This window comes from Archocentrus centrarchus, chromosome 24 (genome assembly GCF_007364275.1).
Source record: "Archocentrus centrarchus isolate MPI-CPG fArcCen1 chromosome 24, fArcCen1, whole genome shotgun sequence".
In the NCBI taxonomy this organism is placed as follows: Eukaryota; Metazoa; Chordata; class Actinopteri; order Cichliformes; family Cichlidae; genus Archocentrus; species Archocentrus centrarchus.
In genome coordinates this window covers 6,753,312-6,897,490 of record NC_044369.1, presented here as the reverse complement: position 1 = coordinate 6,897,490, position 144,179 = coordinate 6,753,312, and the positions used below count along the sequence as shown (strand labels likewise).

Genomic DNA, 144,179 nt, shown 5'->3' with positions numbered 1-144,179 from the left:
GACTGCTGCTGTTGCATCATCAGTGTTCACGTGAAAAACTAGGGGCTGTGTGAGCGCAATTTTGTAATGCTTTATATTTACAAGCATTCTCCTAAATACGTTTCTACTGCAGGTCTATATTTAGTCACAAATCAGGGATTAAAGTATAAAAAATATTTTGACGGGGAAGGGGTTCTTCCGGTACCGGACGGTCACTAGTGCTAATAGCTAAGCTTGGTAGCAGTATTTCCGGGAGCTGAAGTAGAGAAAAAAATAACAGCTAATTCTCAGCACAGCGAGCACAACACACAAACAAGGCAGAGAGCGGGTGGATGCGGAAAAACATGTCAGCGATGATCGCTCACTGTCAAAGGGAATCCGTCGCAGCGACGGAGGATCTGAGGGGGTTGTTTTCTAACTCCTGATCCCCCACTCCATTCCAGTAGGTGGTGGTAATGCAGCTCTAAGCTGGTTTGGTCAACCGCAAACCTACAAGAAGAAGAAGACGACTGAGCCCTGTAATGCAGCTAATGTGAATGAAACATTATTTAATGTATCAGATTACATTTTTTTAATTTCTTTCCGATATCCGATCCAGTAATTTAGGCCAGTATCGGACCGATACCGATACTGAATATCGGATCGGCGCATCCCTAATCTTAACCCAGCCACAGGGGTGGCACAAGCCAGTGCACTCCTAGTGCACTGGCTTGTGCCCCACAGGTAAATGGGGAGGGTTACATGAGGAAGGGCATCCAGCATAAAATCTTGGCCATATCAAACATGCAGATCACAATGAATGAGATTTCCATACTGGATCGGTCAGGCTGAGGTTAACAACTGCCTCTAATGCTGTTGGACAACAGGGTGGCCATGGAAACAGTGCTACTGTTGGCCAAAGACAAAGAAGAGGAGGGGAGGAAGGCATATGAAAAGAAAAGGCAGGAGTGTGGAGGTGAGAGTAGGGACTCTAAATGTAGAGACTATGACTAGTAAAGGGAGAGAGCTGGCTGATATGATGGAGAGAAGAAAGGTAGATATATTGTTTGCAAGAGACCAGGTGGAAGGGAGGCAGACCAGGAGCGTTGGAGGCAGATTCAAGCTGTTCTCCATGGTGTAGATAGGAGAACAAATGGAGAGGGGATATCTTGAAGGAAGAGCATGTGAAAAGTGTCATGAATATGAAGAGAGTGTCAGACAGTATCATGAGTTTAAAGAAGTACAGTGGTACCAATTTCCAAGCTCATGAGCAATACCATGAAGACATGGGAAAGAGCGGTTGAAGCTAGGTTAAGAAGAGAGGTGAGCCGCAGTATGGCTTCATGCTGAGAAAGAACAGCCTACTGCCTGGAGAGTGTTGATGGAGAAGTACAAAGAAAGTCAGAAGGAACTTCACTGTGTCTTTGTGCATCTGGAAAAAGCATATGATAGGGTGCCAAGAGAGGAACTGTGGTACTGCTTGAGGAAGTCAGGATTGGCAGATAAGTATGTGAGGGTGGTGCAGGACATATGAGGACAGTGGTGAGGTGCATGACATATGGGTTCAAGGTGGTGGTGGGATTACATCAGGAATTGGCTCTTAGCCCCTTCTTGTTTGCAGTGGGGATGGACAGGCTGTCAGATTAGGTCAGGCAGGAGTCTCCATGGATTATATTTGCTGATGACGTTGTGATCTGTAGTGACAGTAGGGAGCAGTGGAAGAGATCCTGGAGAGGTGGAGGTATGCTCTAGAGTGGAGAAGGAGAAAGTCAGTAGAAGAAAAATAGAATATATGTGTATGTGAACATGCAAGGAGTATAGATAGTCAAAGTAGATTAGTTTAAAACCTGGGGTTAACTATTCAAAGCAATGGCGAGTGCACAAGAGAGGTGAAGAAGAGAGTGTAGGCAGAGTGGAGTGGGTGGAAACATCAGGGTGATTTGTGACAGAAGGACAGCAGCAAGACTGAAAGGGAAGGATTACAAGATGGTAGTGAGACCTGCTAGGATGTATGGTTTGGAGACAGTGGCACTGACAGAAAGGACAGGAGGCTAAGCTAATGGTGGCAGAGCTGAAAATGTTAAGATTTTCAGTGGGAGTGACCAGAATGGGCAGATTAGAAATGAGTACATCAGAGGGACAGCTCAGGTTGAGCAGTTTGGATACAAAGTTAGAGGCGGAGGTGGAGATGGTTTGGAGATGTGGATATACTAGACAAAGGATGTTGAAGATGGAGCTGCCAGGCAAGAGGAAAAGAGAAAAAACCTCAGAGGAGGTTCATTGATGTAGTGAAGGAGGACATGCAGAGAGTTGGTGTGACAGAATAGAAAGCTAGAGGCAGCTTGCGATGGAGGCGGATGATCCACTGTGGTGACCCCTAAGAGAGCAGGCAGAAGAAGAAAAAGAAGAAAACAACAAAAAGAAAGCCCTCTTTTGGAGTTTGGGAAGACAGAAAAATATGCAACATCCTGTGCTGAATCATTTACTGGTTCAGTTTGATCCCAAACCAGTCACTTCGTCCCTGATCTGTTCCAGCTGTGTGAAGATGAGGTTTGCAATGACGGCGTTATCTTTCTGTGTGACAAACTTGACTGGAGAGGCCTTGAGAAATGATTTAATTTACCCCTGCAGGCACTAAATCACCCCCAGTATGAACATCTACCACACACACACACCACACACACACACACACACACAAGTGTTCATGTATGCACATATACATGAACACTTGCACAAAAACTTAAGCATACCCACAGGCAAACATCCCACACACACACACAGACAGTACTTCACATGGCAGTATTTTTGATTTGGAAATTTCACATCTCTTCTTCTTTACTTCATCTCTCATGTTCTCTCTCTTTCACAGACTGCAGCCAGTGAATTTAGAAACGGCATACTTAATTTTGTTCTAGCACCCATGTGATTTGTGACAGAAGGATAGCAACAAGAGTGAAAGGGAAGGTTTACAAGATGGTAATGAGACCTGCTATGATGTATGATTTGAGATGGTGGCACTAACAAAAAGACAGGGAGGTTGGAGCTGGAGGTGGCAGCACTGAATATGCTGGGAGTGACCAGGATGGACAGGAATATAAATGAGTATATCAGAGGGACAGTGCAGGTTGAGCAGTTTGGACATGTGCAGAGGAGAGATACTGGATGTATTGCACAAAGGATGCTGATAAAGGCAGGAGAAAAAGAGGAAGCCCCAGTGGAGGTTCATTAATACACATGCAGAGGGTTGGTGCAACAGAGGAGGTTGCTAGGGTTAGCATGAGGTGATCCACTGTGGTGACCCTTAAAGGGAGCAGCCAAAAGAAGTTCCACCATATTCAGATTTTTCAGCTTCTACGGGGGTTTTCTGTGTGGGTCTCTTTCAAATCAGTGGTGATTGCTGTTTTAATACATCTAACAAATTCACTTCACAAGATGAAATTAAGATTTTTCTGGAGAAATTTTTGAATTAGTACAAACTAGTCGAGTGTTTTAGCACATAGGTACTTCAGCTAGGCCACAGTCTCAGGCCAAGTCATAATTCTGGTAGATCAGCAAACCAGTGCTGGCCCACATCTGCTTCTGTGCATCCAGTTGGCAATCTCAAATAGGGCGAGCTGTTTAAGCTGCTTTGGCCTGCCAATATTTGCTGTGCTTCTACAAGCTGCTTGCAACCCACCTCTCCTTTTTATATCTGGCCAATATTTTGTTGTCATTGTTGCCTTTTCTGTTTAAAGCAACAGAAAACATTAACAGAGCACATACACTGAATAGAAACCATTCTCTAAGCAGTATCAGACAAATATAAATGTTTTTAATAGACTACATCATTAAGAGTATATTCCAATAATTGCCACTTAAACACAAATTTGCTGGAAACCTTCACTGCTACCTGGGGTTGGGTGATAGGTCAGTATTTTTTCAGAAGAGATATAGAATTAGACCAATACATTTATATCAATGTCTTGATGTTACAGTACCTAAAGCTTTACAAAGGAGTTCTCTTCTCACTGTGCTTGATATGCAGCTATTGTTCTGCATATCAAGCTTGCTCTCAGACTTTTCTTGCACCATAAAGGGAGAAAGAGCAAAGACGTGCACGTTACGCTCTATGAATATGTGTGAAAAAAGTGAATGTGGCCTGTAGCTTAAAGATACATGACTAAATGGTCAATAAGACTAGAAAAGGGTCAGTCCATTCCTTTTACATTTCCAGCTCTAATTCAACAATAAATAATTTGAAGTTTGAAGGTAGATGTTAACTTAATATTAAAATGTGAATGCACAGCAAAAGTTTGCAAACTATGCTACAAAATAAACTGCTCTTTTCAAAGTCACCACACACTCTGGTGGCCTCATGATCGCATGTCTGATTTTCATGGATGATGTAGTTCTTCTGGCTTCCTCAAGAGATGATCTCCAACGTGCTGTGGTAGTAGAGCATTTGTGGTCCATTGTGAAGTGGCTGGGATGATAATTAGTGCTTAGAGGCGATGGTTCTCCGCCTGAACTAGGGCGGAAAGCTGCCCCACCCTAGTTGGACTGAGTGGTGGAGTTCAAGAAGCACAAGGTTGACAGATGGATTAGTGTGTCACTACAGATGTTGTGGAGAGCTGAACATGAAGGCAGAGCTATTGATTTACTGATCAATCTATGTTCCTACCCTCTCCTATGGCCACACACTATGAATGATATGTATGTATGTATGTTTGGCCAGCAAATAAATGGCCAATAAAAACTTGGTTGACAAGTCTCATTTAACATTTGACTGTAGATAGGCCTTGCCAAGTTGGATGTACTGACTTCACTGGTTTCGCATATGTTTGAAAAGATCCATTATTGTTGCCCTAACTTTGGCCATGTGCTCTTTGTCCCCCTACTTTAACAGTCCGTAACTAGTCAGAAGGAACACGTGCAGCCATGCTTCTCAGTTTGTCACCATAAAAGCTGCAATGTTGTCTCATTAACTTTGCCTGCATTGAGAGGAAGCTAGCATACTTGCACACTGCCTGCAATTCATATCAAAATGATGTCATTCTTAAAGTATTGGTACTAACATTTCAAATAGCAAGTTATTGCATTAGTTTTCTGCTAGTGTCGCACAGTAAATACCATGCAACAGTAGTTTCAGATTAGTTTTAGGAGGTAGGTAGGTTGGTAGGTAAGTAAGTAAAAAAATAGAAAAAGTAGAAACTTGCATATTACAGTAGCTGTGTGTGCCAGCCAGGCAGGCCTAGTAAGTTCTGAGAATGACCTATCAATCTGACAGCGGATCTGTTGCCACGTGCTTGTCATAGTTTGTGAGCCATGCATAAGTGAAAGGGAGACAGAACTACAAAGTAAAGGTTCAAAGAATGTTCTGAGGTGTAAGCTTAGATGGCTTAAGGCTGTCAAAATCTTAATCTGTCTGTCATGAGGAGCATGGACTCTGAGCTTAAACTTGGAGGGATGGTGGACTGATGTCACTTGGAAAGCTAGTGCCTATCACAAGATGTTTTCAGATGACACTTTATTCCCCTTCACAGGACTTCATTATCATTCCTTCCCCAGATTGTGTGTATTTCCATGTTGCAAGAAGGTTTAAATAAAGCTATTATATAATTTTACCATTATTAATTTTATTAGAGTAGTTGAGCCAGTGAAGCATTAAATATAAATTATATTCTATAGACATGAACAAACAAGGGAAACTGTGTAATTATACAAATAAAGAATTCACTAATTACATCCATCAATTTCCACAGTCTTCAGTAAAGAATTGAGGCTTGGTGCTGAAGTTACAGTCTGAAGGATTTCTAAAACTAATTATACTAATCAGGTTCTGTCTCTAAATGTCAAAGCAAAGGGTGAAAAAAACACAAAAGAAAATATATTTGGGCTTCATGCAGTTTTTGCTTTTACCCTAACATAGAAGACATAGGGGCCATTGGGGTGCATTGAGTTTTGGAATTTTTTAAGTTGCCTTTGTTTTTCCAGCAAAAAACACATTTATAACTACAAACCAAATCAACTTTACAGCCTGGTGTTGCAATTTTGATTCTTTCTGTTTGTTTGTTTGTTTAGAACAAACTTATATGACCATTTCAGTATCAGTATCTTGGCATATATTATACTTAAATAGCAACATTGCATCAATTTAATGACTGTGACATAGAGCAGTGGTTCCCAAAGTCAAGAGTGCTGCAGCCCCTTTAAAAAAACAGAAAATCCTATGGGACCCCCCACCCCCAAATCCCAGGTTGTCCATTAGCACTGGCCTGTGAAATTTTCCTCACTAGAAGCCTGTCTTCACTCTTATCAAAATACAAACGAAAGTTAAGTATTTCCTAGAAATTTGATTTAAAAAATATAAACAACAGAGGGTGTTGGTTATAAATTGCTACTCCTACCCAGTTATATTTAAAGTGCTAATGCCAGTATGTGACCCACTTGCCACTGGGACAAGAGCAGTAAATTTAGGTCAGAGTAATGAGTAATATCACAAACTAAACATCTCCTATTACCTGTTTTAATTCACTTTTTATGTTCTGTGGCCCCCTGCAGTACCTTCCACACTTTGGGAACCACTGACATAGAGACACAAAGAACAACTTTATTAGGGTACTATCAAGGTGTACCTAATAGGCACAGATTATCTTGTTGAATCCATCCCTGAATTTTTCACAAATTGGTGCTGGTCCATTTATTAGCTGCATATCCGTGATGCAAATCTCCCATTCCAACACATCCCAAAGGTGCTCTACTGGATTGAGATCTGGTGACTATGGAGGCCATTTGAGTATAGTGAACTCACTGTCACATTCAAGAAACCGGTTTGAGATGATTTGAACTTTCTGACATGTTTTGTTATCCTGCTGGAAGCAGCATTAGAAGATGGGTACACTGTGGTCATAAAGGGATGGGCATGGTCAGCAACAATACTCAGGTAGGCCGTGGTGTTTAAACACTGCTCAGTTGGTATCATTACACCTCCAGCACCAGCCTGAACTGTTAAAACAAGGCATGATGGATCCATGCTTCCATGTCGGTTATGCCAAATTCTGAACCTTCCATCTGATTGTTGCAACAGAAATTGGGACTCCACAGCCCAAGCAAAATTTGTCCAATCTTCTGTTGACCAATTTTGTTGAACACATGTGAAGTGCCCGGTGAGTGTATGTGCTTAAAGTAGATGTCATACTGTATATACCTAAAATACACTGCTCAAAAAAATAAAGGGAACACTTTAACACCCTAGATCTGAATGAATGAAATATTCTCATTGAATACTTTGTTTTGTACAAAGTTGAATGTGCTGACAACAAAATCACACAAAAATCAGTGGAAATCAAATTTATTAACCAATGGAGGCCTGGATTTGGAGTCACACACAAAAATTAAATTGGAAAAACACACTACAGACTGATCCAACTTTGATGTAATGTCCTTAAAACAAGTCAAAATGAGGCTCAGTATTGTGTGTGGCCTCCACGTGTCTGTATGACCTCCCTACAACGCCTGGGCATGCTCCTGATGAGGTGGCGGATGGTCTCCTGAGGGATCTCCTCCCAGACCTGGACTAAAGCATCCGCCAACTCCTGGACAGTCTGTGGTGCAACGTGACGTTGGTGGATGGAGCGAGACATGTCCCAGATGTGCTCAATCGGATTCAGGTCTGGGGAACGGGTGGGCCAGTCCATAGCTTCAATGCCTTCATCTTGCAGGAACTGCTGACACACTCCAGCCACATGAGGTCTAGCATTGTCCTGCATTAGGAGGAACCCAGGGCCAACCGTACCAGCATATGGTCTCACAAGGGGTCTGAGGATCTCATCTCGGTACCTAATGGCAGTCATGCTACCTCTAGCGACCACATGGAGGGCTGTGCGGCCCTCCAAAGAAATGCCACCCCACACCATTACTGACCCACTGCCAAACCAGTCATGCTGAAGGATGTTGCAGACAGCAGATCGCTCTCGCCAGCGTCTCAGACTTTGTCACATCTGTCACATGTGCTCAGTGTGAACCTGCTGTCATCTGTGAAGAGCACAGGGTGCCAAATGGCAAATTTGCCAATCCTGGTGTTCTCTGGCAAATGCCAAGTGTCATGCATGGTGTTGGGCTGTGAGCACAACCCCCATCTGTGGACGTCGGGCCCTCATACCGTCCTCATGGAGTCGGTTTCTAACCGTTTGTGCAGACACATGCACATTTGTGGCCTGCTGGAGGTCATTTTGCAGGGCTCTGGCAGTGCTCCTCCTGTTCCTCCTTGCACAAAGGTGGAGGTAGCGGTCCGGCTTGGGTTGTTGCCCTCCTACGGCCTCCTCCACGTCTCCTGGTGTACTGGCCTGTCTCCTGGTAATGCCTCCAGCCTCTGGACACTACGCTGACAGACACAGCAAACCTTCTTGCCACAGCTCGCATTCTACCTGAGCCACTCGTGTGGGTTGTAGAGTCCGTCTCATGCTACCACGAGTGTGAAAGCACCACCAACATTCAAAAGTGGCCAAAACATCAGCCAGCAAGCCTAGGTACTGAGAAGTGGTCTGTGGTCCCCACCTGCAGAACCACTCCTTTATTAAGTGTGTCTTGCTATTTGCCAATAATTTCCACCTGTTGTCTATTCCATTTGCTCAACAGCATGTGAAATTGATTGTCAATCAGTGTTGCTTCCTAAGTGGACAGTTTGATTTCACAGAAGTTTGATTTACTTGGAGTTATATTGTGTTGTTTAAGTGTTCCCTTTATTTTTTGAGCAGTGTATATGAGCACCAATATAGTGATATGAGCCTTGAAACTTTTGCAGCTAACATATGCCTTAACAGTATGGAGGTGATATTAATAAGGCTCCCTAAAGTAAAAAATATTTTTTAGTAAATATGATGGCATCACTTGCAAAATTCTTCAGAAACTCCACCGTTATTCGATAACTGCCCAATCAAATACTGAAATTGGGAAGATGATGAGTAAAATCTTTTTTCTGGGCGTTCTGGTTACTATTCTCGTGAGTAACTTTACAGAACACAGAAATATACTGTGCTCTGCTCTATCTGCTCTTCACTGCAGTGTTTTGAGAACAGATTTAACACCTATCTGGCTTCCCACATTTCACTCTCATTTCCACATCCCCACCTTCTCCAGTGCTATGTCACCTTTGCCTATTATCAGCTTGGCTGACTCCAGATGCAGTCACTCCACAATGTTACAATGAAACTTCAAGTAGGAAGAAGCATCTACATTTACTGACCTGAACACAATTGGTTATACTCTGTCCTGCTTGCTTTTATCACTGTCGTCTGAATTGTTCTAAGCATCTAACCTTTTTGATTTTTCATACTATTCACAGACCAGTCAGTGGGAAATAACTGGTAAGATTTAGCCAGTTACTTTAATGTTGACTTGCAGTTGTGGGATTTCCAAAGCTGACCAAAGCAAAATATGCTTGGTATGATATAAAGCTTTCTAATTCCCGGGCAGTGTCAGAGAATTTCAGAAGCTATTGTGTTGTTCCTGAGTTGGCCTAACTGCTGTTTCAGCTCTTATTCACACCTCTGGCTGGCTTCCATATTATAGCCACAGCTGCAGCATAATTAAAAGGAAAAAAAAAAAAACTAATTTACAGTGTGAACAAAATACTTCTGCAACCACTGGCTCCTAGTTTGCAACTCTGTTGGACGTCTTACTGTCTGAGGGGTGATAGTAGACAAGCATCAGCTTGTTTCCACCATAATTTGTGAGCTTTTCTCTTTCTGCTGAGGATTTCTTGAGTGTTATGAAGCCTCTCCTCTCCAGTAGGGAGGGCAGGGAGCTTGTGATAACCTTGCCCTGTCATTGCGTTCTTAGAACAAATCTGCTCTTATCAGGATCTTGTAGCAGGCAGCAAATGCAATTTCGCAGCTCCCCGGTGGGTGCCTGCCTCAAATCCTCCATGGGCAATCTGCCTGTGTGATCTGACGTCTTTAAGAGGGACTTGAACCGAGGCAGCATTAGCCCATCTGACAACTAGCTCTGCCTCTGACAAAGTGTCACCCTTGCCTAGTGCTCTTTCTTTCTCTTTCTCGTTTTTACACTGATTGCTTCCATCTCTTTAATCCTTTCTGTGTATTAGCGTCTCTCCTTTTCTGTCTTACTGTCCCTCTTTCTCTGTTGTGCCACTTGTCTATTTCAGGCCACAGATCAGAGGAATGCATTAGCAGCACCACCTGTCTATCGTCCCTCTTTGCCTCCTCTCGCCGCATCTCGTTGCAGGCCACTTCTCTGGCTCACTGAGTCCCATTCTTCCACATTATAGAGCTGCTCCTGCTGGGCCAAGTGTGTGTGTGGGAAGGCCATTGGGGACCTTTCACACAGAAATTCTAGGATTAATAAATTAGAGATGGCTGCAAAATGCAGTTCATAACTAAAACTTTGGAACATGTGTATCTGATTTTTCCGTCAAATATAACTGAGCAGACTTACTATCTCTTACCTCGCTGCTCCTGGCAATAGCATCATGGCAGGAATCTGACAGAAGCCAGATGAAAGCTGGTGTGACTGAGAGTCACAAACCCTTAGAGAGATCATATGGTGCTACTGATGAGATGTGTCTCCATCACTTTCCTCCCTTGGTGGGAAGGTGTTGTACTATGATGCAGAAGCGAAGTCAGAAAGCTGAATAATTAAAAAATTTAACCCTAGTCTGTTTGATATTTGCTTCAGAGCAAAGAATACATGTTAAAACAAAAGGCTAAAATACATGTTCGAGAGGAAGTTGTTGTGTAGAGTAAGACACGATAAATAGAGCTACCAAGACCTCTAAAGTTGAATTAAAACTACAAATTGTCATGTACCGCTGTGGCAGGTAAGGTGAAGGACCCCAAAGCAGGACACCCAAGGGCAGAAGCTTTGCTTGGACTTGAACTATATTTGCAGAAGAAAACCAAAAAGCTGGGCGGGAGCCAGCAGCACAAACTTAACTGAAAGCAAACTAACTTGACATAAAGCACACAACACGAAGGCATAGAAGACCTGACAAAGAATTAACCAGAACACAGACAATATATACACACTTGGTAATCAGGGGAGTGACAACAGATGGGATCATAAGTGAACATAATACACTGACAAGACAAGGGGATGCAAAACTAAACACAAGCACACAGGACAAGAGACCATCAAATAAAAACAGGAAGTAACCAAACCTAGTATATGCAGACTTGACACACAGAGGGAACTGGCACACAGACAGAACCTAAACACACAGGGAAAACACCAGGATGCCAAACTAAACACGAGACTTGAGACAAGGGATTAAAACATGAGACAAAATATACATAGACACAACGACAGAATAGGACAACATGGAAAGCAAAAACATAGTGCAGACGTGACACCAGAGGGCTACAAAAACCTAATGACTACAAACTTAAAATCCTAATTCATCACTCAGAAAGTGCAATACAAAACAAAGCATAACCAAATAAATCAAGATTCTTTTAAACTCATATTATCTTTGTAAAGATTCATAAATAACTACACGTAACAAATGTTTGTTTTGTGCCTGAAAGGAAAAAAATCTCAGCTTATAAATCAGAATTTTAAATTACCAAGCCTTAAAAATCCTGTTTTTCCTGGACTCTATCCTAAATGTTCTCCTCGCAAATGCCTCAAGACATTACAGTAGTTTGCAGTTTGTATTTTATTTATTTATACACAGGGACAATACACATTAACATTGTTGGATTTAAACAAAATGTAACCAATGCAATCTCTATAGAACTTCCCACAGCCAGTTTACAGTCCTTGTCCCTGAACAGGGTTTGAAAGACACATAGATCAATATAAATATAAGATGAGACAATTAGAAAATAGCAAAAAACAATAAATTAATAGAAGCAATAGCAACTACTATATGTAAATAAAACATTTTAAAAAGAACCATTAAGAACAGCAGAAAGCCCATTTCAGTAATCACAGATTTGCTTTTGTTTAAGCTGCAATTTTGCTTTTGCATTTATTTCTGGTGGCAAAGTGTTCTAAATCTGTGGGACCCAGGAATGAAGTCATGGTTCTGCTCAGCTGTTTGGTCTCTGGGACGTAGACGAAGACTCGGCCTTTACCATCAGTGATCATCCCTGACCCAAAGTCTGGCTCAGTTGTTCTTTTTTTGTCTGTGCCAGTTTGAGGTCTGTGATGAACTCAAAATGCACATGTGCAAGTGGTCAGCACTCCTAAAGGTTTGCAGTGAGACTACCTTGAAGGTTATAGTGGGCAAATTTGAACTAAGTGGAGTTTTTGCTTTCAGTGGACAGAGCGGCAGAACTTCATGGTTTCACCTAATAGCTGTTAGATCAAAGAAGAATCCAGATGTCGGGGATACCCAAGAAAGTAGCCTAGCCTCCAGTTTAATTCTCCAAAATTAGATGTCAAATGTTGGATTCATAAAACCGTATGAGATATGTTTATAAGCCACTGTGTACAGAACATGGAATAATCACAGACATCATGCTTTAAATTAACTTTTCTAAAACTTTGTGTTATTTTACAAGAGACCGTTCTTGCACATGCTTTAACTGACTGAAACTGTAGAACTAATTGGAACAGATATGTGCTGGCTGGCTGATGATTAAAAGTGTCTGATCTCACATTTCATTTCAAATGAAGTGATGACAGAATGTGAACCTCCTGTTGTGAAACAAGCTGGTGACGGTGACTGGGAGAAGTGATATTAAATTTGTTGAAAAGCTAGCCTGTAGTTCTGGCAGACCTTGACAGCTTATGTTGACAGCTGCACAGCCACAGCAGAGGTGTGAGCTCTGCTAAGTGCTGCTTTGTTTATTGTATTTATAACATGTTCAAGTAAGATTTCTGTGAGAAATGCAAATACAAATTATGGAAGCTTCCTTGTCTCATGTGCTGCAATCTGTAATTGCTAAGTCACCCCTGAAGCCATTTGATGTTTCGTTTTGTTTCTTCAAGTGACTGTGGTGAGAATGCTCAGCTCTTTCAGGTAAATAAACAACCATGAATCATGTTACTGGATGCAGCCTTAATCCTGAATCTCATCAACCCTACGGTGTGGTCAAATAGTCCAAAAAAACGTTTCGTTAGCCTCAATGGGAAAATCATGAAGTGAGGGAAAGATGGAAAGAAAACTGGAGTTGACATTACTTAACAATGTGAAGGCCACAGGTCCAAAAGGTTAGCATGGTTATTGACATAGGCAGAATAAATGAGTGAAACTGAGATTTGTCAGCATTTTTCTGAAGCCTTGCAGAAGTGATACCCACTTAACCTTTTGGCAGGTCAGGCCGAAGGTGTAACGGTTGGAGCAATACTCAAGAGGGGCTCTGGCGCTGGGTGGCTTAGTGGTGAAGCCGGCGACCACATACACATACCGCGTTGCGGTGTGGGCGGTGTGGGTTCGTGTCCTGGCCTGTCGCCAATTTGTCCGCTTGTCTTCCCCCGTATCTTTCCCCCATTTCCTGTCTTTTTCCACTGTTGATAAATGCCGCTGTGGCCAAAAATGCAAAAAAAAAAAAAAAAAAGAGGGGCTCAGTCGAAATAACTGTCAAAGGTCCCCCTCCAGGACTCTCATATTCACAGTGTTACTGTATCATAAAGTGGAGTTCCACTATGTGTTCAATTCCTTAAGATCTGAATTTGCTCAGTCCTTTTACACTCCGCTGACTAAAATAGGCACCTTTTCTGAAAGGTTTTGATAGTAGAAGAGAATGCTGGGAAATATGTACTATTTGCACTTCCTGACCTTGCTCTCTGTCATTTATGTAAATGCCAGAAAACCTGTTGAGATCAACTATGCAACTATTTTGTTGTTAGCTTAATGGCATTTTAAATTATGTTTAGCAAACAAAGCAAAAAAAGGGGTGCTCAAAAGAGGGAACAAAAGACGAAGTTCTGATGGGTAAGTAGTTTGTGTTTTTGTAAAGGACTGTATGTAATGTAATATGTGTGTGTGTGAGATCTCTAGAAGCTGTTCCACTGGAGACGACTGTTGAATGAGGAATTCTATAAATGAGTGCACTTGGTATGGTGACCCGTCCAGTCAGCCTGTGAAGACCTGTGTGGTTGATGAGCTTCTCTCTTTTGTTCCATGCTTACAGATATTAGTTGTCTTTTTGTTACCCTAACTGATGCTGTTGATATTACTGATTATTGCTATTATTTTTGCACTTAGTGTGTATGTGTGCTTAAGAGAGAGAATGTGAGATGCTGCATTTGTACAACGGTGGCAGTGAGGGCCCACAAAAATATCTGCCCAGGGGCCTATCGCAGAGTTGATACACCTGTGGGTAAGGCACTCACTTTTTGTGTTATGTGGGTAAACGCATGTGTGAGATGTACCATCCTGTTTGCGGTGAGGATTGCTGTGTTGCACCTGATGTGAATAGTTAGCACCCCCGGGCAGTCCTCGGTGTGTAATCTGTCTCTCGACACATGGCCTCCGCTTAGTTTCTGCAGTTTGTGTAGCTTATGTTGAGCTAACAGCTTAGAGTTTAGTGTTTGCCTGTGGTTTATGATTTTGGATTAAATCCTTTTTAAGTAGAAATATGTTTCTCGCATGTAGCACAAAACAGGAGAAAGTATGTTTTAGGGGCATTTAAGTACTGGAAATACCTGCGTGGTCATGAGACACCAGCAACCATTGTTCAATGTCTTCCAGGGACCAGAGCAGGTGACACAGAAAGAACTCTGAAACTGCTGGATAAGGATAAATGTACATTTTGTAAAATAATAATTCACGTCAGCAATAATGACACCCGGTTACGTCAATCGGAGGTCACTAAAGTAATATTGAATCTTGTGTAACTTGTCAAACTCTGTAGTTTTGTCTTGGCCCCTCCCCAATAGGACCAGGAGTGCCATGTTTAGCAGCATATTCTCCTTAAATTGCTGTCTGTCTGAGTGGTGTCCAAAAAATGATGTGGGTTTTATAGATAATTGGGAAACTTTCTGGGGAAAACCTAGTCTTGTTAGGAGAGACGGGCCATCCCACTTTGGATGGAGGAGCTCTCATTTCTAGAAATCTGGCCCAATTCATTAAACCCCCCAAATGTACAGCTATCTTCAATATTACTGATATTCATTTTTGACTCTTTCTCTCCGATTGATCTTTCTGAGGTAACTTTAGTACTTACTAACTCCAAACCATCAACGTGTTTATTACACCCCATTCCTACAAGACTGCTTAAAAAATTAATTAATGCTTTGATCTTAAATATGATCAGTCTATCTCTATAAATGGGCTACGTACCACAAGTGTTCAAGGTGGCAGTAATCAAATCATCACTTGACCAGCTGTCTTAGCTAATTATAGGCCAATCTCCAACCTTCCTTTTCTCTCAAAGATTCTTGAAAGAGTAGTTGTAAAACAGCTAACTGATCATCTGCAGAGGAACGGTGTATTTGAAGAGCTTCAGTCAGGTTTTAGAATTCATCACATTACAGAAACAGCATTAGTGAAGGTTAGAAATGATCTTCTTAGAGCCTCTGACAGTGGACTCATCTCTGTTCTTGTCCTGTTGGACCTCATTGCAGCTTTTGATACTGTTGATCATAATATTTTATTACAGAGACTAGAAGATGCCATAGGTATTAAAGGTACTGCGCAGCGCTGGCATTACCTTGGCCTCCAGTAACACTGAGGAATCTTGGAGTCATTTTTGACCAGGATATGTTCTTCAATGTACATATTAAACAAATATGTAGGACTGCTTTTTATTGCATTTGTCCAGTATGTCTAAAATTAGAAACATCCTGTCTCAAAGTGATGCTGAAAAACTAGCTCATGCACTTATTACTTCAAAGCCAGATTATTGTAATTCATTACCATCAGATTGTCCTAAAATCTCCCTGAAAAGCCTTCAGCTGATCCAAAATGCTGCAGCTAGAGTCCTGACAGATTTCTCCCATATTGGCTTCTCTTCATTGGCTCCCTGTTAAATCCAAAATTTAATTTAAAATCCTTCTCCTCACGTACAAGGTCTTGAATAAACATCTTATCTTAAACACCTCATGGTACCATATCACCCCAATAGAGCATTTCACTAACAGACAGAAGGCTTACTTGTGACTCCTAGGGTATTTAGAAGTAGAACAGGAGGCAGAACCTTCAGCATTCAGGCCCCTCTTCTGTGGAACCAGCTCCAAGCTTGGATGTGAGATAGACACCCTCTCTATTTTTAAAATTATGCTTAAAACCTTCCTTTTTGCTAAAGTTTATAATTAGGGCTGGATCAGGTGACCCTGAACCCTTCTTTAGCTTTGTTGCAATAGGCCTAGGCTGCTGGGAGGTTCCCATGAGTGTTTCTTCCTCACTCATCTCTTTTTTTATTAATATGCTTTCTTCCACAGCATGTTTTTGTCCTGTCTCTCTCCCCTCACCCCAACCGGTCGTGGCAGATGGCTGCCCCTCCCTGAACCTGGTTCTGCAGGAGATTTCTTTCTGTTAAAGGGAGTTTTTCCTTCCCACTGTTGCTAAGTGCTTGCTCATAGGGGGTCATCTGATTGTTGGGGTTTTCTCTGTATTATTTTAAGGTCTTTAACTTACAATATAAAGTGCATTGAGACAACTATTGTTGTGATTTGGTGCTATATAAAATTGAGTTGAACTAAGTGAACACACATGATGCCCTCTCTGTGACTGTCACCTGCCTCACTCATACATTGCCACGATTGGATTTTACACAAACTTTGCCCTGGAGAGCCAGAAATTTAAACACCATTTAATGCCCAATTTTAACCCATTTCCGTTCTGGCTTGTACCTCAGGTGAGTAATGTCCAGGAAAGTTCAGGCCTGCAACCTTGATTATAGTTTCCTTGTCCGCTTGGGTCTGTTTGGAATAAATTTAAATTAAAGTGACATAAATTTCATCATCTGACACAACACCAAAATCCATGTGGATGTCCACGTTCCTTTTTTTTTGTGACTGCACAGACTCGTCCACAGAGAAATTACTTTACAACACACCAACTACTGTATGCGTGTGTCCTTCAAGCAAACTTCAAAGAAATATAACAGGAATGATTTCTCAGCCACGATGTGTCCAGTTATCCACTGTGGGCAGACCCAAGGTGCCCACACAAGCATGTTTTCTGGGAGTGTCTATGTCCATGATCAAGGCTTAAGAGTTCTAGACAATCTGACTTCTCTCTGCAAAGGGGCCAACCCCTGCTGGCCATTAGAAAGAATGCAGGTTTAAGGCAATACAGCTTTGGCTTCACATTTCAGACCCAAAGGCTACATGCTTCTTTTTATGTGGTCGATGGTGTGGACCTTGGTGTGAAGTGGAAATTACAACACTATCATCTTTAGAACATTTACATTATTAAACTTTATTTCTGCATAGTTAAACTTCAAGACCAGAAATGTACAAAAATCAATATCTCCAAATAGAATAAAATATCTCACCTGATAAAGCTCTAAAATCATTTTTTTGCTTCATGTTTTTGCACTGTGTGCACTGCACTACCCGCATAAACCCACTGAACAATACATTACATTCACAAGCTGTTCTGCACTGCCCTCCTCATAGCCTCGGCTGATAGTGGCAAAGTCAATGATCACTTCACTCGTGATTATGAAAGTTATTTTAGCTCCAGAGGAAACTCACAATTTGGGAAGAGAGGGAGGAAGTTTCCCATCTTGTCATTTTTAATTAGATCCATATTTATCTGAAACCCTATTGGGAACTGTATGGAAGTTTGTTTGTCTTGTTTGTTCTAATGTTTGCTGGAAAATAAATCTCAAAGACTATTAAGCAAGTATTGTGTATTGTGGATTTAATTGTGATATCAGCATTTCTACTCATAATATCAAACTGTTCATATTATATATGCACTACTGTAGCTAGATTGTTTTATTTTGTCTTGTGCAATAGTTTATCTTGTGTTCTCAGTACAAAAACCTTTTGAGCTGATAATTATTTATTGATTGTTATAATAAAGAAAGTTATACGTTCTTAGGCCAGTGCAGTGTAGAATATCATTTTATACCGCTCAAAAAAAATGAAAGGAACACTTTGAAAACACATCAGATCTCAATGGGGGGAAAAAATCATGCTGGATATCTATACTGATATGGACTGGGTAATGTGTTGGAGAAAAAAAGGATGCCAAATCATTTGATGGACATGAAAGTTTTCATCCTACAGGGGGTTAAATTCAAAGACACTTTGAAAATCAAAGTGAAGAAATGTTGCAGCAGGGTAGTTCATTTGCCTAAATTTAATTACATCAACTCAAAATGGTACTCAGTATTTTGTATGGTAAATCGATTAGTTCTTATACAGCGCTTTTCTACTCTAATTGAGCACTCAAAGTGCTTATACAGTACAACATGTTTACATTCACCTATTCACACCCATTCATTCAAGCACTTCCCTATGTAACTAAGCCAAGTGCTTATTAGCTAACATTCACACACACATTCACACTCCAACGCTTGTGTCGGAGAGCAACTTGGGTTTCAGTATCTTGCCCAAGGATACTTTGGCGTGCAGCTCGGAACAGCCAGGAATTGAACCACCAACCTTCCGATTAGTAGGTGACCTGCTCTGTATGGCCCCCACGTGTTTTTAATGCATGCCTGTCAATGTCGGGGCATGGTCTTAATGAGACAACAGATAGTCTCCTGGGTGATCTCCTCCAAGATCTGTACCAGGGCATCACTGAGCTCTTTGACAGCCTGACGTGCAACCTGGCAGCATCAGATGGATCGAAACATAATGTCCTGAGGTGTTCTTTTGGATTTACGTAAGGCAAGTGTGGGGCGCCAGTCAATGGTATTACGTCTTTCATCCTCCAAGAACTGCGTCTATACTCTCATTACATGAGACCAGGTATTACCGTGCATCAGGAGGAACCCAGGCCCCATTGCACCAGTATAGAATCTGACAGTAGGTCCAAGGATTTCAACCCAATGCCTAATGGCAGATTGGTTGCTCTTGCCTAGCCTGTGGAGGTCTGTACATCCCTCCATGGATATGCCTCCCCAGACCACCACCAAATCAGTCATGCTGACAAGCAGCATAAAATTCTCCACGGCTTTTCCAGACACTTTCACATCTGTCACATGTGCTCAGGGTAACTTGCTCTGATCTGTGAAAAACACAGGGCACCAGTGGTGGATCTGCTAATTCTGGGATTCTATGGCAAAGGCCATTGCGCTCCATGGTGCTGGGCAGTGAGCACAAGGCCCACTAGAGGATATTGAGCCCTCAGGCCACCCTCGTGAAATCTAGTTATGATTGTTTGGTCAGAGATTTTCACACAAGAAGGTCATTGTGTAAGGTTCTGGCAGGGCTCATTCTGTTACTGATGAGATAAGGACCTTCTAGAGCCCTGTGCAGCTCTCCTGGAGTAGCTGCCTGCTTCCTGGAATCTCTTGGAACACTCTTGAGACTGAGCTGGGAGACAGCATACTGATGTGCCATCCTGAAGGAGCTGGCCTACCAGTGTAACCTCTGTAGGGTTAAGGTTTGTCACATGCTACCAGTAGTGACACTGAACACTGACCCTAGCCAAATGCAAAATTAGTAGGGGAAAAAAAAAAAAAGTCAGAAGATGAGGACAGAAAAAAATGTCAGTGGCCTATACCTGTAAAACCATTCCTGTTTTGGGGGTTGGCTCATTGTTGTCCCTCTAGTGCACCTGTTGTTAATCAGATTAACAACAAAGCAGCTGAAACTGATTAAAATCCCCCTCTGCTACTTAACTGACCAGATCAGTATCCCAGACGTTTAATTGACTTGATGATATACTCTGATTAAAGTGTTCCTTTCATTTTTTTGAGTAGTGTATTTTTACTGTTCACCAGGTTAGAAGGAGACTGCTTTGGGCCCCTTAGTACCAGTTAAGCAATATTTAAATGCCACAGCCTACCTGAGTATTGTCCATGTCCATCCCTGTATGACCACAGTGTACCCATCTTCTGATGGCTGTTTCCAGCAGGATAACACACCATGTCACAGTGAGTTCAGTATACCTATATGGCCTCCATGGTCATCAGATTTCAATTCAGTTCAATTTAATTCAGTGCACCATAGTGGCACAGTGGGAGATTTGCATTATGGATGTACAGGTGACAACTCTGCAGCAACTGTGTGATGCTATCATGTCAATATGGACCATAATTTCTGAGGAATGTTTCCAGCACCTTGTTGAATCTACGCCATGAGGGTCCAACCCAGTACTAGCAAGTTATAACAAAGTGACTGGTGCCTAGTGTGGGGTTTAAAAGAAAGCTGCGCCTTTTCCTTTTTTGTTTGGATCAGGAGAAGCAATGTCTTCTCTATGACTCATAACTCAAATAATTTAAGACTTGCACATTTTATGTCATTTGAAACTTTTTAAATGGCCAAAGGCAGCAGCAGAGTGGGACCAATCAACCTAATTTTAAACGTTAATATATAAAAATATATCCTGAGTAATTCAGTATTTTGACACTAGTGCTCACATAGTCATTTGAGTGAGATGAGAAGATTGATACTTCTGTGGAGTAAGTTAGAAACTAAAGCAGGAGGTTATTAGTGTTTCATACCATAAGGACTGCACATTAATTCATACACAGCAATGAAAACAAAGGCAATCAGTTGAATATTTGTGAGCCTAACTGGTGCTGGACAGCACTTAGTTAAAGCTAGTCTAGCTGTTTCTCCTTTCTGTTTTGCTAAATTGCCTGCAGTGAAAGCTAGAAAGGTGTAATTCTCTACCAGGCCCAACATTTTTTTTATTTCACATAAAAATGTAATGGGTATTTTCTTTGCCAGTGCTCTAACTTTTGACCGAGGTTCAGGAAATCTTTGGCCAATTTTTTTCTTTTTGTGTGTAAGTGGTCTTGCCAATACACAAACATTCTGGGAAATTGATTTCTTAACTTTTCATTGTGAGTTTACCAGTTGTACGCTTTTTCTTTGTATTTAGCATACAAAATTTACAAAGGAAAACTTAAGCCATTATAGGTTGCGGAGAAATTTCTACATTTTAAAGTAAAAAAAAAAATTGGGATGAGGTGTTATTGTTTCTTTCTTGGAAAATTTGATCTTTTTTCTTACCCTCTCTCCAGCTATGTAATCTAAAAGAGAACAAAAGAAACTGCAATGACCTTAATATACAGTAACTGTAGCTATGAGAGCTGCATCAGCAAAATGAGCAAATTAAAAGCATATTTACTAACTCATTTTTAGGCAAATAAACCTTTTATCATTTTGTATATATTATCATCCAGTGAAAAAATGCACTGGAATATTGGGGTGTAAGATTGCAAATTCTGCTGTCCAATGGACAAAAATTATATTATGGAGATTATTACAAACATAGACAGAAAAATAACAGATACCTGAAGTTGACAACCTGTCAGCCATGTCTTCACTGAATCTGTTTGTGTAATCTCAAGCTCCAAAATCTGGATTCAAATTACAAACCTTGATCTACAAAGGAAGTCCCACTACAGACGCATGCAGAGACATGCATTTTTGCTGACATACTTGCACACAAGCTCATACACACACCCTCACACTCTCATGCCACTTCAATTAGATTCTATTGGATTTTATTAAATCTTCCTTGAGCTTTCACTTCACAGCAGCATCCATCAGAGGATTATTATTTATCTTGCTGTCAAGAACTGGCAGCTTGTGGAATCCCACTGAGATTGAGAGGAATGGTTGTATGTGTGTGAGTCTGTACCCCTGTGTTCATTTAAACACATGTTGTGCATGTGTGTTTGCATGTGTTAAAGCAAATTTCTTTTTTAGAATATAAAGTCATATTACAGAAAATTGCTGATATATAACTACCTGTTTTAGATCTAAGCATGTCTTCAGTATGTAATGTAGATAAAAATACAGCTGTTTTTCTTCATGGCTAATCACTGATTTTTAAAAGAGCCTATTTTTGATGCATTATTGAATAGAAAAAGCCGAATGGATTAGTCACATAAGTCAAAAGCAGCAATGTCGTATGCCTAACATCCCGAAAATGTAATGATGCTCTCTGCCATCAAGTGAACTGGTAGCTTTTTGTGTTCACAGCATACAACAGTAGAAAGAAAGACACATCCACTGTGATGCCATCCACTGGGTGGAGAGGACTGTTCTGAAGTCTCGAGCGTGAGTGTTTCTGCTATCGCCATCTGGTGTTTTGAAACCAGTCGTGATGGACGAGGGATGGATAACTGCGAAACCAAGGACACATGTATGCCCTTTGTTTAATGACTTGTTAGCCAATGAGCATAACCTGGATAATCATCCTTTCTGATATTAATAATGACCTTAGTTTACAAAATGAATTTGACTTGATGGAGCTCATGAACTCACTGGAAAAGTGTTTCCTGTGGCCACAGAGCAGGCGAACCAAGGGTCATCTGCTGGCCGTGAAAAAGAATGCAGGTTTAAGGCACGACTACATCGGGTTGCTTTTCAAACACTGAAGCTACGTCTAGTTTTCATTGTCGGTTCACTACAGCCTAACGTCTGGCAAAAATTAGCTTACCTGCAAACATGACAAACCTGATCTTAGTTTGGTTCCTTGCTGTTGTCTTTATCTCCAGATTCATTTTTGTGTATAGTTGGTGTTTCAACACAGCGAATTACCACCTTATTGTGGTGGAGGGTCTCCCAAGGTAAATTGGTCATAGATGAGGGGCCAGACGAAGAGTGACTCAGACGATCCTCATGGGAGAAAGATCATGGAAACGGGTTACTTTGCCCAGGACAGGGCTGCCAGGGCGCCCACCCTGGAGCCAGGCCTGGGGAGGGTGGGGTCTGTGGGACCTTGTGCTCTCAGTCCAAGTCACACCACAGTCTGTTTAGAGCCAGGTTGCTTCCCACCAGGTGACCTGTGTAAATTGCCTTTCAGTTGAAAGTGGTTGCCCAGAGGTTGCACGCTCAATCTCTTGGCAACCAGTTGTTTGGTGCAACTACTTGCCAAAAAAAAAAAAACAGACTTTTTCTTGTTGCATATTAGCATCCTATTTTTCTTCCATTGTGACTGAATTTTTTTGTTTTTTTGAGGGGGGAGTTGCGTTGCGTTACATTACAATCTGTTTTCACTGGCAATAAAAATTTGATAACCGGTGTGTGTCTCATGTGTTCAGTGTGCAGTTTTACACTGAAAGTCAAATGCTAAACATGTTAAATATGCAAGTAACCACACCAGACCACAGATGTTGTTTATTTTAATGCTGGTAATAATTTTTAATTTGTTCACATGAAGCAAAAACTTTGAAAAGTTCATTTATGTTAGCAGTGCCATTTCTCTGGAAATCACCAAACACCTTTCTGTTCCAAAGCACAGAAAGTGCCAGCAGTGAGTTTGAGCGTGAATGAGTTTTGAAACTAAAAAGCACAGCAGGGCATCATGTTTCAGTGTGTTTATGAAAAAAAATATACTTTTGCTTCCTGTTTAAAGATTTACTTTAAAGTCAGAGAAACTGAAGTATTCACATCGCATCAGCACCTAAGTGTGGAAATACATTTTTACAGGTAAAAGTGTTTAAAATCTACTATATATCTATATTATTATTATTATTATTATTAAGTTTAAATAATTACTCAAGTGAAACCATGTGAGACTTTCTAAGGGAAAGGTTGAAATGTGATACAAGTCCCAACTAAATTGTTGCCTTTTTGTAAAAGGTTAACAAACAAAACAAAAACAAACAAAATCATCAGTGTCTTTTTTATCTGTTCATCATACAAAATTGTACTTCCTGTAAGTTTTGTACTTAGATAACTGTACTTGGTATGATTGAAAGAGTAACTCTTCTTATACTGAAAGAACATCAATCTCCAGAAATGGTAACCCCTGCAAAACATCCATTACATGAAGCATTAGTGATTTATGGAACATTTTGATTCTACTCTGAGGCACCAGATTGTCCCTGTGGACCTACCATTCCTCAGCATTAAATAAAGTGATTACACTGGGCATTGAAGCACTTAATATGGAGCCTCCTGTGACTGGCACACTTGAGGAAAACAGCAGAGGAAAAAACAAAAGCTCAGTGGTTTGAGTCACTTTTCCTTTAAAATGTGCTCCTGCGGGACTTCCTAAAGCTTCAATAAGTGCTCTTTCCCTCAAACTTGAATTTTTGTGACTTATGGATGGGATTTGATTCTAGTTCCTGAGGTATGAAAAGTTTTCACCTGTAAGTGGCCTCTGAAAGCACTTTTTCTTGTCTTTGTGTCAAAAAAAAAATGGGATGAGTGGTTTAAGGGGAAAATACTGAGAGCAGAAATGTGTTTCATGATGAGAGTCCTGAAATAATGCAGTTCAGCCTGTGGTGTTTTTATATGTGGTATGATTGGGGAAAACCTTTTAATGTGTACTAATTGGGATCTCCCGGACTCTCTTCTGGGATTTCTGGCAGTTCCCAGATTTGACACTGAGTGCTTGTCCCCCTCCTACATGCAAATTTTCAAGCCTCCAGCACAGCACTGATGAAGAGGATCTGCTGGAAGAAATGAGTCGAATCCATCAGCCGACTATTACCTAAGGTTAACTGCTGAAACATTATACACCAGGGTACCTTTTCTTTCAATCATTCTGTACATATAGACCTCCACACACCCCTCTGGGCACAATGTCAGACCAGTGTGCACTCAGTCACCTCTGTACATGCACAGAGACACACAAAGAGAAAGTAAAGGAATAACAGATCCGTTTTTAAAAGAGAAAACTAAACACACTGCACTTCTGGTCATAAAATGGTATCAAGCTGCTGCTTCTACTTTATTTTGTATGTTTTTTGTTTTTCCAGCAGCTGCCACAGGTCAGAAGCCAGTTTATTAGAATGTTGCTTGTATGTGTGTGTGTGTGCGTGTGTGCGCGCCCCTCTTTCAATAACAGCTTGTCATAATGTAGCAGATAAAGTGCTGATACGGCTATGGCTGACACTATTATACAGCACCACCAGGGAGACAAGTATGGATGAGAGAAAGAGAAAAAGAAAACAGGAGGAGGGAAAGGCTGGGTGGGAGGATGGATGGATGGATGGACAGATGGATGGTTAGTTGAATGGATGGACTGGAGTTGTGTGTGTGTATAAGCAATTTGGTATGGCAACATTAGATAACCTATAATTTTTCAGAGACTGAGTGAGTATGAAAGAAAGGGCAATATGGATGGAAAGTGGTGGATTTGCTGGCAGCAGTCTCTTACTCAGCAGCACAGCCACAAAACATGATGAAAAATGCTGCTGTGATAGTGTGTGTGCGCGCGATAGCGTGATAGTGTCTATGCATCAACTAACTGCGATGAAGTGAAGGCCCACAGAGAGGCAAGCCTGACACCTAGAGGTTGGTTTTATGAAGCACCTCTGTCTGCCTACACTTGTTTACTCTGTTGCATGTGGCGGTTTAATGCAGCATAATATCTTTCATATTATCTGATCTGTAGCTCTGATAGTATGGAGGCAATTAGCCAAGAAAAAGATGTTAGAAAAGTCATTTAATATTTGAAACACAATATTATACAACTTTTCTAACATCTTTTTCTTGGCTTTTGCCTCATAAAACATATACACTGCTCAAAAAAAAAAAAAAATGAAGACAACAAATGAAGAGAACACTTTAATTACAGCATAACAACAAGTCAGTTAAACTTCAGGTGATATCAGTCTGTCCAGTTAGGTAACATAAACCATTGTGAATCAGTTTCAGCTGCTTTGGTGCAAATGAAAGTGGTAACAGGTGCACTGGAAAGGCAGCAACAAAACAACCCCCCAAAAGAGAATGTTTTTGCAGGCGGTGTCCACAGACCGTTGTTCTCCGTCGTTCTCCCTGGCTGACTGTTTTGTTTTGAAGGTGGCAATGAGGGCCTGCCGTCTTTAGTGGGATCTGTGCTGAGACCAGCAACGTGAAAAAAAGCTGGACTTCCTGTGCCACCCTGAATTGCCTGTCACTTTCATTGCACCAAAGCAGGTGAGTTCAACTGTCTTTGTGTTACCTGTGATGATCGAGTGTTCCCTTAATTGTTTTAGCTGTGTGCTTTCACTTCTTCTGCTAAAGGCCTCCAAAATTCAAATTCAAAATTCATTCATTGCTGTGTTACCCAGCCACCATGACTTTGATCAACCTGTCCCCCCCCCCCCCCCATTTAAAATATTGATTATAAACCCCTGTGATAGACTTGTTAGCCCTGCAATAGATTAGCAGTCTGTACTGGGTGTACTGCACTAGACACCTCCTCCATCCCAACTGCAACCCTGAATTGGATACGTGGAAGAAAATGGATAGATGGATTGATGATTATATAGCTGCTCTGAACAACGGTCATATTAGCAAAGGATGAAGTGACTGTGTGTAATGAGGAAGCAGCTTCTTTAACTGAGATTGCCATCTGACTGCGTAAGTCCCCTGAGCTTTGTGGGGCTTTATAGTGTCACCAGTTTGTTTTGATTTCACAGCCTACAGCTGCAATGACTGATCTTATTTAAACTCACCACTATCATCAGCATCTCTTCCAGATGTAGCAGACAGCTGTTTTCTGATATGTAACACCTGCCCAAAGCAACAAGTAACAACAAACTGATAATCAGAAGCGCAGCTCCGACTGCATGCTAACATTTTGTAAAGAGATCTTAGTCGAGGTTTATTCTGGCTCTGAAATTTGATTGACAAACCTTAAAATCTGGATTGCTCTGACATTTCTTACCTAAAAATCAAAGCTCATAGTATTTTCTTCTTGAGCAAAACAGATTTTTAGAATGGTTCTCTATTATGAATTGCTCTGCTGTTTGAGTAAGATCAATGAATGCGAGCTGTGAGTAATCAGTTAGTATACACCACACCATTTACACAATCACGATCTCAGCAAAAACTTTAATGACAAGAGGAAGGGACAGTTTGCTGGAGGGAGCAGAAGGCAGCATTGGCTTTAAGGAGTGAGCAGAGAATGAAGTTATTTTAAACCTAAAGAAAACATCATGCACCAATCTAGCATCTCCCAGGGTTTGGAGGAGGTGACTGCTTCCTTATATTGTTTGCTTCTTTTTTGTCTCAGGGGGTTGAGCAGGTTAGCACGAGAAGGTCAGCAGTTCGATCCCTGGTTTCTCCGGTCTGCAAGTCAAAGCATCCTTGAGCAACATTACTGAATCCCAAATTGTCAAATCCCAAAGTGCATCCATTAGTGTTATGCAATAGGTAGAAAGTACTCGAAGGCCTAAAATGTGTGAATGTAGCTTGAAGTGTAATACCAGTCACTTTACAATTTTAAAATTCAGTAACCAGTGAGAGGCTGCATTGGTAGCCTAAGTTATGCATCTTAAGATTTGCAGCTGTGGACCTCAAGAAAGAAAATTGTACATTTTGAGTCTAAAGTTTGTGTCAGTACATCAGTAATGATAACTTATGCTCACTTCATCTTTTAATCTGGTACGATCAAAGAGTTCCTCTCAGTACTGACTATTACACGAACACTGGGTGTTCGATAATGGAGTGAATGTTAATCAGCTGGATCATCTTCACCTCACAACCCAGTTTATCTACAGAAGACATTTCAGGCTGAGAACTGTATTTAACAAGATTTTAATAATATACTTTTTTTTTTCCATTTCACCAGCCTGTACATTCAGTACTAAAAGGCTCTTGTACATTGACCTGCCACTTCATTAGGTACAGTAATGCAATCCAATGGCATTTACATAAATGGTGTGGACTAAATTTTTAGGAATACTTAAATATAATGCAGCCCAGCAAACAACCATGAACAATAACCATAAGCTAGATTTAACACCTTTATGACAACATTAAGAAAAGCTAAAAATATACCAGCTTCACAAAGCTGATGTATTCAGATGAATTAGATTTCATCAGTGCACCTAATAACGTGGCTATTAACTGTAAATGCACACAAAGAAATCAGATCTTTAGACATTATGTAACAGCCGTTACTCAAATGAGGAAACAAAGCAATTCAAACACAAATACATGAACTTTGCAGGTTGTTGTTCTACCAACTTTCTTTGTTGCAGAGCTACTTTAAGTTCGCTTCAAGTTTTACAAGCTCAACATTTGGATAATGGGTGAACAAATAAAGCTGAATAAACAAGTTGTTGCAGAAAAGTTTGAAGATATTGCGATTTGTGTTTTGGCTAAAGCAGAAAAATCTGACAGTATATGGACGAAGGTGTTGGGCCACACCTCTTAATCTGTCAGGTGTTTCATGTAGTCCCATTGCCACAGGTGTATCAAATTAAGCAGCCAGCCACATAGTCTGCCTTTACAAACATTGTAAGCATGGTGCTACAATAGGTTGCCAGAGATGCAACAAGTCACTTTGTGAAATTTCTTCCCTCCTAGATAGTCCAAGATCAACTCAGTGGTATTGCAAAATCAAGTGTTTAGGAACCACAGCAGCAAGGTCTGTAACAAAACAGCGACTACATAAAGTGACAGAGCAGGGTTGCCAAGTGCTGAGGCACATAGTGCATGAAAAAGTCGCCAACACTCTGCTGGCTTAATAAAGTTGCAAACCTCCTCTGGCATTAACATCAGCACAAAAACTGTGCTCCGGGAGCTTCATGGCATGGCTTTCCATAATCGAGCAGGTCCCATAGGTGTAATGTGCAGGTGGCCCAGTACGTTTGGCAGTATAGTGTATCTTGGAGAGTTCCCAGTCTTCCTTTGCAGTACGGTTCAGTCAGAACTTTTCCTTGCATCACAGAAAGCTGCTTGTGTATCAGGGTTTTATTAGTTTGGCCTTATAAATTCTATCACAATTTTGTGGGTTTTTTAATTTGGATTTTTAGGAGCACAGTTACTCAAATTCCACCAATATAGCACCAGTCTCTATTTTTTGACATTTGTGGATTTCTTTACAACAAACCTAAATTAGGTGCTTTTTTGTTTCCCCATCAAAGTTCACAGGAACCTTTAACAAGATTATTTAAAAATGTGCTTAAATCTTTTTAAGTTTCAACTCAAACATGGCAATTTTGACAAAATTTGTAACCTGTGCCAACACACACACGTTTGGCATTGCCCTTTTTTCTTTGCCTCCAAAGAATCTTCCAGCAACATCTCAAATTTGCTGCTGATAAATTGGTGGCAGGAGTGCACAGATAAGAATCAACCTAATAAACTAACAAACCTCATTTTACCTCAAACTTTTATTTCCAAAAAAAAAAAAAAAAAACCACAAAAATTCCTTCCTTCTGAATTTCCTTGTCTTTCCCCTTTCTTCCTTTCTAAGTACATAACCAGTCTGCATCGCTTTTTAAAAATATGAATAAAGGTTGAATAATTAATCCCCTTTCAGATATTTTAACCTAAATAAGCTTGAGAATTTAAATTCCCACAAACATGCTGCTTTGGTATAGCTGGTAGTGCTTCAGTATAACTTCAATTTTATATTGAGTTTGGCAACTTGATGATCCTGGCATTGGACTCTACTGTGTAAACAAAGACATGTACTTCCTGCCCGTGTAGCTTGGAGTGTTGGCAAAAGGCCTGAGGATGGTAGAAAACCTGAAGCAGGAACTGTGGTATCTGGTGCTAAAACTTTACCCGAAGTTCAAATATGAGAAAACACAGCCAAAAAAATAAATAAAAAAAAACAGCACCACAACATACAATTAGGATAGAGGTCCACACCACATAGCATGAATACATTTGTTAAAGTGCTCAAAAGGATAGGAGTGACTAATCAGCTAACGGACGAATATAAAGCTTGAATGAAAGAGCAAACAGAGAAACATAAGAGCCACAATCAGAGTTAGGAACACATTTCAAATGCATTAACAGAGAATGGCCCCTGTGCTGAGTGAAGATGGCACAGAAGCTTTCACAAGGCCGCTCATATGAAAAAGGTCAGTTATTCAAAATGAGCCAAAGAAGCTTAGCAGTGTACCTTCAAAGGCTCCACTCATCATGTGGTTTTATGTAGATTCATAAAAAGGTTTTTAAAAGTCTGAGAAAGGGGAAAAAAAAGAAGAAGAAAAAAAAAAGCATTTTGAAAAGAGGCGAGGAGAGAAGAAAACTCTAGAAGCAGGGTTGAGCTGTCTCCAGATGGCACATTTTTTGTTCCATCTCTCACAGAAAGCCGTAGGTAGACCCGGACGATTCGTACCAAACCGCGTGGAGCAGCGCAACACCGGCACATTGCGCGGACCATCCTCGATGCCCTTTGGCTACTGAGGTTGTTGAATTAGAGGCGAGCAACAACAGATTTCTGAGTAGGGAGTTTTCCTTCTGTAGGGACATAAAATAATGTGCCTTTTAAAGCACACTCAACCAATATGCAATCTGACTGGTTGTTTAGACAACTGACAACTTATTTCTTACCAAGAGTGTCTTCCAAGGAGCTCAACATCACCTTGTTGAGCTTTAAAGTTCCCTGTTCTTCTCCTCTGAAGGCAAAAAGATTGACGCAATTGTTACTTTCAGCACTAAAACAAGAGACTACTTCATTAAAAATGTAGTTCCAGTGGCACTTTATGGTGTAATAAACTACTAAAGGAACGCCACCCACATTTCTTAAAAATCAATGCTGCAGTGGTATTGTGGGGTGGAAGTAAAAATTACTGGGATGATATCAACACTAAAGCAAATAAAATCCAAACCATCTGCCCAAATAGATACCAACAGAGATAAGTGAGGTAATATATTTACCTGGGTGGGTAGATTAAAACTAAACCTCAAAGAGCTTTGTGGTTTCTAGGAGTTCCAGTCAGTCAATCAAACCAAAAATGGGACAATGAGTAAAACCAACATACCCTTTGATTTTCCGCACAGCTCCAAGTCTTATCAAAGCTGCCAGAGCGTTCTTCTGTAGGTCCGATGACAACACCTCAATGTATCTTACTGTACCTGGATAACACACGTGCACTTCACATTTAGTCATTTGTATAGACTGAAGGTAAAAATAAATCACAGGCAGAAATAAGTTAACAAATGAGAAACTTAAGAAGAGAAACCTGTAAGAAGATGCTTGATGATAAACTTCCGGACACCAGGAATAAACTGTTTTTCTGCCAGACCCTCTTCTTCACACAGGAACCTACACACTACCTGTCACCACAAACACAAACAGGAAACTGTTAGGACTGGTGATGAGCCAACAGCACCCTCTAGAGGACATCTGCACAAACACCATAATACAACCATTCTGATGACTTTGTCCTGATACTGTAGATCAATTTGTCCATGAAAATATTCATGTTTTTGTGCACGCTGTACATGCACCTAAATGGTACCTGGAATTATATTCAAATCCAATAAAGAATACAAAGCGACAAACGCTCTCCCTTCAAATAAAATGGTCAACATGTTTTAATTAGAACCAGACTTCCTTTTCTTTAATCAGGCACCTGCACTAAATACAGGATGGACTCTTCCACCTTGTTATATACAGAACATGACTCAGCTGGCTCATGTCCAAAACTACACTGTATACGTCTCACCTGATATCCTTGTAGGAATGGATCGAGAACACTGGTGAGGAAGGCCAAAGTCCTGTGCCCTCTCTCCGTTATCAGAACCTCCTGCTGGTTAATTTGCAGAGTTCCGGTCTTCAGCAGCAGGTAACAGGCCTCCTCAAAGTCCTGCCAGACAGGAAGTGAAAGAAATGTCACAATGGCCATACAATAACTAAAGCAAAGTTAATGTGGAGTACAGTTGCATAGAGAATGTGTTCCTCACCTGCAGAGTAGCACCTGGACAGAGGATGAACTCGTTGGAAAAGATGTTTCTCAGAAAGCTGAACCTGTTGTAGATCTCCTCTGGAAAACACACAAACGATAACATTCAGGACAACATGTGCTGTATTTAGTCTTCTGTAGATCCGTATCATAGTAAGTCATCTTCTTTTAGCTGTTCCCTTTAGGGGTCACTGCAGCAAATCATCTGCCTCTATCTCACCCGATTACTACCAGCCTCCTCTGTCACACTAACCCTTCACTACATCCATGAACCTTCTTTCCTCCTGCCTGACAGCTCCATAATTAGCATCCTTTTCCGTGTAACCACTCTTCTCTTCACTGAACACGTCCAAACCATCTCAACCTTGCCTCTCTAACTTTGTCTCCAAACTGCTCAACCCTGAGCTGCTCCGCTGATGTACTCATTTCTAATATTGTCCCTCCTGGTCACTCCCAGAGAAAACCTCAACATCTGCAGCTCTGCCACTTCCAGCTCGCCCTCCTGTCTTTGTTAGTACCACCGTCTCCAAACCATACATCACAGAAGGTCTCACTACCATCTTGTAAATCTTCCTTTTCACTCTTGCTGTCATCCTTCTGTCACAAATCATCCTTGACACTCATCACCGCCCACTCCACCCTGCCTGCACTCTCTTCTTCACCTCTGTTGCTTTGACCCCATGTATTTATCCACCATCACTACCTCCACTCTTTGCAGCTTCACTGTTACATCTGTATCATAACTAGTGTCCCAGTGTAAACAAGCTGAATTCAAGAGAACATTTTTCTCAAAAGTGTTTAGTTTTCTTTTAGTTTTTATTTGTTCCATTGTTAGTTTTAGACTTTGTAATATGGGGTGACGTTTATAAAAATAAAAATACCATGACAGATTAAGAATCTCCACAGAATCTGATGTAGACTGTACAATTTTATTTATTTAACCTTTATTTTACCAGGAAAATCCCACTGAGATTTAAAAACTTTTAGAAGGGAGTCCTGGCTAAGACTAGCAGCAATATACAGTTACATTAAAAAACAAACATATTCAACAATTAACATAGAAGTGCATTAAAATCATTTTTAGATTCTTATTTTTTTTTTCCTGTCATTAAAAAATGAACTTGATGCTCAGTTGGCACAAAATTACTTTGAAAGGCTGAAAAGGAATTTTCTGGAGACAAACTGTCACCTCTGAGTTCCGTTTCCTGTTAAACAGTTCAAAGTAGATTTAATCTGCGATATTCTAACAGTAGTACTACTTGTATTTGTTTTACCTGTATTGCTACCAGCACTCATAATGACCTGAAAGAAGTATAATGGTGCCAATCTTACGTTTCCTGTTAGAAGCAGCAGAGTGGATGGCTGAGGCCAGCAGGGCCGGTCGGATGAAGATGTGTAATGCCTGATTCCTGTAGGAGACGCAGGAGAGTATGACGACTGCCTTGCTCAGGAGTTCCTCTTCTGGAGTAATGGCACTGTGAGTCTCTCCCGGCCCCTGTTGACCTCCTACTGCAAGACAAAATTACTGTTCATTTACTTAAGTTTTTTTTTTTTTTTTTTTAAAACCACTGATTTAAAAAAAAGACGTGATTTTCTACACACCTGCAGGGGTGTTTGTTTCTAAAATGTGTGAAATGAAGCTAAAGAGACATTAAAACTGTTGTTAATTGCATTGTGTTTTAATTGGTGTCAAATTAAAAAATTTCTAGCTGTCCTTTAGTTGACTGCCAGAGTCACGGCCCCTTAAAAGACTTTTTAAACAGAGCTAATCTATTTTTCCCCAAACAAAGGCGGCCTGCTTAAAGGCCTGTTTTGTTCGGAAAAGTAGATTATTTGTACTGGACTGAGTTACAGCTAGATTCTTTAAATGCGGTCTTCAGCTCATGTTTACATATCAGTGCTAACATTACAAGGATAAAAAATAAGGACACAGAGAAAGCCAAGATAAAAACAAACCTTGTTCCAACGCCAGCTGGACTCTTCCCTCAGAGATCCGTACTAGACCTCGATGAAGGGAAAGACTGGAGGCAACAACCTCAGAATGAGGTATGTGGTCTAAAAGAAAAGTCAAAGAGAGAAAAGTCAAAATAGAACTAGATGAGGAAAAAAAGAATTGTGGCTATCCCACGTTCTTGAGCTGCATATCAATATCAAATTTATTACTATAAAACATCTGTAGTTTTTTAAGTTTACATCCTCTCTGTCTCGTGTTTGCAAAAAAGCTCTACAAACAAATGGAACTGCGACATCTTTACAAGTTTACTACAAACTGTGTGAATGTATGCAAGTCTCTCCACTGCAACATCACCCAGTTGGAGGAATAGTTGTCTTTAATCTCAATATGCAAAAACAGACCGTGGTCAACTTTATAACAAGGTTATGCTCAAGCTACAGATTTGATTTTTAATATGGCCTCCTCTTAGTCATTTCACTTTAGTATACTGAGTTTTTATTATTGCTGAAATGGCCAATAAGGGATTACTGGGCTCGTACTGTACCCGGCCAGTGGAGGAAGGCTCCATACTGACGAGAGAGGTCCCTGAGCCACGCTGCTTGTTCAGTGAGCTCATCGAGTGCTGTCCCTCGACTCTGCCCGTCCGCCTGGTTCTGGAGCAGCACAAAGGCCAGAAGGACCCAAGGCTTCAGGACCATGTTCTCCTCCTGGGCCCGCACCAACCTGTAGGCTGAATCGTTCACAAAGCTGAGGATTTCCTCGCTGGGTCTCATGGGGATGTGTCTAGAATTGAAAAGCTCAACGTTAGTCCATGTTTTTGAGGTAAAACCTGCATCTGTAACAAGCTTAAATGATAAGATCGCGAGGACTCATTTGGTTTAACAAATAAATAGTAAAAATGTGAACTCGGCCGGCTGCTTCTGGCCCCGCCCCCTTCTGGTCCACAAATTGATATAAAAAAAAACAAAAAAAAAAAAAAAAACATACAATTTGGCCCTTTAGGTTACTTTTGACATTTCGCCTTCCCCTCCAATCAGGAGGGTTAAGCGAAATGTCAAAAAAGTAACTTAAAGGGCCAAATAGTATGTTATTTTTGACATCAATTTGTGGACCAGAAGAGGGCGGAGCCAGAAGCAGGCCGCAAGTTTGGGCACCCCTGGTATAGAGGATACACAAAGTGTATAAATATCCAGCACAGATACTAATAAGGATAATGTTTTCAATCTTTTAAAGTACAGAAAATAACATTTTATTTATTTATTGAAGTATGAGGACTAAAGTAGAGAAATGACACCAGGCCAAGTTAGAGCTTTGATTTGAGCCATTCTCACAGACTAGTAAAAGTTGAGTTTAGTGCAAAAATCGAGGTATTTAAGTTCTTTCAGACTATAAGTTGAATTTAATGGTGTATGATACCTTGGTATCAGGTTGAACTGGCTGCGGTTAACTCTGCTCTCAGCTAAACTTCTCACAGACACAGGCTGACCAAAGTAGACGTGGATGCTGCCGTAGTCTTCACTGAGGATCTTTCTGGCTTTAAACAGGCCCTAGAGAGACGACAGGAAGAAGAGCACATGGAGTGATTTACAATAAATCTTTAAAAGAGAGAGACTCACTCACAGTTACACTGTAGTCTCTCTGACCCATTTTCCAATACCAGCTTAGTTTGTGTCACTTTTCTGTTTAATAATTCATTCTATTATCATACAGTGCGTTGATGGGTCTGCAGGTGAAATTAATTTTGACTCTTCTTTGAACTAGAAGTCAGTCAAAAACAAGAAAACTGTGTTTGATCTGACAAGCTGGTTTACACGTCCAAAATAAATAACTTTCTGCACTTGAGAATGCCAACTACAGCTTTGCTGTCATTATGAATTAATGATTTTCTGTTCACGGTATAATCATGTCTGATGTTACTCACCGAAGTGGATTCTTTGGGTTTTGGTATGCCCAGCAATTCCCTGGCATAGAGCGCCTCCTCCAGAGTCCTCTCATAGCTGATACTGACTGGGACCAAGCTAACGTCAAACACTTCCCCTTTAAGAAACGGGTCCATCACTATATTTAACAGACCTGGAGGAGGACACAAAGAAAAGTATGAAAGTAAAAAATATATATACAAATAAAATAATAGATTAAAAATAGGCTGCATCACACAAAAAAAAAAGGAAACTTTTCAGAGGTGTCAGAAGTAAGACCTGATATTTTGAAATCTCCACGTGGCTGTGACAAACTTGCTGGTCAGAGAATTTGTGTGCTGCCGTACTGACTGTTAGTGACTGTCTAGTTTTTGAATTTTGGGCTTGAGTGAACCTTTTCAATTTCCAGTTTGTGTCACACTTTTCCAAGTTTCACTACCACCCGGCTAGTAGTTTGTGAGTATTTCCAGACAAACATGAAAAACAGCAGGTAACTGTGGCATTTTACAAGCAGTCAAAGCAATCACAAGGACAACAGGCAAAGAAGTTATAAACAAAAAAAAAGTCTGACTTTCGATCTATTATGGGTGTTTTGTGGAGTAAAGTTTGTTTTTCCCATAGGGACCTAGGAGGGATAACCAGTGCTTGAACTTGTGCCTTACCCAACTTTGGAGTCAAAGACTTGGCTGTTCGACTTCTGGTGCCCTCTAAGAAAAATTCAAGCGGTGCATAACCAGTCTAGAGTTAAGAGATAAAGAGGAGCATAAATATCTACCAATTCTGTGAACACACACAAAAGAAAAAGTCCATCACTCCATAGCCCATAAAACCCCAAACACTACTGAAACTCCTCACCTTGACCATAATCTTGACGTACTCAGAGAAGACAGCCCAGTACAATTTATCTCCACCAAAAGACCTCCGAATAAAGAAAGCTCCAGACATCCGCAGCATCTCCCCAACAACCTTCATCCCCATGAAGTCTGCAGGGAAATACTGGTTGAGTTCATGTGCAAATACTGGTGATGTATTTCAAACCCACCTTCAAAAACATACAATCAAGCAGCATTAAGACCTCTCTGACACAACAAAAACTGGACAGCATGAGCTGAACATGTGTACTCAATGCTATCACATTGTACCCACACATGTTCTTTTTGCTTACCCATGCCAGCAGCAATAACAGGTAGAGCCAGGTCATAGGTGTACAAAATGTATGACATCAGCAGGAAGTCCATGTAGCTGCGGTGACTCGGTAGGAGTACTACCGGGTGGTTGTGAATGGCCTGCTGGAGCTAATGACAATGCAAACACAAGTTAAGTGCGTCTGTGCGTGTTTGCGTTACAGTCTTGTCCGCTGTCTTGTACTCACTCTCTGGATGCCCTCTTCATTAACGCAGATGCTCCTGAACAAGGTTTTGAAAACTTTGGTGAGAGTGAAGGCAAAGAAGCGAACTGTGCTGAGCTGCAAGCGGTGCGCCATCTCCTCCAAGATGGCTGCCGCCTCCCCAGCGACTTCATCTGTAGTCATGTCTGTCTCTTTACAAACCTCAACAATGCAAAATAATAAGGCCATTAAAAACAATAAAAGATGTTAATAAAAACAAGTTACATTTTTGAATATGGTAAATGTGTTTAATGTCTGACATTAAGAAAGCAGGAATATTTTTGACCCTCTTGATGACAGTCTATAAACTCAGAGCAAAACTTTGTACTTTGCTATTTGTAGTAGCCCCTGCCTATGCAGTTTTTATAGCATGCTCAATTAGAAACCAGTTCCTGCTGCTTTGTTATAAAACATGCACATCTGTCCTTGAATGCTAGTATTAGTCTTAATACTAAACTCCAACCTCCAGGGCTGGAAAAAAAAATAAAAAATCTAACTGGCACAAACTACAGGTCCTCTGATAGCCACAGCAGGATGGCTCAAAAAGCAGATCAGTCTCCAGACTCCCATGTCTGTTTGCTGAGCTTAAACTAAGGTAAGCGAAGTAACTAAACTGGCCCCCTCAGCCATGTTTGCTGTGTTGGTGTCTCCTGAAGCACTTAAATAAATATAAAAAATCATTTGCTCCCGTTTTGGTGAAATTTGATGAAATTGATTAATTAATTTATTTGTATGTATCTAACATGCCACCCTCTCGTCCAGCTGCAGGCACTTCTGGCTCCAAGAACACGGCAACAGCCGAGATGCTGAGGCTTTAAAATGTTCATCCTTCACATACTCTGTGCTTAACTCTAACTCCGTGTAAAACTTGTTACTTTAGCTTGCTTGCACAAATTTTCTCGTTGCAGAAATCCTCTCAGAAAAAAAAAAAATGCATTAAAAAATGGAAACTGCATGAGACATTTTTCATAACAAAATGTAATCTTCTAAACTGAACAGAAAAATACATCCACCAGGTAGAACCAGAAAGCTAATTTACCTGATTGATGACATAACGCAGCTGATCAGACTGCAGCACCATTCGCTTTAGTTCGCTGGCTTTGCATGGAGTCAATCCTTTATAGAGAACAGGAGTGTAACATCTGAGGGCATATCTCAGGTCACTGGAGTTCCTCCTCTCCTCCAGCATATCCTCAAAGTCATCTCTTTTCTTCAGCATAGGATCTCTGTGCTGTTAAAGAAACAAGATGCACTATTAGAAACATGCTTTATTCAAATTTCTCTCATGTATATCATGAGTGACACTAAAGACTTAAACCACAGAAAATCAAATGTGTCACTAAAGCTGAGGTGTTCACAGTGTACAAACATGTGATTATGCACTTCAAGCATCTGCTGTCAAATTGCTGCCCTAATATTTTTTAACATAATGAAATACTCACACAAAAGTGTGATTTTGTTGAGCCTGGCTGAGGGGGGGGGGGGGGGGGGGGGGGGGTCACAGTTTTGACTGCTCCATACATTGTTTTGCAGTTTGATCTCAAACAATACCTCATATTTTATTTTCTGTTCATTTTGTCTTTAAGAAAAAGTAATCTCTGAGCACCACTCACAAACACTGGTGAAATAAAAAGTGCAATTCTGCCCTCTAGAGGTGTAATAATTCTGAAACAGAGGCCAAAATCAAATGTATGCAATATGTACAGTCATTCCATCTTCCCATACAATGAGACCCTTGTGGAGCTTTGAATGTCTAGTTAAAGCTTGCTAGTCTGATGATGTAATGTTTTAACATTATTCAGGTAACAGGTGAAGTGGAAATACATTAAAATCCTGAAGTTAAAATTACCTTTGTGCTGCTGGCTTACCAGTGTTGTACCAAAAAGTGAATTCTGGTATTTAAACTGTTGTAAATGTGTTGTTGGCCTTTAATCAGTCTAACATATCACAGTCATTTCTCAAAAATCTCTCTCTGGAATAATATCAAGTCATTTTGAGCCAGAGAGTACATTCCTCTCACAAAGTAGAAGCTATAATCAGTTTAATCAGCCTCCTGAAATATATTACAGCACTTTAACGCTTTGTATAGTAACAACACATTAAGTTTAATTGGGATTAAAGGTGCAATGCACACAAATCTTGAGAAAGTAGCTGATTATTTTCCACCACAGTGAAACTGAAGAGAAAACCAGCAGACAGCGGTACCAGGAGGAGCAGGATTAGGAAACACTGTCACAACTGTTGGCTCATACAAGTTTCCCGTTGGGGCTTTCTTCTGACAGGGCTGGTTTAACTCAAAACCTAAGTAGTTTTGGCCTAAACCTAATCAAACTGCGAAAGGAAATTAAAAATAAGCCCAAACTAGTATTTCTGTCAGAAAACGCTGAAAGCAAACTTCAGGGTTACGAGCTGAAGAAAGCGAAGACTCAAGAGATAAAGCAAAGAAACTAGGGGATAGGGTAAAAAAAATTAATTCATTACTTAAACTGACCCACAAACACAAATACGCATTTGCCCAATAACACAACCCACTATGTCCAAAACCCAGCACAACCACATTAAACCAGCAGCTGCAGCTAAGAAACCACGCTACATACGCTTGTAATTACACGTATGTTTCCATGTTAACTACAAAATTAACGTGTGTTAAAAAGCTGCGCAGACGTGCACAATTCGGCACGAACCAATTTGAATGAAATGTCAAGTGTCAAATAGTGGTCACCGAGCGAGGGCGGACAGCTGAGCTAGCTTAGCGCGCTGGCTGAGACCTGCATACCTACCGAATAAACAGCTTTGGAGGCCATGTCACACTTTACAAACTCACGAGCTATGCATCCAGTGAACTTATACGTGCACGCTTCCTTTTGCACAGCCCTGCCTCTTAATATCACAATGCTAGCTGATAGCAACGCCTGGAAAACTTCACATGGGCGTATTTAAGTAGTGGCATTTCCGTGGCAGCGTTTTCCTGCCCTCTGTTCACTACGGTGGCTGCACGGGACCAAAACGCCGGATCGTGTTGCGTGTGCCATGTGCGCTCTGTTGTCATTCAGACACAAGTTAGCAACAATATTTTCTCTCTTTTTTTTGCACTCACTCACCTGCTTATAACGTTAGCACAAAATGGGGTCCGAGGCGAACGGGAATAACGACGGAGATTGTTTGTTTCTGGAGCGCGTTTTGGACAAGCTTTACGACTTTGGTAAGTGTGGTTATCTGGCTGGCTAATGTTAGCTTTACTGTCTACTTTAAAAGGCCGGTGTTGTGTCTGAAATTTGCTATATTACTTAATTTTTTAATATTTTTTTGAGTCTTCTTGCTCGGAATAGGGGGCTGGAGAAGTGTCTCTGTTGTATGACATATTGCGTTGTATTAGCCAAAATAATTACTCTATAGTTAGCTTACTAAACTCCTCTTTGTATAATTTGTATAATTGCAGCTCAAAGGGACGTGGCGAGACCAAAACAAGACAGAAAAGCTGCACTAAAGGTTTTGAATGAAATACAGGAGTAAATAACAATTTATAATATGCACTCAAGCTCAGGATTCACATCAGAATTAAAACAATTCAATTGTCAAAATAGATTTTTAAAAAAAACTCTTTCCCCTTCCTCTTTAGGCTGCTCCCTTTAGGGGTAACCACAGCAGATCATCTGTCTCATCTCACTTTTTCTTGCATCCTTCTCTGTCACAGTAATCGTCTTCATGTCCTCCTTCTCTGTATCCATGAATCATCTCTGTGGTCTTCTTCTTTTCCTCCTGCCTGGCAGCTCCATATTAAACATCATCTGTCCAGTATGTGGGCAGCACAGTGGCACGGTGGTTAGCACTGCTTCCTCACAGTTAGAATACCATCTGAAACTCTAAATTGCCCATAGGTGTGAATGAGAGCATGAATGTGAGTGTGGATGTTGTCTGTCTCTCTGTGTTAGCCCTGCGACAAGCTGGTGACCTGTACAGGGTGTACCCTGCCTCTCGCCCTATGTCAGCTGGGATAGGCTCCAGCCCCCCCACGACCCTGAACAGGATAAGCGGAAGTGAATGGATGGATGTCCAGTATATATCCACTATCACTCCTCTGCACATGTCCAAACTATTTCAGCTTTGCCTCTAAATTTGTCTTCCAAACCGCTCAACCTGAGCTGTCTCAATGAGTATACTCATTTCTAATCCTGCCCATTCTGGGCACTCTAAATGAAAAGGCTGAGATGATGTGGACATGCGCCGAGTAAAGATGCGATGTTGAAGATGAAGCTGCCAGGCAGGAGGAAAGGAGAAACACCACACTGACGATTCATGGACATAGTGAAGGAAGATCTGCAGAGAGCTGGTGTGAAAGAATAGGATGTTAGGGAGGGATGGGGTGAGATGGAGGCAGGTAATCCACTGTGGCAACCCCTAGGGGAAGAAGACATGATTTATTTTAGTGCTTCTTCACTGGATCACATTAGTTTCAGATTAGTTGTAGGTGTAGAAATGCAAAGTTACCTGTGCATTAAAAGCCAGGTGTGTGCTACTATCTCTGACTTTAACTTCTCCAACTCGTTTTTTTTTAACATATAAAACACCATACAAACATGAGAATAGAAAGAGAGAAATAATAATAATAAACAAAAAGGGTTGGGGTGGGGGTGGGGGCTAAAAGTAATAAGAAGAGTATCTTACCTATCCCTTTAACTTAGTGACATGGTGGGTTAATTACATTATTCTACACACTGAGAAGGTAAAGATTTTAGGTACTCCACAAAGGGTGTCCACTTACCAGTCTCTGACTTTAACAGAGCTTATATAAACTAAATCTAAGACAAAGCCAAATGTAACAGGGTGGGGAATCTGAATGAATCTTCTGTTGTTGATTGATTGATTGATTGATTGATTGATTGATTGATTGATTGATGTAGGATCAGGACCAAAACAGAAATCCCATAAGAAGAAAAAACGAAAGAGATGTGAAGAAGAGGAGGTAGAAGAGGATCTCCCTTTAGTGAGGGATGTATGCAGTGATACTGAAGACTACAGAGCAGAGCGGGATGGTGCTGAACAGCAGCAGCAACAACCAAAGGCTGCACAGACAGGTAGGCAGCATAGCAACAAGTTGTGTAACATCCTCAGTGGCTCTATTTTTGTATGTGACTCCTCAGGTAATTTCTTTCTAACTTTTTTTTTTTTTTGTATTAATTTTGTTTATCACATTTTTCTCAGGTCCAGCCATCCGGCAAGTGAACCAGGTGGAGGTAGTCACATTTCAAGACCCCACAAAAAAAAGGAACACACAGTCAGCACCATCCCCTAACAAAATACCGGTAAGTCTATTATACTTCAGGTCACGCTGACTATCAATACTCAATTCGTGAAAGCACAGCTGTGGCTGGCAAAGTTCGACTCATGTCAATATAAAAATAAGATCATGGCTCCGGGTAACAACATGACCTCTTCTGTGGTGCAAATGTTTTGTCTGACTACAAGAGAAAAGATCCAACAATAGCATGCTGGAAAATGTCAATTGATGCAGAGAAATGAAGAGATTCTGGTTTGCTGTATAAGATACGGCATGAATTGCTTGACCCTGAGTACTCGACTGTAGATAAAAGATGGATGTAGCCACCAATATGTAACTCAGTGGCATGTGAAGTGCCTTTTTAAAACTTCCAATATTTAGGCTGCTGCCAAGAAGTGAGCATGGATTTGTTTTAATGGGTTGTAAAGACAGTTATCCCAGAGTGAGTCATACTGTTAATAGGATAAATCCAATAATAATGCAGAAGGGAACAACTTGGTTGAGAGGCGAAGCCTGGCAGACAGCAGACTAGACCTGTGATAGTTTTCGTTTGGACAACTGAAAACTGATTTTTACAGACTCCCAATATTGCAAACATGTTATAAACAGCAGTCCCATAACTGTCATAATGCATCACTTTTCCCTTTCTGAAATGCACATTTAAAATACGTTTTCATAAAGAAAACAAGTTAAGAATCATTGTGGCAGATGAAGGCACAGGTAAGACCTGCACTTTGCAGTTGTGAATTGTTACCATCTGTTTCTGCTGCTTGACTTTGTGTCAGTCAAATTTTCAGTTATAATTGTCAGCTTTTTTTTTGGTTTGTTTTAAAGAATGAACAAAAAGAGTAGATTAAAAATAGCGCTGGGTGCTACCTACTGAAAAATCTGCAACAGTGTCCTCTTTGCCAACAGGCTTAAAAGGAAGTGTGTTCATATCCTCTTGTCACACGCACAGACAGCGTTTTTTTTAAAGGAGCTGTCACAGTTCATTCTGCAGCATTTTCATCTTGGAAACTTGTTTTCCATTTGACACTCTGAAACCTGCTAAATCTTACTGTTTGACTGTTTGACCTCCAGCAAACCTCCTTTTATGATCCTCTTGTCACTACCGATTCTCATCATTTTCCTCCTTCTCTCGTCTTTGTTGCCTTTGGGTCTCTGCTATCATCACTTCCAGGCCCTTCAGATAACCGAGAGGGAGCAAAGCGACCAGCTAGGAGAACTCAGTTTGGAAAAGGTGATTTTTGTAGAGTTAACTTTTATTTATGTTATTGGTTCTTCAGAAGATGGAAATCCCTACTTTGTTCATTTGTATATATCTGTAGAATATTTCACTCTGAATTAATAAGATCACAAATCATGTAGCTCTTCACATCTCTATGGATTCTTTGGCTTTTACTGTATTTGTATATGCTGGTGTCAGGCTCGTCTGGAAGTCCATCGGTTTGGGATTACAGGCTATAGGAAGGAGCAGCAGCGTGTTTTTGAACAGGACAGAGCAGTCATGTTGGGAGCCAGAGTAAGAAAAGAATATTTGCATTCCAGCATCCCACTTCTAGGTTTTGCTGTAGAGCAGATTTGTGACCCAATTTTTACATGTTTAATGTCATCGTCAGCCTCCTAAAAAGGAATATGTCAACTATAAGGTGCTTCAGGAGCAAATCAAAAAGCAGAAAGAGAAAGTAAAAGAGGAGGCTCAGCTGGTAAGACCTGCACTTTCAGTCAAGACCCACTTATAAGAATAACTTTTTGTTTTTTGCTGTTCTTATTGTAACATGCATTATTTCTCTTTAGGGACTAAAGAAAAAGAAGAAGAGTAAACAGAGGTGGGTGACTAAAATTTTGCCTTCATAAGTGTCCTTGATTCTTTACTTTGTGTACTTTTATTATTGTTAATGAAACTCTTCCTAAGCACAAAGTTCATCCTTCAGCAACAAAAATCAGTGACTAAATATAAATGCAAAATATACTACAAGCATTTTGTCCAGATTCTTCGCTTGAATCTCAGTGGTTCCACCCTGTGTTTGCTTGTGCATCTCTGTCAGAAACAAGAAGACAACTTTGCCTTCGGGTCCTGGTGCAGCCCCCTCTGGTCAGTTGGGCCGCTTCAAGAACGGCATGCTGATCCTCAACTCCAAGGAGATCCAGAAGATCAAAGGCAGCAAGTGAGGGAAATAAGTTCTTGCATTTGTAGGAAATAACTTTAAAAAAAAAAAAAAATGTTGTCCACTTAAGATTTTAAGGTTAATAATAAGACTTGTCCCATATCCTGCCACTTTATGTATGTGGCATGTACCCAGAATGTATATTTAAAGTTACAGCCTGAAATACCACACAGATTGTTTTTGTACTGGTTTGGAGTGCTGTTTCTGTCAGTCTGTTTCGGTGTCTTTAAATTGAACTGGCTGCTGGCCTCCTGTATCCTGAGGGTACAGCCCTGAATGAGCTTCTAACTGCATGAATAAATCAGCCAAATTCTGAGTGTAGATGTTGTTTTTAACATCTGTCAGTGCAATTTGTCTGAAAAGTTAGTGGATTAGTGGTGATTTTATTTATTTTATTTATTTTTTTGTTCATATGTTTGTTTGGTTTTGGTTTGGATGCTGACAGCAGCTTCAGCCCTGAAAATACTTTACATGTCTCCTACAGTTAAACTGGCCAAAATACAGTTTGCTGCTGATTACTCACAGCAGTACAGTTAGAATCCATGTTAACAGCACGGTATGATGCTCTGCTTAGCGCTGACCCAGGAAGAAGTGAGCACAACTATTGGTGCATTCATTCCATTTTAAGTTGGAAGTCGGGATTTCTGAGTTCCCAGTTTGCCCCCTCTAGTCAGACTTCCAACCGGTTAATGTCAGAGCAGCCCATCTGAGCCTAACATGTGGTTAAACATCTGCTGATGAAGTTAAACGTAGTCAGATAATTTTGATTTGTTTTGCAGGTGAGAGATTTGAATCCTAGAAAATGGAAAATGCATACCAGCAGTGACTCTGCCTACTGGAGCGTGGTTCACAGACGAACGTTTTGAAGAGGAAGTGGACAAAATACTGATTTCCTGACAACATGTCTGGGAGGGAAACACTTGGTGTTACTGGTGACTGCTGAGACAGAAAGTCCATGTATTGATCTTTTGAAATGGACCCTGATTGTGCATCTGGACAAATGTTAATGCTCAAAACTGGAGACTGAATACTGTCAAATCATATTCCATCACAGTTTATTTTGTTTTTATGAATGACAAAAAAAAAAAAGACATTTACGTATCTCATGTTGTACACTGAAGTTTTTAAAAGTATGCAATTACAATGCATTTCTCATTTACAAACTGAAATGTAGTTGTACAAAACATTTACATTGGCAGGAAGGGACGGGATCATAACAGGGCAGGTGGGCACAATAATTAAAAAAGTACACAGAAGTAAAGACTTGGCAGAATTTTTCATGAAGAAATGCACATGTACATATTGGTTGGATCATGAGAAAGCAAAATGATCTTACAGTTTTTCTCTCGTATCATTCTCCACTTACCCAACGTCTTGGTGACCTCAAGAGGCTCCATTCTACATGTAAACATTATAAATTATTCTCAAAATGCTAGTTGTTTCCATTTTTATTAAAAGGAAAACATAAGAGATGATGGATTTTTGCAACACTATGCTGAAACAAGACCTTTGAGTTGGCAGTGTGCAGCTGGGTGAAGTCAAATTCTCACACAGTTTTCTTGAAGCAGCCTTTTCGTGTTATTTATACATTTTCAAAAAGAGGAAAACATGAAGCTCATCTGCAGCATGTCACACGTTTGAAGCTGTAAGCACATCTCCTTTGTTGAGAGGATATTTTGTAGATGTGGGTCTTTTTTGACTTGTAAACCTTACTGGTCAAATACAGACTGTATTAGTAGCCATTCAAGAGGATATTATACAAAAGAAAATAAATATGTAATTAAATATTTAAACTTTATAGAGTAAACTGTTTTCCTCTACATTTTTTAATAAACGTAATCGGCTAATAATACTAGTGTAATGCTTTATCTAAATTAGTAAAATGTCACATTCATGGGTGCATAAATGTTGGGTAAAGGGACATGTCATCCAAGCACTCTTACATCTGGGGAGATGTGACTGCAATATGAATAATTTAATATGCAATATTTTTGTTTGTGTCTCGCAAAATATTTTTAAGTGATTTTTTTAGGCAAGAAAATCTGTAACCAACTCAACAGGGTGAATATGAGCGCCTTAGCAGAAGCTTTAGTTGCCTCTGGTCACAATTCCTTGAATATCATTTGACATCCACACAGCCCACAGACATGTAACCCTAAATCATCCAAACTTTTTTTAGTCCAGAAATCTATTCCTGGTTACAGCAAAGTTGGCCCCAGGGCAGGTTTTTCTCATCCGGTGGTGGCAAAAGGTCAGAGCTGAACAGCCAGCAATGATGTAAATGTAGCCCTTAGGTGAAAGCTGGTAGTCTGGGGCACATCAGGTGAAGAAAAAAAAAATCCCCTTTGGCAGATAGTTGTTTACTTTCTGGGCCTCTGAAAACTGGTTTCAATTCTGACATTTACACTAATGTTGTACTCATGTCACATAGGAAATATGTTAAATTTAAGAGAGTATTTAAGATAAAAATCTTCAAAAGATCTTATTGATTAATTTATAAAAGCTACACTATTTTCACCTTCTGCTTGCTAACTTTTTTTTATTTTAGCTCTAGCAGGTAGCTTTAAAAAGAATAAAATAAAAAAAAACACAGGCAAACAAAGCACACAGATGCCTCTTTTCCACTAGCATGGTGCTGGTACCTAATCTAGAAGTGGTTCCACCCTTTTCCACAAAAAAACAAAGTGCGGCATCAGCACTGCACCACAAAATTCCTATTCCCAACAACAGACCCATTAGCATCTCCCTTCTCCTCTTTCCCCTCACCTCCCAACCTGTCGGAGCAGATGGCTGCCCCTTCCCTTACCCTGGGTCTTGCTCATATGGGATTGTGGTTGTTGGGGTACTCTGTAATGTTGTAGGGTCTTTACCTTGATGCAACTGTTGTTGAGGACTGGAGCTGGGACTGGTGATAAATCTGTTCTGGACACCCTGCACATTACACATTGTAGTGTATGCAATAATATTTGATCTAGTGTTATCACAAAAATTTAATATATCCTCAGGTGCATGAGATACCTGTAAATATGCCATTCTGCAATACAAATGTAAATAATTAAACATTCCAAGTACCGACTTTGATTTAAATATAATCCCATCTCCACCTCCTAAAAACTTCAACTCACTAAAAAGTAAAAGAGAAAAGAAGATATTTATGCATTTTAGAACTCTCTGCTAGTAACTAAATGTCTTTAAAATAGGCATTGAAAATAGACCTGATCTTTTCCTGTAAAAATAACTAATTCTTAACCATAGCACATTATTTCTGTTCATGTATGTAGTGTATTTAAAATAATGAGGGTGTGGTAAGTATACAAGTGCTGCACTAATTTGTCAACATATATAAAAACCTTTAAATGTAAATGACTTATACTTTATGTCCCTGATTCAGTGTCTGAATATCATGAGACAGTTTGATTTACGGTAACAGAAATCCTGACATATTTTAAAAAGTCTGATTAAAGGCATGAAAACAGACCACGTTATCAGCATGTTTTGTTGCAAGAGGCCTTAATCTTGTTCTTACCACCATTCAGCAGCAGGGGGCAAGCTGTCGTAGCAGTTGGCTTTAACGTCACTCATTGCAAAGACAAAAAACAGTACACTATTTACAATACAGCTTCAGATAGTTTGTAAACTTGTTTGAATACATGCGTAATATCACATAATCATAACTCGCATATCAGTATTTACAGTTTGAGGAAGTCAATTCATATGTAAACCCATTCATCGTATGGCAGGTCAGTCTGCCTCTCAAACTCACATTATAGGGGATAGAAATGTCTCAGGTATAGTAAAATTCAAGATTAAATAACATTAAATTAATGAGTTCCTCCATTCTCAGCTGCATAAACTGATAAACATACACGAACAGTGTACTTATGCTTATTTGTACTTTATACAATATCTCATGTCCTGAGTCACAGTGGTCTGGTTGAAGCTACTGTCCTCTATATGCTGCCATATCTAATCCCTGATGAGAAATGTAGCAGCTTATGTAGCTTTACCTGATGTGACTTTGAAAGATAAATTTCAATGTGACAGATTAAAGGTGTCTGAAAGCATCTGAGATTCTGCAGAGAGACTGAGAGATGAACACAGGATAAAATTATCATGAGACCACACTTTTCTCACTGACTGGTGGTGTTTTATAATGTCTGTAAAACTAAAAAGGAAGGTTTGGCTCCACTTCATCATAGCATTTTCTGACAATCATCGCTCACAGTCAAAACAGTTCTTTGAGTCTGGGATGTTGCTGTGGCCAAATAGGTTCATTTCAAGGTGGAAATCCTTGTACAATTTTGGCAACCAAATTTAAGCATGTCCACATGATTTAGTAAATACTGCAGCAATGTTCTAAAATTCACTCATTGACCAACTCATACAAAGTGGCACAATAATTTTGAAGCTCTTTGTAGAATCCAAAAGGTGGAGATCTGCTCCACAGTTATCTACTTAAGAGAAATTACATTTGGAGAACTTTAGTAGGACTTATTTTTTTAAAAAGAGATATCAGTGTTTGGCTTTTAAGGCAAATAAGGGAAACTAAAGGGCAGACCAGAGGGCCATGAGATGCCTGAATTAAGCTCACAAGCTCAAAGATCTTGCTATTTCAATCCACCTGTCTGTCACTACTGTAACCCAGTGGGTTCATAATCACTCATCTCCCGACCCTCATGTATGTCATGCGTTAATTGTGTGCCAATCACCTATACCATAATCTGAACCTCATTGGTTAAATCATCTAAGCCCGCCCACTTCCGGAGAGGAGGCACGTATGCGCTGCAGAAGCAGAGAGCAGGCGACACGTTGTCTGCAGAGCTAAGTTGAGCTAACTTGGAAACAAGCTGAAGTGCGCAAGACAACAACTTGGTTCACCCGTAAGCGAGTGGGAGAGACGGAACCGACCTCTTGGTGGTTTCGAGCAGTGCGAGCGTCTTGGTGAGTGAATTGGGCTGGGCTAGCTCGGAGGCTAAAATAGCCAGAGCTTAATTGGCGACTAATTAGTGCCAATAAGTGGCGGCAAACCTGATAGCTGCGGGAAACGGGTGCTACATATTAGTAACCCAGGTTAATTTTATGTTGGCACTGTCTTGTTCTTGTGTTGAATTGCATATTTTGTAATGTTTTATTTTATTGAAGTTGTGTCTCAAGCATAACTAAAGCTGAGCATTTATTTTATTTATTGTAACTATGTGTTAAGCTGTGATAAGGAACGTATTTTGCCGTCAAGTCTTATTGAGCTAACAAGCTAACGCTGCACCGGGGAAACGAATGGGAAATGTACTTTAATGTTTAATTTGTGATTATTCCTTTTAAGTTAAAAGTTGGAATTTTAGTATTAAATTATATAGTTCATTATACTGTTTGGTAAATATCTGTAAATGTTAAGTAGTATGTCTGAGTGGAATAAGTGAAATGATTGAAACTGTACAGTTCGGGTATTAAGAGATATTGAGTTAAACACTTGAGCTATATTGAGCTAAAGTAAATTCTTATTGTGATGGTCCTGTATTTATACTGGCTCGGCTTTTTAGATACGCTTGGAACTTGGATTGGATCCGTTGGATTTCCCCCTGACGAGGGGGATGGCGAGCCACCCATTGAGATTCTGGAACTGAGCCGGCCCAATCCTTTTGGCCAACAAGGAACGGGTTGTTCTTTCACAACATCAGCTCTCAACTGTGCGGTAGGACTATTGCCGTGCTACTGCATAGAACATTTTCTCCTGGAACGGAGCAAGTGACTTCACTGACGTAACTGACTGACTTAACTAATTATTGCCAACCGAACTGAACTAATTGAGCTCAAAGAGTTTTAGGACATTTTATTATTGGGTTATCATTGTGCTGTATATCTTTCTCTATTGTATTTTTTACGTTCAATACATTTGATGTGTTTACTATCTGTGGCTCCATTTATTCTTTGCGTGTCACTCATTATCCTAACCCTCCCATGAGACTAGAACTTGGCCCAACCTTTAGGTTAATTATTCATAGCCTATATTTTTCTGTACGTGCTACACTACATAGACACTACATAAGCATGTTTAATGCCTATTCTTTACTATTTTTGCTGTTTAAACCATCAGTTTACACTAGGCTTCGGCAGTATAGTATCACGGTTTTGCAGAATATTACAATATTATCAAATACCAATTAGCCTGTTAACTGGTTTTAGATTTTGGGTCAGAGTTGACGGTTGGAGAACATTTGGGGCATATCCAGAGAAGCTACGTGCTGCTCTCTAGTTATTATTGGCTGTGGAAAACCCATTTCTTAACATGGTTGACCAAATGAGGTGTCAATCCAATTGGGAGGGTCTAGCCTGCCATATAAAACCATTGGAATGGCGGACTGTAGCGTTATTGTGACGGTAAGAAGCTGCAAACTGAATCACGACAAACGTACCATGGGTGGTACACTGCTAGTTAACAGGTTAAGTAGTACTCAGTAGCATCTACAAAAAGATGAGATACTTCTGTTCATTAAACTAATGGCTCAGTCACACTAGAGCAGGGGTCTCAAACTCGCTATCCGCGGGCCGCATCTGGCCACGCCCCCTACCTCCGGTCCTCGATTTGATGTCAAAAACATGACAATTTGGCCCTTTAAGTTACTTTTTTTGACATTTCGCTAACTCCTTTTAATTGTTGGGAAAAGCAAAATGTCAAAAGTAACTTAAAGGGCCAAATTGTCATGTTTTTGACATCAAATCACGGACTGGAAGTAGGGGGCATGGCCGGATTCGAGCCACGAGTTTGAGACCCCTGCACTAGAGTAAAAACAGAACAGAAACTTCCTTGTGGCTAGGACAAATTGTTGCGTTGAATTTTTTGCATTCAGCAACTGACTACAAGTACCGTATTTTCCGGAGTATAAGTCGCACTTTTTTTCATAGTTTGGCTGGGGGTGCGACCTATACTCCGGAGCGACGTATATGTGACATTTATAACACATGAACCAAAATACTCCAGCCACTTGACATCTCCGTGAACTGCAGCTTTAAGGCAGTCTTGCGTAACCTGTGGGCGCAGTGGATGATGGACGGAGAGCACAGCTTAACGGCAACTGGGAGAATGCGCCACCCAACTTTCCTGGAAGTCATTGGATGGATCAAGAAAACATGGGCTTCAGTGACAAACCATCCTGTTGGGATTCAGAAAGGCTGGAATAATTGGAACTGCAGCTGACGACGAGTCTGACTAACGCGACACAGAAGAGGAAGCGGCGCTTCGTCTACGGAGTGTACGGAATTGTTTAGAAGTGACACCGAGGATGAAGAATTCAATGGATTGATGGTTTGGTTAACTTGTTAGTATGTTCTTTATGCTATGATTATCTGAATAACTTAATGTTACGTTAACATACTGTAGCGATTCTCTTAGTTAGAGAGCGTGTTGATGTTGTGGGATTTCGGACTGTTCGGGAGGTTCGTGAAGGCAGCATGGAGAGAGAGAAAAAGACCGAGAGCTTGCCTGTGTGTGTGTTGCTGTTCAGCTGTTGTAGTTGTGGTTGGCGTGGCTGTGGCCTACAGCAGCCGTTTTTCTGTTAATAAAGACGACCTTTGTTGTGAATATCGCCGACTTTGGAAGTGTGTTTACAACGTTACAATACCGAACACGTGTTCGTTGTGCGTCATGTAGCTGAATGTGCTACGTTAGCATAACGTAGGTGTAACCGTGTTCGTCCTGTTCTTTAATCCATTATTATTTTAAATTGCCGTTCAAGATGGAATTTGTGCTCTGAGTCTCGGATTCTATCAACCCCCCCCCAAAAAAAAAGTGCGACTTATAGTCCGGTGCGACCTATATATGTTTTTTTCTTCTTTATTATGCATTTTTTGGCTGGTGCGACCTATACTCCGGAGCGACGTATAGTCCGAAAAATACGGTAGCTGTGGTACCCACCTGGTCATCCAGAGGTTGAGCATACAACACCCTCAACTTCTGGGCTACCACTTTCCATTGAAGGCAACTGCACGTCGCTTGGTGGCACGCAACCTATCTTAAAGTAATGATGATCTGTCTACAGCAGGGGTGCCCAAACTCAGCCCGCGGGCTGCTCCGGCCCCACCCCTCTACTTCTGGTCTGTGAATTGATGTCAAAAGTAGCATACAATTTGGCCCTTGAAGTTACATGTTAGTTTTGACATCAATTCGCGGGCCGCAAGTTTGGGCACTCCTGGTCTACAGTCACTCTCAGACAGATTGGAGTAGCTTTGCAGTTAATTGCTATCTTATTTGTAAATGCAGACAGATTGCCAGCACATCAGTCTCCCTGCACCGATGAGCACAACTCGCCTGTGACACATCTCTTTGCAATAAGTGATGCAGCTCTAATGTTTGGTTATTTTCTGGTTATATTCCAATCTAAAAGCAAGGTGGCCGAGCACCGAAGTCATTTTGCAGTTGCGTAAATCACCGTCCTGTAGCAACTACGTCACTGTTTGTGGTAGAATTTCAGTATTTCTGTTCCACATCTATGAGGTTCTGACTGGACAATTATGAATTTCTGTTTAATGGGAATTTCTGTCAATGTAGATGCCAACAGATTTGAAGATGGCAGCTGACAGAGTGGTTGCAGAATGGTCCCTGTTTTTGGAGCAGCCATTTCAAAGGTGATGAGATTGCAAGTTCATTGCATACGTTGCAATAATTTTGGTCTAGCCACAGTCTCCAACCTCTGTTCTCCCTAGTGTGACTGTAACATCGTAGGGATTTATTCAATTCTGTATTGTGGTTATGTACTTTGGTGCACTGTAGAGCACAGCTGCAAGAGGACAGTCACAGATGAAACCACCAGCTGAGCTTAGATAGCTGTGAAAAATAGTGATTGCAAGTACTTTAAAAAGGAGTAACTACCAAGACCAAAAAAAAAAAAAATCTGTACCTTGGGTGAGTACTTTGGCTTTGGTTAGACTGCAGATGTGTCAATTGCTCCAGCTATAGTTTGGGGAAGTTGTGGGTGTCCCCAGCTAATAATTACTTTATTTAAATAAATTTTAAAAGCAGGAAAAGACCCAGAGTATGGCTAACATTAGCAATGCTAGCACCAGCAGACTTTTCCTTACAAACTAACATCCACACGTCCTTAACTAATGTGCTTAGAGAGTGCTATGTTAGCGGTTACATGACAGTTATATAATATACAGCTGTATTTGCAGTCTCTAGGTCAAAACACTGTCACTGTACTGTGTACCTTAGTGAAAAGTGAGGGAATTATTTAAAAATACACCACCCAAGCTTAGTTCATGCAGTATTTTCAAAGTGAAAACCAGTAAATCAACCTTGGTGTCTGTCATAGCTTGATATTGAATGGTCAGCTGTATAAACAGTGGTGATCTTGTCATCTAATCTTTATCAAGACAAGAGAATCTATTTCCATGTCAACTATTCCTTAGCCAAATATAAAAACTTGTCATCTTGTCTAAAAGAGCTTCTGAGTGCAGAAAAAAACATGTATTTAACTGAATTTCACCTTTTAAAATAAAAAAAAAACCCACATCAGGTCAGTTAATAATAACCTACTTTATCTGAGTTTTCCTCAAAAGAAGGCACCGAAATTGAAGTCTTCAAATTAATACATCCCCAGCTCAGTAGATCTGTCAGATTACTGAAAAAATGAAATGGAATTTAGTTCCAGCCTTCTCAGACTGACCTCAATGTGTAAACCGGTTTGACAGCACTATCAAACAATCTTTGTGCCACTTTGCATGAGAGAGAGTCGATCATGAGGGAAGCTTTGCTGGCTTAAGATGGCTGTCAGATTCCTAACCACAGATAAGAAATCACTGAGAAACAGAGAAGGCAGTGCTGTTGGAGTCAACGCCGAGATAAAAGTGTGAAGCAAGAGTTTAGCTTTTAAATATTTTATGAGTGAAAAAGCCCATGGTGCCACTACACAACTCTGACGAATGACTTGTATTCGTCTAGGCTGTAAACACACCTGTGAGAGAAGCAGAGCAACAAAAAGCACTGCTGAATCATTTCTCTCTCTCCATTTCTTATTTTTTTCCTACCTCCTAAAAGCACCATGTTGCTGTCGCTCTTGAAAGATTGTGGTCAATTTTTTTTCTAGTTCGCCATTATTTTTCAGCTCAAAATTATCTTTCCCGCACAATGTAAAAGCCTTTGAGGGGCGATTTCAGCCTGAAATAATTCATTTTAAAATACCTTAAACTGCACCAGCTAAAATGACAGTATGTGTTTGTATCTTTTGAGGGGGGAAAAAAAAAAATAGGTAGTGAAAAAATATGGTGCTCCAGCCATCTCTGCAGTGACATCCACAAACTTCAATCATTACATTAATAGCCATTAAAATTAGATTTACTCTCATCTAAAAAGTTGTGAAGCTGGAGTGTGTCCAGGTCAAGGTGCACCTTGAGAAGGATGAGAGAGGAGCAGGTCCCATCCGACAGTACTGAACATGACATCATTGGTTAGTATTCAGGGCACACTCAGAGTGAGGAGGAGCTCTTACTGTTTGATACTCTTTGGAACTTCCAGGCCTGTCAGTAACGTCACCTGAAGTGAAGAAACAGAAAACACTCAATAAAATCACCACTAAATGAGGCTGAGAGCAGAGATCAGACTGGCTACAGAAAAACAGAGCTGTGTGTTTTAATTTGGAGAAGACACATTTAATCACCTTTTGAACACACAGCAATCTTGACAGATAACTCATGGATTAGGAAACATCCAGTTAGATCAACACATACTCGATGAACACTCGAATGTGGGGAACATATCAATGACTGCTGAGTTTTAGTAATTCAAATGGATTGGACACAGGGGAAATATCCTTATCTTTTCATTAATTCAGATTTTACTTGCACACTGGATGCATATTCCCTGTATTCCATCTGAATTTTGCAGTGATACACTTGCAGCTCGGCTGCTTTGAAGTAAATGCGCGTCTGTGTTAAACCACTGCATCTGTCTGCAGAATCTCTCCTGAAACAGGCATTTTCTCTTGCTCTTCTTGACTTCATTTCCTTTTGTTTTTGTTGTTTATTTTACAAACTAGTTACTTTGTGTTTAACATGATTATACTAGTACTACTGATGAGTTTATGGCCAAATGTTATAGATAACGGGGGGCATTGTATACTTGAACATTTGCCACTCATGTTTGGAATGGCTGAATGGATATTTTCATTTAGTCTGTGTGACATTCATTTTGCAGCAGCACAAATCAGAGATAAATAATCAGTCCTCAGACTGGAATTATTGTAACCAAGAATTTTTTTTGTATAATTTGTTCCCGATCAGGTCATTGATTGTGACGCCTCAAGTAAAGCATCATCACAGTCACCATCTTAGTGTTTTAAAATGATTTGTGATATGTGAGGGTTGGATTTCATGGAGGCATTGAGGGACACTGCACTTTGATATGATAATGATTTGTCAAACACAAGTAGCCGCTCCGTAAAGCATACATTGCTTTGTCCTTTTCTATTCCAATGGGGATGATAATTTACAAGAAGAACATCATGCAGTATTCAGTATAAATTAAAAGCAAATGAGGCCATAAATTTAATCCGTGACCTCAGTAAACACACACAGACCTGCACGTTTCTGTTGAGGCTGACAGCGGGCACGAAGACCCCATCTAGGTTTTCAAAGGCAGTTGGTCCATGCTGTTCCTTGTTGATGTAGAAGGTTAGTGTGCGTTTGGTCAGATCCAGCAGGACGCCCACAGTCGAGCCCTTAGTAATGCCTCCCTCTGCCCTGCACGCGCGCACACACACACACACACACACACACACAAACCAAAGAAACAGTCAGTTTCTGGTAGGTATGTTTACCGTAAATGAACTGATTTTTATAGCAGATCAGTTTCACATGGAAGAAAGAGATAACACTGAAAATACCTTTTAATTGACGGTGAAATGTTGAGAATGCATTCAGTAATCCTCCGTTTAAAGGAACCACTCTGAAGTGTGGTGGTACAGCAACATGTTTTGTATGGCTTGTCAAATGGCAGCAGAGTGAACAGGCTGTTACTGTCCTTTTATACTGTTTGGAATTTTTTTTTTTCAGTCTGACACCGAAAAGACATGAATGTAAAACTAGTTGTTTGTTAAATATTCTTATATTCATTCCCTCCATAAAAGCGGAGTTAAAAAATTAGGGAAGACCCAGAAATCAAGGGAATCCTATTTAAGGGAAGAGAATACAAAACATGTCTATATGCCGATGATATTCTGGTGACCTTATCTGACCCAGATTTTAGTTTACCCAACCTCATGTCCTGCCTCCACCAATTTGGACTCCACTCGGGCTATAAGCTGAATATAGAAAAAACCCAGACCCTCTCCTTTAACTACTCACCCCAAGAAGATACAAGTAAAATGCTCAAATTTAAATGGAAAACAAAGATCCTGAAATACCTAGGCATTAACATTACCAAAAATCTAAACAAAATATATAAAACAAATTATGGTACCATGACTAATAAAATTAAAAATGATCTGGACAGGTGGGCCCCTTTGACACTTGACTTATATAACCGCATAGAAATAATAAAGATGATTGTATTACCCCAACTATTATTTCTTTTTCAATCCTTATCAGTGGAAATCCCTACCAAGCAGTTTAATAAGTGGAACCGATCCATCTCTAGGTTTATATGGCAGAACAAGAAACCGAGGGTACGCTACAAAACTTTAGTTACCAAAAGATAAAGGAGGAATGTCACTCCCATGTCTGGAAAATTACTACAAAGCAGCACAACTGCAGTATGCTGCTTATTGGTGTGAAGAGGGGTATGATGCAAAATGGAAAGAACTAGAAATAAATCAAACAGACATCCCCCTTCAAGCCCTGCTGGGAGATAAGCACCTCAAGAATACATATTCAGAAAAGTTGTGTGTTTTTACAAAAGCCCCTCTCAACACCTGGTTTAGAGAATTCCGCAACCCCCTCACAGAGAGGAGAACATGGCTATTTAGATGGATTGAATATGATAAGGACTTTAGACCCGCACAGCTTGATTCCAGATTCAAGGAATTGACCAGAAAAGGTATTACGTCATACTGTGTGATCTCTTCTGGAACCGACTTGGAAAGCTTCCAACATTTACAAGAAAAATTTGACCTTGACAAGTGTGACTTTTTCAGATACAGCTCAGGCATCACTTTAATAAAAATGTTAAAATACTAGAAAGAAACGATCAGGATTTAGCTAATATTTTTATTGACGCTTATAAGGGTAAATCCAATAAGAAGAGACTATCCAGAATATATGCATGCCTAGAAGCATACAGTACAATAAAACATCAACACTACACATTAAAAATAAGTGGGAGAAGGAGGCCAAAATAACATTGACAGACAATGAGTGGCTAAACATATGCCAAATTAATTCCACCACCACCAGCTCAGGGCTATGAAGGGAATATTCATGGAAAAATATCATTAGGTTTTTTATAACCCCCAAAATAAGATACTCTCAGACTGGCAGAACTGATTCTGGGCATTGTTGGAGACAATGTAACAATGTGATGGCAGACCATTTTCATGTTTTCTGGGGATGCCCACTGATTCATTCCTACTGGTCAAAGATAGCCAAAGAGATAAAGTCAATTCCAAATCCAAGAATTATTCTTAACTTTCAAACTATATATTTATGTAATTTACCAACTGAACTCAACTCTCAAGATAAATACCTTCTGAAAATAATACTGATAGCAGGGAAAAAAGCAATAACAAGGAAATGGCTTAGTGGGAGCCCACCAACACTGAAAGAATGGTCTGCCACTGTAAAAGAAATATGTGATATGGAGATGCTCACCTACTCCCTGAGACTTCAAAGCAACAAGGCCGAAAAATACTGGTCAAAATGGTTAATATATGCAAATGTAAAAATACTGTGAAGTAATTATTTATTTTTCGTTTTTTTTTTTTTTTCTCTCACCTCTCTCTATTTTCCCTCTGCTATACTTTGTGATAAAGGTGACTTGATATCAGATAATAAGACATTACTGAAATTTTCACACGGGGTCTCCACGTTCTTAGCAGGTGCGTCCAACCTACAACCCCATTCATTCCCCTTGGGCCCTCAAGTTTTACTGTAACCCGGTGCTATTTGGAACATTATTTGCCCTTTTTTTTTTTCTTCTTCTTCTTTTTTTGTGATACACCACTGTCTCTCTCCCTCGGTGACCCATTTGTTCAATGTTCTATATGTTATTCAATTCCTATGTTGTGTTCACCTTTGTAAGACTATAAAACTGTTTAAAAATAAAGTTTAAAAAAAAAAAAAGCAGAGTTAAAACTGGCTCTCTACTGGTTGCATTAATAATGTACAGCATGTTTTTGTAAATAAATGTATGCTGTTTCTGTCTGACAAGCTGTTTATCTGTTTCTGCTGTTAGTTTGACACATTGGTGGTTACACATTAGACACCTTTATCTACCATAGTTTAATAGTTGCATATGTTTCGTTTTAAAGAATTCCGACAGAAATGACAAAATGTAACTTCATGAAAACAATCTATAACTTGTGCTTCTGCTACGACACAGAGCTTTAAAAAAATCCCTCTAGACTTATAGAAATGCAAACACGTGATACTGATATCAGGATTGAATTGTCAGAGCTCTGATGGATGAAGAAATCGATATGAGATTTAAAGCAAACAAAAACATCATGAAGCTCAGACACAAGAAGATGAATGACATGAAAGGTACAGTATGTAGAGAACTGACAAGTCAAGAGAGCAGATATTTTTCATAAATCTTTAACGACAGTTTGATGTCTTCCTTGTGAAGCAGACAGAGAGATGGTGCAGATGCATGTTTTGATGTTTCCTGCAGCCATTTCATACAGCTCCCTGGTGTGTTTGTTAGTCTGATAGTTTTGTATGAGCCTGTGGGTTTCTCTGTCATCCTGAGTATCAGTGGTTGTAGCTTCCAAACCTCTTAGACGTATGAGACTTATGCAGTTGTCATTCTGCCTTGTGCATTAAGGGAAACACTTTAGAGTTTCTGTCTCCTGTTGTTTTAGTCAACAGCAAAAGTTGCTCATGAATTAGTTAGAATGAGTGCTGCTTTCTAGTAAGGTATGATTTAACGAGATGGGCTTCTTAATGTTACAAATTAATTTTAAAATGTTTTTACAGTAAAAGAAACTGCAGTAGTTTAACAGTAATACATTATAGTACATTAGTAATAATATATTAATAATGACAACCTTGGGGTTGCGCAGTTATGAAAAAAATCAATTCAGCAGGTATTTCGTCTTCTCTTCAGGAATCACTGTAGTGGGATTATCATTAAAGGATCAGGGAAATGAGCTTCCTCCAAAGGGTGGAAGTGTGGCCTCTTCAGTTGAGGTGGTTCAAGCATCTGACTAGGATGCCTCCTGGGCGCCTCTTGGGTGAGGTGTTCCGGGCATGTCCTACCGGGAGGAAGCCTCAGGACAGACCCAGGACACGCTGAAGAGATTATATCTGTCCTGGGAATGCCCTGTGTCCCCCCCAGATAAGCTGGAGGAGGTGGCTGATGAGAGGGAGGTCTGGGTTTCTCTGCATAGGCTGCTGTCCCCGTGACCTGGCCCCAGATGGATGGATGGATGAATGATTTAAATTTGCCTGACCTCCCAATGATCTTCCCCCAGGCATTGCTGCAATGCTTTCAGCATGGCTACAACTTTTAGGTTGCTCCCTGGAGCTACCTTCCTAAATACTTATGTATCTGCAGTGCACACTGGATCTCTTCTCTTTTGTCAAAATGGAACCATTCAACTTTAATTTCATTTTGGGGCAAGGGAGTAAAGTCACAGCGAGCCAAATCTGGAGAATAGAGAGAATGTTAAGCAACAATTACGATAGCGTGGCCAAAAAAAGACTATTGTCTTCACAATGGCATGACATGGCATTTCACCCTATCCCTGACTTCCTCTTCTGTCACACCAATCCTCTATCTCTTCCTTCACTACATCCATGAATCTTCTCTGTGGTCTTCCTCTTTTCCTCCTGCCTGGCAGCTCCACATTCACAAATCATCTGAGCCTTGCCTCTCTAATTTTGTGTCCAAACCACTCAACCTGAGCTGTCCCTCTGATTCTCATTTCTAATCCTGTCCATCCTCATCACTACCAACAAAAATCTTAGCATCTTCAATTCTGCCACCTCCAGCTCAGCCCCCTGTCTTTTTTGCCAGTGCTGCTGTGTCCAAACCATACATCCTAGCAAGTGTCACTACCATCTGGTAAACCTTTCCTTTCACTGATGCGTGTGCCACATTTCATGTTATTGCGAACAAATGTTAAGACACCTCAGGTTGTTACACAATTTACAAGTCTCCGCTGACAGTCTGACCCTGAAGAATAATTCACGGTGCACATTCTCATGAAAGACCCCCATCAAAAAATAACCCTCATCATGAGGGACATTCTTCAACACAAAAATCTGGTCAGTTTGACACAGAGGTTGATGCCTTCTCAGTGAACAAGTTTGAGGTCAATGGACATGCAAAGAACTGGACTGCTGATCTAAAGGCAATCTAGAAGTAGCACCTGGAAACAGACCAGAGGTGCACAAGGACATAAGCCTGAAGGGGAGATCTAAAAAATGTAAATCAGGCAGCTCACAGGTAAGCGTTATTTGAAAGTGGTACTAAATTCTATACAAATAAGAGTCTTAGTCTTCGAATTTATTGATTAATTTAATTAACAAGATCCAAATTTGGATACCTCTACCATGGTTTAAAGTTCCTTCCACAGAAAGACTGATATGATCCCCTGGATTCTGCAGGATATCTAGTTTGTGATATTTTATTGAAAACATGCTGTAGAACTCTCCTAATTATTCTTATTTTTTTAAATATGTTATGTACTTGTGACCGTATTATGCAAAATGTCCAGTGGTAAAGAATACTTCCAAAATGTCATGAATCCAAATCCAGATAAACCCCGAAAGATATTCACAGTTGGTAAAAATTTCAGGCAAATCGGATCCTGCTTACAACTAGAAAAACAAACAAGCTGAAACAATCCCATAACTGCCCTGGCAGAAGTAAAGACAATAAATAAATAAAAAAAGAAATTCCAAATATTACCACTATCACTACTCAGTGTACACCTACCTGTTGGTGTGGGAGTTGTTGTGCATGAACCAGGAGCGGTTGTTGTCCACATACATGGCCCAGGCTTTGTCATCTTTCCCCAGCATCATGTCTTTCATGGTGTTGATCCTCGCCACACCAAACGCAGGGTCCGGGTGGTTGTCATAGCGATCAATGCTTACTTCCCAGTAGTGAATGCCCTGAGAGGGGTATAAAAAAAATTAATCTCCAGACCAAAAAGGAAAAAAAAAAATTCACTTTGTCAACTTTAAATTGAAAACTTCTGTATGCACGTCACCTTGGAGAAAGCAGCAGTCCCCAGCACCACACGGTCATCATAGCTGTTACAGGAGACCGTCTGGTTGTCATTGGACAGAACAATGTCCCGATGAGCTGAGCTGGGATCAAAGGTGAACCAAGCCACTGTAAGAAGGATACAACAGTTAGCCTGCTAATAGTCTTTGGGCATCATGTAAGACTGTACTACCATTTACAATGATTTAGTTAAAATACTTGTAAAAACTGCTTTTCAAAAGAGTAGCTTATTGAGTAACTACACCTACACACACTGTGGTAAGTTTGAATCAAGTTATATCAATGACACTGGAAAAGCCTTGTTTCCTAGGCTTCTGTGAAAAACTAAGTACACCCCATGATTCAAAACTCATAGAACCCCCTTTAGCAGCAATAACTTAGGTCATTGTTTTCTTTCTGATTTTATGAGTCTGTCACATCATTGTGGCCCAGGCTTCTTTACAAAATTATGTCAGTTCATTGAGGTTTGAGGGCATTCATTAATGCACAGCTCTTTTAAGGTCCCACCACAGCATTTCAGTCAGGTTGAGGTCTGTACTTTGGGCCATTGCAGCACCTTGATTTTCTTTTTCAGCTATTCTGTTCTAGAGTTGCTGCTGTGCTTGGGATAATTTTCCTGTTGCATGACCCAGTTTGGACCAAGCTTTAACTGTCAGACAGATGGCCTCAGAGTTGACTCTAGAGCACTTTGGTATCAGTGAAGTATAGAGGAGCTCATGGTCGACTCAAATACTGCAAGGTGCCCAGGTTCTGTGGCTGCAAACCAAGCCCAAATCATCAGCCCTCCACCACCGTGCTGACAGTCTGAGGTGTTTGTGCTGATGCACTCTTGTTTTCTTTTCTCCAAACATGGTGCGGCACATTAAAAAGCACACTGGTCCAGAAGTCTTGTGGTTTTGTTCAGATGCAAAACTAAGCTGTGTTGCCATGTTCTTTTTCTGTCATCCCTTCCAAACAAGCCATACTTGAGGGGTTTTTTTGCACTTTCTCTGAGCATTGCATGGTCTGTTCTTGGGGTAAAATTGCTGGGACATCAACTCCTGAGAAGATTGTGGCATTGTGTGCTCCAGCCCAGCAACCTGCAGAAACATCTGCTTTTACAAAGGTGGTCACACCTGCTGATGATCAATTAAGCACATTTGATTAGCAGCACCTGCCCGCTACTTACTGTACTCTTAATTCCTATGGAAGAATCAAGGGTGCACGTAGTTTTTCACAGGAGTCTATAGAGTTCTGTGAAAAACGTTCCTTTTTCACATAAGGTATATAGAAGTTTGACTTCATACCTGAACTACTGACAGCTGCTTTTTTTTTTTTTTTAAACTAATTCAATCTCGTTATCCAGATGTGCATTACATATTACGTGGTACATGAATACTTTAGAGCTTAAAGCTGGGGTTGGGACTTTTTTGTTTGTTTTTTTTTTTTGCATCATTGGATTAAAAACCCATAATAATTATTCAGCATATTTTAACTTGATTTATGTGGTCTTCTGCACTTCCTCTGGCCTGTAATTGACTTTAGAAAGTGTAGACTATTACTGACAACTTTAGCTTTCACACCAGATAAGATTGGTAATAAAAGACTCGGGACAGTGGGATTGCAAACTATATGTAGAGCCAAAAATTCAAAACCAATTTATTGATTTGATCGTTTTTTTGGGGGGGTTTTTTCCCCCCTAATATTGCTAACTGGTCTGTGTACTGGGGAGGGAAGATACATGTTTAAATACAACTTTGCACTTAACTCAGCAAAGGATATTGTGGCGGTGGGGTGTGGTTTGGGACACGGCTGCAGGGGAGAGGTAGGGCAGCGGGTTCAGGGAGGGGCATCGGGGGAGGATGGGGGGGCGCAGCTGCCCAGCTTGACAGTAATTGTGTGCATGTGTCCTTTTTTACATAGTAGCTGAGAGGAGGTTGCTGAGCAGAGCTGGGGAGGACGCCTGCACGTATGAGAAAGTGAAAAGTGTAAACATGTCGAGCAAAATATAGAAAGTGATGGAAAGCACTCAGTGTGTCTGTAGCGTGTGTGTTGGGGTCTAAACTTAGACCGAGTGTCACAGATATGTTCATCTCTGGCTAATTAAAACAAAAGTATACATGTAATCACATTATACGGATTAAATATCGTATATATAACACGTATTAACGGCTGGCTCCTTCACAACAAATGTGACCTTAGAAATCTTTGTGCAGCCGTTTTACACAAAGCTGCATGTGGTAGGCAAGAACTGATTTTTATCCACAGAAAACAATGCACGTGTAAAGCATAGGACTCAGGAGATACATACACCACATGCTGCATTATTAAACAACCATCACACAGCAAATGTCTTTTCTTAAAATTGTTTGGATGCAGTGTTTTGCTTTGTAGCCTTTGCTGCCTGTTCAACAAGAGTCACGTCCCGCAATTTTTTTCTCTCTGTAGCTGCGGTAAAGTCCACAGAGAGAGACAGAAGGAGGAGGAGAAGGGGAGGGAGAAAGAGGCAGAGTAGGCAGGAAGAAAAAGATGACAGAGAAAAATAAAAAGAGGGTGGGAGGGATAAACATTTATCAGTCAGAAAACAGATTCTAATGCCCATTATTGTTGTGGCTGGTGCAGAGACACTGTGAGTAGTGAAAATCCCCACCCGCATTCCTCTGTTGTTACAGAGTCGCTGTTTCCTTTTTTCTTCTTTCACCTCCTCTTTCTCGGAGTCCTTAATCTCTTCCCTTCTTTTCTTCTCCAGTATTATTTTCTGTTCTTTTCTTCCTTTGCGCTTATTTGCTTTTTTCCTTCATTTCTTTTCTCTTTCCTTTGTATTTCTATACATTTTTTGCCTTCTTTTACCTCTTTCCTCCTCTTCCATTGGCCCTTTCTTTTTCTTTCTTATCCACTCCTTTCATGTCTTTTCTTGCCTTGTTTTTCTGCTTGTTTGCGCCATTTCTTTACTGTCTACTCAGACCTGTTCTTAACCTATTTTACCTTTTTCCATCCCCTTCCCCTCCTTTCTTTCCCTTTCTTTGTCTACTGTTCCTATCCAGTGTATTTCCTTCATGCCTTCACCCTCTTCCAAATCTTCTACCCACCTTTCTCCTACCTTTTCCTAAAACAAAATACATTAAAAAATGTCCTCTTCTATGTATGAGGCTTTTCTTTTCACAGTTATATAGGTCTGAAGAAATTACATCACGAAACCTGTTTTACAAAGAAGATTGCAGACAAAAATTCATTTGGGGAAAAATAATACAAGAAAATCAAGACAGTCAAAGGAGCAGAATTGAAAGGAAGGCAGACAAAGAGCCCATCTGTCATGCTGGAAGCTAAGCCAATTCCAGTACACACCACATACCATCAGAGGTCTTGAGCACGACTGTCTTGCTGTACGGACCCACTCCAATGGCATTATAAGCTTTCACCCTCGCATTGTAGGAACTGTTGAAATGAAGGCCATCAACTGTACACACAGTTTCCTTCCCCACATATACCTCCTGAGGGGACGGACACACACACACACACACACACACACACACACAGACTTTAGCATCATTGGAAATGCAAGTTAAGGCAGTATGGGCTCAAGTATTAGTGAGGAGGTCAAGTACTCTAGTACATTTAATGTATGCTTGCTGATGAGTCATTTAATAACATACATACAAAGTACTATCTGTCCTTAGTCAGAGATGAGCATCATCTGGATGATTAATAATTAAATAAGAAAAGCTACTGAACATCCTTTTCTGCATTTCAGATTAGATTAAAGCTATTACAATGTTTTTCACACACAGAACTTTCTTGGGCAGGGTGCCCAGGAATATTTCGCAACCCTCAGAGAGAACAACGCGATTGAGAATCCCCCGCTTTATTTTGAAAGGTTAGTCGCTGATAACCATCTATCTCTAATCCTTAATGTCCACTGTTTCCCAACAGGCAGGCTGCTCAAGTTGCTGCTGTTGTGGTTCTTAGTCTCATTCAGCTGCCTTTATCCTGTGTCCTTCTCCTGCAGTCAGACAGGCTTCAACTCCACCTTCTTGAACTGCTGCTGATGTAGGTATACTTTGTTCTGGTCGGGAGATCAACTATAAGCTCAAGGGTCACTTTAACCAGAACCCTCAGCAGCTGGAGAACTGGTTCCACTATGCTGAACTCACCAGGGCTGCAGAGCAGAATTAGAACTCCTGACATTAGTAGTTTCTACCAGCTGCAGTCCAAGGTGGTGGCGTTGAAGTCCATACATTGGACGAGGACCTTACTGGAGAGACAGCTGATTATTGCTTCATTATCTATTGCCACAAAGTATCTTTTTCTGGGCACTCACATGACCTTTGCCTCACTACTACTACAGATACAATGTAATTCTGTGTGAAACACTATTATTGTCAATATTTTGTTTCACAAACAGTACTAACCCTGTACTGTCCTCCATTGCCGTCATCAAGTTCCAGGATGTAGCCCTCAATGGGGCTGCAAGCAGGCATAGTTACCCTCCAGGCCAGGGTGGCGCTGTTATTCCTGGTACAGCACTTCTCCAGCTGCAGGAGAGGAGCTGCTGGCACTGAGGGTCTGGGCTCCACTGTGCAGAGAGATGGATAGATAACATTTAACGACTGTAATCACTGAATGAGGACAAAGAGGAAATGTAGAAGGAGGGAGACGTGAAAGGGTAGAAAGATAACGAGAGGAAGACAAACAGTGATGTCATCATCTGGCTGGTTGCCTTTAAACAAAACGAATGAAGAGAAAAAGCAGCTTTAATAATAATCTGGTGGGGGATTTAAAAAAAAAAAAAAAAAAAACAGCCTTAAAGGTGAAAGAGCTCTGGGTTCATTTACAGGGTAATATCTGGGAATTAGCATAGGCTTAAATTGACCACGTGAGGACACTACATACACTAAAAGGGTAGAAGTGGTACTGATGCACCGGGTTTGATCAATATGAGCTTCGAAGACTGAGTGTGAGAGTTTGATAGTTGTAAATAAATCAGTCAAGGTGGGGAAAGTATGAGACATCAGCTCCACACCAAAAGCCAAACTGATGAAAGCAAGGCATAATTGCTGCATCAAATATGCATAAAATCAAAGGGAGAGCATCATATTGGTCTAACCCTTGTGTAAAACAGGTGAAAAGTGAATTCCAAAAGGAGCTGAAACAAATAACAAAATAATAACAATCTTCACTTCTTTATTTATCCAATAAATACAACAGTAAGGAAAACACAGAGGAAGGCAGCAGTCATGGTAGGCAGGATAGTATAGGGTCTAATGCACATGTTTATTCAGAATTTATATATGGGTAGGTCTTTTTTCATCTTGTTAATTTTCACAGTGGAAGGGTCTTCCACTGTTTGTTGATGTTACATATATGAATTAGAGATTTATTAAATTATTTTTCGGTGCAGATCAGCCACAACATTAAAAAGACTGTAAGTAAAGTGAATAACATTGACTGTCTCTTTACAATGCAACGTTCTGCTGTAAAACCCTTTTGTCATGTCATTTATGTGGATGTTACATTGACACCCACCTACACATGGATTCTGACCAAGCACGTGCCCCATCCCTGATGGCAGTGGCCTCTCCCACCCGGATAATGTGTCCAAATACACTCGGGAATGGGTTGAGAAACATGACAGTCAGCCCAGAACATTAACTTATCAGAACATTAACTTATCCTTCAAACTCCCCAGATATGAATACGATCAGTAATCTACAAGATGCACCAGAGGAAAAACTGATCCACAGAGGGCCCACCCCACAAGTCCCAGTAGCCAAAGGATCACCCCCAGAGGTCCCAGATCCCGATGGATCGTAGCAGGTTTTAATGTTGTGGCTGATCAGTGTATAACTATTGAACAAGAGTGACTCTATGAAGGATTGGAGGATCATGTTAACTAAACATTTCCCCAGTATATATTACTTCCTGTGATTTATATTGAACCAGTTTAATCCATCCAATCCATTTAATCCACAATTATATTTTAATATCTGTGTGTCTAGTAGCATGTGAAACAGAAATATTGCAGGAAACAAAGATCTTTGTGTAGAATTGTTCTGCAGATCATTGTCTGGAGAGGAGCTGAAAAACAACAATCATGCAAAGGGAAAAGACCAGCTAAACACTGTGAGACAAAAAGACCCGTGAGTTTCCAACCAGAGTGGCCGTGAAAGCTATCAGGGCTAAGGAATGAGGCAGGAGAGACAAAATATATGCAAGGAAGGGGAAACAGAGATTTACAGTGAAAAGTAGAGTCTCTGAAATACCTCCTGGGCTCTCTGTTTCCATCTCAGCCTCACCACTGCCTGCTTCCTGCATTTGTTTCAATATTGGGTTCTCCTGTATATCTGGAAATATGATGTTGGTTTAGGTCAGGGTTCTCTAAAGAAGTGAAAAGGATGACCAGAAGTGTAGTGTATCAACCATACACTTATTTGTCACAATAATATGAAGTAAAGGTCAAATCATTACCACTCATAAACACAAAATTCATAAATCATATCATGAGAGATGTACTTACTTGTAAGTTTTTTTTAAAAGACATAATAATCAAAGCTTTAATGTCAAATACTGAATTGTTTCCTCATAAGAATATGATTTTACTTCAGGCATAGCTACAACCACACGATGACTTTAAAGCACAAACTTGAAGGTTTTGTCATGAATAAAGCTTTTTATGTGCTTTGTGTTATTTTAAGACAGTCAACATAATAAATGTTTTGGTAGCATTTTCTATTACAGTTGGGCAACAATGTGGTAATAAGGTGGAAACAAGGAAGTAATAATATAGAAATAGACAGGTATTACCACTTGATACAAAATAATTACGTGGATAATACTTTGGCAATTAAGTGTGATTATTAATGCTTAATATTATGCAACTGGATGATAACAGGCCAGAAACTGCGGGTAATAATGTGGAAATAAATGTATGCTGAGTCATAGTAAGTTAGTAATAGGATAGTAATATTTTGGTAACAATATGACAACCTGATGGAAAGAAACAAAATCTGTGGATTCAATTTATTTATTAATTTTTTTTTTTTTTTTAAATACACTGGCTTGTAAGGTACTTTCTGCTGCCTTGCCACAGGGGTTTGCCACAGCAGGAAGCACCACAAATTTGATCTGGCAGAATTTTACCTTTCCTGACATAACCTCAAGGGGGGGATTTGTATCTCCAGCTAGAATCAAACGACTGACCTTTCGCTTGCCAAGCAAAAGTGTTCACCACTACACCACTGGGGGTACACATTAGGAAGTTCGCTTGAATATGTTATTAATGTGGAATTAGATATTAACAGGTGGTTTAGCATTTTGCAGCCCCCATTCCTGGTTATTACGGAGAAACTACATGCATTAGAAGATTACCTAGACAACCAGAGCCGGGAATGTCCTGAAGCAATCAGCTGTCAGCTTCAAAGAGATGTGTGAGGAGCCAATAACCTCTCTCCTTTGCTCCAAGGCTATGTGTGGATGTGGGTTTAAATCTGTGCATAACTAAAAATGTGTCTACTTTAAGTGACAGACTTTGTTGAGGGTTTGGTATCATTTAGGAGTCAGCTGTTCAGTTTTTCAAGTAAGTACATTTTGCTTTAAGCTTGTTTAGCCAAAACTGGTATGCCATACAATAAATGTACTATGTATTATGGATACATATTTCTAACCAAGCCACCTACTGTTAACCTTAACTACTAGAATCAACTGTCTCATTCAACTGTATTTACATCTAGTTTTTAAAAAAGCCAAAGTGATGAAAGCAAAAAAAAAGAAAAGCAGTCAAGCAGTAGTCATGAGTATTGGTATGGTGGATATGTGCATCATTTATATACAGTCTATTATTCTAAACAAAGACAGATTTTATATTTGAGTAAAAATATGTGATCTAGAGCAAGATATTTAGTCAAAGTGTCAAATGAGAACTTGAAGTGGTGAAGAAGTAGTCAGGTTCATCCAGAACAGCTCGTACCCTTTGTTGGCGCTCAGTATGTCGAGGATTAAAATTCAAAGGTATAAATTGAAATTGTCCATCTTTAAACTTCATTCCAGATGATCAATGGAGTGTGAGGGAGGGGAAGTGTACAGCCAAGTTTCATGTCACCAGTCTTGGAGAACAAAAGAGAGTTGATCAAAGACTTTCTGTTTTCTAACAAGCTTGAGTGGAGCTCAAATGAGAGAAATTCTCCTTCAAGTGCTCAACTCAACTCAAGCCATGACCTGAAGAATCAGGACACATTTTTAAATTAAATTCTGTAAGTTTGTGCCTGAAGACTCGGGGGTCCTCACTTTCAAGGAAGTTAACTGTGTTGAGTACAAAAAAAAAAAGTTCCTGCAAGTGTCACCCAGTATGAACTGTAACCTTACAAGAGTGCATAATCACAGTTATGACACCAGGATATAAACATTACTAACTACACAGAACTTTTCTTGTTGCGTAAAGAGTATTTTGTATATAATTTAATGGATTTTGTACTTAAATAGTTGATAATAAGGAGCAATCAGCATTATTTGCTCTTTTAAGCAAAGTAACCAGGTTGAATCCAGTCCTACACAGGATAACACCCCATCTTCACTGCCTCAGTGCAGCAGTATGGAAATAAAATATGCATATTGTTGATTACATATTTAATATACATTAACAATACATCTGGGCAATCTCTGAGACTGCAGCGGAATGAATATAAAACACATTGTTTACTCATGCGCGCCAACTGGCTGCTGGGTAGCAACACAGAGTGAATGGCTAATTAGATGTGCACACCATTGTATGACTTAAAGAAACCTCAAAAGAAAAGAGTGATAGCAGCTAAAAGCTATATTATTGGCTTCAGATCATATATGTGCGAGCCAAACTGTTGAGAAAAGAACCCCTGCAATGCTCAGGTCCTTCTGTACTATGTAAATATCATTGTAGTCCATTGTTAGGTGGTGCCAGGCAGTTTAATGGCATAATCATAACATTCAGCTTTTGTGGATAATAAGGGTTATGATGCTCTTATAAGCAGTTGTAGGTGTGTAAATGTTAAAAATGGGTAATTTTAGCCCATCAGCAGGCTGTTGCTAGGCATCACCCCATCTGATATAAATGCAAACATTCAGGTTTTGTGGATATAAATTAGATGTTAGTGTGAAATTAAAAGGCTATGATGTTTTTATGTCTTATAAAAACAGTATATTAATGGTGTCATTGGTATGTGGTTGCTAGGCAACATGATTACATCATAGTATGTGATACAGATGAGAACCTCCGGGGGCCTAAGATGTACCTGTGTTCCAAGTTTGTCTCCTGATTATGTAGGGAGCACTTTGTGGATTATTGTCTGATTTTTGTGAGGAGTTGTGTACAAAAAAACACGATCCCACAGGGAGGAGAGTTGCCAACATTTGGCCTTTTATCAGCAATATTCAGTCTGCTTTGTTTACCTTTGCGTTTACACATAGTTTCAAAGTTGCCATCTACAAACCCAAGGTCTCTGAGAGGCATCGAATTAGTAGGTAGGGTCCAATGTTGCACTTATTGAAGTAAACTGAGGATAAGTTATTTTGAATTCAAAGTTAATCTATTTGTTGTTTCCAGCAGAGTAGCTGAGAAATCTTTTTACACTTGATACTGTTATGGTGGGTTGGTATAAAAAAAATAGTGATTTTTGAGCTTGACCATACCACAGAATCTGCCTCAGCTACACAGGCTTCATCCATTCTCTTTAAGTTTACTCTCATGTGAGACCCATGCCTTATAAAGTGGAGCAGTCATTTAAAATGCAGATCTAAACAGAATGAAAACATTTAAAAGGATGTATGACGTAATTATGAAACCTCTTAATCTCGACTGTCTAAGTGCAGAAGTGTGCTCACCTTTGCCCTGGCAGAAGTCCAGCTGTAGGATGGTCTGTAGCAGCGAGTCAGTGTTGAGGGTGAGGTCAAAGTCAGGGCCAACCTTCGGCTCCAGGGCCCCTTTTACCCACTGGTCCTGAGACGACGTCACTCGCTTGATCAGAGCATCTGAGATCTTACACAAACACATACCATAGACAAGAAGCGGCTTACTTGTAAGCAGGGAAGGAAGATAAACACTGGAAATGAGAGCACATTCATTCAATATTTATCTACTTTTAAATACACTTGAAAATCTCTGAAATCCTCCCCGCATACAGAACAGTCTCCGTTTCACTGCCTCAGCTTCTTTACATTGTGTGTGACAAGTGAAATGAGGCTCACGTTAATGCAGTTCAAATATTTAAACATATGAATTAGAGCTATGATCTGTGGATAAGAGCCTCAGTGCTTCAAAAAAAATGAATATATTACATGATTACATAACATTAACAAAATATTTTGATCAAAGGATGAGTCAATGCAGTTCCATGACTTTAAAAATAAAAGAATTTTAAAAGGTTTTTCTTGTAAAATTTAGTATTCTTGTATGTATTCTTGTATTTAGTATGTTTGTTTTTTTTAAACACAATCATAAATGTAACCATGTGGTAGTCAAAATGTGAAACACAGGACTTCCAGATATCATAAGGTATTTGGCCTGTCTTTACTCATTCTAAAACATAAATGTTATTGAACATTATTAAACTGTTGTTACTCATGGTGAGGATGATAAATTTGATTGATTGATTCAGTGGCGCTAATATCCCCTCATACGTGTTTGCTGATACACTAAAAAAATTCTTCTCATGCAGTGCATCCATAAAATTTTGATGTTGGAGTCAGTTACAGTGTTGCCAGATCTCGCGATAGAAACAAGCAACCAGCTCTATGAAAACAAGCCCAAAAGAAGCCCAAGTGGCAACCCACAACATTGGGTAAAACTGAGGCTGCTTTTAAACAGTATAGCTCTATAGCAGTATAGCCCATTTCTTTGTTTTGTCTCATTGTGTTTTGGAGCAGTGAAGCCCATGGTTCTTAGCCTCATAGAAGAGAAGGATGCACAGTTGTGTGTGCTTCTCTGTATTGGCATGTTGAACTAAATCAGCATGGTGAGCACATATTTCACACTTGGAAAATCTGCAGAATGCCTTTGATACATCTCCCATCAGGACTGCAGCTACTTTCAGAGACCCAATTAAAATAGTTTATATATTAAAAACTGTGCACACAGTTGGTTGTTTGAATGTTGTATCTGATCTAAAGTCATGTGAAAAGCTCAAGAATTGTTGATCATCATTTTTGCTTTGCTTCCACTCAGCTCCTTATTCTGCATCTAATAATTATCACCAGGTACATGGCCTTTATGCTGTGCTCTGTTATGATTCAACTGCAATGAAACACATGCAAAAACGTTTGCTGCACATATGACCTTTTTATAGTTCCTTCCACAGTGAAAAATTCAAATTTCAAAGAGGACCTCCCCTGATTTCACACATCCAGATGCGCAGCTCTTGATAGATACCACTAAAGATATGCAAATAGAGTTATATAAAGACTTTTGTGTTTCCTGAGGGAGCTGTGTGAACTTTGATAAATAACCCAGCCTCAGCATCAGCAGGGACTGAAGACAAATTTGAAGATGAAAAAAAAATCTGAGGGTTTAGGAGACTCTTCATGATTTGGCTTTCTGCAGGAAACATTTCTTCTTCTTCTTCTTTGACATTTAAATCAACATTTACATTTATTTCTTCTAAGGAGGTCATATTTGAGCTTTCTCTAGTTCACCTGTACACAGAGATCGATAATTATTTATCAGCTGTTAAGCATGTAAACCTATTGATGACTAAACACGTAAAGTCAATTAAAAATAGATCAGCTATAGATGTATTTAAATAAGATGCATGCAAGTATTTGTGAGTATGGAGCCTAAGTGCAGGCAGGCTTGTGGTGTTGTTGTTGATCTCCGTGCTGAGGCATTCCTCTCTATTTTTTTTTTTTTTTTGCTGTGCCGATTTCACAAACATCAGAGGCTCCCTGCGAAGCTGATTTCTCCTAATGTGCTCAGAGAAGCTGTGTGTCACGCTTCCTTCCTACCTTCATTTACATTTTTTGGTTCCAAATAGCTAAGAAGGAGATGATTTGAGTTCGATTTTTAATGTTCAGTTAGACCCCATACTGTGTTTGTCTTGCAGTTTACTTAGTTAAGAAATTTTAAACGATGTACTGGGTGTTTGTTGTTTTAATAATTTCAGAAGTGCAGTAATTCCCTGGCCTCAGACTAAGAAGGAGTTTACTCCACCACATGCTGCATTTGTGCCTTATAGGTTCACTGACGTCTGGTTGTCTTAGGTGTTTGTTGATTTTATATATATTCTTTTCTTAATAGTGTAAATTATTATATCTTTATTTATATTTATAATAACTGCGGCTGCTGTTACACCCAAATTTCCCCTCTGTGGGACAATAAAGGCTGTTTCTTCTTCTTCTTCTTCTGTTTAATGGTTTTTAGATAATGATGAACCGATTGTTGAATTTGTTGGTTTTTGTGTCTTTGGGACCAATGTTTCAAGTTAAAAAAGGAACTCTTCCTTGTTCCCCACTTACTAGGCAAAAGCTGAAACACTCGTCTTCATACTCGTCTCACACACACACAAACAGGAAGTGTGTAAAATACCTGGAGGAAACCGCTTGGATCGTTCTCTTTGAGGACTTCTAGACAGTACTCCATCATGCCGGTGGTCTGCCGTAGCTTCATGGTGCAGTGGGTGATCTGGTCGCGCACCACCTGAAGAACACACAGATCAGATGAATTAGTTGTTTAAAGCAGTGATTTTGAGACTGGCTTCTGAAATATTTTCAATATATGTCAGTGTAGCAATTTTGATCATTTTGTACAAGGAAGTGCTGAGAAGGTGAAAGACTTGTAGACCTGTGTGCCTTGAAACGATCCACATCTCTGTACATCAGTTACATCATCTTCCTTTTCCCTGAGCCTTCCATTCCTGTCTGTCTTCCTGTTGCTTGCATGAGTTTATTCTGTCTCTTTCAGTTAACTCCTCTTATTTTGAAAGGTTATTTCCGCATCTTTCTTTCTTTTTTTTTTTTTTTTTTTTTTTTTTTTTTTTTTACTTCCCGCCTTTGTTCTCTTTCCATCATGATTGCCTGATTAAGTTGTACCCCATTACCCTTCATCTTGGTAAAGGGTAATGGGTGACTACAAACATTTCTTTGTTTCATGCTTCTTCTTCCCCTCTATCATTGGTTTGGTTTTTCTTGTTAATTTATTTGGACTTTTATGTCCCCTTCTACTACTACTTTGTGTGTTGCATAAAATTTCAGAGAATTTATGAAATTCTCATAATTGCCCAGACATCCAGAGAAGTGAACTTAAACATCAATTCCATGCAGGATATAATCAAAATCTGTAAGTTGGAACTGGCTGAGACAAAGGGTGAGTTAGTGGCTAGCATGCCAAACAGTCAGGAATTAATTAAAGAGTGACTGACAGCGTGACACTGTAATGCCACAACTGGAAGAGATCTTTTGATCTCTCATAAATTTCAGAGAAACATTATCAGCCTTAAGCAGACAAATGCAGCTTTCTTTATTCACTGTCTCTCTCTTTCACACAGGCACCAATCACACGCTGTCTGCTGGCTGAACCCCGAGCTGGGGGAAATGAGATTTGGACGTGTGTCACAGTCAGCCGTTCGGGGCTAATTGAAAGTCTGCAAACTGTCACCGCTTTATTAACCTTTTGTTTACGTTCAGTCAAAGCTGCACCACTTTTAACTGATGAGCAATCTTTAATCATCTGCTCACAGCACAACTGATATCATTATACTGCACGCACAACACAAACAGCTTTTCAAAGTTTAAGTATGAGATAAGACAGAAAACATCTCGAGACTTGCATGAATCCAAAATAATTAATTATACCGTTAACCGATGGCCGTCTATACAGATCAGAGTTAATTAGATGGAGTTGTAGTAATTAGTCTCTTCTTTTATTTGATGGTTAATGAGATCAGTTAATTATTCACCTGTCATCTGTTGTCTAAGCTGAAATATGAAGACCATGACGGTTTAGGAAAATATTTTCTTGACACTTTATAGTTTGGTAAATTTTCTTATCTCATTTTCTTACCTTATCTTAACATTCATATATTTTTATTTTATGTCACTTTTTTTTTCCTATGTGTTTCTTATCTGCTCTCATATTCTACAAGTCTACTAAAGGTGCAATTTAAAATATGCACATACTTCAATTATTTCCCAAGAGAAAATTTGTTTTTCAATTCACGTTGGCAAACCCTCACTTTCATCTTCTGTGCAAACAACATGAAGTATGCAGCGTGACGCCCGAGTAAATCTCAGATTTATTTCAATTGCTTTCTGTCCCACTGAGACTTGCCGTCATCTCGCTCCCACATGCTCCCGCAGCCCCGGCTGATGGGCTTTTCCTACACGTTCCTCATGAATCAGAAATTATTTTAAAGGTGCAAATACTGAAACACGGTAATTGAATGCACCTCATTGGATATACATCTCGCAGCCTGTTCAACAGATTCTGAATCACATTTCATTTCAGGTTAGAGCAAGATTATTTTTATTGGCATCTATTTTCAGTAGATTTTAAACTAAACATTAGCTATAAATTCAAAGTAATGATGTAGAGCTTTGTACACAGTATAATGTAGTAAGCAAGGTAGAAAAAAAAACACCAAAATATTCACAAAATCTTCCAGGCTGTGTACAGAAACACAAATATTCATCGTGCTGGCTGCTGTCCCCTTTTTGTGCTACTTGTGTTGCAGCTTTTTACTATAATCTTGCTCATAATTTTGAGTAAATGTGCCATCATCTATTAGCTATGTATGAGTAAACATCCAATCCCGTTGTATGCCCGTGCCTACAATGACAATAAAGTTTATCTTAAAATCCTTACGGTAACCTTTCAATTTGCAGTTCTATAATAATGCTCAAACTTATAAAGATATTATTCAGCAGCAGATTTTTTTTAAAGGCTTCTGACTGTAACAGCTGAAATCAGATGAACTGTGACCCCAAACACATGTGTAAAAGTCAGAGAAGTGACCTTTAATCCACCAGCTTTAATCCATACTTGAGTTTTGTAACATTACAGCCCACGAGTGTGAAGACATTTTGTCTACATTTTTTTTTTTTTTTTTTTTTAAAGGGTTGTTTGACGATGGGAATGGAACAGCCGATCATCATCCTGTAATAAAAAGCTTACTTTGTTGTTGTTTTGTTTTTTTCCTATTCCATTTTTTTTATCCTCTGCCTGCTAAACTCCTCTCACACAATAATCACAAAGAGATTTCTGTGGTCCTCTCAACTCTACATTCAAGTCAAATGTTCATTCTCCATCTTTCTATATCAACACTTTTCCTTCCATTCAAATCAATCTTGCAAGTAAACACATCCACAGCTTCATGATAAAAACTAGTGCCAAACTGAACGCCATCTGGATCCAATCCAGATTCTGGATTTGAAGGCTACCTGAATTTAACATGGAAAACTCCATTTAATAGATATTTCTGGTCATATCTCAGCTGAAGACACATCATCCTTATTTATTGCTGTAAGAAGCATATTACTATTGTCCATGAACACATAACATGGGGATATGATCCAGATACGTGAATATATGACAACTTTTGACTAACAATCCAATCACTCAATTCCCCTATCATCACCCTCCTGACAAATCGTGCATTTTATTATAAGAGATAAAGCTTTTACAAAAAAATTTAAACAACTATAAAATGAAACTTATTTTTGTTCAGCTTTTCAGACCTTGGAAAATTCTGGGCATGGACAATAGGACATGTGTATAATCCCTGTGATTCAATGTTTGGAGAGTGACATGACGCTCAAACGAAATAAAACGTCTGCCGGGGGGATTCAGCAATGTATTGCTGAACTGTTCTTATTCTTTGATTATTAAAGCATATATGATGGGCAAGTTGAATTGAGTTTTATGGTGAAATCCAGAAATTATTTGTGACAGTTCACTGAAAGAGAAAACCCCCAAAAAAAGTTGCTTTCAAGGGATTAAGCTTTAAAAACATGTGCCTTAAGATAATCTTTTTATTGTGTGTGCGTGTGTGTGTGCGTGAGTGTGTGTATGCCTAGTCATAGCTGCATCAGCAAAAAACAGATTAAAAGACTGTAAGTGCATTTTTAAAAAAGGCCAAATGGTGAGTTCACAGACACAGAGCTCAAATGAACTACGTTCCTTCTACTGACACTTTTAAACTGCAAGTACAGAAAGTACATTTGCCTGATGATGAATAAAAACAAAGACCATCTGTGTTCAGTGCAAATATGCATGTATGGAAAAGAATGCAATGTTTGTTTTTGAGTGGTGGGAGTTGCGTGAAAACCTGCAAATAACGTGCAAAATCAGTCCCCCACACTTTAATACCCGAAATCCTTGGCATGCTTTCTTTACCTAAATGAATTCCACTATGGTGTTACGGAATGTGTGCTGCAAATTTTTAGACATGTGGGCGGGAGCTGTCAGACTGATACAAAGCTGCAAAATATACATATCTGGTCTCAGATTGGATGGCAAACCACAGTGGCTGCATCGGTCCTTTGTAATAATATTATAGTCTAAATATGGCCATTAAAAAGTATAATAATGCTGCATGATCCAATATTTTGGTGGAAAGAAATTAAATGAAACATTGTGTAAATTGCCAGAGACATGAGAAATTTTTTTCCTGTTTGTAAAACACATAATTAGGTTAGCTCCCATTTCCTTCCTGAGTGTCTTCTGTTTCAAATCATTTAAAGATAAATGTAATTTTAAGGAGACACAGGAACTGTAAAGTCAGGACCATGAAGAGCAGCCTCTAGTTAAATCTTTGCATCAGTTACAGAATCATTATTTATTTTAGTAAAGATTTTGACATTGTTTTATGAGCAATCTTCAACCAGCTATTCTTCTCTTGTCCCGGCTTCCTTGCAGCCTGCAGCTCTTTGCCCTCTGGCTAAATCTCGATCCCCAGCCTGCAGATGATGACAACAGCTGTCCTTGGGGCTTCCATCCAAATCCCCTCCCCTCCTCCTCCTTTTCCTCAGCCCTCCCCAACAACCAGCCAGACGGTCAGTCGGTCGGCGGGCACGTTGGGGCCGGGCAGGCATCCATGTGATACACAAACCCAGGGTGGATTTACAGAGGCAAATAATGAAAAAAGGACTAAGCTGCTAGACAGAAATCATTATGGTAGTGAGCTGAGACAGCACTTTCTTTCTGCTATTTAAATTTCTGAAAACATTTTTCTAATTGGTGTCTTGTTAATGATGATGTCCTTTGTGAGCGGGCAGTATTTGGCTAACGTTACACCAGCAGCTACGTCAGATTAGATTATGATTTCTAATATTCTCCAGATTCCTGCTGTTGGATCCAATGCTGATTTACATCTACTGAGAGGTGGGATGAAAAGAGATCATCAGCCAGTCTTACTTTTAGTTTGTACTCCTTCTCCTTCGTGACTTTCGTGAGCAGTTTGGCTTTCTGTCTGGTCAGCGCCTCGATCAGAGAGTCACACTGAGCCACGAGGCAAGCTTCAAACTCCACACCGTTCTCCTGAAAAAGAATGAAAACCATCAGAAGATGAACAGTTGTTATGAATTAAAAGGAAAAGAAACTGAACAAGTGAAATGAGCTCGTGTGCCTCACTCTAAACCACCATGTTTGACTCCCCTGCCAAAATAAAACTGCATTAAAGTGCTCTAAAGTCAACATCATTATGGGTTTGGGTCACAAAAGCACAGCATTGAGACGAAAATAGATCACTTGGCTTGTTTTTCTTCAATTAGCAGCACACTGTTTGTTGCTGATTAATTTATCCACCAAGTTTTGTTCTATTTTTGCTCACGCTGCAAAACACGAATAAACACAGTGTTAATTATTTAAATAGACTGCACACATAAACAACAATTTCATCCTATTTACCATCCATTTGTACTCGCCACCATTTTTCCCTCAAGGTGGAGCTCATGAAAACACCATCCCATCACTTATTGTTGTGGTTTTGTGTTCTGATTAACTAATATTCCCTGACAGCAGCTTTTTCTTTGGGTCAGAAAGGAGGATCCAGTCCTTTATCCAGACATTTGCAGCTGAAAGGCTTCACAAACTTTCACTATATTACACTTGAAATTCAAAAATCTTTTTCAATGATGAAATCAGTAAATCTGAATCATCTTCAAGTTGCATTGTTTTGCTTAACCGGGATATCTTTTCAGCATTGTCTTCTTCTAATTGTTGCTGATAATGACATGAGCCAATACAAATGCCTGAAGAAAGAAGTGGAATGAAAAAGGAAAAACATGAAACAGAATTAAGCTATAAATAACAAACAAACTGCCAGGAGACTAAAACAGGCATTGATACTTGTTAAATTAGCACTATAATTAACATATATAAAAATGTTCATAGTAAGTTATATGCATACTCAAAGTTGGTATAAAGCACAGGTTCTCAAAACGAAATACAAGGAAAATTTTAATTCATTTATGCCATACTATGACACAGCAACACAGAATGAGACAAGGAAGCATTCCTGTTCAGTTTCAACTCAACCATTAACAAATAGGCTGCAGACAGTGTCACAAAATACCGTTCTAATAATGGCTTAAAAATTATAAATCAGTTCAAGAAATAGCAACTGGCCAAAAGACTGTTATGTGTTGTAATAGAGAGGATCCAACTAGGCAAAAGACATTGGCTATAAAATGTCCCAAGATAAACCAGGTCCAAAAAGAGCACAGAAATGGAATCCACTCGAGAAAGGGCACAAGGAGTGCAGGGAATAAACAGACAATCTGACAAAGGCAAAGATGAGACACAGAGGGCTGACTAACAATGAGCTACAGGTGGAGACGACAAAGGCGGGGGTGACAATGGCAGAGTAGGAAAGACAGAAATTAAAATCAAAATTAGGCAGAGGAGAAGATTAACCCTTCAAGTAAAACTGGAAGTAACCAAAAGACAACTATTCAACTGAGTTTTGTTTATTCACAATGACAGTCACCTCAAGGCTTTTGATGTTGTTAGGTAAAAACCCTACACTACAAAGAGGACCCCGACAATCAGACAATACGAGCGAGCACTTGGCAACAGTGGGAAGGAAGAACTCCTTTTTGACAGGAATTGCATGTATCTGTAAAACACGTGGGTAGTGAAAAGACGGGAGTGGAGGCAAAACACTCAGTGCATCATGGGAAATCCCCAGGCAGTCTTCATGTCTCAGTGTCAGCTAACACTGAGACATGAAGACTAACAATAAACATTAGCACAGAGGCAGGGAAACACTGAAGAACAAACACAAATGTACAAATATAACAAGGACCAAAACAAACACATTACAAAACCTCAGCACGGTGACAATTTCTCTGAGCATTCACATAAAACTCAGAAGACCCAAAATTCAGAATACAGAGAACTCCAACAAACAGCAAGAATGAATTACTGAGGGATAGCTCCAAAAGGTAACACAAGTCCAAAAAAAACACAAGAAATTATATAATCTAGGACCCAGAAGTTAAATCCGAAGAATTTAAACTTGCAGCACAAGAGGGATAAGAAACGTGCAGAGACAACGTGACAAATACAAGGATCAGACAGAAACAGAAAAGTGAAGCAAGACACCAAAAAAAACTATTAAATTAAAATGAAAAAAAGAGGAATAGTGTCTCTGAACACAGACATGAAAGTCACATTAAACATGATACAGACAAATGAATTTAAAATATTAAACTGAGTGTTTTTCTTGTTTTTGATAGTAAATCTTTTTTTTTTTCTGGTCAAGGAAAACATTCAGGTTTTAAACGTGTTTAAATGGACGTTCATTTTCAACATGTTGCACAGATAGCAGCTTGTTCATTAAACACCACTAAGATTTATCAACTTATAATTTTATATGTAGCATTTAAGATACTAAAGACTCACATATTCTATCATACATTCTTTGACTGTAAGAATGATAATGTGTAGAATATTGAGGATGTTGGGTTTTGAGTGAGATGGCAAGTGGGAAAGGTGAGTTTTATCTTACGCCAATTATGTCAATTAAAGCCGATGCTTTGACTTCCTTTAACCGTCCGTTCATGTGCAGCCCCTCTAAGAGCAAAGAGAAACTGAGTAATGTCCTTTAGCTTTTCCGTCCAGTAGGGTATAACAACAGTTTGTTAATGAGACAAGGGTCCAATGGGGAGTTTTACCTCTGTAAAAAAAAAAAAAAAACCACTTGATAATGAGATAAGGTCTTAGTAGTGATTTCAATCAAGATTCCTCTGCTCAAGGGCACTGTTTAGAGCTTTAGAAGGAGCGCTGGAGATATTTACTCTTCAGTCGTACGTTTTACTTTCTCTTTACTCATCTCAGACAGAGCACAGTAAAGCTAAGACTGTTTTTTAAAGCTAAATCCTCTTCATTTTGTAACAAAACTCTTAATGCCTGCCTGTGGGGCTGTAGGAGGATATTTCAGTGCAGACTGTGTGTAAAAATGTGTGTGTGTTTTGTGTGCATGACTGGCAGAGGCTGCTGGAGAGATCAGCTGCACGGCATGGTTGTCTAGAGGGAAAGCTCACGCAAATGCATACATTTGTTTGCTATGCTTTGTTTTTAGTTTATTGATTCTGGTGATTTACCTCCCTGCTGCTGAGTGTGCAGTCCAGATGTTGCTTTGTGAGCTTACTGTACTCGTACACTACCAGCAAGTCCCCCAAAGGAGGAAGCATGTAGTCTTAAAAAACATCATTGGTAATGCAGAGTAAATTATGCAAACGTTTCAGTTGTGGTGCAGTCGCACACCGGCAGACGTCTGCCTTGTCGTGCTTATGGAGAGATATCCAGATAAATCATGGAAGTCCTGAAGCAGCAATTTAATAGAAAATTTGTAAATGTTTGCCTCTAGAACTGCATGTTTTAAGATATTTCCTGAACAACTAAACATATAGTCTTTTCTGCACTTAAATTTTTAATTAACGATCCATGTGAACATTTTTTTAATGACTGCTTCTAAGATTTATTTAAGCAACTACTTAACATTAGAGAAAGACTTTGATGTCTTTGTAATACAAGCATATCAGCTAACCTTTACCCCTGCAAGGATAGAGGCATGCTTCTCATTTTCACTGTACGTGGAAACTCCAGGAACTAGTTGCTTCGGATGAAAGCTAAATGTTTTCCCTTTCTTGCTCAGTATTTCATTTAATTTGCACAGTAGTTTGTCATATTCACATTTCATAATGCAGCAAATGTTTTCAGTAAGTGAAAGGTCTGACCTCCAGGCAAGTAAGATTAACAACCTAATTGTTTTTGAGGTACATTCAGCATGTGCTTCAGCATTAAAGACAATGATGAGGGGACATATCCCAGCTCGCCTTGCGGGGCGGTCTTTGTCCTCCAAGCTTGGGTCTTCTACCAGAGGCCTGGGAGCTTGAGGGTCCTGCACAGTATCTTAGCTGTTCCCAGGACTGCTTTCTTCTGGACAGAGATCTCGGATGTCATACCCGTAATCTGCTGAAGCCATTGTTCCAGTTTGGGGGTCACTACTCTAAGTGTTCAAATCACCATGGGGACCACTGTTACCTTCACCTTCCTCTCTAGCTCTTCTCTGAGCGCTTGGTATTCATAGAGCTTCTCATATTCTTTTTTCTTGATGTTGCCATCACTCAGTATTGCTACATCTATCACGACGGCATTCTTCCTCTGTTGGGATACGCCCCCATAGGTGGTCGAGAATATAAGCTACTTCATTAGCTGGACTCCCTTTGCCTTCAGAACTGCCCTCTCTCTTTGTGGCATCTATTCAATAAGGTGCTGGAAACACTTGTCAGAGATTTTCGTCCATATTTATCAGACATTTGTCACCGGCACATCCATGGCGTCAGAAGCAGCCATCAGAAGATGGGTACACCGCACTCATAAAGGGACAGACGCGGTCAAAAACAACGCTGGAGGCTGTGGCGTTTAGACGATGCTCAACCGGTTCCATGAAAATATCCTTCACACCATTAAACTACCAGCAGCAGCAGCCTGAAGCATTGATACAAGGCAGGATGGATCCATGCTTTCAGGTTGTTTACACCAAATTCTGAGCTTATCATCCAAATGTCACAGCTGGTAACATTTTTCCAATCTTCTGTTGTCCAGATTTGGTGAGCCCGGGTAACTTTTAGCCTTAGCCTAGCTGAAAGGAATGGCAGCTAGTGTGGTTTTCTGCTGCTGTAGTCCATCTGCTTCAAGGTTCGATGTGTTGTGTTTTCAGAGATGCCTTTCTGCATACTTTGGTTGTAACGAATTGTTATTTGAGTAATTTTCTTATCTAACCTCTGACAACAAAAAGGCATTTTCACAAAGACCAGCCCATGTGGCACCAACAGCCATGCTACACTCAAAGTCACTTAAGTCACCTTTCCTCCCCATCCTGATGCTTGGTTTTAACTTCAGCAGGTTGTCTTGACCATGTTTACATTCCTTAATTCCTTGCTCCCGCTGATTAGAGATGTACAATAATGAGCAGCTGAATAGGTGTACTTAATAAAGTGGGTGGTGAGCATATATTTCATCATTAATGGTGGGTTGACAAAGTGCAGCCTATGCTTTTTAATCTCGCCCCTTGCTGTGATGACATCCTAGTCATCCAGGGGTCTCTAGTTCCTAGTTGTGCTATGCTTTGTTACATGGCTGTTATCAGAGGGTGGTGAGCTCTACCCGAGCCTGCTGTGCTCAGCTGCAAAAGCTCCTCCATTCCTGACAGTCTCTCTCTGACGCTCTCAGGGGAGAATACCCTCTGCATGAAACTGCACCAGCATGCATTTTGGTGTCTTTTTTGCTCTACATATACACCCACCCATCCAACATGCTTTATAGCCACTGACTTACTAATAAAAACATGTCTTATTATAATTTCTTTTTCCTTAAGATTCTATTTTGTGTCATCTCCCATTCATGGTCACAGTCTTTGATCAGCTTGCTTCCAGAGATTTATCATCCTGAGCCTTTTAATGATATTATGTGCCAATTATGATGAAATCCCCAAATTCTACACAAACAGTTGGTATTCTTAAATTGTCAAATTGTTTGTGCAAGCTGTGAATCCCTCTCTATCTTTGCACGTATTTAATCCCCCCGTCCCAACAAAATGAGTTAACACCCCACTACCACCACACACACACACACACATAAATTAAAGCATTTAAATTTCAACATTTGACGGGTTGCCTTTATGTAATTTTCAATTAAATATAGGCTTTATATGATATGGAAATCATTGTATTCAGTTTTATTGACGTTTTGCACAGTGTGATATATTTTTTTTTGTTTGTTTGTTTTGCATACAGGGGTGTACAAGAAATAAAGCACAGATGTTTCCAGTGCCGTAGTCAGACATTTTGTATGCTTAATCACACATATGCAGCTGTTGCAGCATTATAACAACATCACCCTACTTACACCTTTACTTGTAAGACACATCAGTCATTCTCTTGGCCACAAAAGATCACTTGTCATAACTGCAGGTAGTTTTAAGTTGTTGAACAAATAGGACTAAAAGTTTTCATTTTTCTGGTTGAAACAGTTTCATTCCTCAGAGGAACATCAATAGCTGACAGCTGAGGACTGAGATTTTTCTGTTCTCACGACAATACTTTGGAACAAAACATTTTATTGATTTATTCTTATTTCTCAAATGCTCATATTTTTGTAACTGTGAATAAAATAAAATGTTACCTACTTGGGATGTAATCATAATTTTCTAACAAACCCTTATGCTTCACTGACATCTTTGGTATGAACATGCAGTTGCCTTCCTTTTTGTTTTGCAGTCACTCTTGTATTCTGATAGTCCACTGCTAATGTTTTGGCTCAGTCACGCTAGAGTAAAATGGGATGGCAATCTCCTTGCAATTAGGTGATTGCATTGATTTTTTTTATTTTTTCACATTCTATGAAGGATTGTAAATAGGTTCAGTGTACAGCTGGTTGCCCAGAGGCTAAGCCTGCAACACCTTTGACTTCTGATTGCAAGGCAATTGCACAGGTCGCCCAGTGGGAGTCAACCTGTGTGCAAACAACTGCGGTCCGACTCAAACTGTGACTGCAATCACTCTCGGATAGATAGGTAAAGGTTTGCAATTAACTGCTGTCTAATTTATAAATCCAGATAGATTGTCAACACGTTGCAATCAGTCTGCATCAATTGGCATCAACGTGTCTGTGACGCATGTTCAAGAAACCAGTTTGAGATGATGAGTTTTGCAACATAGCACATTATTCTGCTGGAAGCAGCCATCAGAAGCTGGGTACACTGTGCTCATAAAGGGATGGATACGGTTAGCAGTGATACGCAGGTAGGCTGTAGCATTTAAATGATGCTCAGCTGGTACTAAGAGGCTCAAAGTATGCCAAGAAAATATCCCCCACAGCATTAAACCACCACCAGAAGCCTAAACTGTTGCTATAAACCAGAGGTCTTCAACTCCAGGCCTCGAGAGCCTCTGTCCTGCAGGTTGTAGATGTGTCCCTGAGCCAACACACCTGAATCAAATAGCTGAATTACCTCCTCAGTATGCAGTCAAGTTCTCCAGAGTCCTGCTAATGACTTCTATATTTGACTCAGGTGTATTGAAGCAGAAACACATTTAAAACCTGCAGGACAGGGGCTCTCGAGCCCTGGAGTTGAAGAGCCCTGCTATAAAGCATGATGGATCCATGCTTTCATGTTGTTTAGAACAAATGCTGATCCTACCATCCAAAAGTCACATTAAAAGTAACATTTTTCCAATCTTCTGTCGTCTAAATTTGGTGAACCTGTGTGAATTTTAACCGGTTTCCTGTTCTTAGCTGACAGGAGTGGCATCCAGTTTGGTCATCTGGTGCTGTACCCCCTGTGGATCAAGGTTTGACGTGTTGTACGCTCAGAGAGGCTCTTCAGCATAGTTTCGTTATGAGTGATTTGAGTCACTGTTTCCTTCATATCAGTTCAAAGCAGTCTGGCTGTTCTCGCTCAGCCTTAGTTGGTCACTGCAACTACTTGCTATCATCAATGAAAATTTACATGGTAATCACCAATTCATAGCTCCTCATAGTGAATAGATGCCTTTTGTTGTGAGGTAAATTGCCCCTGAATGAATCATCACAGATGTGACTATCATCATGTGTAGATCACCTTTGATCTACACTTGTGCCTAAATTTACAGATCGGATTAATAACAGTGTATTCCATAATGAATTTAATGTAAAGGTGTATTGTTACCTGTATCTGCTGAAGTGAGTTTTTGAGCTGAACGAGGAACTCCTTGGCATCTTTAGCTTTGTCAGAGATGCCATTCAGGGCCTGGGAAAGCTGACACTGCAAGACAAACAGAGAAGGAAGATACACGATGATTAAGATACCTCAGAAGAAGTGTGACTTTATTAGGTAATCTTAACATTAGGTTTTTAGCAAACAGTTTGATACCCACTCAACTGTAAAAATAATACATTTTTGGTCCATATACAGTCCTTTTCACACTTTTCATTGGGATAGACAGGATTGAAAATCCAGTAAAATAAAAATTTTCACATGCCACAACTGCCTCATATTCTTATGCCTTATTCAAGACAGACCCAGTGGAAGAAAATACTTTTTTTTTAATTGAGATAATTAGATAATATTTAGGTTTTTTTTTTTTAGGTTGTTTACTTTAGTAAACATACAACCACTGTAATGTACAGTTTACATTATTGTGCAAAAGTATTTTGCTAGAAAAATGGGAGATAGGTGTAGTGATTTATTGAAACATTTGGAAACATACATGGAAATGCATTATATAAGACAAAAACAGAGTTTGCACAATTATAATGAGCTTCAAAGTCTATATTTCATATGACCACCTTTACTCTTAAACACAGCCTGAACTCTCTTAGGCAAGTTTTCTTGTAACTGGATTAAGTAGTATTCAGGAATAGTTCTCCAGGCTTCTTGGAGGGCATTCAAACCTCTTCTTTAGATGTTGGCTGTTCTCTGTCAAGATGATCCCACACTGCTTCAATAATGTTGAGATCCGGGCTCTGAGGTGGCCAGTAATGATTGGTAGTGTTCCATTGTGTGTTTTTTCTATCCAGGTATGCTTCTACTGTATTGGCAGTGTGTTTGGGATCACTGTCATGTTTTTCAGATGGTATTGTATGGTGGATCAAAATCTGACAGTCCATTTCTGTGTTCAGAATTACATCAATTTTGACAAGATCCCGAACACCACTGGCAGACGGCTGTAGTCACTCACTGTTGTACCTCTCTCCTGACCTCCTCTGTATATATTAATGACAGTTTCAACAAAAAATTTGAAGGGCCAAATGCATCTCTCAGGTCCTGTGTCCAGTCTTTGCTGGGGGGGTTTGCACAGTACTATAATCATTTTAAATAGAGATTAAATCATATATTCAATATAAGATTTATTAAGGTTGAGGCTCATTAAACATAAGACTGCGTGAAATTTAAAAAAAAAATAAGTTTGCAAATATTTTCTCTAATGGTTCTCACAATTTTAAAGCTTCTAAAATGGGTAATGTGTTAGGAATGAAAGGATGCCATGTCATTTGATGGAAATGAAAATTATCAACCTACAGAATTCATAGACCCCCTGAAAATCAAGGTGACAAAATGATGCGGCAGGCTAGTCCATTTTGCCAAAAATTCACAACAGCAACTCAAAATGATACTCGGTAGTTTGTATGACACCTACACAATTGTATCTATGCCTGAAAATATCGTGGCGTGCTCCTAATGAGACGACGGATGGTGTCCTGAATGATCTCCTCCAAGATCTGGACCAGGGTAATACTAAGCTCCTGAACAGTCTGACGTGCAATGTCTGAGGTGTTCTATTGGTTTTAGGTCAGGTGAGCGTGGGGGCCAGTCAGTGGTATCAATTTCTTCATCCTCCACGAAGTGCCTGCTCTCACCACATGAGGCTGGGCATTGACATGCACCAGGAGGAACCCAGGACCAACCGCACCAGTGTAGGTTCTGACAGTGGGTCCAAGGATTCCATCCCAGTACCTAATGGCGGTCAGGGTGCTGTTGCCTAGCCTGTAAAGGTCTATGCATCCCTCCGTGGATATGCCTCCCCAGCCCATCACTGACCCAACTCCAAACCGATCATGCTGAACAATGTTACGGACAGCGGTGGAAAACAGCATCGTGTTTTCCACCGCTTCTCAAAACCCTTTCACATCTGTTACATGTGCACAAGGTGAACATGCTCTCATCTGTGAAATGCACAAGGTGCCAGTGGTGGGCCTGCCAATTCCAAAATTCTATGGCAAATGCCAATCGGGTTCCATGGTGTTGGGCAGTGAGCACAGGGCCCACTAGAGGACATCAGCCTTCAGGCCACCCTAATGAAGTCTGTTTCTGATTGTCTGGCCAGAGACATTCACACCAGTGGCTGCTGGAGGTCATTTTGTAGGGCTCTGGTAGTGCTCATCCTGTTCCTCCTTGCACAAAGGAGCAGATACCGGTCCTGCTGATGGATTAAGTACCTTCTATCACCACGTCCAGCTCTCCTAGAGTAACTGCCTGTCTCCTGGAATCTCCTCCTTTTGAGACTGTGCTGGGAGACACAACAAACCTTCTGGCAATGGTAAATATTCATGTGCCATCCTGGAGGACTTGGACTACCTTTGCAACCTCTGTAGGGTCCAGATATAACCACATGCTACCAGTAGTGACACTGACCCTAGCCAAATGCAAAACCAATAAAAAAAAAAAAAAACAGAAAAGATGAGAAGGAAAAAATATCAGTGGTCTCCACCTGTAAACCATTCCTGTTTGTAGGGTTGTCTCATTGTTGGTCCTCTAGTGCACCTGTTGTAACACCAAAGCAGCTGAAACTGATTAACAACCCTCTCTGCTACTTACCTGACCACATCCCAGAATATCAATATCCCAGAGGTTTTACTCGCTTGATGCTATACTCTGATTAAAAAGTGTTCCTTTATTTATTTATTATTTTTTAGCAGTACATAATAAGAAGAATATAAATACTACATTGAGGTGATTAGAAGATGACTTTGGATCCAACGTCTTTGCAAAATTTAAAGAAAAGAAAGCTTCGGACACTAAGGCTGGTTAACCCAGGCCAGCTATTAAACTACCACACCAGGATATTAACTGAATATAATAAAAAAAATCATCCAAAATATCCATATAATCAACAACTACAACACATATTCCTACACACCATGAACCACTCAGGAAGTGGTTCAGTAGTTGTGTGTGTATCACTTGCTGGTAAATAAGAAAAAGCAGGACAAAGGAAACACACATGCCAAGCTGTGATGAATCTCCTCTGCTGTGGCTGCACCCACATGTCCCACCTGCTTACTCTTTTTCTGGATGGTTATCTCATGAATGGATGTACACATATGCACACACACACACACACACACACACACATTGAAAGAGAGCCAGAAGGCAATATGAAAGGAGCAGACATCCTTCATTGTTATTCTCAGTCTTAAATAATAGCTGTATTTGCTATAAGGAGCAAAGGTCAAACTCATGACATGTATGCTGATCAGATACAAAGAAATTTAACTGTGTTTAAAAATCAATGAGCTTGGATTAATTTGATTAATAAATTAAGTGAAAAGCCAATAATATATCTGTCTTTAAAAAAAATCTTTAAGTCACTATAATAATGTTTAAGTCCTCATATTATTAAATTCTTTAATTGTCACAGTTAAATCCATATAATTAACCAGTCAGCATCTCTTTGTGTGCTTTGTTTAAGCCCTTTGGCTTCCTTCCTTTGCTGAACCCAAACAATGATTTCTAATTTTGGATTTCTTTACCATGATCCTTTATTTGTGAGACTATGGTGCTGAATGCCTATACTTACATTTTCTCACATGCCAATAAAAACATGTTTATCATAATTTATTCAGTAGTAAAATTACAATCAATGCCCATGTTTAAGTATGGATTATAACAAAAATTTTCTTCATTTATCATCCATCCAGTGGTTTGGTTTCATCTGTAATCAGTCCTCTAATTACATACTCTCAATACATCTCCACAAAAAGCAGTCCTCCATCCTCCCCAACAGATCTTATCATCGTCCATCCCTCTCCTGTATGCGTGCTGCTAGGAGTCAGGAGGAGGGACGTGTGGAGGTTATGGTTCACCAATCATCCCAACGCTCTTGTGAGACTCCTCACTGCTCCTCACCAAGAGGCCATCTGGCACAGCCTGGCCTAAGTGTGTGTGTGTGTGTGTGTGTGTGTGTGTCTGTGTCTGCATGCCAAGATGCTAACAAGGGGATGACGGATGTGCCATATGAGTGCTATCCTGGCACATCCCCTCCTGTCTTATACGTCCCATCTGGTTTTTCATTCAGTTTAACTTCAGCACTGTTGATCAAGTCAATAATCTGATACTTCCATTTTCTACCCTTTCTGCTCTTTCATTCACTATATGCAGACATCTTTTTATTCATTCTTTGATTTTCTTTTACCCAAAATTTGTGGGTTACTAGAGATATGGAGCTGGAGTTTATCCCAGCATGCTTTGTAAACAAGGAAGAAAGACACAAAGAAGGAACAGTACCAGCCTGGGCAGGGATTTCTCAGTTAGTATTCCAGAAGAGATGTGGCCAAAAGGCAGCATAAAAGACAACAAAGGACTGAGACAAAAGAGGAAAAAGACAACTGCCACTTAGAAGATTAAGAAATGAATGTTTCTAGCTGCAAATACACATTTCTGTGTGACAACAACCCAAATGCTAAGGATGCTCTGACCAAGAGTTGGATTTTCTTTATCCTTTAAAATGACTTGAATACATCAGTAGTAATCAGCAGTAATAGTAAACAACAGTAGTAATCATTCAAAAGCAGGTAGACTGTGTGGCAGATTGAGTCAACTTGAGACATACACTCTTGATTATGTGCAACTATAGACCACAGAAACTGCAAAACCTCAAAGAATCAGTCTGAAGTCACTTTAACTGTTTTATTTGAACCAATAAATCTCAAACACACACAAACACAAAATCTCTTGAAATGTAAAATTTAACTGCCTGGCTAAGTTGTTTTTTTTTTTTTGTTTTTTAAATGAATCTATGTATCCATCCATCCTGCATCCAGCATCAGTATATTTATTTTATTTCTTTGCCTAGGTTTTGGCACCATTTTGCTGTCATGATTAAAATAATAACCAAAGTTGAATGTTATGGAATGATGCTTAACAGAAATATTTTTCAAAACAGTTTCAAACATAAAGTGAACTTTGCATTCTAAAATTCAATGTTTTGCCAACCCATCCATTCACCCTGGCCTCCTCCCTGATAATGGAATACTGTTCCCATAGAAAGGCTTTTATTTTGTTAAACTAATTAGTATACAAAAAGAAGACCAAAAGACTTTGACAGACAATTCCTGACCTTCCTGGATGTGAATTTTAAATGGAACATATTTATATTGAGCTTTTCTAGTCTTATTAACATCTGTCAGATTATTGATTTTGGTATCTGTTATGCTGACACCGGAAATACATGAAACATAAAGACACCATTGCTCCTTTATTCATTCATTGGATTTCATATTATATAGTCTGTTCAGTAGTTTTTTTAAACAGTAAGCAACCACATATTGTAGTGAATCTGGATGCTGTATTTTGCTTCATACACATGTTATATATTCTGTCTATGCTCTCAGTTCTGTACTGTTGCTACTTGCTGCTACATTGACTGATTATTTTCCTTTTGATTGAGAAATGTTGTAACTGCAAAACTTAACCAAGCTATAATTTTATTAAATTTGCAGTAATTCAGCTGGAAACATGACGCTCTCAAATTTCTCAGTTGCTAAAATGTGACGATATCACATTTTAGCAACAGAGTGTGTTGCACATATAAACAAGCTGGAGGATCTTTTTTGTTACTAAAAAAGTCCAAAAAAAACCTATTACATCCCTTTAGTGTTTTTCTTAGAACCACAAACCATTTTCCTGACATTAACGCCCATAATTTAATGAATACCTTCTATTGTTCTGCTCATCTGCTTTGTTCAAACACCTGTGTCAAGAATCATTGTTTTGAGATTTTAAATAACACTGCATGAGGACCTGTTCTTACCAAGTATGGATATTCTGTCATCACAGTGCACTGGTCTAAATTTGGCTACAGTCAGGGTGCATCAACCTACAGCAGACTCCAGTGAAACTGTGTGCAACAGTGTTGAAATGTGACAAGTCTGCCCTGCGGGAAAAGGACTAGTGAGTCAGGGAAGAGATTTGGAACAAAGAAGAAACACAGAAACTGATGTAGGAAATGAAAGTGAAAAATAAGAGATAAGAAATAGATTTCATCTCAACAAGGATCAACACACCCGAAGAGCAAGACTCTACATCCAGAAATCCAATTTCTTCAATCCTTTGTTTCTTTTGTTCTCCTCCTCTTGACCTTTTTCATCCTTTATAAGTCCTCCAAATGGAAATGTCATTTTTCTTTTTCTCGCTGTCAGCACCCCTCAGCTCTGCTCTCCGAGACAAGTGCTATTATCTCATTATCTTATTATAGGAGCAATGCAGTACCATTTATACAGTCTGTGACATTCAGAGAGACCAATGACATTCATGGGGGTGCAGCTGTGTTGGTTTACAGAGAGGGTTCAGCTCAGGATGCAGGAGAAGAGGCATGAAAACTGGAGCTGAACTGCTTTAGACTCTTAAGCACTGCAGAACATGTGGAAAACAGGAAGAATCCAACCCTGCATCTGTGAGTGTAGATATGCTCCATCAGAACCAAAGCAGGAACCCATCAGCCAACTTTTTCTGTATAACCAGGATATCTGGGTCAAGACTTCCTGATTTTTATGTGTATATATATATATATATATATATATATATATATATATATATATATATATTTCTTCTGCAATTGTTTGAGACAAGACGTGTTCTGTCTGTTTTTTGCTGTCTGCTAAAACGTGACTGGACAATGATACTTGGACTACAAACTGAAGCCAGACTACAGTAGCTTTGTATGATTCACAAATCTCACTTTAAGAAAAATCTCTTATAAATGGCTCACTAACATATTTGGGAATATAAGGCAATCTCCTGGCAAACTGTGCATTTAGAGCAGAAGGCTAAGCTTTTCAATCATAGGAAATACTTGTACATATGCTGACACCAGCATATTAAACTTTGACCATGTTTAAAGGTAATTCTGTACTGCAAGATGGTCCAGCAACTCATTGTAACCTTTATTTAACCAAGAACGTCATTAAGAACACCTTGTAATGGCCCGTTTATGGCCCATGCCAAACGTGAGGCTGTCGTGCATCACCTATTGTCTTTTCAGTTTGTCATGTACCTCTTAATTTTTATAACTTATATTTTATATCAGAACTCAGGGGTTTCCAGATTACAGAGACAGAGAGACACGCTGCAACAACAAACAAAACTTAAAAAAAACTGACCAGACCATATCTTTACATTTGTACATGCTATAGTATGTACCAGTACCATCTTGTGGAATATTTCAATATACTATACATCAATAGAATCTTCATAAGCCTAATTTTAATAATATGGATGAAGGAAATCATAGTAACTACAGAGAGTAGCTAAAAAGTGCACTAACCCACGAAGAAATTGAAAATTGTTTTTTGTATCTACATATTATGCTACATACAGAAATGCCATAGCTGTACATGCTAATGAAAAAGATCAAGTGCATGGAGTACGTTTTGTCATTTGCACTTTTTATGCAATTTCTGCGAACTTGTTAGCGGAAGGATACAGCGCTCTGGGACACGTTGAATTCATGATATTTAAGTGTAACCTCTCTGGTTTTATATGCAAAAAGAATTATTGCTTTATCGTATGTGGTTGTAATTCAACCAGCATTTAAAAGCAGTTACGCAATTGGGACCGCCAGCGCTCCGGTCGGTCACAAATGTGATGATGTCACAGCTGGACTGTGCAAAAAGCAATAAGCAAAGCCTTCTTAGGAAGCTTCCTCTTTTCTTTTTCTTTTAAACTAAAGATTTTCTATTTGAAAACACCTTGACTGGTAAAATACATCCCACTGCTGGTGAAAATTTTAGTTACATTTTCAGAGGGTAACTACAAAATGTACCTTTTAATGTGACCATCCACAACGATAACAGGATAAATTAAAAAACAAAATAAGTCATCTGCACTCAGGTCACAGCTGCAAATCTCAGGTGACAGTTTCTCGAGTAGACATGAAGACAGTCGGCAAAGGCAGAAAAAGTTTGAAAGTGTTTCATTTCTCCAAACTCAGGTGAAGCTAAGTGAGGTCAGTTTGCTCTGTTGTAAAGACACATACCATTTAAACACAAGCTTGTTTACAGGACCTTTGTTGTATGTTTCTTTCCTCATTTTTTCTCTACCAGTGCTAAAAGGAAAAAAATAAATTGTGGTGCTTGTTGCAGCTAATTCACGCTTTTAAGTTTTGTTAATGTTATAGCGACAGCAGTGTTGACACACAGGAGAACAATAGGAAGTTTTTATGTGTTTGGCTGTCAGCCAGGGGAAGGCTTGATTATGGCGATGACCTTGCAAAATGACACCCATGGGACATCGAGCACAGAAGGAGGAGGGGCTGAACCTCCCCTTTTACTTCCCCACCTCCCATTTTATGTCTTCTCATTTGCATTTATCAGCCTTTATATCTTTCAATTTCTGTTTTCGCTTCCACACAATCATAAATCCTTCTATTTATTTTTTTTCAGCAGAGGTTCTGATATTGTTCCGCATTTTGAAACTTTTGGCAGTTTTCATGTCTTTAAAAAGTATATCTCTTAGTGCATTCAAGGTCACACATTTAAGCATACTGCAGCTGGATTCATGCTGACCAATAAAATTGCCTCTTCACTAAAAGCTTTACTATCTCACGCTCAAAATTTTCCCAAAAAAGGCACTGACTTCCCTCTTTTCATGTAGAAACACAGGAAAGCATCTTAAATTAAACATCAAAACTGGTCAGCACACTGCCCTGAGCTCTGGAGAGATAAAGTTACCGTAACATGTGAAGTGGAGGAAGCAGACTGCAGGGGTGAGACTGTCTGCAACCAAGAGCCAGTTCCTGATATATTACAGAAGAAGCAGCCGCCTCCACTCTGTGCGTCACAGCTCACATGCACTGCTCTATGCCGGGTGTCGGTCATTTACACCACATGGATGAATAAAAATATTTTCTTATAGTTCTATATTTGACAGACTCTGCAAGGTGTTTGCTGGTGGTAAAAGCACAGAAATATCACACAAATCGCCCACATTATTGCACCTTTACAAGAGTAAAGCTCAGTTTAGATTACAGGACTGTCAAGTAGTCGGGTTAAAGCAGGCAAGCGAGGGGGTAGCAGGAAATTTTAGCTGGATGGTGGTTTCTCATCGAGATTACTTTTGACAAGTTAATCCAACCTTTCTTTCACTGGATGGCTGCACTAACCTCAAACTTTGCTGTTCCACATTAATTGGTCTTTCAATCATCTACGTGCTGTGGGGAGTAGAGGGAGAAGCACTTTAACAGCAGAGTGAGCTCTGATGTGTCTGCCACTGCAACGGCTAAGAAGACTGCATCTTACTGCCGAACGCTTCTACTGCTGTGGATTGTGGCACTTTTATTTTGATGTCACTGACTGCTGGTTTGAATTTCTCCGCATCAGCTAAAGTTGCTTTCTCTGTTCCTTTGACCCATTTATTTTGTTGTCTACCAGTAGTTCAATTTTTTTTTTTTTTCCTTCAGGAGTTTCCACACCACCTCACTTGAGCAATTCAAGTGCCTTTTTGGTGTTCTCATCTCACAGAGGAGCTATTTTTCTGTCACAGTCAGATCTCTGGTCTTTATTTTGTATGTCTTCAGACTCCACTTGTGCCCTTTTGCTCTGTGAACAAACTGTCTTAAAGGAAATACCTGGACAGAGTGCTTTTCTACACCTGCCAGTTGGTAAGACAGGTAGCCAAAGCCATCTATAAAACACAACCTGTGACCTTGTGTATGTAAAGACCATTGCATGAAAGCTGATAACAGTTTCTTTTATTTCACTTTTGTTTTGCTTTCCCCTCCAATTAAGAGGAGTTAGCAAAATGTCAATAAAGTAACTGAAAGGGCCAAATTGTCATATTTTTGACATCAAATTGCGGACCAGAAGTAGGGGGTGTGGCCAGATGCGGACCGCGAGTTTGAGACCCCTGCCTTAAAACATCAAGTTTCACATCCCTTTAGCATACTGCTGGAAGGCACTGTTGTTAATGTTTCACATGGAAGACACAAATGGGCTGAAATAATAATAAATATAATTAAATAAATATAATATAAAAATTTAAGAAACTGAACTGTAGAGCACACACATTCTCAGGCCAGCAAAGGTAATATGTATTCATGTAGATATGAACTATATTTATCCATTGTTGCTACCACATAGCAATTAATACAATATTGAACAACAGCCCAAAATAACTTCTTATTGGCAAATCCACATTTTTTTATGTGAATAAATGTTGCCAAAGCAGTCATTTCCATTAACCCTTAGAGCGTCATACACAGTATGGTGGTATAAACAGCTCTGCTGTAGCAGAGCAATCAATCTATCCTTCCCTTAGTCTAGTCAGCCAGCTATGTTACAGTATTAGTAGCTCACAGCAGGTGGAGGTCAAAACCAATCTCCTTTCTCCCCTTCGTACTCTACCATCACCCAGCCTCCCAATCCTCTGCTGCTCTGCTACACAGCCATTTATAGGCTAATGCTACACGGCTGCTGCTATACATCAACACTTCGAGCACGAACCAAACACTAAATGTCAAAGACACAATAACCTTTAGTCTGGAAAAAACAAATAAATGTGAGGTAAGAATTGAGCAGATTTCTGTTTGGTCACAGTAAGATTTGTATTTTTAAAGGTCCAAAACTCTAAATCCATATTTAAACTATTTGACATGAAAAATAAAACAAAATGTGGGATTGAACTCACAAAGCTTTCAACACAACTTAACAACATTCACAGAAAAATGAACATATTAGAGCAGATCATGTGTGAAGATGTCATGCTCATGTTCTTACATAACTGACACTGCAAAACAGTCTGATGAGTTTCAGCTGTGTGTCATTTAATTATGTCATTGTACACCTAAAGCTATTCAACACAGACTGTAAACAACATATGATGTTCATGCACCAACCACTCTTCACTGTGCTTAAGCTAATTAAGCACCTAATTGGTGGTTGAGTGAGAGCTGTCATTAGGATGAGTCACTATTATTAAAAAAGGAATAGCTGCTGAGCAAGTGCTCCATACAGAGCAGAAACTACTTTAATCACCTATATGCAAAACATCAAAATTCAATGTTAAGCAAATGTAGTCCGGTAAAGCCTGCTTCATCTCCATGCATATTCAAAACCTTTGAGCTGCATGTGCGTGTTCCTTCTAAACATAAAATAAATTACTTATATATCAGTGGCAGGCTCAAGTTCATACTTTTCTTAATCAATGAATCAGGAGACGTCTGCGCCCAGTTCTTCCATCTCTCCTTTCACTCTATAATGAAACCACTCTCTGTTTGCCACCCAGCCAGTGCACCACGCTCCCCAGAGAACCAAATTCCTCCCCAGAGGTCTCAGATGAACTACAGCAGGGATCAGTGGCCACAGCCAGTACTGGTGGCTTTGTTTTATCACCCCGAGTTTTCCTCCTGGGGGTTAGCTACTGAGGAAAGAGCACTACGGCAATAAAAAATGGTGCAGTGCAAAGAACAGCCCACGTTATCAATTATTGATCGGGGCTTATTCCATATTAATGAATGCAAACGTAGGTAGATAGCTGAGGGCATGATTGTCATAAAATGAGTGGAAATTAGGTTTGTTGGGGATAATAACTCTATTAAGGATTATCATGGGATGTTCTGTACAGTTTTCTGTGCAGAGACTTGAGATAATTAGTTCTCGACTACAGCGGAAACATACAAGCTGACAAATGCATGCACACATGCTGGCACACACAGATAAGCTCCTCTATAGGTGCAAAACCTCCCTTTAATTTATAGCATGTCTTAATGAATGAACAGACACTTGTAACCATGGTAACAATGCTCATTGTTCCACTATAGGATGTCCCCCCACTTTCCTCAGAAGTCTTGTATCAGCAGTCGCTCTGATACCAAAAATAGATCTTACTCTCTCACACACACACACATGCACGCGCACACACATACACGCATGCAGCCTTTCTGCAGAGGAGCCTGCTGTGTTACGGCCAAAGGAGAGGATGTGTTGTAAAGTGTGCATTAACCTACATTCATTGCACAAGGCCTGTAGCACAGCCCTGAGTTACTGAGAGCCATCGTGCATGTGCGCTTTGTCCTCATGACATTGTAGGGACAGAAGTCTTTTCGGATAGTCATATTATTGGGACTGAGCTCCCACGTGGGGACAAAAATCCAGTCCCCATGAGGTCAGATTTCAGATTTGGTTTTAGGGTTACAGATTAGGTTGCACATCCCATCTCCTCCTAAAGCGTTACACTTCAGTAACATTGTTTGATTTAGGAGGTATTGTCTTTTTTTTCCCCACGGTGAATGATGTGTTTCATGCTAGTTGCAGTGATTGTAGTTCTGAGTTACCAACTCAAACATACACCAATCAGTCCCAACATTTAAACCACTGAAAGAGGTAACTGAATGCCTTCATCATATTAAATCTTGTGCCTTGTAAGGTAAGTGGGTTTGAATGGAGTGGCTGAAGAGATGTAGACAGAAATTCAGTGAAAAGGAGAGAAAAATTCAGATAAATGAAGGGTAGGTTTTATTGCTTTTATTATTAAACTTTTATTTAAAAGAAAAAAAATATTTTGAGATAAAAAAAAAATTCTTATTCAAAAGATGTCCTACATGTAGGTATTGGATTCAGGGATGCATGAGTTAAGGCTGAAGTTATCCTTTTAGGCAGCAATGTAAGTCAATGCAATGTCCTGATATGTAACATGCTACAAATGTGTGTGTTTGTGTTGCTGGGCCTGAGGTAAGAGGCGAGCAGAGCTGACCTGTTACGGTGGGCGTGCTGCCATCTGGAATGAGGTTAGTCAGACACGGCCAGTCGACACAGATCTGTGCTCACCCTCAATTACCTCAGCATCTCTGACAGAAGAAAGCCATTCATTGTGCTGCCAAAATTAAACTCTTGTAATGGAGCCTGAGGCACTGATTCAGTTCTACAAGCTGTATTAAAGACAGAAGACACTCAGTGTCACATTAAGAAAATCAGCACACTATCACTGTCACTTCATAGCGTCACAGTAATGTGAGGTTAGTTATTCTTATACCAACAGTAATTTCATATAAGAATAAACAGCTTCAAACAATAATTTCCCCTCTCCTTAATAAAAACACACCCACACTGAAGACTGTGTGTTACTGTAGTTTTTTCATTCTTGGGCCCTTTTAGAGTAGCTTTACAGGAGTCACAGTTCTAAGTAATTCTTATTTGTCTTATATTGGACCCCGGTGCAACCCCTCAGTTCAGCCTCTGTGCGAAGCAAATTGATTTCCCTTTAAACCAGTTTTCTTTTGATTGGCTGCCCCCAGTGAACAGAGGCTTTAAACTGAATGAGTGAGCATTTGTGCTTGGTGTCTGTAAATCCCATTTGACCTCTCAGGTCATCGGGTGCAGATCTTTTAACTGTTCCCAGAATTAGATCTGACTTTGCTGAGGGTGCTTTCAGTTACTGTGGTCCTCTTCTGTCTCCTGACCTGAGGTCAGTTACAACTGTGTCGACATTCAAAAACAAAATGTAAACTTTTTTATTCTCACAGGCCTGCACTTAATAACTGTGTGTGTGTGTGTGTGTGTGTGTGTGTGTGTGTGTGTGTGTGTGTGTGTTCATGTGTGTATGTTAAGATGGATTTTATCAGACCCACTCTAGCATTTGCTTCATGTTCCACGTTTTAGGTTTAATAAAGCATCTCCTTAAAATCCATGTATATATCTCATTTGGACATTTTAGAAACCTGTACTTGCAATCATTAACCTGACTTTATTTTAAGTCTCATTTTAATAAAAGTGTCTGTTGAGTAACTGTTAGGCAGATGTAGGGTTTCTTAAATTACTATATGGGTCATTATATCTCAAATCATTGTAGGCCTTTGGACATTTATAATGATTGCTGTGAAATTTTGTCTGTAGATTTTAAATGTGGTTGCCTGCAAAGTGGGTCTCAAAAACAAAAAATATGCATATATATCACAGAATTATTTTCTCAGTTACAATTAGAGAACCATCTGAAAACAATTGTTCTATTCACATCATATGTCACATTTGTTCAATCCAGTGTTTGTTTGTTTTTATTATTGTGTGCTCAAACAGGGTCTTTATTGGGCTGCTTGATTTTTATTTTTTTTTCCAGTTTTAAACTAGCCAATACTCAGACATTTTTAATGTATCTGTCCCAAATTACAGATCCTGGTTAATTATTATGTTGAGAAAGTGAAAATGAGACATTCATGTTCAACCATTGCCACAGATTTCAAAGTGCAAAAAAACAAAACAAACCATGGAAGTAGGTAGTTGAGCCATTTTCTTAAAGAAATATATCTTGAAAAGTATTTGACATATGAAGCTAAAATTTCACAGTAATCATTAAATGTGTCCAGATTTGAAAACACAAAAATTTAGGCAAATCCCAAAAAATTGATGATTTGAGATGTAATGACCTGCATGTGAGATAACATTTTAAGCATCATATCAAGTGTCATAGAAAAAAAGTCACCCCTCGATGATCTCTCAACTATAAAGTGTAACTGAAACTCTTTTATATCACAGACTGTATCATTAAAAGCATGCCCACTCGTACTAATCCCAAAATGCCACACTTTTCATGAGTGACGTATAACATGGTGCTGTGATAAGAATAAGAATAATTTTATTGATCCCAGAAGGAAATTCATATAATGTTTGTATTAAAGATCTTGCAAACATTCAGTAAGTGCAGTATGACTATAAATGCAGTGGGTAAAAGCCCCCCCCCCCCTCCAGAAAAACAATATACTTTACAATAAACAGGCAGCCGGCAGCTCTGACAGTAACATGCTTGTCAAAATGTTTTGTCAGCATCCCAGCAGATGGGAAACAAGCGAGATTAAGTGTTTGCTGTCAGTTATTAAATGATGCAACATGAGAGGAACTGACAACTCTGACGAGAGGACGGAAATCACAGTATAAACTAGAGGCGCTTTTAAAAGCTGCCGGTGAATGTTAATGATTGATGCCCAAAGATAATCTATAGTCACACATATAAATGCCACAACACAATATGCTCTATTTCTTTCCTCATGACTGATTGCAGTTCTGGAGTTAGGGCGTCTCTCCAAAAAAAAAGCCTCTCAAAATATTCAGTTTTATTCAGCAACACCAGGCAGTGATGTGACAGATAAACTGGCATCCAGATGTGAGGGTCATCACAAAATAAACGCCCACCGATACAAACACAAGTCAGTTACATCCTCAGAGAATGTGCTAAGTTATGGATAACAGCACCGGCAGCAGACCTGTCATGTAATACAACATACTGCAGATGTTCCAGAGAGAGAGAGAGTGTTTCCACACACTGTTTGCATTGTCAGTTGTATTGATATCAGTGGTGACTCGAGTTGCTACACCAGAATAAATCTGCATCATCATCTGCAGTCGGTCATACACCCACTGTTCATCTGGTGTTGTCTCAGTACACACTGTGTGATGCCACAGTACAATTTTAAGCTAACTTCAAGATCTATTTCTGCGCACCGTTTATGTTAAATACATATATGCTACTATCATTAAAATGTTATAGTTATAATATTATTTAATTTTAGATAAGTTATAAAACCAGATGAATGTGCACCAGTTGGCATGTACAGTATCATGACAATTTTCAGAATGGTTTTTGGAGTTTTACCTTTTGGTGTGGTCAGAGTGAGTATAAGAGATGGCACTCAGCAAATCCTGAATTGGAATTTATGGAAGAATTCCATAAGAGTAAGTATGGCAGTAGTCCCATGCCTAGTCCCTTAAATGGTCCTTCCATCCACCCTGACATCCCTCTGATGAGGACTTTGCTGCTTTATACCAGTCACCTTATTTCCTCCTTTGCTTTCTGTAACAATTATTGTGTCAAAACTGTATTTTTATGTATTAACATAAACATCAGAAGCTTGGGAGAAAAGGTCTTTCTTCAGATTCCCAAATGTCATCAAGAAGCAGTCTGAGAGCGCAAACCTCCGCAAAGGTAGTGCACTCTGTCACTCACTAGGCAGCTCGTTCTCTTTCTCTAGAATACTTTCTTTAAAGATAAAACGCATTTTGGGGTCAAATTGAAAGAAAGGCAGAGGTGAAATGTAAAAGTGAGATCAGAGGTCAAATGTGACATGTGACATACAAAGCTTTATCAGAATTCATTCAAAACTTTTCGAGCAATTTACATTGCATTGAAGAAGACATCTGAACATCTCCGAAAGAATGAAGGTTTTGTGTTTCCAACATAAAGAAAGACAAACCCACAACAGAGAGATAAACACAGCTACAGACGAGGCAGATATGTTCAGAACCATTTTATTTGAGTACCTGAACACACACACACACACAAATGCATACAGTCTTTTTAAAATTTCTGAAAAACAGCAAAAGATGGCAGACTGTCCCAACTGCAGCTGATAAGCTGGGAATCCTGTGAATCAACAACCAGAAACCAGAATGCAAACTGAATGATCTTCAATGTTTTGCAACTATTAGTGAATTACAATTAGTGATATCTCTTATAAATCCAGCATAAATGCTAAGAAGCATATATATATATATATATATATATATATATATATATATGCCCTCGAGACCTGGATTTGAGGATCCCTGCTCTAGTGGGCCCTGTGCTCACTGCCTGGCACCGTGGAGCCGGACTGGCATTTGCCAAAGAATCAGGTTCCCCCATGATACTATTCGTCATTAGGAGCATGCCCTGAAATTTCAGCAAAATGTACTAGTCTGCTGCATCATTTTGTCTCTTTGATTTCCAATATGTCTTTTAATGTGGCAAAGTGTGTTTTCTACAACCAGTTGGCAAGCGGTTGCTGGAGGTACTATGAAATGGGTTGCAAATAGGTATATTGTGTTCTACCGAAAACCTCCTTGCTTTGATCTGTAGTCGGTAGTTTGCATGAAAGATGCCAACCTGCCTTCAAACAATAACTACTTGCCAAGTGATAGTGAAACTGTGAAACGGGAAACACAAACAGGAAACAGAATGTTTGACTTCAAACTGAAAGTTGTGTCTTCCCACTGCAATCACACATTTCAAGAGGTTTACTTTGAAGGCGAATGTTCTCTGTTACGAGTGTGCAACACACTTTTTCAAATTTCACTGGAGGTGGGAGAGTAAATGGCATATGTCTGCAGAAAGGTCAGTGTCTGACACGCAACCTACAGGCAATCACCGCAATCTGCTAGTGATCAAAGCAGTCACGAAGTTTTTGGTGCCCCTGGTTGTGACTGATTTCACCCAGCAACTACAAGCAACCACTTGCCAACCATTCAGGGATTACACCTTTGTCCCTAGTAACCAGAGGCTTCTGCAGAGGCCTGTGTGACTGAGGCCTAAAGGGGACATAACCACCATAAATTAACTCATGGTTTCTTCACTCTGCATTTAAAGCCTTAAGGTGCCAACACCACAAGCATGGTGAAGAGATCCGATTTAGTGACTCCAGTTAACTGAGGTGTTAACAGACGCCAGTTTTTTTACAGCTGCATTATGATTGACTCACTTTTGGAGCAGCTTTAGAGGAACTATTTAAGGCTACTATCTGGATTAGACACTAAATTATTTTTATTTTAACATAGCTATGGCACTGAAAATATTTAACTGTCCCCCTTTAAAATCTAAAATGATCTCCAGATGACACTGCAACACTAAAACCTACACAACACAAGAACCAGTAGTTCTGCATTTCTGTTTTTTATTAATTAAACATTGTGCCCAAGCTGCTCCTTATTGGACTCAGCTAGGTCATACATACGCACACACACATATGGGCAACCATATGTGTGTGTGCGTGTCTGTGTTTTCTGCTTGAATGATGAGAGGAAACTGGATCAGTGTGTCTTCCCCTGCATTCCCTCAGTGAAAGTTCATCCGCTTCACTTGTGCATATTTATGCTTTCTGAACATGTGTCAATATGTGTGTGTGTGTGTGTGTGTGTGTGTGTGTGTGTGTGTGTGTGTGTGTGTGTGTGTGTGTGTGTGTGTGTGTGTGTGTGTGTGTGTGTGTAGCAGTGGGATAGTCACCCCCTGGGGCTGCTGCTTGATGTATTTAGTGTTTGATTTACAACAAACACAATCATGATCCAATAATTGTTTTTCTTGGATTCCTTTCTACACGATACACTGCAGGATTTGTGAACACTTAACACACACATATGCTCACAAACACATAAAAATGTAGCTGCACTGTGAATACTAATGCAAAAAGCACAAATCTGAATGCTCACTCCCCGAGGAGTTTGATCACGTGACACAGAGCTACTCACAATCTACAACTCATCCATCCATCCTTTGCTTTAGCATTTCAGCTTTTCTAGTTCAAGCATGATTTTTGCCTAAGACACATCTGTGCAACCAGGAATGACATGTATAAACTGATGGCCAGCCCATGTATATTTTTAGCAACTCTGACCCAGTGGAGCAGCATTATTGATCCAAAAAGCATTCCTATCACCTGATTCGTTTGGGGCTATTGCTTTTACTTAGACAATTAATTACCTTTTGTTGCTGCTTGTAAACAATTTGTGGTTTAGTATTGTTTAAGGAACAGAGTTTAATAATAATATCAAGCTACCCTTTTGCCTTCAGAACTGATTTAATTCTTAATGGCACAGAATCAACAAGGTGCTGGAAACATTCTTCAGAGATTTTGATTCATATTGACATGACAGCATCACACAGTTGCTGCAGATTTGTCAGCTGCACTTCCACGATGAGACCTTTGGGATGTGCACTTCTTCCATGTCCCAAAGGTGCTCTACTGGATTGAGATCTGGTGACTACAGCGGCCATCTGTGTACAGTGAATTCACTGCCATCAAGAAACTAGTTTGAGATGATTTGAGCTTTGTGACATGGATTGTTATCTTGCTGGAAGCAGCCATTAGAAGATGAGCACACTGTGGTCATAAAGGCATGGTCAGCAACAATCAGGTAGCTGTGGTGTTTGATACTCAAGGGCTCAAAACGTGCCAAGAAAATATCCCCCACACCATTACACCACCAGCATCCTAAACCACGGATATAAGGCAGGATGGATCCATGCTTTCGTGTTGTTTACAACAAATTCTGACCCTACCATCTGACTGTAGAAGTAGGAATCACCTTGAAGGAGTCTGGCTATTCTCCTCTGACCTCTGGCATCAACATAATCCCTAGCTTTGTAAACATCTGCCACCAACCAAAGAGAAAACAAGTGTCTCTTTCACTTTATTGCAGTCATTTTGTGTTTGTGTGTTCAAATACATTGCACTGTCTGTGCAACGTCTGTGTTATCATATACTGTGAAGGCTGTGTGACACGGCTGTATGCCTGCTCTGCTGGACAACATATATAACAACATATTTTCATTACCTTTAAGCTACGCTTCCTGCATTAGGATATAAGATAAAAATGAAAAATACATTTCTGCATAGTTTTATTTTATTGTTTATCACTTCTATTTGGTAATAATGCACATATAATAATGGATTACACATTAATGCTTAATTTATCAATGCTAAATGCTTAATAAGTTTTGATGCCGCTCAGCTGCAGCACTGTTCCAGAAGGCAAATCACGGGTCCCATCTGACAACCCAAAACTTGCTCTTATTAGTGGTTTATAATGAATTTAAAAAAATATTAATAACATTAACATTTATAACAAATTAAATGCTCTGATTTTACATTTTGCTTGGACAAAATTGTCTGTATGATCATCTCAGTTGTTCTGGTGCAATCTAAGCCAGTGCAGACAGAGCACCATGTGAAGGATGACACTTCACTTAATCTATTTGTCTACAACAGATGACTAATTTCCTCAGGAAAGCCCCCCCCCCCCCCCCCCCCCCCCCTCCCATAATGCCCACTTTCCTTATGGTGCACAGAAAGAGAAACCATGTGAATGAAAAGAAGAATGGAAAGTGGAGGAGATGAAGAATAGGAGGAAGAAGCAGGACACCAGCCGGATCGAGATACGCCCACTGAAAGAAAACAGATGAGGAGGAAAAACTGTGCCAGCTACCAGAATAAAAGCCCACTCTACGATACTGACCTCACTGAGTGACACTTCAAACACTCAACAACCATTTCAGGTCTGCAACGAAGATGCACAAGACGCTGCTTGTTGCCTGCTCACGTGTGGGCTGAGAGGGGAAGACAGCCAGTCATCGATCTCCCTCAACATGAAGGACACCATATTAACTAAGTGGTGGCCATCTCTTATTCATACGCTGCTCATCGCTTATCGACGCCGCCTCTCACTCCCGTAGTCTGATGGGATTTTCACGGTTCATTTATAGGACAGGGTGATAGAGGGAAAGATGGAGGATGGGGAAGGTAAACGAGGGGGAGGGGAGAATATAAATAAGATGCAGAGATGAAGAGGTAAAGTGAGGGATACAGGAGAAGGTGAAAGATGAGCGAAAGCCAGAAAGCGGCGAAGAGATGTGTGGCGGATAAATGATGAATGGAATGTCTGGAGGCTTCCAATCACACAAAAAACAAGAAAGGCAGGCTGAGAGATTAGTCCCGATGACCCACTTAGCAGGAGAGAGGCAAAAATTGCTTTTAATTTATTTACACAAATGAAAACTGAGTGTGAGGATGAAATGCTCCACTACTAACAGCAAGCATGCTGAAAGCTAAAAGGAGGTACAGGTTGGATAAACAGTCCTGCAGCCTGTTCAGTGCCTTTAAGTAGATAATACATTTTCTTAAAAACCCCTTTGTTTCCAGACCCTGGGGCCTTTTTTTTTTTTACTATAATGATAGTTCTCATAATTAATGTGGTAATTATATGATTAAAATTCTTCAAAAGTAATACAAAATCATGAAGATACGTGAAGAAATATAACAGAAAGCACTATCTTTTACAGTTCTCCAAAGTCAGGTCACAGCTTAGCCTGAGAGGAGTGAACCTGAGTCGACCCCAACCCTGGAGCACACTCGTTTTAAAATTAATGAAGAAGAGTCATTAGGAAATGAATTATATCATAAATCAGTTTAATCATCCATTAATGAACCCAGTGGGTGGGGTTTTTCCTCCTTTTTTTGGCAGGCAGAGATGAATTTGGATGGAAAAACAGTGTTGCAGGTTTGTAGCCAAACCTTGTCCCTCCTGACACTAGAATGAATGAAGTTTTACTCATATGAGATGAAGACAACTACGCTCCAAATTAATGCAAGCCAAATTCAATGTCCTGCATAAAGACTTTCAGAAACAAGGAGTCCAGAAATACTGTGAACATAATCTGTTTGCATCACGTTCTGACCTTTTAGGTCTAAAAGAAACTGTGATGCAGCATTTGAACACCAGGCTGACGTCCAGACGGGCTTCCGAAAATTGCAAAACTTCTGGATTAACGTGGAACAGAACAGATTTATTTACCTTTATTTTCTATGAATTTTTAACTTAAAGATGTTGGTTCTTTGAATTATTGTGGTTTAGGAACAATGCAAATAGTCACACTGTACAAATAAACATCTGATAAAATCTCCACTAGGGTCACAAGAAACTGTTGATCACAATCTTATCTCCACAGGCTAAAGATGAAAAGTTGCCACCTAACAGGGCAAATTTTGCTGGCTGGCTAGCAAGGCTGCACCCCCACCCCCACAGGCATATGTGCAGGGCAGAGGTTTCCCTTCATAGGCGATAAAAATGAGAAACTTTTGCTAATCTTTTTCAGAATATTTGGTAAACTCCATGAGCTGTATATAAAAGACAGATATAGATGCCATGTGTTCATGTATAATACAGGAGAGCAGAGGGGTGGTTCTCACCAAGAAACTGAGAATACCACATGCTGCAAGGCAGAACGCTCAGTTGCAAGGTAGCCACATTGCTGTACCCTCAATTCTCCTCTAAATTTGATTATACTTCACACATTGTACACCATGTTGTAATAAATAAGGCTTGAAATTAGCAAATGAGACCATAAACTCATCAGGAAAACGTATAATTAAATCATAGATTAATTTAAGAGAAGGCCCATTTTCCTATAGTTTTTTTTATACAATCAGACTTCATTTTGCATCTAATGGAACTGCCCCCTGCTGGCCATTAAAAAGAATACAGCTTAAGGACGTTTCCACATTGACCTTACCTTTTAGAACTGAAGTCTACGTTCCTCTTTTACATGCAGTCAGTGGTAAAACCCTCTTTTTCTAAGTCACATTTAATACAATACAAACCTCAAAAGCGAGTGGGACAAGAACACTCAACTGTGCAACTCAAGATTTTCAAAAATGCAAACATTTTCCACAAAACTTAAGCATTTGATTTAAATGTATTCAACAGAAACAGAGAAAAGCAGATAAACTAATTATTTTTTCTTATACTTCATTCTCTTGGCAGATTAAGACCAGGCACAGACATCAGAGACGCATTTCAACTCATGACTTGAGCCTGGCTTCCTCATTCCAGTGCCTGAGGAATAGCGATGACCTCCTCTGCCTCCTCGCTACACTCACCAACCACGTCACATATACACATTTACAGTGCAGATGTGGGGCAGTAATGCTGTGTGACCGCTTTAAGTAATGACGCATTTTGCATTCACACACACACACACACACACACACACATAATGCACACAGGGGCACACTAGGTTTTGACGCCTACAGTAATTATGTTCTGATGAATCACTGTTATTTAATTTAGTTATTTCCCCCCACACTCAGCACAGGATCAGACATTAGTGTTTTTTTCGTTTCTGTGGAAAATATGATGAAGTATTTAGCTGTTTTGTTTTTTTGTTTGTTTGCTGGTTTTTTATTAAAATATGACCACCAAAAGCACAAAAATTACTGTAAATATTAAAAACTGTTAAAAAAAAAAGAAAAGAAAAGAAAAGAAAGACAGACCATCAGTTCAGGCTCAGCAAGGACACTTCAGGTAATGGCCTCTGGTAGTCTGTGTATGTGTGGGTGGGTGTATATTTCAAAAACACAGAAATGCCCTCTCTCTCCCTTTGTGTGCGCGTGCGTGTGTGTTGGGGGTCAGCTCATTGGGATTCAATAGTCTAATTATTAGTATCAATACACTAATGGAGACACATTAGTGTATTGGTTTTGTGGGTGTTATGAGTGTGTGTCCACTCACTTTGTGTTGCTTCCACATCACGGCCAGTGGTTTGACGTCGTGCTTGGCGTGTTTTCCCTCCTCCAGACACTTCATGCACACCGGAGCCTTGCAGCTGCAGCAGTACATGCTGAAGTTTTCCGCTTCGTGATCCACGCATGTCGCGGGTTTCCGTGCGGTAGCGGGAGGCTGCTGACCACCGCCGCCTCCACCTCCCCCAGTGCTGCCGCCGCTACCGCTTCCTCCTCCGCTGGCCGCCCCTCCTGCCGCCTTGTTTGGCGGCACCAGGCGGTGTTTTGCGAGGGGACCGCGGGACGGGTGGCACCGCTGCTGGCAGGAGTTGCAGTAGTAGACGTCGCACTGCTCGCACATCACCGCCGCGTCCACGGGATTGCGGTCGCAGAGCTGGCACTTCACCGCGTTGGAAGATGAGGAGGGAGCGGCGCGGTTCTGTTGGTACCGCGCCACGATGGCCTCCAGCAGCCGGTTCCGGGGGAAACCCCGGAGCCCCCGCTCGTCCAGGGAGACGCTTCGGTGGCACAGCGGACAGGTGAGGGTGCATTGTCGGTGGGGGATCGCCGGCGGAAACACCCGCACCCCGTTTGGAGACTTGAGCTGGCACGGTGTGTAGGAGCCGTATCCGCTGTCCGTTTCGCTGTACAGACTCATCTTGTCCATGTCCAGGTAGTCGTAGTCAGAGCTGCCCGAGGCTCGGCTCTGCACCGGGGTCTCCCCCTCCGGGGTCTGAACCGTGATGTTGCGAGCGCATCCCAAGCAGACATTGTGGGAGCACGGAAGCAGGATGGGGTCCTTGAAGAGAGACCCGCAAACCGGGCATTTCAACTCTTCTTCCATCGCTCCCGTCTGTGTCGGCGGACCGGAGGGGAAAAGCTGCTTCACTTGGAACACTCCAGCACCGACTGACTGGACAGCTCCCTACGCTGCCCTGCGCATGCGCCAAGAGGGGCGGGACTTGTGATTCGGGTTGATTGATAGAGTTAATTTGAAGGATTTGAAACGCTACAGATTTCAGATTATCACGGCTTGTAAAGAGGATCTCTGCTTTTTTCTTCAAATTGCTTAGATATTACATATTTAAACTAACACTTCAATTATGTAATTCAGTTCTTTATTAATTTTGCCCACGATATTGCTTTATTTATTTTAAATGATACAAAATGTAAAAGAATTGCAATTTTGTCGGATTTTTTTTTTAATAAGCTGATATTGCAAACCAGTGTAAATCTTTTTTTTTTTTTTAAATCTCATTGAAAATAAAAGGTAATAAAAGTCAAGGCATTTTAATTGAATCGCTTTAGGGAATTGCTCCCTAAATGTCTCAGAGCTGATAAAATTAAACTCTTTAGACCTCCTTTCTGGCAGTACACAGGGAAAAGAAAGGCAAAAACTGCCATCACTGTGTCAAATGATAATGGTAATGCAGCTCATTTATTGTGACTGCTGCTAAACTCTGCATTTGTTCTGCCTGTTAGTCTGAAACAAATGAAACGTGATACCAGAAGTGCATGTACTCAGTAAAAATGGATTAAACAAAGTTTAATAGCAGGGAGTTTCCATGTGGACTCAAAATGGATGAGGGAGCAGCAGTTCGAGCCAGAAACCTTTGCGTTTTTTCACATTGGTCTTTTGTGTTAACTAAACATTTAATTGACTAGACAGCAGGCGTGACTGAAGTCCCTCGGGAGGCAGGATTAATCCAACACACTGGGACAGCTTTTCCATTTATTAGCCCTATTAGCATGCCATTACCTGGGTTTCAGATCTGCTCTGCGGTGAAATGAGAGTGGGTCTCTGCACACCCACATTAAAGCAGGGATATGCATCTCTCCAGATGTGCAATTTCCTCCAGTCTCATTGCCCAACCTAACCATCAACCGTAACAACAGAGAACTTTCCTCTTGCAGAGCCCAATATGAGAAACGTACTCTTGGTCTGAAATTCTTCAAGATTCATCCAGAAGCTTCATGTTAAACTGTCATTTTGCTGCAGGAATCTGGAAGGCTTTAAAAACTGTGTGGCAAATTTTGTTGAAGGCCACCAAAAATGTAGCCAATCAGTACTGTCCTCTAAAACTGCCATCATAAAAGAGCTATTTGGAGCTGTTTTTATGTAAAATTAAACTGGGCTGCTTTTTGTGTACTTTCCCTTATTTCACATCAAAAGATGAATAATGTTATTGATGAACATGTTTTAGTTAGGCCTATTAAAATGCCCAAAAGAAATCAGATTGCAGTGCACAGGAATTTCTTTTTCTTTTTTTTTACTCCTAAAAGAAAAATCTGGCTGTTTGGCTGCTATAATTTGAATATGTTCAACAGCAAGTTTCAATGTCTGAAAAAAGATGTCTACTGTTTCAACTCAAACTTCAGCCATCACTTATATCAACCAGTAAATAACGAAAAATATAGTATAAAAACTGTTGCTGCAAACTGGGCTGAGCTGGATTCAAACCAGTAATATGTGGGCCAGAGGACTGTGACAATGTCACAAATCTCTGTCGGTCTGAAGGGAACTGTAGAGTTAAGTGATGGGTCTCCGTGGGTTGGTCACTTTAATGAACCCATTTCATTTTCCAAATAATTATTTAACCCTTTGTTAATATAAAGGTAAGAGCTACAATATATTGTTGTATTTTTCATTATGGAAGTTTGTTTCCACCACCGCAAAAAGAAAAAAACAAAAGGCAGAGCTAAATTGAAATTTCAGGTTATCATTGCAGATTTTGGGGTTATTACCTCAAAATATCAAGTTACAATATGTCCAAAATTAGACTTAACTGACATGACAATCCAAAATGCTGATTTTTATTTTTGGATGGCAAATAAATAAATTTAAATAGAAAACAAAAATTTACAGTGGTGGAAACAGAAATAAGTGGAAGAGAATGGATGGATGGATATTCTGAAAATATTTTCCTCTAAAAATATATATGTAAAAATGTAATATCACTAGATGTGGCCAAAGTAGAGAATTTTCATATCCTGCACTTGATGGCTGCAATGAAATATGAAGAAGTGGTAAAAGAGATAATTTTACTAGCAAAGCTGTCACTGTACCGAATGACACTTCAAAGTAATATAGATTATGTCACTGCATTAATGTAATGGATATATAGTTATAGGGCTATAGTTAATGATTTAATTTATATACTGCTGACTCTGAAATTTCCTCATGAATTCTTATCTTAACCTATGATAGCATTTCATAATATAGCAGTTATAATTTGTAATATTAATCTGAATCTGCAAATTACTGCTAAATAAAGTTATCAAATAAATGATGTGGAATTTAAAAAATATCTATGACATGTAGTGGAGTAAAGTGGGAGAACATCTGAAGTACTGCAGGAGTGTACTGAGGTATTGCAGTGGTATGAATGTAGTTACTGCTGAATAAATAAACAACATTTAACACTCTGGACTGTGTTGGATAGAGAAAGTTTCACATTCAGATTTTTACAAGTGTGCAAATGAGCGTGACTGTGACTTTTCACACAGGCAATATTTATATCACCTTTCTCCAGATAGTAAAATTAGGTCATATTAAGCATCTTTCAGCTGTATAAAAAGTGAAGCTTTAAAAAATATATATCTAAAAAATTATTTTGCATGAAAGGGGGATTCTTAGTATTAGGTCTCCTTGGATCAAGATGCTGAAATGGAGTTTTAAAGTACAACACCTTCACAACACCCTTTGCTAAAAAAAAAAAAAAAAAAAAAAAGAACTAAACACATGTTTATCTTGTGAATTATGTTCTTTGTATTCACTCATAGTTTGCCTGAATTCCCTCGAATAATCCCTCCAGCTTGATGCTTCTTCTCTAAACTGAGGCTTTCCTCAAGCCCTCGATCACATCAGTGATTACGAAATGAGCTGTGAAGCGGAGAGAACAATCACGTGCTCAATCGCGCGCCTAAAAATATCCGCTATTGTGCCATCGTTGACTCTGTGACTGTTGGGAAATGCTTCCCAGAAAGACGGTGAGGAACTGCTCACTGTTACAGTAGTACCACCCAGACTGGCTTTACTGGGGGTTTACTGCAGGAGGAGGACCGGTCAAACAGATTATATTCACAGATGTTTCTCAAACACTTTATCACATTTGAATTTTAGGATTTTGCCCAGAAAATAAAGTTTTAACACTTCAACTGATGAATTATAAATGCACGACTGCTTAAATGAAAGCAGAGCCCACAAACTGGATTATAATGAAATCATCTGCCTTAATTTAATTTTCTCTCATTCTGACCTGCCACAAGAGGGCAATGTAGCCATTGCACAGTGATGAACTCATTATTATTATAGGTTTAATTTAGTTTAAATGAACCATAGGCCTTTGCTTTTGCATAAGCACAGAACTGTAGATACACAGCTCATAGAAATCCAGTCCTTGTCTGCATCCATCAATCCTTTTTGACCTCCACTAAGTGTATCAAACAAATAACAGGTTCATCCAGTAAAATAATGACTAGTCTAAATATACTTGCCTAAGCATGATGATTATTAAACTACCTGCTGCATAGATTTCTCATTCATCACAGCCGGCCTGGTGAAAATGTAGAAACCTTCTCGGGGTGATATCTCCAGTCATGAACAACAGCTGCTCCATGATACCTTGGCTACAAGTTTGAAAAGGGCTGATACACGTAGTGTGAATGTAATTCTGCTCAACTATTTATAAATCTCATATGGCGCTACAGTGGCATTCATATTCAAAGATCTGAGGTTGTCTTGAAAAATGACCAGTCCTTTGACTCTTACAGTGCTGAATAATGCATTTATTTTAATAAAGAAAGAGAGCTGATGCAGACATGACCTGAAAAATGGCAGCAAAGGCCCCAGAGGGATGTAGTAACTGGAAGCCTTTTCTATTAAAGCAAGCTCCCACTAACTAATGTTAAATATTTTTCACATTAATCTGCATTACATTACTAAATGCTAACGGGTACTAAGAGCTGTGCTTTTCCTGCTAGAACAAGTCAACATGTTTGCTCTAAAGGAAAGTTTGCTGATATGGAGTATTTCTTTGTGAAGGTTGGAAAGATAATTCAGATATGCAAAATGCACCATAGACAAGAAAAGAGAAGAATTACTGCTGAGTTATTGAGCAAACATGTCAGCCAAATTTAGAAGATGAGAAAACACCGTACTGCTCTCAGTTTCACTCAGTATAGCAGGAGAACACTTACAGTGTGTCCTATCCATTCAGTGTTTTCTTTCTGTTATTGTGGATATGGTTTAACTTCCATTTTTACTGGAAAGTTTTTGACTGCGTATAAAATGTTAATGTACTTTTTTCGGTGACACATCATTTGCTTCTTTTAGACACTGCACCTTTTTGTTACAGTGAAAATATGCAGATAAATTTTGTTCCTTCATAGCAGAAGTAAAACTTCTGCTCCTTGAAAAGCCTTCAGCTGATCCAAAATGCTGCAGCTAGAGTACTGACAGGGACTAGAAAGAGAGAGCATATTTCTCCCATATTGGCTTCTCTTCATTGGCTCCCTGTTAAATCCAGAATTGAATTTAAAATCCTTCTCCTCACATACAAGGTCTTGAATAATCAGATCCCATCTTATTTTAAAGACCTCATAGTACCATATCACCCCAATAGAGCACTTTGCTCTCAGACTGCTGGCTTACTTGTGGTTCCTCGGATACTTAAGAGTAGAATGGGAGGCAGAGTCTTCAGCTTTCAGGCCCCTCTTCTGTGGAACCAGCTCCCAGTTTGGATTCAGGAGACAGACACCCTCTCTATTTTTAAGATTAGGCTTAAAACTTCCTTTTTTGATAAAGCTTATAGTTAGTGATGGATCAGGTGATGATGCTGCAGTAGGCCTAGGCTGTGAATTGGCACTGTATAAACTGAATCAAACTGAACATCTTTCTGGTTAATAAAATGAGTATTCTGCATTGTGTATGATGGTCTTTATTAATTTCCATGTGTTACTGTCAAACAAACACTGAACAACAGAAAACATTTACCGGTGCATTTCACTTCAGTCATCCTTGTTAATCAGTCCTTGTGTGCTTGAATACTTTAGTGTCTCATTATGGTCCAATATATGGCCTGAAAATTCAACTTTTAAATACAATTAAGTTTTGCCATTAGGGTGAGTACACCATGCTGCATTAGGAGCAAATATGTATAATCATGTAGTAACAAAAATGGAAATATCACCATTTCTCTGATCAGTACATTTATCAGCCTCATGCAGTCATTGCACCTCTTTCATATACTTGAAGAACAATGTGTAAAATGCATTGTGACAGATTTTTGAAGGCATACTAAATTCAGCTGATTTTTTTTAATAATTATCCAATATCAATATATATTTTTGTGAAAACTGTACAAACTCAAATGCAAAGCAGCATCTTACAAGGTGTCCACATTATGCCTTTTGAGTTTAGCTGTTTGTCACCATTTGTCATCCAGGCTTCTCATCTGTGATTTATCTACATCACATTAGTGTAATACCTTAGTTAGTAACAAGCCCGGCATGCCCTCAAACAAAGAATAAACAGTTGCCTTGCTTTCTGGTTGAAATGTCAGGTTTTATTATTGAATGTTGCGTCTTTATTCGTAGAGTTACGGCAGGCAACCCTTTCCTTGTTTTGGACAAGCTGACAAATTAAAGCAGGCTAGACTCTCTGGGAGTCCGTATGACTGTTTTTAAGATGTAAACCTATTCTGATGGACCCCTAAAATAAAACCAAATACCTGTCAATGAGTATAATATGGGTACTTTAAGGTATCTTATTCTAATGCTACTGTTACTTGTCTCTGTTATGTATCCAGTGATTTCCTGTCCTGCAGCATATAAAGAACCAAAGGTGGTGTGTTTATTTCTAAAATGGGAGTTGAAATTGACAGAACAGTCATTAAGAGAGTGTGTAGGTGTTTCCTGGCCACCATCTTTGAGCCTTTCATTTCAAATGAGCCACAGAAGTTCCAGTCGGTCTCAAACCACGGATGTGGTGCTCTCAGGGTTGATTCGTACCGACCTTGTGCTCTTCCTTAGGTCCTGCAGCTGCTTGGCCGACTTCCCCACGCTCTCCTCAAACCTCCGCTCAACCACCGGCAGCACGGTGTCATGGAGGAAGGAGGCGTTCTGCATGATGAAGGCTTTCTTCTCAGGGTCCTGCTCACAGCGGAGGCTGTAGTCTACATGCTGTACAGCCACCAGGATGATCTCCCTCAGGCTCTCTAACAGCACCATGTGCAGCTCAGGGAAATAGAGCTTCAGGCCTTCCTCCAAGAAGCTCAACATCTGCTTGGTGAAGGCCACGACAGTATAGCTCAGGTTCACCCAGCAGTCATCGCCTGTGTACTGCTCAAAGTTAATGCCACAGCTGCGCATCTCATCCTGCAGAAAGATAAACGTGTTAACGTTCCCAAAAGTAAAACAAAAACGGGATTCATGGCAACTTTTATATGAGAGCCTCAGCATCTGATGTAAAAACAGCCCTAAGTAACTCTGCCCATAGAAAATATAACTATTATTTTATTATGTCAGAGTTTACTAGAGCACAACGTTACGTCTTTTTTGTATGAGGAGCATGCAAAAACCCCAAGCTTAAACGCCTCACAGTGGAAAAATTGCAATAGAATAGTTCAATTTTAGATTAAAGAATAATTTAAGTGGATTATTACTGGATTATCAAAAGTCTGACCTTATCTGTTACTAAATTTATTGCTTACTTGGTTAAAAACTGATCAACAACAAAAGAAAAACTCAACACTAAAAACACTGAGAAACAGTAAGAACCAAGAGACAAAATAAAAAAGACAAAACATGAAAGCAATGCAGAATTTGGATCCACCTTAAGTTTAGCCAAAGCCTCAGGAGTCATAAGGTTCATCCTCCTCCACATCTCCTCAGAGTTTCTGTGTTTTGTGGCCTCGATGATGATATCTTTGTAGCTCTGGAGCGCTGCCTTGATGTCTTTGACCAGCAGGGACTGCAGGGTGAAGGTCAGGTCCAGGCCAATCTCGGTGAGCTGCTGACAGTGTTCTTTAGCCACTTTAACGCACTCCGCTGCCGTGGACAGGCTCTCCTTACTGTCAAACACCTGACAATAAGGAAAACTCGCTTTGTTAGGGAAACCATTAAACCATAAATTTAATTTCAAGAGTCACACTGCACTGTCTGGCTGCCATTTCACAGAACCTCTTGTGTTGCTGTTGTGTTTTTCCAGCTTTTGCTCTAATCAAAAAGGTAAAACCAGCTTCCCAGAAAGTGGTTTTGGATTACTGAAACATTTCCTCTTTTGTTTTTAAAGCAGTGAGAGCCAGAAGCATGCTCTCTTTACCTAGACACATTATTGTGTATTTGCAATTTTTTAAACCATTAAGACTTAAATCACCATCAGGATACACAAATATTGTATCAAGTATCAGCAGCTTAGCATGTTACAATACAAGGTATTCAAATGACAGATGTTATATATTGTATATCCCTGGACACTGTACCTATTACTCATTCCAGGGTTTTACCATCTAATATTTTCACTACCTGCTTGCTGAAAGCATCCACAAACATCCTCATGGCCGATCTGGACCAGACCACGAAGGCAGAGTAGCAGCCCGTGTTCCCTGCAAAGTCCATCTGAAACTCCTTGGCGGTCTCCAGCAGGCTGGTGAAGAAGATGTTGCAGAGTTTGTGGATGTAGAGCAGCGTGGCTCCTTCGATGCGAAGCTGCCGTATGGCGGTCTGCACTGCCGCGGCGCGGTTCTTCAGAAACAGCTCGCAGGCTTTGGTGGACTGGCCTGAAACACAGATGACAATGATTCTGTGTGATGAGACAGTACAGAATGTTCATGGTAATTACACCGTAATTTTACATATTTAAGGAACTACGTTCACACAAACCATGATGAGTTATGGGACTTGAGGGCCTTAATATTTCTGATTGCAAATGTGTGACTTGTGTAACTATTTCACAGCTAATTCTGACATGTTTCTCACAGTATATCTTGAGACCAGTTAAACTTCATGGTAAAAATGTTTTAAAGAATTACAATAAATTTGATACCATATTCTCTTTGAATATATAAAGAAAACCTGGGAGTGAGGGAAGGGGGGGGTCAAAAATATTTAGAAAATAATTATGGAAAACATCACTAACAGAGTACTATGTCTTAACAGTATAAAATGTGAACTTTTGTGATTTTCTTTCACACAGTCAAAGGGGATTTTAACTCAGTGTCTCTCAAGTTTAAGGAAAAGCAAATAAAAAATAAATACTTTATGCAGTGAATACATACAGATCACTGCGGGAACAGCTTATTCATCTGAAAATTACACTTTAACTGCATCCAAGGTCAAAAATCAGACAAATAATTTGCAAGTCAAATCCATGCAAATGATGAAAAGAGTAAGCAACACTCCCTGAATAATTACAGTCAATCATGGAAACCCTGTGAGTGGGCTGAGCACAGCCTTACTGTGAATACACTGAATATAAAATAAGGTGACAGCAGACAGGTGCTGTTTGTTTTGGTTATGTGTGTAAGCTTGTTATTTACAAAAATATGAAATACAAAAGGACCTAGTCTGATAAGCTGGGACACGGCCCGCCGGGTTGCTTTGGGACCGCCACGAAGTGAACGATCTGGAGACAACTCAAACACCAGGACCTCTGTCAGCTGCCGCACGCGTTCATCCACCTTCCCCCTGAGCTCTTTAACCTTCGGGGTGACCGGCTGGTCTCTGAGATACTCGTTGAGCTTGTCCAGCAGGTCCACAGCACCCTCAAAGTCTCTCTGGGCGATGCACACGTCCAGATCCTCTGGTAGCTCCTGGATCCACTCAAGACTGAGGTTTACACTTTCTGCAGCATCTGCCGGCTCTTCATCATCATCCATATCAAAGGGATTGGTGGATACCTCAGCTCTGACCGGAGACGTGGGGACCTCCTCCTCCTTCTTGTGCCTGTCTTTGGAAACTTTGTTTTTCTTGGTTTCATCCAGGATCTCCAGCCACTCTTTCTTAACTTTGCTGTTCTCTGCCTGGAAGATGCGGCTGTCTGGAAACATGAGGATTTTGAACATGTCCTTCATGGGGGGGTTGTCCTTTACGTTGACCACAGCAAAGCTCTCCAGATCATACAAGGCATTGTATTTATACTTCACCGTGCCACGCCGGTTAGGCAGCCAGGTGGCAATCAGTAGACAGTCATTCATCAGGAAAGCGTGTACCCTCTGGATGGGGGACATGTTGTCCACATCAAACTCTGCAAGGTCCCCATTGTAGATAAGATGCCTGCCTGGGGTGTCCATAATATTTTTAACCCCTTCCACTTTCTCCAGCAGTGAGGTGAGTGTCCTCTGCTTCACCTCCTCTGTCTCTTTGGGAAAAGCTGCCTGCATCTCTTTGGAGGTTTCATCCTTGTCTGTGGACAGCAGGGCCTGAGTGATGCTCTCCATGATGCTCTTCTGTTCTGTCAGGATGTGGCTCAGCTGGTACATTTCGCTCTCAAGATAGGAAATCTCTTTGGCTGTCTCGATGAACTGTCTGTAGTTCTTGTAGACATTTTTCTTCAGATTTTGAGCCGTTTCGTCGGCCAGGTTTTGAATTTTTTGTCGGTGCTCCTGCAAATCCCTGTCGCCATCGGACTGCTGTGACAGCTGCTTCACATAATTTTGCGGGTCGAAATTGGGCGATTCGAGAAGTTTCCGTAGTCGGTTCCCCGTTTCCGACATTTTTTGCCGTGTAACTTTTTACTTACTGGGATAAACTGTTGATAAAATATAGAGAAAAGTGGACAGAGAAACTGCTTATCTAGACGCCTTGGTTCATATCCGCTTTAACCCTAAACAGGAAGTTGACACCCTGGAACGTCACGGGATACAAAAAAGATAAACCATAAAAAAATCAAAATGCTAATTGGTCGTTCATAAAGGTCAAAATATTATTTTTTAATATAATTTAACATATATTAATGTCATACATTAGAAAGCAGTATTGTTTTCTTTCATTTAACTGACGAAAACCACCCGAAGCAAACAAGACTCCATATCCCACAATCCATTGTGATGACTTTCAAATTGACTACGTTTTAATCAAGTTTGTGATAAGTACTCGAGGGCACAGCGGAAACAACGTGTTATAAAAAAATAAATAATTGTTCCAACTATTTTAAAAAGTATTAGTATATGCTACGGAACACATATGCAAATAGTTTAATAATTTAGATATATAGCTAAAAACTAAAAACTAGCCATGTCAAACACAGACCTATACTTACAACTAGAAGTTATTTTAATTTGAAAGCCTTACCGGAACTCATTTTTTCTTATTGTGACAGACTTCACACACTAATCTTCGGGTTAGTTGAGGTCTGGTGGTTAGCAATATGAAAATGTGGCTGTTTCTTTTGAAATCTTGACAGAAATTCAAAATATTTTCACACATAGGTAGTCTGGCAGACGATATTCGGGATGAGGTGATGCTACCGCCTGTTTGAGAAACCTGTACAAGCTACAGTAGCTAGTCAGTGCTAACGAGCTAACTGAAAACAAAGCCACGTAACATCAAAGCTTTTCTCTACTGGTGGTATGGATGAGGATTTTCTGCTCGCCATTCAGCTGCAGGAGCAGTTTGATCATGAATACCAGGCTTCGCTATTTTCATCAAAGGACTTTGGGGATGATGGTGTCATACACAGCAGTAAGAAACGGAAAGTTGAAGGAGCTGGAGGTGGTAGCGATGTTGTACCCTACTGGAAAACGAATCCCCAGCCTGAGAGGCCGCTGTCTATTGTGGATGCGTCCTGGGAGATGCTTGACCCCAGTCCTGATGTCAGGGCCATGTTTCTGGAGTTCAACGACATGTTCTTCTGGAGTAAACTTTGCGGTGTGGAGGTGAAGTGGAGCCCTAGAATGACGCTGTAAGTCATGTTATATATATTTTTTTACCTCTGATGAATAAAATGGTCTGATTTTTGTTTGGGATTTGGTGTGGCATACGTGTAATGTATCCTGCTTCTCTCTTGTCTTTGCTCATAGGTGTGCTGGAGTTTGTTCTTACGAGGGTCGAGGTGGACTGTGTTCAATCAGGCTCAGTGAGCCTCTACTGAAACTTAGACCCAGAAAAGACCTTGTGGAGGTGAGGTTGATCTGAACAGCACTGGGAAAGGGCTTGTTACAGGCGCTGGAACTTATACAACAATTATTTTAATTCCCAAATCCCAGCTCTGAATGGGGGACAAAATGATAGCTTGGAACTTCTGAAAAAGAAGACAAATTTTATTTTCTGAGTTAGTTTAGTTTAGTTTTGTTTGTTTGTTTCTACAGACCCTTCTCCATGAAATGATTCACGCGCTCCTGTTTGTGACTCAAAACAACCGGGACAGAGACGGCCATGGACCAGAGTTCTGCAAACACATGAACCGGATCAACAAAGCCAGTGGAACAAATATTACTGTAAGTAATCTTTTCATGAGCACTGAATTGAAATCCTATTTGAGAAAATTTCACACCTCCAAATACAGCTGTGGTTAGACGTTTCCATCCACTCATCATGGGCATGAATGTCCTGGTAATTTTTGACTTTTAACAGCTTCTTTGAACTGTTCTTTTTCCATGGTGGAATGATTGTACAGCATACATCTGTAATGACTTTAACAAGTTTGAATTTATTTCAGATTTTCTGTAATCTGCATAGGGTCAAATATATATATATATACAGGCTCAAATATATACATATACCCCCACTAATATTTGGTTAAATGTCCCTTAGCGTGTTGCACCTCAACCATGCACTGGTTATACATCTCCTCAGAGCTTCTTACATAATTGTGGCTGGATGTTGGGCCACTTTTCTTAGCAGAATTGGTAGAGTTCATTTAAATTGGCTTCCCTGCATAGACCCGACTTTCTAGTGTTGTCCGCACAACTTTAATAGGGTTGAGGTTGGAGCACTTTTGACACTGTGTAGATTAGAGAAAATCCAAATTCAAACTTGTCATTGCAGATGAACGCTCTACAATCAAATGAACAGTCATTAAAAGCCCAAAATTACCATGACATTCATGCCCATGATGAAAATGTTATTGTAAAGCACCATACAAAACACATTTAGTGAAGCAGTCCTTGCAAAATAGATTAACAGCCGAAATATTTCCAGTGTTAGCAGGATACATCTGTTATTCCACATTCAGTCTGCTGTTATTATCTCATCAAAAGTTACAGATCACAATGAATCTACAAAAGCACAAAACCTTCTGATGTTATGTTTTTTATACAAAAGAATAACAGTATTTTTCTTCTTTATAATCCAAATAAGATTAGATCTTGAAATGGTTCAAATTTCCACATTTTCACTTCTTCAGTAATGTTCGTTTTTATAGAAAAACTTCATTTTTTAATGCTTTCACAGCAATTGTGTGCCTTTGCAAAGCCATCCAGTGGGCTTGATTGGACTCTTTGGCCCTCAGGTCACATGTTTGACACCCGTGCACTAAGCAATAAAATCATTGTCATAAACTTCCATCTTCTCTTCTCTCTTTCCATTCATCAGATCTACCACAGCTTCCACGATGAGGTTGATGTATACCGGCAGCACTGGTGGCGGTGCAACGGGCCCTGCCAGAACCGCAGACCCTATTTTGGCTACGTGAAGAGGGCCATGAATCGAGCTCCATCTTCTCTTGACCCTTGGTGGGAGGATCACCAGAGAACATGTGGTGGGACATACACCAAGATCAAGGAGCCTGAAGGATATGGCAAAAAAGGCAAAAAGGATGCCAAGACCTCAGAGAAGAAGACCTTAGGAAGTGGCAAGCCTTCAAGTACAATTCCAGGTAACATGCCTGAGCCCTCTCCTGTGTATTAAGCTGTAATACATTGTTCCAACAACCTTGAAAATTTTATTCATATTTTGAACATTTTGAACCTGAGTGAAAACTATCTTTAATTTTCTGTGATTGCCTCACAATAACAGTCACCTCGTGCTTTGTTGCCTGACTACTTTTAACTGTGAATTGATTGTTTCCTCTGCCATTTGAGCATGTGAAAGCAGTTTAAATCAATATGAGACTGACTGACTCTGCTATAAATCATGTAAATTTTGCAGTATAAAGAATGGTAATTATTCCAGCGAGTCTTTGACATTCTGTCCATGACCTGTTATAGTTATTTCCAGCTTCGTATTTTTATATTTTGGACTCTTTGCATGCTTCACATTCAAAAGCTTCTGTCTCATTGTGATTACTTGTACATAAACTTGCTATATTTAATATAATAACCCACCACTGTAACAATATATATGATAGAAAATAGGAAACGTGTAATAGGTCCACTTGAACTAAATTAATTAACGTAAAAGCCTTGTGTTGAATCTGAATTTGTAACTTTTCTTGTCACAGGTTCTGGATCACAGGATATAAGGAATATCATCCCATTTAGCGGGAAAGGCTTCATCCTTGGGGGGAATTCTCAGAATTCCACGTCTTCCTCTCCATCTCCCAGGCCACCACTGCCTGCTGTTAAAGCACCATTATCCAGCCCTGTCCCCTCTCCAAAAAAGTTCTTCACGCCTTCATCCCCACCTAAAAGTCTCTCCTCTCCTGTTCTCTCTACCAAAACCAATGGGACCTCCAACACTTTTCCCGCCATCAGACCAGCTGCATCCATGGGGACAAAGCTGCCTGTAAAGAAGTCTGTCAGTAACACAAGGGTTTTTGTCAGCATCAATGGTTCACCGGTGAAAATCCCCAAATCCCACAGCAGTAGTCGCAGCCAAGGAGAAGATAAGCTCAAACAGAAGTCCATTGAAGACCTCTTTAACAGCACAAGCCTCAGGAAGCCAGAGACCAAAAGAGACTCACCGACATCATCAAAGAGTTTCATAAATGCTGCTTCTGCCTCCTCTATATTTCCAAAACAACAAAACGATCAATCGACTTCCTCTCCCAATACTCCCAAGCCCAGTCCTAACATACCCAACCATTGCAAATACCCATCTGTAGTTTCAACAGGATCCCAAGGTAGCATTTCAAAACCAATACCGTCCAAGTATTCTACTAATTCTGACAGTGACAGCGCGCATGGGGCTGCAGGTGGGGGTCAGACATCGAGGAAGAGGGTGTGGGGTGACCGCAGCAGCATTGCTGACTTCTTCCAGAAAACATCAGGCAGCAATTCAGCAGCATCAAAGGAATCAGTAAAGGCAAAATCACCAGCAATGCAGGTGGAAGCCACCACCACACCCTCCTCGTCTGCTTTTCTGCAATCCTCTCCAGGGCTGCACAGTGTTGCCGCCTCTTCCTCCTCCTCCTCCTCCTCCGCAGTGATGGTCAGCTGTCCGGTGTGCCAAGCAAAAGTTCAGGAGTCAAAGATCAACGAGCATCTTGATTCCTGCCTCTCTTGAGTAACGGGATGACGTTAAAGAGATGATGCAATAAAACCAACTTCCAGAAAGTCAGGAGAAGTCTCATGTTGTACCAAAGCTTCTTAACTTTGGATGTTCAGTAAAATGATATCATCATTGGCTCAATACCAGGTTTTGCCAACAGGTTGCAGAGTGCCTTTAAGACAGTTTATGCCTTGGTATACCAAGAGAGCTGCAGGGTTTTACAGATAATCACAGATATATTAGCACTGCTCTTTCCTTTTATATTGCCCAGGACAACACTTGTTTTAACTGTGTTTGAATATTTAAAGGGTGACATCTCCTCCTCCTTTTACTTTCTAACACACTGATCAGTCCTGTGATTCCACTGCATGGCTTTATGTCTGGTATAACATAATTCCTATCTTCTTAACACTGATCTGGACTGCATCAGAATGCTGTAACAGCAGCATTTTTGAAGAACTGCAGTCTGGTTTGAATTCAGAAGCTGCTTTGTCTTAGTCTAGAAAACCTATTTTTGCCTCCTCTGGGTGTGGATGTATTGATTTGTGGGGCCTGCAGGGTGATGTATCCCCCACCACCACCACCTCAGGTCTGCATCTGCTGCCCTTCAGACAGCAGGAGATACTGTGATCTCTGCTGCTTCGATCTGTAGGAGTCAGATTTCATACTCGCTAGCTATTTATTCCTGCAGGTCATCACATTTGCACTGCACCCAGCCTGCGGGGTCAGGCGGTCCAAGGGTATTTGATTTTACTGAGTAAAAACCTCACCAGTGATATCTGCAGTACGAGAAATGAGGATCGTTTGCTGACTAAAACTTTAAAAAGTTCTATCTGAATGTCTTTTTTTGTTTATGTTGGAAAGAGTTTCTTATTGCCAAATAAAATATTTTTATTGTTCTCTTTGCCTGAATGCTTTGGAGTGGAACGCAATGTCAGTATCAATAACAATAACAGTTATTGTATGTGATGACTAAAACTCAGATAGTTAATGATGACTTGATTCAGTAAACTTCTTTGTCAGGATTTTTTTACTCAAACCCAAAAATGGTGTCCTCGTGGTGGTGTGGCACAGTGAATCGTTGCTTGGATTTATCCAGCGGGAACCATCAATCTGCATGAAATTTTAAGCCAGCTGGGATCTGTGCCATTCAGACTTTCTCCCAGAAAAACCTCTTTTTCTTTAGCAGTTTAGTTATGTTAAGACAACAAAACTACTCAGGTGTAGGAAGCATTTGGTTTGGCTGAAATTCCACTTCAAAAATATTAACTGCGTCTGACAGTCTGCCTCACAGAAACCATTGAAGACCAACTTCTATGTGCCAAAAAGCCAATATTTGATCAAGCATGTCACTGAGTAAATCTTATATTTGACCTGCTGGCGACACTACAGATTAGACTAAATCAGACAAACGTGCTTTTGAGCATTTTTGAGAGCCAAAATGTTTTGATTTTGTAAGACTAACATTAATTGCTTAAATTTGGTTTCAGTATCGCCTCAGATCCATTTAACCATTTGTCCTAGAAATTTAAAAAAGTATTCTAGAAGGGGTTTTAAACAAAAGAGCACTCTAAAAATTTTAATCATACTCGAGAGAGAAAGAGAGACAGGTGGGTGTAACAGAGCTGGTGGGTGAGCAGAAAGGCGGAGAGGAGGGTGAGGGCAGAGGTCAGACAGCATGAGGCCAGCTGCTGATCATGACTACGCCCTCCTGTTCCTGCAGGAAAGACTGGAGCAATCCCAGGGGCGTCAACAAAGCATGTCAGCAGCAGCAGCATGTCAATTACCTCAGTCTGCTGCTGCAGCTTTAATTGCCATCTGGCTCCACAGGCACAGAGGAAATACTGGTAGTGAGAAGGAAGGAGTGGATTTTATGATTTGATGCTTGAAAGTATAAAGAAACTGAAAGCATGACAAATTCCTTTGAAAAATCTGGTAAAACATATTCACTGGGTGAAGTTCATTATTGCTAAATTAAGACTAACCAAAACACCACTGAAGAAGCAACCCTATGCATTTAGGTATGTAGAGATGGTCAATAAGATATGTAGAGGTTCAAAGTGAGCATCAGAAAGGAGAAGAAAGGCAATTTAAGCGACTTTGAATGTGGTGTGGTCTGTTGGGGCCAGATGGTCTGGTCTGAGTATTTCAGAAACTGTTTATTGACTGGGATTTTCCCACATAACTATCTCTGTGGTTTACAGGGAATGGCCAGAAAAAGAGAAACTATCTGGTGAGTGGCAGTGGCAAAAATGCTTTGTTGATAGCAGAGGCCAGAGGAGAATGACCAGACTGTTTCAAGCTGATAGGAGGGCAACAGTAACTTAAATAATCACTCATTGGCAAAATCTCTGAACACACAACATGACAAACTGTGAAGCAGCAAAATACCACACTGGCTACTGTTCATTTTGGCTAAGAACAGGAAACTGAGGATCCAGTTTGCATAGGCTCACCAATAATGGGCAGTAGAAGATTGGAAAAACATTGCCTAGATGGTAAGGTCAGAATTTGGCATAAACAAAATGAAAGAATAGCTCAATCCTGCCTTCAGGCTGCTTCTGCTGGCGTTGGCAAACTGCCCCCCTTAGTACCAGTCTGATGGTTATTTCCAGTAGGATAACGTGCCACTGGGTTCCTGAACGTGACAGTGAGTTCACTGCATTCAAATGGCCTGGAATGGCAGAATGGGAGATTTGCAGATTTGCATCGTGGACGTGCAGCTGCCAAATCTGCAGCAACAGTGTGACGCCAACAGGTCAATATGGATCAAAATCGAGCGGTGCCTGCAAGATAAGATGCTCGCTATTTTTTAAAATGCACAGCTGGCAAGTTAATAAAAAAAAAGGACACAATAATTTTCCTTCTCAATTTTGACACTATTATACTCTTCTTAGTGTGCATTTGTAAAGAATATCTGCTGATATATAAAGATATCAGAATGTTTTACATTGAACCCAAAAACAGAAGTTGCAGTAGAAAATAGAAGTACTTAAATATCCAAATATATATTCCTTCAAAATATCATTATTACTGTAAGTTAATGGGGAAGCATCAGTGTGTATAAGAAGAATTTTACTACTGTAGCTCTTGAGGTAGATTTAACTACTTTTCTAGCTATATTGCTGATATAGACACTTTCAGAATTTGGTTTGATTTTTTTCTTATTAAATAATTAAGATTTATTCTTGTGTGCTTCAAACATTTTTTAAACCCTAAATGTTTAAAAGTTAATCTGCCAGCAGCTCATGAAGCAGCAGTTGAGGAAGTTTTGAAGGCAGCACTAATTGATATTTCATTCACGGTTTCCTGTCTTCAATAGAAGGAAGAAGCTGTTTAATCAATCTAGCAGCTCCAGAACAGGAAGATGTGCGCTAAACTAAGGTCACCGTGGTATTATCAATCCAAACTTTGAGTGTTTTTATTACAAATATGGCTTCCACACTTATGTTTTTTGTTTGTTTTTTGTGTGTGCATTGCACTCCAATTACAGTAACGCACTCTGATCCCATTCCCGTCTGTCAGTCATCCCCCACCCCCTGCAGAGGACCTGCAGAGGAAAAATCTATGACAGCAGTTTTTGGTCCAGGCCATCCCTCCTTCCTGAACTGCTGAACATTGACGTGCTATAGGAAGCTTAATCCCTGCAAACACACACACACACACGCCCACGCTCCTTCCTTTAAGGTGTGTTGTTTCTCCCTGACAGTAATGCACCCCGGGCAAACTCCAAGTTCAATGCAGTGTCACTCTGTTGGCTGCCGCACATTCTAGGGCTATTGTTTCGTATAGAGGTGCTAGTCATCTCTCTGCTGAGATCGTTTATGAATGAAACTGTGAAACTTATTCTTGAACTGCTGATTTAACTGCTTTCACCACTTACATGTCATCAACTGTCACTTATAATTTTAGTGGTTAAAAATATTTTATAATTTCAGCAGCGGCAACATGTTAAAATGTATCAGTTTCCATCCAGTTTTACCATCACAAAGAATATCAAATATATACACTTTGTAAATATAAAATGTTAAATCTGCCCAGTGTAGAGGTGCATTTCATTTGGATTCCTCTGTTTTGCTTGTTGTCTTTTTCAAAGATAAAATATATAGAGCATGTCCAGGATTTAAAGTGTAATATTTATCAACTCAGTGGATGAATACATAAGGTTTGCCAGGGGGGGACACCAGGGATAATAGGTTACCGTTCCTGGACTGTGCAGTGCTTATTGAGGAAGATGGAAGCCTCAACATTGAAGTTTACCAGAAGCCCACGCACACAGATCAGAACCTGCTCTTTGACTCCCACCACCCACTGGAACACAAACTTGGGATGATCAGGACTCTGCAACACCAGGCAGAAAATGTTCCTTCTAAGGCAGAAGGGAAACTAACAGAACACACACATGTAAAGAAAGCCCTTAAAACATGTGGTTATCCCAACTGCGCTTTCATCAAATCAGCCAAGATGCACAGGAAAGAAGGTCAGACGCAAACTACGGAGAATAAGTCCAGCCGCCCTTTTTTCAAGTTCCAGAGACCGTAAAAAAAGGAATATATGTTAATTAATTTTCTCAATGAATGCCTTTACCAACTGATTAAATTGTTTCAGTATTATATTGCATAACATCTCATTTAAGGAAAAACTGCCTAAAATCTAAAAAGTAAAATGCAATAGGAAAACCTGAGGGAAAGAAAGAAAGATTATAAAATTCAAAAACTAAGTGTCTGTATCTGGTTGGTTTTGTGCCCTCATACATAGATCTACTTGTGTATTTTGTTGTCCTTTAGGAAGATATTGCTTTCCAGCAGTGAGCTCGAGATAAGCGGATATCTTTAGTCCATTATTAGCCGGATATGGTAAATGACGCAAACTCATTGTGCTTTTGGAAAGGCAGATTAACACCACCCTGCTAGGGTTACATGCCACCCTAGGGGGTTGCAATCATATGCCTAATCCTTTGATCTTAGGAGGCAGCGGTGATGATGGTGGTGGTGGTGGTAGCTTATAGAAGGGTCGCTCTGTTTATAAAGCCCCTGAACCAAACAGATTGTTCTTGTTGTAAGGGGAGGATTTGGGTGAGGAGGGCATGTTTTACAAAAGGAAATACTGTGTTTTTTCAAAGCTATTTAAATACAAAGTCATAACAATCAAGCCTGATTAATAGTGCTTGGCTTTTTTTTTTTTTTTTTGGAGCCTCAGTTTCCTGTTCTTAGCTGATAGGAGTAGCACCTGGTCCAGGCTTCCGCTGCTGTAGCCCATCTCCTTCACCACCTTGGCTGTAATGACTTATTATCTGAGTTACTATCAGCTATGCAGCCTGGCCGCACTCCTCTGACTCTGGCATCAACAAGACATTTTCAGAGATGGTTGTGTGGGAAAATACCAGTAAATCAGCATTTTATGAAGCACTCAGACCAGAGCGATGCCACGTTCAAGGTCATTCAAAATGCCGTTCTTCTCCATTGCTCCGTTGCTTGATTTGAATTTGACCATGTATGCATCCCTAAATGCACCGAGTTGCTGCCGTGTGATTGGCTGACCAGATATTTTCATTAACAAGCATTTGAACAGATTTAAATAATGACATGTTAAATGCATAGCATCAAGGATTTATGACCATAAGCAGTGTCTGATTTTTTTTTCTATTCACCTATTGATTTTTTTTTATGCTGTCTTCTATACAGGGTTTTATATAATGGGAGTAGGGAGTAGTGAATGACTGAATGATTTCAGACATGTCTGTTTTCTTATACAGCCTGAGCACTGTTGGCTACCAAATCTTGTTAGCATTTGTTTTTGAGTAACAAAAAAAAAATCTGGCTAGTTGAAATATGATTTAATTTGTCATATTTCTGTTTATATATGTTTATATCTCATTTTTAAACCAGACAAGACAATCAAGGGATGAGTTTCACTTAAAATCTGATCACACTCATCTAGTCACATATGCCTAAAGCATCCTTTATCATCTTTTTTATTCTAAATGGGACTATAATTCAGAAATTTAACACCATATTGTATTACACAAGATTTGGAATAAGTGACTGACATCAGAAAATCATCAAAAAAGTGTTTACTGGTGTAATAAATCAAGTTACCAGCAGAGTCATCTACTGGCTTACAATCTATACAATCTGGCTTCTTTTTTGCTTCCAGAGGAGTCGCCCCCTGCTGGCTATTAGAAAGAATGCTGGTTTACACTGGCCTCACTTTTCTTACCCAGAAGCTACATCCATCTAATATAGATACAATCTATTCAGTCACAGATAACATCACAGAATAACAAAACCATTTTGGTTTCACTTTATAAACTGACATAAGAATAATATCAGTCATTCACTGACAATATCTAATCCAAAGTAACTCACTTAGCTTACTTTAAATATCCACTTTCTGTGCCATATACCATGCACAATATTTTTATTTATGAGGACAAGTTGTTATCATCAAAACAGCATTTACTGGGCCACTTACAAGCAAGGCCAGATAACGAATAATAATAAGACTGTTAGAGTCTATATTGATAAGTCTATATTAATATTTTTATGCTCCATTAAGACTTCACCTGTGTCTCATAAGGGTCTTTAACACTTCTAATGATTATAGTAAGAAGCAAATGACCTGATTAAGTGTAACGAAATGAGTGAGAGCTGATTCATTTCAGTACAGCAAATACGAATACAAAGCTCCGGGCTTCATCTATCTGCCTGCCACTGTGTGCGTGTGTGTGTGTGTGTGTGTGTGTGTGTGTGGCACAGCACATGCTTCTTTCTCTCCCTCTTTCTGAGGAACGTGTGTGATGCTTTTGTGTTGGCTTCATGGTTATTGTTGTGTTATTGTTGTGACGGGGCTGCAGGCTGGGGGGTGGAAGTAAGGCCCACCATCTGTCCTTTAGTCACACTATTGTCTCTCACACACACTCCTGTCATGACCTCAAACCTTCTGTCTACACTCGGTCACCTGGACACACTCTTCAAAATAAACCAAGAGGCAGCCATTAAAGTTTAATGCTAAAAAGTATTGATGGGTCATATTTACACCCATTTCTCCTTGAAGGAAAATTTATTCAGAATTTCAAAAATCTTTTTAATTAAAAACTTAGCATGTGAAACTATGGATTCATGTGTATAATTTCTCCTTTTAAATATTTGACAATGATCTTGTCTCATCTCTCGTCTGTCTAAATTGTATTCTTTGTATCTGTACTGAGATCTGATCAACACAATACACGACGAACTCCTTTATATTTAATTTTAATTATTTTTCAGCATGCTTTATGCACGGACGTGTTGGCAGGGAAACGCCCAGCAGCCACTGTATTAAAAGGACAGGAAGCGGATTTTACTCCTCAGCCGCAATCCGAGTTTTGTAACTTTACAACAATCAGCCAGGACACGACCAGAAGTTCTGTTCAAAGTAAAAGCCCGGTGTGGAATTTCAAATGGAGAAAATAGAGATAAGAATTATATTGTGGTAATTGTATCAAATTCGCCTTCTCTAAGAACAGGAACAATTTTTTGTTGTTTTATTTTTATTGCATGTGCCTCTTTTGGTTGAATTGTGTAATTAAAAAAAAAAATACTTGAAAGAGTGATTTTTTTTTTCTTCTTGTGAATGGCTTTTCCATCAGATGTTATAATCATAATTTATGCTGTAAGGGAGCCATTATAAGAGAGGGACATTACACTCAACGCATCCTAAATTGAAATCTATGGGAGAATTTTGCAAAAGAAAAAGATGGTGGCACAAATATAACTCCCAGGAAGCGAAAAGCTTTTATAAATTTTGTTTCAAGGCAAGGCAGCATGGTGGTGCAGTGGTTAGCACTGTGGTGTCTGAGTTTGCGTGCTCTCCCTGTGCCTGCTTTGTTCTCCCCACATACTCTGGTTTCCTCCCAAATCCCCAAAACATGTTTGTTAAGTTAACTGATGTTTCAAAATCTGTCAGGCTCTATAGGTTGGATGTCCCCCGTCTCTCACCCCATGACAGCTGGCATAGGTTCCAGGCCTTCTGCCACCGTGAATTGGGTAAGCGACATGGATGAATGTTACAAGGCAAAGTTTTTAAGTTTCTTCTTATCATATCATATTACTTGTTGTTTCTGTTATCCCTCTTCTTCTTTTTTTACGTTGTCTCTCATCTCTCTTGTTTCTCATATGTCTCTGTGTCACTAATCTTGCACACTATAGAAAGACCTCCACCTGGAACTGTAGTTATAACTTTTAACAGAGGTGCTTTTATTTTGACGGCCATACCGGAAATACAATGGCCTCATTTAGGTTAACTGGACGTGGCGTCGCTGGCCGCCCTGGACAGAGAAAACCACGGCTGTTGCTCGGTTTGTTCAGTGTGGGTGACTGCTGTGTGATAACAGTAGGGTCTTAGAGCTAGAAGGGAAAAAATCAGGAGCAGTGTAAACGCAAGCTTTTTCCGCTTAGTAACACGTAAAACGATGAATGGTAAGTCAACGAACGGCACACTGGGGGGAATGGCCTGTATCGAGGGTCTGCCGCCGCTGCCGAAGAGCCTGAGCGGGTTGCTAAACTCAAGCGGCGGCTCCTGGAGAGAAATGGAGAGGATGTACGTGAAGAAAACCATGATCCAGGACGACCTGAGCCGAGGCAGGAACAATGCCGATAACCTACTAGCCAACAAGCCGGCCAACCTCGACGCTGCTTTGGCTCTACTGCGAAAAGAGATGGTAAAAATTAATAAATAAATAAATTCAGTGTTCGTTTTATTTGTCCAGTGGAAAGTGATCCGTTTTTCACCGCTGGTTTAATCCCGACTCGCTGTACATTCACAAAGTCCCTAAAGAAACTGCTAAAGTTCACTTTTGTTCGGCTTTTGAACAAACTTGTGTGCATTTTAGTTAAGAAACTATGACTTTTTTAAAAGAGTAGAGTCTTTCGATTGATTCGGCATACATATTTACCATATTTCATGTATTATATAAATAAAATAGTAACTTAAAAATGTCAATCTTTCTTTTTGCAAAAGTATGTTTGTTTTTAATGAGCCCACTTTGCTCCGTTTACTAAAGACCCTGCTAATTCATTTACTTCACATGCCGCCCGGTATAGAAAGTCGCCTGTAAGCACTGGAAGATAAAACGAGATTTTTTTAATGGAGTCTGGCATTAAGAACATCCTATATAAGAGCAGGAAAAAAAGGGATCAGGAACAGCTTTTCATTGGATGAGACAAATTAAGCCATTAGCTTGTGCTGATTTGTATTCTAAGCTCATTTTAATAGCTGTTAACTTCAGTATAAAAGTTTCTATTGTGACCATACAGGGACCAACACAAAGTCCTCCAGTGAACTAATACCTGCTGTTACGTTTGCTGAGATGTAATCAGAGTGAAACGCCCGCAACACACTCTTTTACACTTCCTTGCCAGCAGCAGGGATTTTCATACCAGAGCCAGACAAGATTTCATTATTGAGCTGTACTCCCTGCACTCTCCGTTAATTCTTAACAGTAGCTTGTTTCCTAATATGAAGTCATGTAACTGAAAGAAGATAAACTGTTGCTGAAACTCTACGCCTTTCCCACTTGGATTTTTTTTTTTTTTTTAAGCTTTTCTAAAAGTCTGCTGACTCTTGATGTGCTTTAGCCTTCCTTCAGCAGGTTCCTAACTTAAGGCTTATTGCTTTGCTGCTGTTAATGTATTACTATGGGTTTGTAGTAGTTAATAAGTTGTCAGTGTCCTATATTTTAAAGGCTCTAAGCCTGTCCCCGTGCAGTTTACAGAGCACAGTGCTTGCTGTATTTTTGAGCTGCCTGTGATTTGTCTGACCACTGAAAAACAATGCGGTGACTCTGAGTTCATACTGCACTGTCAGCTGACAAGAATGCAGCAGAAATGCCCTTTTAACACCATCACAGTGACCTCATAGTGTCAGTCTTTTTTTTTGTTTCCACATATTAGAGGTTGAATTGAGTAACTGTTTTGGCATTTTACTTAAACAATTCCTCTTTCTTTTTGGGTATCTTTCTGTTTGTACACTGAACATTTCCGAAAGAAATCAAATCTTTACTAATTCCAAGTTATTAAGGTGATTGGCCAGACAGGTGCTTTTAGAGCTGAAATAATGAATCCATTCATCTATTTTTAGAAAATAAATTGGCAGTTGTGCCACTAAAACATTGTTATCATTGAAAGGGCCCAACAGCAGCTGGTTTCAGCCTTTGCTTATCATACAGTGGAAGAGTTTTGAGAGTCGGGCTGATGAGGTTGGCCTAATGAAGCCAAAAATATGTGGGTCACATAATAACATTGTTCTGTATACTACTGTCATTTGTAGGGAGAAAAACTGACTGAAGACAAAAATGAGGGCAAATCACTGATTGGAAGAGGAGAGAGTGTGCTCCTGTTGGTTGTTAACCACACTGACTTGGTTAATTTAACTATTTGAATGAACCAAGACAAAAACTTAAGGTTAATTTTTACATGTAAACATGTTTGATTTTATCCAATAAAGACGGGAAAAAGGAAAAAGACTGAACTCAGACAGCGAGTAACTCTAGTTAGGACAGGGGTGCATTTTTTTTTTTTTCAAGGTGACTCTTTTCTTCAACTTGTGAAGTAAAAATTATAATGCGAGGTTCTCAGACAAAAGTAAAAGTTAGAAAATCTGAAGAAATCCATCTTTAGCTTTCTAAAATGTTAGACTTTGAACAGTTAATCTGTCAACAAGCTGTTGAAAAGTAATCTCGTTAGCTAGCTGCAGCTGCATCATTTTACTTTTTAAACACTGTGAAAAATGCATTTACATTAATCCATATCTTGATACTCCCCCTGCAGGTGGGTTTGCGTCAGCAGGATATGTCCCTGCTGTGCCAGCTGTGGTCGCTCCACGAGTCCATCCAGGAGTACAAGGGGAGCTGCCAGGACCTGAGCGCAGCCTCCAGTCTCAGCATGATGGAGAATGGCTACTTTGACGAGGATGACGAGTATTACCCGGAGCCTGGCTCCACTCCCACCGGGGAACAGCCGGATGGAGACACTGGAGACGGGACGGCAACAATGGCAGCAGCCAAGAATGGGAGCAGCAGTGGCAAAGATGACAGCTGGGACTCCTTTCGCGTCAACATCTGAGGCCTCGTTGTCAGCATTTTCCTGAGTGTGGATGCATATTTCGGGGTTGACAGACTGGATTAAGCTGGAGGAGAAACCTTTTTGGCCTCCAGGGAGGGAGTGGCTGGTGGGAGACTGCAGACTGTGGTCTTATTGAAGTGTAAAGTTCCAGCTAAACTTAAACCCCTCCTCAGGTGAAACATTTACCTGCTTGTGCTGCAGAATGTTGTTTTGCAGCATGACCAGGAGCTTCATCAAACTGTAGACCTGAGCGCTCAGATATTTTGATGAGTTACACGCTTAACGCCCTCTGAAACACTCAGGAGTTGTGATGAATTGTTTCCAGAGACTCCATATACTCAAAATTAGGCAATATACGTATATATAAATATATACACACACACTTCTTTTTATAAACAGCTCTTCTGCTGCTTCTATATCAGTTTGTTTTGCTAGACAGTCACTCTTTTTTGGGGGAACTTTTTTTACATATACAAAAATATATGAACAAAGTTTTATTATTTATTATATAATATAAATAACAAAATATTTGCTTTCCTGTTACTCTCTACGGATGTTTTCTACTGCACCACTACCCGGCATTTACAGAAAGGAAAGGATCTCAGAAATCTGAGTGGGATTTCTGAACTCTGCAATCAGCACTGGTGCAACAAGATGATCGACTTTGGACATATTAATGGACATATTAATATTAATGGAGACAGTGTGTGTGTGTGTTACTTCTAAGTGGTGATTTACGTAAATCCATAGGGTCCAGCCAGAAGTGGTCAGACCTCATTAATGGAGAAAGTGGTGAGGTTCTCATACTCGAGCGAGTTCATGTGCAGGTATGAGGTCTGCACCGTCCCGCCTTTAGGTAGAGCAGGTATCTGCTCTGAAAATGTGAAATGTTCAAAATGCTGGAAACAGTTTGGGCTGTTTGAAGAGGCAACCCCCCCAGTCCTGTGTGCTTGGCTGCATATAGAATGCTTCCCTGAACCTCCAAAGCAGTTAGTGCTTCAACACTTTACAGGCAAATCTGACGTGTCACTGTTCTCGGACTTTGTGGTGTGCAGGACAAATGTGCCTGAATCTAACTCTCCGCTTTAGTATTACCTGTCTTTGAGCTACATTTACTTACAGGTTAAAGCATAACTCGGTTTGTTACTGGTTCTTGGTTTCATCATATGTATTAAATTAAGTGGGGGGTCTAAGGATATGACTCTCCCTGTACTTTTTTCCAGACATGCTCCCATTATCAAGGGTTGACTAGTTCAAACATTGACTTAATGATGGCCACCTGGGTGAAAGTTCATCACCTTTATTTGAATAGATGAATAAACAAATGAAAAGATATACAAATAACCTCATAGGTGGAGAGAGAGTGAGAGTGAAATGAAGAAAGCACAGATGTGTGTCAGTCAGCTGTTGGGATAAAGGAAAAACCAGACTAAAACAAGATACAATATTGCTAAAGAAAAAAAAATGTGTTTAGGTGTTCCCAGATCTCCAATATTACTTTCTTGAGAGCAGTATTAGTAAAATTGATAAAGAATAACTCTCTTGCTTCAGCTTGGGTACTCTTGCCATTTCTAACATAGATGATGATGTTGAAAAACAAAAACGTATTGAGCTATAATCATATAACCAGCTTTGAGAGCTAAAATGTAGCCAAGAGTTGAGCCGTGATCTATCCATAATTTGGTTTTGGTGAAACATTTATTATCACAGTAACTTTGATGGGAAACAAACCTGCAGTTTTTCATGGTGTCGTTTGTTTTACAAAATTCTTTTTAAGTGGGACCTATTGTGCTCATTTCCAGCTTCATATTTTCATTCTTGGACTCTGCTAGGGTAGCTTTGCATGATTCCTGGTTCAAAATAATCCTTATTTGTCTTATACTGGGCTGTTGTGCAACCCCTCTGTTCGTCCACTGTCTAAAACAAGCAGGTTTTATTTCCTCTCTTCTGATTGGCTGCCCCTCACAAACAGGTTTGAATGTACAAGTATGTCTGGGATGTCCACATGGACATCATACAGAGCCAAAAGTAGAAAAAAACAGTTTAAACCCAAGCGTTTAGAGTAGTCTAAAAGCTGAGCTTTTGCAGGGATTTCTTGCTGACCTCGTTATTTGAAACTTTGTCCATGTTTAATTTGAACATCCATTTTTGTAACACTATATTTATGAAAGAAAATAAGGAAAAGCATAATAGGTCCCTTTTAACCTTTTCTGGTCACTGTGGTCTTAAATTATCACCTGCAGTCTAAACAAACAGCTGTAGCTCTAAACCTAGTAGCAACTATCAAATGAAAATGGGGTGCTTTATACTTTTATGCATCGAGATCTTAACCAATCTCATTTTAGCATCATATGCTCTGTTGAGTCTGACAGATGCCTGTACAGGGTTAAGCTCGTTTTTAAGTCGTCCCAGAAGGATATAAATGTCATTATATCAGCGTTCGAACATCTCTGCATATGTTGTAGCGGCTGTTTAATTATCTCTGCTTTATCCTGTAGTAGATGGGGAATTTCCATAACAATATGAAATTGGGCACTAGCAAGATTGTAACAAAATAGTGTCTTTTTAAATCAAGAGAACTTGCCTTCATTGCCTCATCAATATAAAAAAATCAAACACTGATAACAGTAAGTTAAAATTCTGCTGTTTCAATTAAAAATCTTAACAAAAACACTTCCCAAAGCAGACTCAATTCAACCTCTTAAGTATGTCTTTTAAGACTGTTGGATGTGCATATCTTGCATATGAATGTTCTAAACTCTGCAGCAAACGTCTCAGCTGAGCCTGTAGCATGTAACACCACAGTAAACAGTGGCTGTGTTCTCAATCAAAAACTGACCTTCTGATTTCGCCATCACTTCGATAAGGCGTAGAGTTCATCTTTGCAGAAATGTGTTCATATTTGTCATCTGTCTGTACATCGGTCCACTATTTGAACACAAACCAAAGAAAGTACATCACTCAGCACTGATATCTTGATGAATGTCTATACGAGTTGTTTTGCAGCTGATGATTGGAGGACAGTTAGTTCGGTTTTTGAAGTGTTGACTGCTTTTTTCCCCACTCAAAGAAAGACCAGCGTTTTCAGTTGACTGACTGAAAATGTCACCGACCAATGAAAGTCGAGAGGATTAATTTATCGTGTCATGTAAAGTGTCAGGTGTGTGGCAACAACATCTGGGTGTAAAACTAGTTTCACACTTGATCTTCTAACATTGAAAATGTGTCTACAAGGAGAATTACTGACACATTTAAATGAAACAGTTTAACATTTTTGGAAATACGAGGAGAAAATCAGTACTATGCTCATACTGTATGCGCATGAACATAAGGACGAGCCAGCACAACGACTAGATAGATGAGGAAGTAGCTAGCATTGCTCGGGCTTAATGGCTCGGTTTCCCAGACATGGATTAAGCTTAGCTAGGCCACAAACCTTTTCCAGTGGAGGTCTTCATTGGATTTAGCCTGGGATGAGGTCTAATCTGTGTTGGGGAGTCACAGAGCCCATTGGCAAGCACTTTTAAAGTTACCATTTGGCATGTTTTTGGTGTGATCCACACAATGAGAAACATGGGAAGTGGCAGGAAAAGAGAAGCTGGAAAATTCCCAAAATGTCAAACTGTTCTTTTCCAAGTCTACTGATGTCTTAACCTCCTGAGACCCAAACTCTTGTTTGAGATTTAAATTTCTTGTAGCTATTTGGAATAAGTTTGACCTGATGAGAATTTAAAAAAAAAATTAAGCATAATCTTTGAACAGAAAGTAATTTTTAAATCACAATAATGCCCTCATATGGGAACACAAGGGCACCATTGTTTAACATACGATGCTTTATTAAGCACAATAGCATATGAGGTGCAGCAAAGCCAAACTGTATTGTTCCCATATGAGGATGTAGGGTCTCCAGAGGTTGATGATTATCTTTTTTTTCTGATCTACATTTGGATTGACTGTGACATTTTCTGCCTCTAGCATATGTACCTACTCATGTTTAATCTGAAAATTTCCAGAATGCATCTGTAACTTTCTAAGTAGAGCCTGAAAGCTATTATTATTCAACAGAATCCATTGATTTTTGGTTCCAGTGTCTTGATAAGTTCAAATGAATGTTTGTGTTGCTCTGTTACTTTTTATGATTCCACATTGTCTGTGCAGTAAACCTGGATATAACTAATATTTCCAGTCAGATTTCCCATTTAGGGTCACTTGAAGCACCTATTTTATTACTGCAGTCTACTGCTAATCTGAACTGAAAGCACGTTTGATTAAACAGCATAACCGATGAAGTTTAAAACACGAGTCGCATCTTGACCCCAGGCTTTCTATTGGATGTCTACACAATTAGTGCCTTTATAAACTCTAAGGTCCCAGACCTGTGGCTTGCTGTTCAAAATGGGAATGAGAATATATCATAAGTCATTTGAATTCCTTGGGCTGTACTTTGGCTTTTAAAGCTGCTACATGTGGAAATTGCTAAAGTCATTAGTTTTCAGTCTCAGCCGTCTCTTTCTGAAGTTGTGCCAGAGATAAATTAATGTCATGCTGCGCAAATGTTAGCGATCTATGCTGCTGTCCTCTAATTCCAAAAATTCCCACCAAGAGCTGATTAAAAGCTGTACAAGCGGTAAGAAATTTTGACCCAGTTAGAAAGATGTGGGCTTTTTCACACTCGGCTGTTAATTATGTCCTATGTCAAAAGATTGTTTGGTCTTTTATTGGCAGGGATGCAGCTGTTGGGAGCGGTGTACTGCTGACACCCTGTGAAATTTGAGTTGCTTCGGTTAAAGCGAGACGCATCTCTTCTTATTTTGGTTGATGCTCTGAAGAAATTGTACACCTCCCAAAAAGGACCCGGACATATGACATCTCTTCCTTCAGAATACACTTCAAATTACATGCAGCAGCTTTAAAGTCAGCCGAGTCATGTGCAAACTGAACTACGTGGTGCACTCCTCACTTGTTGTTCAGCTCTGTTTTTGCACTCGTTTGTGCCTGTTGTTGTGTAAAATCCCCAAAAATACAACTACCTGATCCTCTTTGTCACTATTACGCAGGCACATGGTGCTCTTTGTACACTTCTGTAGCTAAATCCAGCACAAGAGAGCTAAAAAAAAAAAAAAAAAAAAGCTTTAAATTGAACACCAGCAAATTGTACCTAATATTGTACCATTACCAAGTGTGTTTCCTGCTTCTGTACACTAAAATATGCCCTTTTTTCACATGATTATTGGATGTGTAACATGGAGATGTCATCTCAGGGTAAACTTAAAATGTTCTTTTTGGTAGAGAAAATGACATGTTTCCCTTAGACATTGGATCTTGGGCTAAAGGTAAACAATGCTGTGTCACACCCACGTACAGTGAGTTATCATTTTGGTTACATGTTTTGGTGCAAGTCTCATAATCAAAGAGCAGGAGCTTCTTTCTAGACTCAGCACTTTGTACCAACTTGGAACAATCATGAGGCAAAGACGCCAAGCACAAAAAAAACCAAAACACAATAGCTCGACATAGTTTGACTTAAGTGGAGATAACTGCTGTAATCACAGTCACGCCTAAGTGTTCACACCCATGCTGTAGTGGTTGTGAAAAAGTATTTTGGAAAACCTACGGAGGGTTGTGGCACTTGAATGAAGAGTAATTTGAGCTTCTGTGTGTGTGCTGCTTCTTCAGCTGACCAAATTCTGACCTGTGTCCAAACCTGGGTTTGAGAATGTTTTTGAGCCAAGAAAAACAAGGCACTACATTACTTTACAGGTGACATATTTATCATTAGGTTTGAGTTTGTAGCTTGTAACCTATTGAGAAATCAGAGAGAGAAATGAAATTTCATTCATACTTGTACTTCATATCTCTCATCATTCATTAAATTGCTATAATGGAAAGTTTTTTTTTTTTATGTAGAGCATGTGAAGGCTGTGTTGCTGCCATTGATCATTCCTCCTGTTCTGTAATCAATCAATGACCATACTGCTGTTTGTTTGGACAGTTCTCCCATCATAGTTATTATACTGATATGAATTTAATAAAGTGATTCCATACTTTTCAGGATTGGAGTGATTTTTCTTATAAAGCATTGAAGAAATATTTTTATTAACATTGATCATGCTTTCAAACTTCTGAATTAATCTGCATGAAAAGGGAGAGGTAGATCAGTGGCTAACTTTTAATAGAAGGTAGTTTGAAGAATATTTTGGGGGTCATATGGGGTCACAGATCTATTAATGCAGCATGGCTTATTTGTAAGTTTCACAGTGTAGCCATCACCTTCCTGTTTAACAGTTTTAAAGTCCTGCGTTGAACTTCCTGTTCCAGCTTTTTTATGTGTCTCAGACATTATGCTTTTAGGTTTTCTGTCTGTGCCTATTTTCAGCCTGGAGGGAATTTCATTACATAAACATCCACTTGGACACAAAGATGAACTGTTCAGATATCTTGGGTGAGACTTGCTATGATGTATGATTTGGATATGATGAGACTTAAAGAAAAGGAGGCTGAGATTGAGGTAGCTGAACTGAAGATGTTAAGATTTTCTTTGAGAGTGTCTGAGTCTGTGCAGACTGGTTGGCAGATATTTTGAGCTAAATGCACATGTCAGCATGCTCATAATGGCAATGCTAATTTTCTATTGTTTAACTTGGCATTTTAGTATACTATCACTTGATATTACGCACTAAGAACACTGTATAGGTGAAGATAATGGTTATATTTGATGTTATTTGAGCATGAGCCAAAGTATTGGTTGGCTACAGCAGATGAAATCAACAAAGGTTTTAGAGTTCACCTTAAGGCAAGCATGAATATCTGTATCAAATTTATGTGTTGATACATTTATTATTTTTTTCATATATTTTGCTATTTTGCTCCAGATCACAAATGCTAACATTGTGCTAGGTCAAAAATTTTAAGAATTTAATGTGCTAATGTGTGCACAAATACAGGCCTGCAGCATACAGAAACTCCTTGCCTCAGCAGATTTTCTGGATTGCAGTGCATTTCAGGCTTTCTGCTCTTTTACAGGCTAGATGTAAAATCAGAGGATCACAAGTTATTATTATTATAACCTTTATTTAACCAGCAAAAAACACATTTAGATTAAAATCGCTTTTTCAAGAGTGTCCTGGCCAAGACAACAGTGATCAATAGAAATTTATGCAGAAAGCAGCCATATATATCAACAGGATAAGATTAAGCACAGGTTAATTAGGTATAAAAAGCGTGTTATTAAAAAAATCAAGCAAAGCATCTAAAACTCGATATAGTCACTTGCAGATTATTTAAAAGTGCATTAAACTCATTTATTGAGACCATGGTCCTGAAGTTTAAGGTCTTTTTGTAATTCATTCCATGTAGAAGGAGCAGCAAATTGGAACGCTTTTTTTTGCCTTTCTCAGTCCCGACCTTGGAAACAGACAACAACAGACGATCCTGACACCTCAGAGTGTAAGGACCTGAACACTTCTGTTGCAGGTGGGTCTTTGGGTCTATATAACACAGTCATCAACATAAAAGTGAAAATGTGCGTTCTCTACATTCTGTGTAATGTTGTTTATATAGAGAATGAAAAGGAGTGGTCCCAGGACTGAGCCCTGTGGCACTCCTTTAGTTAAAGTAACTAAAGTTGAAATTAGAGCCTCGAGGTGCACACACAGAGTCCTGTTTGTGAGACAGTTTTAAACCCACTTCCACAAGTCTCTGTTTTAAGAAAAAATGCTTTGGAAAGGTCTATAAAAAGAGCAGCACAGTGCCATTTATTATCAGTAGCATTAATAAAATCA

The 144,179-nt window shown here is 39.8% G+C and overlaps 6 protein-coding genes across 7 annotated transcripts; 3 read left to right on the top strand and 3 right to left on the bottom strand.

Moving 5' to 3' along the window:
- Positions 1 to 29,609: 29,609 nt before the first annotated feature.
- Positions 29,610 to 39,802, bottom strand: LOC115774130 (dihydroxyacetone phosphate acyltransferase). Its single transcript, XM_030721233.1, has 17 exons — positions 39,615 to 39,802; positions 37,874 to 38,065; positions 36,820 to 36,996; positions 36,613 to 36,742; positions 36,303 to 36,430; positions 36,110 to 36,185; positions 35,450 to 35,601; positions 34,945 to 35,075; positions 34,073 to 34,311; positions 33,531 to 33,629; positions 32,907 to 33,083; positions 31,576 to 31,655; positions 31,338 to 31,478; positions 30,852 to 30,945; positions 30,651 to 30,744; positions 30,220 to 30,284; positions 29,610 to 30,126 (listed from the first exon to the last, which is right to left on the bottom strand). Exons 1-17 carry the CDS (start codon positions 39,636 to 39,638, stop codon positions 30,083 to 30,085), a joined length of 2,043 nt encoding a protein of 680 aa, XP_030577093.1. The 5' UTR covers positions 39,639 to 39,802; the 3' UTR covers positions 29,610 to 30,082.
- On the top strand, positions 39,796 to 46,347 carry fsaf1 (40S small subunit processome assembly factor 1). Its single transcript, XM_030721234.1, has 9 exons — positions 39,796 to 40,036; positions 41,736 to 41,909; positions 42,037 to 42,137; positions 43,293 to 43,352; positions 43,539 to 43,634; positions 43,732 to 43,818; positions 43,910 to 43,941; positions 44,161 to 44,280; positions 45,060 to 46,347. The coding sequence occupies exons 1-9, from the start codon at positions 39,958 to 39,960 to the stop codon at positions 45,061 to 45,063; spliced, it is 753 nt and encodes a 250-aa protein (XP_030577094.1). The 5' UTR covers positions 39,796 to 39,957; the 3' UTR covers positions 45,064 to 46,347.
- Positions 46,348 to 54,617: 8,270 nt separating this feature from the next.
- On the bottom strand, positions 54,618 to 110,797 carry trim67 (tripartite motif containing 67). 2 transcript variants are annotated; one of them, XM_030721913.1, is made up of 12 exons: positions 110,172 to 110,797; positions 109,938 to 110,108; positions 86,809 to 86,904; positions 79,008 to 79,130; positions 74,184 to 74,294; positions 71,495 to 71,642; positions 66,049 to 66,212; positions 64,992 to 65,130; positions 61,644 to 61,768; positions 61,367 to 61,545; positions 55,848 to 56,010; positions 54,618 to 54,805 (listed from the first exon to the last, which is right to left on the bottom strand). In XM_030721913.1, exons 1-12 carry the CDS (start codon positions 110,769 to 110,771, stop codon positions 54,758 to 54,760), a joined length of 2,067 nt encoding a protein of 688 aa, XP_030577773.1. In that variant the 5' UTR covers positions 110,772 to 110,797; the 3' UTR covers positions 54,618 to 54,757. The 2 variants fall into 2 exon arrangements, with proteins under 2 accessions (XP_030577773.1, XP_030577772.1); XM_030721912.1 differs by having other exon boundaries at positions 71,501 to 71,642; positions 109,938 to 110,797.
- Positions 110,798 to 115,850: 5,053 nt separating this feature from the next.
- On the bottom strand, positions 115,851 to 120,752 carry exoc8 (exocyst complex component 8). The gene is made up of 4 exons (XM_030722254.1): positions 119,490 to 120,752; positions 118,454 to 118,707; positions 117,762 to 118,010; positions 115,851 to 117,304 (listed from the first exon to the last, which is right to left on the bottom strand). Exons 1-4 carry the CDS (start codon positions 120,640 to 120,642, stop codon positions 116,900 to 116,902), a joined length of 2,061 nt encoding a protein of 686 aa, XP_030578114.1. The 5' UTR covers positions 120,643 to 120,752; the 3' UTR covers positions 115,851 to 116,899.
- A 491-nt stretch (positions 120,753 to 121,243) lies between these two features.
- Positions 121,244 to 126,171, top strand: sprtn (SprT-like N-terminal domain). Its single transcript, XM_030721524.1, has 5 exons — positions 121,244 to 121,829; positions 121,948 to 122,047; positions 122,236 to 122,364; positions 123,461 to 123,743; positions 124,308 to 126,171. The coding sequence occupies exons 1-5, from the start codon at positions 121,498 to 121,500 to the stop codon at positions 125,309 to 125,311; spliced, it is 1,848 nt and encodes a 615-aa protein (XP_030577384.1). The 5' UTR covers positions 121,244 to 121,497; the 3' UTR covers positions 125,312 to 126,171.
- A 7,430-nt stretch (positions 126,172 to 133,601) lies between these two features.
- On the top strand, positions 133,602 to 142,447 carry fam89a (family with sequence similarity 89 member A). Its single transcript, XM_030721149.1, has 2 exons — positions 133,602 to 133,997; positions 136,105 to 142,447. Exons 1-2 carry the CDS (start codon positions 133,749 to 133,751, stop codon positions 136,396 to 136,398), a joined length of 543 nt encoding a protein of 180 aa, XP_030577009.1. The 5' UTR covers positions 133,602 to 133,748; the 3' UTR covers positions 136,399 to 142,447.
- Positions 142,448 to 144,179: the final 1,732 nt, after the last annotated feature.

Bases quoted from the DNA above. Each gene is read 5' to 3' on its own strand.
- LOC115774130 (XM_030721233.1), bottom strand. From the start codon at position 39,638: ATGGCCTCCAAAGCTGTTTATTCG. The intron at 36,186-36,302 runs GTGAGGAGTTTC...TCTTAACTCTAG, and splicing joins ACGTCAAGATTATGGTCAAG to ACTGGTTATGCACCGCTTGA. The intron at 31,479-31,575 runs GTGAGGAACACA...CCTGTCTGGCAG, and splicing joins GTCCAGGTGCTACTCTGCAG to GACTTTGAGGAGGCCTGTTA.
- fsaf1 (XM_030721234.1), top strand. From the start codon at position 39,958: ATGGGGTCCGAGGCGAACGGGAATAACGACGGAGATTGTTTGTTTCTG. The intron at 42,138-43,292 runs GTAAGTCTATTA...CATCACTTCCAG, and splicing joins CATCCCCTAACAAAATACCG to GCCCTTCAGATAACCGAGAG. The intron at 43,819-43,909 runs GTAAGACCTGCA...ATTTCTCTTTAG, and splicing joins TAAAAGAGGAGGCTCAGCTG to GGACTAAAGAAAAAGAAGAA.
- trim67 (XM_030721912.1), bottom strand. From the start codon at position 110,771: ATGGAAGAAGAGTTGAAATGCCCGGTTTGCGGGTCTCTCTTCAAGGAC. The intron at 79,131-86,808 runs GTAACAATACAC...ATTCTTTTTCAG, and splicing joins ACTCACTTCAGCAGATACAG to GAGAACGGTGTGGAGTTTGA. The intron at 71,643-74,183 runs GTATTTTACACA...TGTTTGTGTAAG, and splicing joins ATCCAAGCGGTTTCCTCCAG to ATCTCAGATGCTCTGATCAA.
- exoc8 (XM_030722254.1), bottom strand. From the start codon at position 120,642: ATGTCGGAAACGGGGAACCGACTACGGAAACTTCTCGAATCGCCCAAT. The intron at 118,708-119,489 runs GTCCTTTTGTAT...TCTGTGTTTCAG, and splicing joins GTCCCAGCTTATCAGACTAG to GCCAGTCCACCAAAGCCTGC. The intron at 117,305-117,761 runs GTGGATCCAAAT...ATCTTTCTGCAG, and splicing joins AGGCTTTGGCTAAACTTAAG to GATGAGATGCGCAGCTGTGG.
- sprtn (XM_030721524.1), top strand. From the start codon at position 121,498: ATGGATGAGGATTTTCTGCTCGCCATTCAGCTGCAGGAGCAGTTTGAT. The intron at 121,830-121,947 runs GTAAGTCATGTT...CTTTGCTCATAG, and splicing joins TGGAGCCCTAGAATGACGCT to GTGTGCTGGAGTTTGTTCTT. The intron at 122,048-122,235 runs GTGAGGTTGATC...TTGTTTCTACAG, and splicing joins CCAGAAAAGACCTTGTGGAG to ACCCTTCTCCATGAAATGAT.
- fam89a (XM_030721149.1), top strand. From the start codon at position 133,749: ATGAATGGTAAGTCAACGAACGGCACACTGGGGGGAATGGCCTGTATC. The intron at 133,998-136,104 runs GTAAAAATTAAT...CTCCCCCTGCAG, and splicing joins CTCTACTGCGAAAAGAGATG to GTGGGTTTGCGTCAGCAGGA.